A 144,179-nucleotide genomic window follows, 5' to 3' on the forward strand; every position below is an offset into this window, starting at 1 on the left:
TACACAGTGGAACGTGTGTGCTGGTAGGTCTTTTTATCATATAACAATGCCTTCTCGCACTTTCCTTCCTACAGTATATCTGGTGAATAAGGTGGCTGTGGTAGTACTGAAATTTGTTTTGAGGTTAAAAATTGCTGAACTGACAGAGCAGTATGGAATGGTGCATTATTGTGATGCAGATCTTCAGTTATTATTAGACGAGCCGTTTCTCGATTGACATTCAGTTCTTCTGCAATCATTTTCACGGATAACCTTAGATCAGATCGTACGAGTTCACGCACCCTGGCCAAGTTGACATCTGTCTGTGAGGTTGATGGTCGTCCACTGCGGTCTTCATCTTCATCATCCGTTCTGCCTTCACTAAACATTTTATACCAACGAAAAACTTGAGCTCTTGACATAACCTCCTCTCCAAAAACCTTCTGAAGCTTTCTGTAAGTTGTCGTCGCGTTTTCACCCAATTTAACGCAAAAGCAAATGGCATACCGTTGCACAATATTATGCGGTTCCATTTCTGTGACGAGAGACACAAACACGTGTTCACTTATTACAGCACAACTCATGACTGAGTAGTTACATCGATGTGCTGCTTGGACTAGAAGCAGCTTATAGACCAAGATCAAAGGTATCATGCCTACGCAAGCCTGCAGGATTGCCACATCTTGCAAAGAAAATCAGTCTCATTGTTTTATTGCCGGCCGCAGTGGCCATGCGGTTCTAGGTGCTACAGTCTGGAACCGCGCGACCGCTACGGTCGCAGGTTCGAATCCTGCCTCGGGCATGGATGTGTGTGATGTCCTTAGGTTAGTTAGATTTAAGTAGTTCTAAGTTCTAGGGCACTGGTGACCAAAGAAGTTATGTCCCATAGTGCTTAGAGCCATTTGAACCATTGCTTTATTGTCGCACCTCATATGTCAGATCATAAGAATGGCATAGATATTTCTATTTCCAAAGCCACAGCCATCAGCACGGGGTATGTCCCATACTTCGCTCATTGTCGAATGTCATCCGATTGACACCGCAATCGCAATATTTATTATGCGTATAGCAATCAAATATATACGTAGTCGGTTTCCTAGGATGATTCTGTCGGGGGTGTGTGGCATCCGGCAGCGGTGGCCTTTGGTGAGAATGATTTACTTTTCCAGTTAACAGCAAGAGCTGTCCGAATAGAAAGGCTGTTGGGGTGCAGGAATGTAGCTGACCTAACCATGTCGTCCTCTAGACGGCTGAATAGTGAACTAACACACAGTATGTGTTGGATAGTCTTCGTGATCGTGTGTGTTCCCTGTGGAAATCTGAGGAAATTCAATATGGACATGTGTTTTAACTGGACCATTATTTCTCTCCCATGTAAATTGACTGATTGACTGCTTCTGCACATTCCCCATCTTTATTTAGTCGAGAGAAGATAGATTGTCGTGTGTGTTGTGAGCATCTATCAGGTGAAAGACGGATTGAAAACACGTTTGTTGGTTCTCTAGACATGCGAAACCCCTTAGTCTACTTTGTAAATTATAAGGATGGTTTGGAATCTGTTATATCACCGACATCATTATTTGCGAGTGGAAATATCAGTTTCCTCTATTTTTTTTTTTTCGAGTTTTCACCTAAAGTCTTCGCAGACGAGATAAGTATCTAGTTACTCAGTGTTTCATGGCACGCTGCACCTCGCTAAAGTTCTGGGTTTCTAGAGAAGTTATTTCCACTCTATATTTTCGGAATTATACTGTGCAAGCAATACTGTTATGCAAGCGATATTACCATGTGCCTGATATCGAGAAGAATCGCGAAAATGGTATGATATTCTGGCAAACCATGTTAAAATATATATGTTCTTGTAAACCCAGAGTCTGGAGATGGGTGTTGAAAGCAAGCAAACAGGCAGGTCGGGACCAGATACAGTGACGCCTTTGTGCTCAGGGGAACCAACCCAGCCGTCGTACAACAGTTCAGAGAGTGACCTCAGTCCACGAGGGTGCTCTCGTCACATGTTGAGCCACAGTGTGTGCGGGAGCACATGAAGTGTGACTGTCGGCTGCAGCAGATGACCTACTGACTTCCCGGGAAGTATCTAGTGCCGTGAGGACTACATACAATCCATGTGCTTATCCTATCTATCTTCATGGTATATATACGAGTGTCTGGTGGTCGCTAGCTATAGGCAGGATGCAGAAGTGGTGATTTTGTATGGAGCAAGATACGAATTGCGTGTTTATCACATTACTACGTTATGTAGTGATATATAGCCAGGTTGGAGATCAGTTTCACGCAGAAATATTCAAGCTTCTGTCGTCAGTGGCAGAGCAGTGAAACTGAGGAAATGTCTTCGTGTATTTCACGATCTGGTGACAAATTTTGCAAGGTTTAACTGTGCATGCGATACAGTGATCTGAACAAAGTAGTTTTGCTGCTGAAATTTTTGTCTGCTGGGGAAAAAAAGATGGACAGTGCTTCCACACCAGCAGTGTCAGAAATTTACTGGGCAAATTCAGTAACAGCAAATCAGAATGATCCATTCATTCACAAGACATCATTTGCACTGGGACTTAGGAGCCTCTACGGACTGGTTCAAACAAGATGGCGGCAACATATCTATGTAAAGTTCTTCTTTGTTCAAATGTTCAAAGACAAGTTGAAGTAGACCATCCATCTCTGGCGCAATGCTGTCCCTTATCCATAACTGTGGCATTAAGAGATCTCCAGATCAACAGATGTAGGACACCGAAAATGCCAGCCATTTTTCTCTTCTGCAGGACAGTGCTCCGAATTCTGTTTGCGTGATTGTTCTTATTTTTCCGTCTATGCTTAGACAGTGCCCTCTTTTCAAACAACAAAAGTGCTTTTATGATTAACTGTGTTTTCGGAAGTGCCCACATACATGATGACGACTTTTAGGGGTGAGAACGCTTAACGTTTCTGACACTTATCTGCCCGCATCTCGTGGTCGTGCGGTAGCGTTCTCGCTTCCCATGCCCGGGTTCCCGGGTTCGATTCCCGGCGGGGTCAGGGATTTTCTCTGCCTCGTGATGGCTGGGTGTTGTGTGTTGTCCTTAGGTTAGTTAGGTTTAAGTAGTTCTAAGTTCTAGGGGACTGATGACCATAGATGTTAAGTCCCATAGTGCTCAGAGCCATTTGAACCATTTTTTTCTGACACTTATCTTGAAAGCAGGACGTCACAATTTTCAGGAAGGGCAGCACAGGATGACTCGTTAGGACCATAAGAAAGAACGCATTCGTTGTTATACTGGAATATTTTCGTAAACAGGTGCTGTTAGGGCAAGAATTTACGTGCAGAAAAACTTAGACATCACGAAAGCTCCTACAACAACAAAAGCGACCGTTAACTATTTCTGCAACTCTTCACGGTTTCCGAGAAGAAAACTTGACTCTTATTTACATAGACGTGGGACATCAGCATAACACTGACAACCTTTTAGCTGCATGTGCGAAAGTGAGCCGCTGTTCAAACATCTCTCGCTCTGCGCTGGACCCGCAGCTATTTTCATAGCTACGTCAGCCACGATGGCCAGGTAAACACGTGCGCTTCCGGAGGCGTATCGCATGTGGGTCAGGCTGTCATGTTAGGATTGCTGGGAATAATGCATCCAGTCAACATTCCGCCTTGGAACTCTGTAGGAAACAATTCGCTGATATGTCGTGGAATTTCCGAAAACATTTTTACATGCAATGAGTGATTATGCACTGCATTATTTTCGGCTGTTCAAGTGCTGTGTGCGTGTTTGCAGAGCGCTATGTATGTATTGCTGTCCGACACTTTTACGCGTAGTGAAGCTGTCTGTGCATCAGTGTACTGCATTATTTTTTAAAATGTCTGTAGGCTGTGAAACGCATTATTTCGACAGTTTACAATTAGTGAGCTTGTTTGCAGAGTGTTTTACATGCATTGTTTTGACAATATACAAGTTATTCGCGTGTCTTTACATCATTGTACTGCACTATGCCGGTAATTTACGAGTAGTTTGCAGGTCTGTAGGCTGTGGAATGCATTATTATGACGGTTTACAGTTAGTGAGTTTGTTTGCAGATCGCTAAACATGCATTTTTTGACAATTTACGAGTTGTTTTCCTGTCTGCACAGCCGGCCGAAGTGGCCGTGCGGTTAAAGGCGCTGCAGTCTGGAACCGCAAGACCGCTACGGTCGCAGGTTCGAATCCTGCCTCGGGCATGGATGTTTGTGATGTCCTTAGGTTAGTTAGGTTTAACTAGTTCTAAGTTCTAGGGGACTAATGACCTCAGCAGTTGAGTCCCATAGTGCTCAGAGCCATTTTTGAACCTGTCTGCACATCAGTTTACTGCATTATTTCGGTGATTTATGGGTGGTTTGCTGGTCTGTAGGCTATTTACTGTGACCCCAAGCATGCCAGGGCGAGTGTTTTGTACTCATGTTAGGGTAATAAATAGTCCATCCCTGAATAAATTGTTCCAACTTCCCACTGAAAAAATAAATGAAAGTACACTCCATTCTCCCTCCAGCAGCTGGACACAAACAAGTGGTTCTAGGTGTTACAATCTGGAATCGCGCGACCGCTACGGTCGCAGGTTCGAATCCTGCCGCGGGCATGGATGTGTGTGATGTCCTTAGGTTAGTTAGGTTTAAGTAGTTCTAAGTTCTAGGGGACTGATGACCTCAGAAGTTAAGTCCCATAGTGCTCAGAGCCATTTGAACCATTTGGACACAAACTGAATCCTTTTTCCGCAGTATTCCCTTGACCGCCATCGGACAACAGCGCCCTCTGGTTGCAGTACTGTGTACTAGGTCAGTTGGGCTCTAGACCTCATGGTAAACACAGCGGATGGAGCTAATCCCTATGATAAACTGTTTAAATAAACACTGCATGGAAATTAAAGACTTATGTCCATACTATCAAGCAGCACAGCACAGGCTGAGTCCTTTTGCTGCCAATTGCATGGAAGAATTAGTGGTCAGATGACTTATGTTAGTGGGGGTAGTCCAACTGACCTAGGCGCGCAGTCCGGAACCGCGCGACTGCTACGGTCACAGGTTCGAATTCTGCCTCGGGCATGGATGTGTGTGATGTCCTTAGGTTAGTTAGGTTTAAGTAGTTCTAAGTTATAGGGGACTGGTGACCACAGTAGTTAAGTCCCATAGTGCTCAGAGCCATTTGAACCATTTTCCAACTGACCTATTTTCCCACCAAAATTTTCCCACCACTGTCTTAGGTTGGTGGAGGTAGCCCAAATGACCTTTTTCCAGCCAAATTTTGAACTTCCCCCAAGATGTCTTTGCGACATTGCCACATCTATCGCCACCATCTTGGATCGGTCATCTTGAATAAATTTGGCAATAACACAGTGTGGTATGGTACGAAGGTTGCCCTACTACTAATGTGTGTATGGGTTTGTGTGCACTTCACTTCTGATACCTCACAGGCTGCCATTCAGGCCGCAGGGTCATAATGCAGCATTTAGTGTACACTGCAGAATTCTCTTGAGTGAGGTGGCGCAATGGTTAGCACAGTGGAGTCGCATTCGGGAGGATGATGGTTCAAACCCACGTTCAGCCATCCTGATTTAGGTTTCCCGTGAATTCCCTAAATTCGAGCTTGTCACGGCATGATTCCTTTGAATGGCCACAGTCGATTTCCTTCCCCATCCTTCCCTAATCTGATGTGACCAATGAACTCACTGTTTGGTCCCCTCCCCCCAAATCAGCCAATCAATCAACCGATCTCTTTCCATGCAGTGTGGTGCAATGGTTGCTCACTGCCAGATCTAGCCCTCCTGAGGCGACTGGTGCATGCAGACTGCTCCCTGATGTGATGGCATGTCTTTTCGGCCCTTTCTCTCCGACAGTGTAATGATAAAAATGAAAAATAGAAAGATCCAAACTTAGAGGAGAAGCAGGCTTATAGTGTTTTGATGTGCTGGGCAGATATAAACAATTGCTTAAGTTGAGAGGAATTTCTTAACTTAGGCCTGGAGCTGTAGGGGAAAGCAAACATCCTTTGTCTCAGGTGGTGATCTGATATCATAATGCCAGTATTCTAGAAGTTGGATTCTAACATCATAGTGTGGATGCCTGTATTCCAGGTCTTGGATTCTGGCATCATTGTGCTAGTATCAGCATTGCAGGTCCTGTATGACAATTCACCATCCCGTAATTTTGAATTTTCTGTCAATTTATGCTTAGGATAGTAACCCTTCAATAGGAGCGGGGAAAAAACAACTAAAATATGGATTTCCTGCAGTAATATAAAGATCCTAGCATTTCATACAAAGGGCAATTGACCTTTGTTAGATGGGGGAAGGATGGGGAAATCTGATTACTCACTCATGACATCATCGAAGATGTCATTAATGGCGTACTAAGCTCCAGAACAGCCTTTGTGTACCTACTTACATTATGGACGGCCATCGACTCGAAAGCATCACAAACACAGCCGATGCTGCATGGTGGTTTCCAGCTGAGTTCACAGGATTACCAAGGAGCTCTCGCTGAAGTCAGAGACGGCGGCCCAGAAAGTAACCCGAACCTCTGCATGAGGAGCCATCGTAGAGAGTAACGTTATGACATCTCTGCAGGAGACCCGCCAACAACACTGGAGTTTGCTCGTCACTGGGAGCTAAGGGAATTACAGCGAACCCCAACAACGTTGGTGGTTGATCAGCTTGTGAAGGATCATCAGTGATGCCTGCAGAGGCCTGGTTTTGGAAGGTGCTGAAGTCTTTTTATCAGAGATGGTGAGAATGAGGCAGCAGCAGCTGTCAGCAACAGGTTTCATCAGGTCCTGTTGGCAATGTCATTGAAGGTTGTAGTCACCACAATAAGCCCCAGATGGAGAGTCACAGGTTCCACCTCAGTACTAGTTAGCTGCAACATTGATCTACAACTGAGAGCTAAGAAGTGGACGTCAGATACATGTACTTTCGTGTTATGTCAATGGTGTAATTCTTCTGTAGCGATCACTGAATGTTCCCAAGTTTTCTGAACTCATCAGTGCTCTTGGTCACTTCAAGATGCCGCAAGTTCGCCTTTCAGACGCTCTTTTCTGCTGTGCCAGTAACTGAATACTTGCTCTTGCGTTTGACATGAGCTTTCGTGTGACACTTTTACGTTGGTTGTCAGAGCACTCAGCCTGTCTAGGGTTTTAGAGTGTCTTCCATGATTGCTGTTAGTCCATCAGTGTTTCTCTCTCGCTGGCATTCTGGTTGACTGTTGATCCATTCTGCTCTGTCTCTGGCATTGCCAAGGAAGGAGTTTAACAATTTTTGATATCCGCCCTATACATTCCTGATGGGACTGACAAGGTAATACAAGGGACCTGAAATGAATTACGAGCAAGTGTAAATACCGTGCTGGATGCCACTTCTACATACACTTTCCTTTATTGCCAGGTCCCACAGCTGATTCCAACATTGGAATATGGTATTTATCTAGTAGTCACCTTTCACCTCCACCTACAGTTGATGTGGCATCACAGCTTAACTTACGAGTGCAATGATTCACCATTATGCACAATTGCTCTCTTTCTGTCAATTTCTTTCCAAAGAATTCTATGGCCGATATTGCAAAATACCAGTAGTGAATGAATACTGGTTACTTTGCAGATACTTATATGTAGAAAATATAGCTATGTGAAATAATGAACGAAAATACCGTTCATCTGGACACAATTCGCAACAAAACAGCATTCGTTACATTATTTCACATATTAGCATTTTGAGCGAAAAATTCGCGTTTATATTCGCATTTGTCGCAAAATGTGAATTTTTCTTATCGGTAGCCGCATGGGACAGTATTGAATGAATAATAATTTTGTTTAAACTGGCAATGATTTTTTTAATTGTAGTTTTTCCGTTTGCAGTAGGATAAGCGGCTGTTGTTTCCTGTATTAAAGAATAATAAGCAGCTGCTCCCTTATCTTGATTGCTGCAGTCCTTGTTATTAACTTTTCACAAACATGTATGACCCCTATATATTTCATCAAATTTAACAATGAACTCACTAAGGCACCTATAAATATCAAACATTTTATGTTTCACGATGTATTCAAAGACGAGAATCACTAATTAGACTGAACAAACAACTGATTCGAGCATGTTTCACGCGGTAGATTTGCGGCGACCTCTTGTGACTTGCGACGATGTGCCTGTGCAGATGCGATCTGTGCCCATATATTTGAGCAATTTTGCTTACACTTCGAACTCCAAGTTCCAGATTTGCGCCGATCTCATATCTGCACAAATCTCTTCCTCAGACACTACTAACTGTCTGTGCAGATGCGATGTGCATAGACATTTGCGTGGATAGTTTTTTGCGTGTGGAATGGTCTTAAAATGAATGCCGTACAATTGGTGTTTAGCTGAAATCCATCAATGTGATTGTGCTCACAGATTGATCCGTAGCAAAGACAAAGGGCTAAGGTAGGTGCCACCAAATGAGAAAATCAAAACTAATTACAAAGTGATTTAGACAAGATATCTGCAAGGTGCGAAAAGTGGTAACAAACTCTTCACAATGAAAAGTTTGAGGTCATCAATATGAGTACTAAAAGGGAACCGCTAAATTTTGGTTATACAATAAATAACACAAATCTAAAGATGGTCAATTAAACTAAATATCTAGTAATTACAATTACAAACAAATTTGAACTATCATGTAGAGAAAGTTACAGGTAAGGCGAAGCAACGACTGTGTTTTATTGGCAGAAAACTTAGAAGATGGAACAAATCTACTGAAGAGACTGCCTACATTTATCTTGCCCGTCCTCTTCTAGAATACTATTACAAGGAATTGGATCCTTACCAGATAGAATTGACAGAACACATAGAAAAAGTTCAAAAAAGTGCAGCTCCTTTTCTATTACAGCGAAATAGGGGAGGAAGTGTAACGGATATAATAAGTGAGCCGAAGTAGAAATCACTAAAACAAAAGTGTTTTTCTTTGTGGCGAAATCTTTTCACAAAATTCTAATCACCAACATTCTCCTCCGAATGCGAAAACATTCTGTTGACACAAAACACCTTCGTAGAAGGTAATGAACATCGTAGTAAAATAAGGAAATTCAGAGCTTGCACAGAAAGACTGAGGTGTTCGTTTTTCCCGCACGATGTCCGGGAGCAGAAGGTCACAGAAATCTTTGAAGTTCGTTGATGAACCCTCTGTAAGGCACTTACGTGTGAACTATGGAGTGTTATGCAGATATAGAAATAATGGTTGTAGTAACAGATTGACCTGTAGCATAACATAAAGTTTAAGTGGTCCATTACAGTTGAACTATGCACATTTTAGTTTTTCGTGGAAACTGCTCCAGTTTGTAAGTACAAACATATCTGTGTAGACAAATCGTAGCATGTGGGCAGGATATCGCCGCAAAGCTTTCACATTCAAAACGCGTTTGACTTAGGTGTTTGTTCAGTCGACTGACTGATTCTTGTCTGTGAGTGTGCAGCGAATTCGAAAATGTTTGATACTCAACAGTGTTCTAAGCGTTTATTGTTGAATTTATTGAAATATTTAGGAGCCATACATGTTTGCAGAAAATTAAGAGCAAGGAATACAATGATCGAGATAAGAAGACAGTTGTTTGTAATACTGAAATTCTATTCTAAACTTGTGTAACAGGTTGTTGTTAGACTTAAGGCAGGGTAAAATGTTATCTGTAAATTGTCACATTACACGACTGAGTTACGATAGTTTTCTTTATGGCACCCTTCTGAAGAACGTGGTTTTGGACTTAATTCGCTCAGTGCTTGCTTTGACATTGCAGACATACCTTCGTAACTTTTTCTATTATCAGGAATCGTAATGTCGTTGTAAGCGTCTCAAGTGGAGGAATTGCTTTCTTCATACAGGTATTTTGTCGTATTTATAAGGTCTTAGGAGGGTGAACAGGTATTTGTGCGTCTCTATGTCCATTTACGAATTATTTCACCGTTTTCGTCCTGCACCCTGGGGAGTTAATTAATATGTGAAAAGCGCCATCGCTCAAGGATCCACTGTCTTTGCTATTTACAGTTCATACTGCCTCTCACATTTTATTTACATTTTTTTTTTTGCAAAAAAAAAAAAAAAAAAAAAAAATACGAGCGCTGACCACGTATGAGTTTTCTACATGACGGGCTCGTGACCTGAACGAAACCATTCTTCATTTCTATTTGTTCGAGTATTTATATCAAACATATCAAAGATACCTCAAGCATTATTCTCTCCTGTCAGTACAATCACCAATTTTTCCCTTTATTTTTTTTTTTGTCCAACTAAATACTACGAACCAGTTTTAGTTCCTTATTCGTTGTTCTCTTCTTCTCCTCCAGTACTCTTTCATCTGCTCACTATGTTTTTTCACACTGTCTTCTGACCACTACATACCAGTTTTTTCACTCTCGAATCCTGGAATCCTTCCATATTCACTATTTTTTCCCTAAACACTTCTCTGTCAGTCGTTTCTTCAGATTTTATATTATTTTTCTTAAATGCTTTTTAACTCCATGAATCCAACTTCTTGTTGACTTCTTGTCCCAAAAGTATTTGAAGATCTTTCTGGTTAAGCTAGTGTCGTATTCGATATAACTGTTCAAAAATGGCAGTCTTCTTTTTCCCATTACTTCTGATATGTTTTCTTTGTTTTGATAACTTTCATTATCACTACATAATTTCAAAACTTCCGCTGGTTTTTCTTCCTAATGGTTCACTTTTCGAGGATTTCTAGTTTACCTAACTCATAGTTCAGCGGTTCGCTCGCGTAAAGACATTCTGCCTTCACTACTATATTTGTAATGCTTTACTTTTGTATTTTTATATAGACATTTTTTGTTGTAACAGTCTTTAGTTATACCATCTGCGCTTCTCATTTTATGTTTCCTTTTCTTTACATTAGCTCCTCTCAAACTGTTTTCTTGAATTGTCTCCCAAATATATTTAAATGTTTTAACATTTTCAATTTGTTCAGTATCCGTTATTGGTAATATAGGTATGGACATTTTCTCTGCAAAAATTCTTAAGCTGGTTCAACTGGCCATCTCTTCTAAAATGTTGGTTTGTGTTACAGCAAATATCACTTTCTCAGAAGGTGCAGCACAGTCATCTGCAAATGTGAGACTGTTTATTCCAAAATATTTGTTTCCTCTTTCCAATCTTTCTGATGAAATCTGATACTCATTCAGTTTTTCATCGAAAATTCTCGCGGTTTTCCTAGTACACAATTAAAACATATTAGGCATGGGGCATCAGCTTGCCATACACCTGTAGCTACTTCACGAGACTGAGATATTTCTCCCATAAATGTTCCATGAATCAGATTTGGAAATTTAGACTTTACACCAAATCATCACATTATTTTATTTATAGTTTGTCTGCCAGCGGAATCAAAGGCCTTTTTAGTTCAGTAATCTGTGGCTGATGACCAACTTCAGATTAAATACGTATTCAGAACATTATCCGCCCTTCCTAAAATCATCTTGTATTTACCTAAACGATTGGCCATTGTTGTTTCTGCTCTGTTCAGTAAAATCTTGGAAATATGCACCTAGCAGCAAAGAAATTCATCTGTGGGTGTGGACGTCTTGTTTATTCCTTTTGTGTGAAGTGGATGCATCAAGGCTTCTTCCCACTCTCCTGGGACGTTTTCTGTTTTCCAAATTTCCATGAAGGTTTATTTTGGTCCATTTTTTACTTTTTGTAGAGACTATTTCAAAAGTTCCACTGGAATAGAGACTTCTCCACTACAGTCCGATAGCTGACGTCTGCCACTTCCCACTAGTGTTGCTACGACTGCCGGCTCCTACTCCATTGTAGCGACACACGGCAGTCACTTCAGAATAGTTGTTACGGGAGCACACGTTCAAAATTTGCTAACAATACTAGTCTGTCACTGCAGTGAGACTCACGCCATCAATAATATGATCAATATTGTCAGTTGACAACGCAGTTTTACAAGTTTAACATGCTGAACACCAAAACGACGGCGTGTGCAGCAATTATTTTAGCTGCAGGTGTTTAAAAACAGACAGCAACGAAAAAGAGGAATTAATTCCGTCATATGTTAATTTAGCGACTAAAATCATAACCATAGAAACAAAAGATGTCTCAACTACTTTCGCATGAGTCCTGCAACTTTCGACAAATTAATAATGTTCAGACGACATAAAACAGAGAATCAGAGTTCGATAATAGAAGAGAGGTTAGTCCCACTGAGATTTCTGGCGACAGGGAGGTCATTCGAATGCTTTGAGTTTATTCCTGTAATATCAGCAAACACAATTAACAAAATGTTATTGAGACCTGTAAAGTAATTACACTGATGAGCCTAAACATTTAATTCTGCGTATCGGGTTGTTGGTACGTTTGTGGAGATATGTGGCATTAGACGTCTACGCACAGGTCATGTAATTCGCTGACTTGCGTACGCAGTGATGGCGCCTGATAACGACCTAGATAGGTTTACATGAGGTGACGACGAGACATAAACGTGAGTTCGCTATAATGCTCCTCAGACCACTGTAGAACGGTTATGGCTCCGAGACACGGCCAATTATACCGCTGAAAGGTGACATCGCCACCATGGAAGGCGTCAAGCATGAAGGGATGCAGTTGGTTCATAGCTGTCAACGTATCTTCGATTTCTACCACAGGTTCCATGCAAGCTCAGGAGAACGTCTCCCATAGCATCATACTCCTCCCACCAGCCTGTGTCTGTGGCTTGCTCTACGTTTCGAGCCACTGTTCAACTCGAAGACGGCGTTTGTGGAGATGACCATCGACATAGTGTAGTAAAAATGTGATTCACCCGAAGAACCAACACATTTCCATTGACCGTCTAACGTTAGGGACGTGCTTATTCTGTATAAGAAACAACAGTAAATAATAATAATGATGCTGTCACTGTTGGTTGGTAATATTTACTGGCAAAATGCAACCTAATACTAGATTGCGTACTTACGGCTATCCTGTGTGGTCGTTTTTCATTACGACTTGAAAAGAGAGAGAGATTATTAATTGGCCACCGATGCGTCGGTTCTCGATTGTGTTCAGGAGACGTACGGATTGATTACGCGAAGGGGCTTTCTTAATTGCCTTTTGACCCGGATTGCCTTCACGCGATCAGAATCTTCGATGAAAATACCTAAGGGACCTATTTGAATATAAAAATGGAAATGAAAGCAAATTAGTTGAATTTCGTAAGAGAAAGGTTAACAGAGCGGAAGTTGAACTCATTAGTGGTCTCCCAAATACAATCGAGACACCGCGATAAAGAGCGAACCTGCAACAAAGCTCATGTACAATTTGAACATCATTCTTGGTTAGTGAAAGAAAAGAATAAGATGAAAATTACTGCAGCGTAAAATATTAATATATTTTGAACAAATTGGCTTTAAACTTCTAGACATTGACAAATACACAATAAATACATGACTTACATACGATATTTCTTTTGTACATGGCGCAGTCGCTGCTCTGTCACTCCGTTCCTTTTTAAAATTAAATGTCCTTGCGTGCGCGTAAGTACATTATATCTTCACTCGAGTTACCGAAACGTTTGTTCGTCGTTCCACATAATTTTTACACAAAATAAAAATACAACTTGTAGCAAAGCTATGTAGTACATCTTAACATGTCAGCGGCCAAAAGTACAAAGGATAATGAAGTCCCTAGAATATTTCTTAACAAAAGATGGATTGTTCTTTCTTCTGTTTCGCAACTTCTTGCCATCAAGCGCTGTGGCAATGATTTTAAAATATCTGCTCCCAGCAGGTCATAGTGTTTATTTACAGTATTTAAACGCTGGACGCACGTCTTCGTATAGGCGCACATTATAAAAATATTTCGTCTCTTTACTCTCGCGCTGCGATGCTTAGCATTTTTACGAACTACAGCTCATTAGCTGTCCTTTTCTTTCATGACAAATACGTCATATGCAAAGTATCTGTAATCCAATAATATTACAACCCACAGTAGAATCCCGGTGGTCCTTGCCCACAGTAATCGTAACTGATGATGTCGTTGGGACAACATGTGAACACATAGGGGTGGTCTGCTGCAGAGCTCCATGTTCAACAATGTACGTTGAACGGTGTGCTCTGAAACACTTGTGCGTGCACAGCATTGTGGTCTTTCAGCAGAGATGCCACAGACTCCCATGTATCCTATTTTATGGAGCAGACAATCATCCGAACCCGACGTTCTGTAAAGAGTCGTGGCCGTCCAACCATTTAGCGTCTAGTGGTAGTGTCATAGTTCTTCTACCCCTTCCTGTAGATGCTCATGACAGTGGCACGTGAACATTCGACCACCTTCGCCGTTTTCGAGATACTCATTCACAAGCTATGCGTAATAATAATCTGCTCATTGTCAACGTTACTTATATCAATGGATTTTCCCGTTTGCAGACAACATCTTCGCTAGGGTGATCCCCAGTCCATGTCTGTTCGCTCATATACTGTTGTTACCGCGTCTCATGGCCACAGTACCACCAGACAGCATCCAACGTCGCAGTAGGCAACGATTATAATGATTTGACTGATCAGTGTATACACTGTCGGAAAAAAAAATTATACACCTGGAAAGACGACGTCAGTTTGGATTCGATGATAGTGTATGCCACCTGGAGGATAGCAGATGTATTGATAATGGTTCCTACGTCGTCCACCAGCAGATAGCGTGGTGCCATACCTAATAGAGCACCATCTATGTCTACCCTTTAATCCGTATGTGGTGCGTAGAGCCAGAAGGCTCACTGTGGTGCAAACTAGTGAAGGAATCAGGCAACAATTGCACGAAGATGCACTTGTGCTTTCCACAGCAAACTAAGTAAGCTTGAAAGGGGTCATACTGTGGCCTTCCGAGTGGCAGGATGGTCCTTTCCGAGAATTGTCACGCAAGTTGGACGTGCTGTATCAGTGGTCACGTGAATATTCTCACACCCATAGACGAGGTTCTGCGCGCCCACGCAGCACAGATGCCCGCCAGGATTGTTGTATTGTACGGCCAGTAGTGACTGATCGTACAGATACAACAGCACAGGTAAGGGGTCTTACGAGCCAATATGTGTCAACACGAACTGTTGCGAACGGGTTATTAGAAGCAAGACTATGAGCACGTACATCTCGAGTCCATCTTCCACTCACACCAGAGCGTCGACGTGCCTGGCTCAACTGGTGTTGTCAGAGAATCACATGGAAAATGGAATGATGTGCCTTGATCTGCTATGAAACAGATCCCATATATTCACACAAGTCATGTTCGTTTGCATGTACGATGTAGACCTGGTGAGCACTGACTCTTAAGAATGCTGTTTTCTGCATCAAGGGGTCCCGGGTTTGATGCCCTGCAGGCTAGGATTTTCTCTGCCTGGGGACTGAGTGTGTTGTCCTCATCATTTCATCATCATAATCAAAAATGGTTCAAATGGCTCTGAGCACTATGAGACTTGATTTCTGAGGTCATCAGCCCCCTAGAACTTAGAACTACTTAAACCTAACTAAGGACATCACACACATCCATGCCCGAGGCAGGATTCGAACCTGCGACCGCAGCGGTCGCGCGGTTCCAGACTGTAGCGCCTAGAACCGCACGGCCACTCCGACCGGCCATCATCATCATCATCATCATTGGTGACAGTGGATAGATTAGACTGTGTAAAAATTGGACTGTGTAAAAATTGAGACCTTGCACGGGCACTGATGACAGCGCAGTTGAGCGCGCCACAAATTAAACATCACCATCGTAGAGTGCATTCTATGACACACTAGCCCCAACCCATCCCTTATGGTATGGGGTGCAATGAGCTACAACTCTCGTTCAACTTTGGCGTTCCTGGAGGGGACGATGGCCAGCGCTTGGTATGTGCAGAATATTGCTAAATCCGTACTTTTGTCATTCTTGCAACAGGAAGGTGATGTGTTGTTCCAACAGGAAAATGTTCGCCCACAGACTGCCCGTGAAACTCAGTGTGCTCTGCAAGATGTGCGGTAACTTCCCTGGCCAGCACGATGTTAGTACTTGTCTCCAACCGAGCGTGTGTGGGCTATGATGGGACGAGAAGTGTCTTATGCAACTTGTCAACCAACTTCTGTTACAGAACTACGTGAACAAGTCGAGCAGGCGTGGCATAACGTATTCCAGGATAATAATCAACATCTGTATGATCAACTGGATGCCAGAGTCAGTGCCTGCATTGCAGCCCTTGGAGGCTACACCATATACTAATACAGGTTCAGCATGGGTCGATACCCTGTACCTCAGAAATGCTTGTGCTATTGATCTGTAAATGCAATCATTCCATGTACTCCATATGCGCTGTTGCAACAATAAATCTTGAGTGGAATTGAAACCTGTGAAACGGTGTACTGATTTTTTTCCGGCAGTGTATTTGTCCTGCAACGATATATTCAGGTAGTCATTAATGTAATTTTTTTTATGTTTTGTACAATGTGGTAGGCCTGACATGTATTTTGCATTCATTGCATATATAGAGCGAGGCCACCTGTTTCCATATTAATAAGGAAAGCGATGCCATAGTGAATGCACTATTGACCACCATACAGTGGGAAAAATTACTACACTGCATAGTTCTGTCAAGACTGTTCTATGTTAAAAAACTACTCGAAAAACTGAATCTGAGTGTTGTTGTGCTTTAAGGCGAACTGAAGACATAAACAGTACTTTATATTAAAAAACTACTTGAAAAATTGAATCTGAGTGTTGTGCTTTAAGACGAACTGAAGACATAAACAGCGCTTGCTAAAGCGCCCCCTACGCGGTCAATAATGTTGCACAATTTTTCCTGGAATGCGAGAATGCTGATCTTCTAGAGGTGAGATTGCACAATAACGTTGAAAACATCAAAACAAAAAATAATTCAGATGGCTCTGAGCACTATGGGACTTAACATCTGAGGTCATCAGTCCCCTAGAACTTAGAAGTACTTAAACCTAACTAACCTACGGACATCACACATACCCGTGCCCGAGGCAGGATTCGAACCTGCGACCGTAGCGGTCGCGCGTTTCCAGACTGAAGCGCCTAGAACCGATCGGACACCCCGGCCGGCCAAACACAAAACTTTTGAAACATTTTGCGCTGCCGCAAATATTGTGCTGTCTGTGGACAGTATTCACAAAATCGTTGCCATTCTCTCGTGTGCTACAGACTGTGGATATCAGTGTGTTTACTGTTCGTTTTGCTGTGGTGTTGAAAACAATTTCAAAACAAAACGAAAGAGCGTTATGATTGGAATGCATCAAAATGTATAAATAATTGCCGCCATTTTGGGAGGTTAGGTCAGATGAGCACAAAAACAGGAATGTTATGAATGAATCGAATGTTGTTGCTCAGAAATTACAGTGAAACCCCATAAATGACAATGTTTTAAAAAATTAATTAAAGGAAAATTATGAATAAAATTTTACACCTATATTTATGTGCGTGTGTACATTATCCAGCCAAATATAATCGAGCAGTACAATTATTATTGCGTGACATGACACGTTTCCATTACTGCGCCTCAAATACTTTAGGATGACATTGCACTTGCAAATTTCAAGCCTTCGAAGTAAATGCCAGTGACAAGGTATTGCAATATAAAGGATAACCGCTGACTTGATGGGATTACGTCTCTCATTGTAGTATTTTGTTTTTTGATCATGCAAATATGGCCATCCCCTGAAATTTATCCGTGGAGGAGGTGGTGGTGGGGGGGGGGGGTGCGACACTCCTAGATTGCCGTTTTCGATGTAAATGAGTTTGTCAGTTTTGAGACACTAGAACTAAATTTTATAGATGACACAAAAAACAGTATATCCCAAATGGTTTAAATGGCTCTGAGCACTATGGGACTTGACAGCTGAGGTCATCAGTCCCCTCAGTCCCCTAGAACTTAGAACTACTTAAACCTAACTAACCTAAGGACATCACACACATCCATGCCCGAGGCAGGATTCCAACCTGCGACGGTAGCAGTCGCACAGTTCCGGACTGAAGCGCCTAGAACCGCTCGGCCACCGCGGCCGGCAGTATATCCCAGAGAACTGATGGTTATCCATTCAATATTTATCATATGTACATTACTTCGATATTTGAAATAACAAACGATTATACAACAATTGATACAACATAGTATTGCCTCACTGCTGTCAGCCAGGTTTGGCTAAACGAGAGGAATCATGGGAAATCACTTCTAGACATGCACAAGGATTTTGTACTGAATGAAACCATGGTATTCCGGATTCCACGCGGGAGGGGGGGTAAGTCCCACTGGATGGGGACGTTGACAACCATTTCCAACGATTTATCAGATGTTGGACGGCAACACATAAGAATTACAATAACATTTTTTTCTTTCTTTTTCGTTCAGCGTCAAATCTCTTGAGAAGTTTTCGTTGAGTGATTTTTGAATCTGCTTGACTCACTTTCTCATCATCCACCTTTTCTTTATGTTGCAACAAAATTGAGGAATTTTCACAGCTGCAGCGTTTTTATGGCAACACTCCGAAACACAGTCTTATTGGGCAATCTAGGCCGAACGTTAATAATATTGTACAATATTATTGCGCCGTATTATTGACCGTCCAGTTCTAGGGGCGGTTAATATTGAATGGCCGGTTCATGAAGCTCTGCCAAAATCTGAAAGGCGAATAATATTGTCAAGCAGTCGATGCTCAATGTCACAGGCTCAGTACGTAACGACAATGTTGATAATATTTTGGAGCCATCAATGCAGCTCGTCAGTATTTCTACCATTGCATCCTCAGGCTGTCAGTATAGTGATGGAGTAGCAGTGTTATTGAATCTGTGAAGGGCTCCTTTACTTCCGCGGCACAATGTTGGGAGCGGCCCGCCGAAAAGTATGACAGGAACGCGAGATGCTCTGTCAACAGCTGATTTCAAGTTTCTAATGACTGATATGCTAACGTAATCACAACCTCGTGAACACGCCCATACACAAAGTGTCCTTCACGTCATCAGTATCGTGGATGACTCTTGTCGCACACACTACGTGTGAGGTGAGATTTGATTGTTAATTGTTCGCCAATATCGTACGTATCATATATTTTTAGGGATGCCACTCAGTTTTGTTGATTCTGTAGCAAACGTATGTTGTGACTCTTAAGCTTAACTATTTTACATTTGTTTTAACAGACCTATTTTACTTATGCTGTTCGATCTTCCTACATTCTTTAATGTCCTCATTTTTTGCCAATGCTTTGTAGTACACTACCGTCCGGTCATTATTTCGGTGTTGGGTTACCAATGATTTCAGCCTGTTTCACTTCTGTAGCCGGTAAAGTAAGTTAAACAAAGGTTTTATTGTGCAGCTGACGACAGACGTTTTACATTTGTTGAAATACTCTGCAACCGCTGAATTACAGCTAAGAACAAAATCATCACTGGAATTTCCCGAAATGGATGAGCAGCTGGAAGCCATAATAAGTTCCGTGACACTATCTTCGTAAAATAAAGACTTTCATTATTCCAAGTTTCGTCAATTATTCTCTTCGTATACGTCACAACACCCTTCCTGTCCGTTTCCGTGACGTATTCCAAGCACTGAACAGCCAGTTTCTCAACTTAACTCACAATAAACTTATTTATTTCCGCGAACAACATATCCTTTCATAAGCACCCAGTTAAGTTGAATTGCGTTGAAGTGGTATTGATGAGGTGATAGTCTTATGACTCTGTGTCCGCATTTACAGGGTACTTCGTTGGTAACGTAGGTCGGGAATCGTGGCTCATAAAGTGACGCGAGCTCAAATAATTCTGCTTCCTTTATTGTTTCATCCACACAGTTTATGTGGCTCTGAGCAGTATGGGACTCAACTGCTGTGGTCATAAGTCCCCTAGAACTTAGAACTACTTAAACCTAACTAACCTAGGGACATCACACACATCCATGCCCGAGGCAAGAAAAATTTTCAGTTCTGGTAAGAGATGGAAGTCTGACGGTACCATATCAGGTGAATAATGCGGGTATGGCAACAATTCATACCTTAGTTCGCGTAATTTTGCCGCGGCCACGCCACATGTTTTTGCTCCAGGGTCAAGAGTTGCGGCTCCCATCTTGCAGATAATTTTTTCATTTCTCATTCTTCAGTTAAAATGTGATATACCCTTTCAGATGACGCCTGGCAAGCGTGAGAAATTTCATGCACTTTCAATCGGCGATCCTCTGCAATCATTTTGTGCACTTTTGCAATGATTTCTGGAGTAGTGACACATCTTGACCGACCACTGCGCTTCAGACCGGCACCGCGCGACTGCTGCGGTCGCAGGTTCGAATCCTGCCTCGGGCATGGATACGTGTGATGTCCTTAGGTTAGTTAGGTTTAAGTAGTTCTAAGTTCTAGGGGACTGATGACCTCAGATGTTAAGTCCCATAGTGCTCAGAGCCATTTGAACCATTCGACCACTGTGTGGATCATCATCTAAGCTCTCCCGACCAAATTTAAATTCATTTGTCCACTTGGCAACAGTTGAATGTGAAGGAGCAGAGTCCCCTAGTGTATTCTGGAAATCGGCGTGAATGTCCTTTGCTTTCACACCTTTTTTTACAAAGTGCTTAATCACTGCTCGAATCTCGAATTTTTCCATCTTCGAAAATTACTACGTGGGAACAACAACAGAACCACGTCACTGTCACAGCTCTCTTCCAAGCGCACTGACGTGGCACCTGTTTACAGGCAACAGTCCAATAAATATCACGTGAACAACTCGTCGTGCTAGCGGTGACCTCTTGTGGTGATTCCGAGAACTTTTCGAACCCCCCTCGTACTTCTCTTCTGGCCTGACGTATGAAGACAAGACGGTTCTGCTTCACTTCTTTCCTTCTCGCATTTTTCTTTACCGTTACGAAGTACGGTCAATTAACTAATCTTAACCGCAACTGCAGTTCGCGTAGTTACTTTGGAAACCGGTAATAGAGGTCTCCCATTTTCCTCCTCTCTCTCAGAGTGTTCCCACCCACAACACAAGAGTTGTCGCGATTGTCCTCTAAACTCGTTTCCTTGCCAGCTTTCTTTCCTGATGGGTTGCATCTCTAATCCTGGGTTGCCCCTATTCTTTCGCATTTCATCATACAAGACAACCACACCAAAAACAACACATGCACAACAATGGTAAGGAGATATGCACTTCTCATACACCATACACATAGGGTTGCCACATCTAGAGGAACCTCGTTGGGACACTCTGAGATGGGGGTGCAGAATGCCGGCCGGGGTGGCCGAGCGGTTCTAGGCGCTACAGTCTGGAACCGCGCGACCCCTACGGTCGCAGGTTCAAATCCTGCCTCGGGCATGGATGTGTGTGATGTCTTTAGGTTAGTTAGGTTTAAGTAGTTCTAAGTTCTAGGGGACTGATGACCTCAGAAGTTAAGTCCCATAGTGCTTAGAGCCATTTGAACCATTTTTTTGGGGGTGCAGAATGAAGTAAAAAAATAATTTAATACAATTACTTTTTATTTAGAACACAATTATATCTAACTTGCTGCACAGAAGTATTGGTCAAAATGATGATTTCCAACTTTATAAACTGTTGTTAGTTGTGCAGCAGCAACGAGCAATTCTTCCTGGGTAACTCCTTTAATCATGAATATAGAAATAGGCTTTGATGTCAATGCTACCACGAATCTGTTTTTATGATTCTTTTTAGAAATGTGAAGCCTCACATCTGTCCCACCTCCGTGAGTTACTGAGATGAAGCAACTACAAATCTCACGCAGCACTTCTTGATCCATATGTTCTTTCCTGACAAAAGACCATTCTTTTGTGTAATCATCCGTTAGTAGCACTTTGTCTTTCCATCCTGAGACATCTTCATAAGCTATGGATAGTTTATTAGACAGTAAACAGTCGACAGTAACACTTCAGTCATCGAAGTACACATCACCACACACTTCACACCCTATATACCAGCAGTAAACACTTCAGACATTAATAACGTGCACTTGTTGTTTGTATTATGTTTAGAAAGAATCATCTTATCAGATCAATATTCAAATAGATTCTTCTTTTTTATTATTGTTATTGTTATTTCATACCCCTGCCCCATGTGGACATTTGAAGTGGAGGATAAGTTCAATGTCTTGTGGTGCGAAAGGAGTGTTCAATTCTGAGGGCGGTAACTGGTCCAAGTGCTGGTTGCTGGGATCAAGCAGTGGGACAGTGGTATTGGTGCGATCACGGACATTGGGCAAGAGTGATTAATCAAAGTGAGGGTCATTGTGTACGGAGAAGACTTAGGTAGGTGGGCAGAAAAATGGTTAGCTTTACTGAGGTTGTCAGGGAAGGGGCTGTCGTATGGACGAGTGGGTAATGTGGGGTGGGATGGCTATTAGTAAGGTGGTGGAAGGCGGACCAGTACTTGAAGGAGTTGACATGGAGGGTGGCATTGAGCCGCATGCATGTATGGTGCCAGCCCTGTCGTTTCTATGTTGTCAGAAGGTCTTTGTAATTGCCGGTGGCAGAGGAGTGTGTGCCAGTCACTACTGGGGCGGAAGGAATGGAAGAGCTGGCGAGATTCACAGAGAAGCAGCACAGCCGGTGGAGGAAGGGTAGGATGGTGGGTGTGGATAGGTTTTATGGGAAGATGGGCAGCTTCCAATTCTTCAGTTTGGCGTTGTTTAAATAGTTCCAGCTCTGTACTACTGGTAAAGTCCGGTATTTTCTCGAATGATGGTGCTTGATCCGTAAGGTTCTTGCATCACTGATGCAGGATAAGCAACATAAAACGCCATATATGAGACAACATTGTCAACATAAATTTGTTTGCATAAAGAAAACTAACTGGCGCTGCATTTACATCTTATGCTAACGTACGGCATTACTTCAGTACTTGAGCCAAGCTCTTAACGGTATTTTGCAAAGTTGGGGCAAAATTGGGTCTTGTCAAGATGTTGGGACAAGAAGGTCCACAATGGTGACTGTCCCAATATATCGCGATGGATGGCAACCCTACCCACGTAACACTTGACAAACAATGGAAGTGGAATGACCATTTATGGTGACAGTTTGGGTAACAGCGAAAAATTTGAGCCTTATACTGAGAGCTATGATTGGAGGAAGGCAGCTCTAAATATCACTTAGTTTCTTTGCTAGTCAGAGGTAAATCATCTTCTAGATTTTCATGAGTGTTTGAGAATTACATGTTATGCATTGGTTCTGGAACGAGTTAGGTTTACAAGCATAGAGATGCAATATACATATGTGTAATAACAAAAATGAAGTTAATTTGCTGAATAAGCTTAAAGGTTGAAGTAGAACTAATGAGATGCATTTCAAGTAAACATGACAAAAATTGCTGAAAATAGCTTTAGGTGCTGGCACAGAAAAAAATGTTTGTACACTGTCCTTTTTAAATAAGTAAGAACGAATTATGACTAACACATTAAAAACAGAAACTATTTTATCAGAATATAAATGCAAATGACAACTCATATTTACAAAAACAGTAATTGTATTATCTGCAGGTACTTATCAAGAAAGTAAAAGGACTTTTCTGTAACGTCTTTCCTTAACTTCGAAATGTAGGCAGAAATTAATGTGAACTTCGACATTTGAAGGAAGAGAACTGAAAATTTTTGTAGCTGGATAATAGATATCCATTTGTTCAAGACTTAGATGTTTTGTACCCCTGTGTAAATCATTTTTATATCTTGTATTGTAATCATAGAATGCACTATTTGATGTATAAAGGGAATGGTTGTCAGAGACAAAAGTCATCAAAGAAAATAAGTATTGAGATATGGTGATAAACATTTGGACCAGATTTCTGCAAGAAAGTCTTGGATGAACGGTGCTCATCATTCTAACTTCCCTCATTTGCGCAATAAGAATCTTTTGCTAAATGATTTTATCTGTATGGGAACTCAGGATTGTCACCATTTATTGACTTAACAGAGAGTGACATGTCACTGGCAAGTCTAGAGATTCTGTACAGAGGTGGTAGATGCATGGGAGAACTCAGGGTGCTATATCCACCTCCATACCAACGAGTCTGAGGTGCAGCCTCTCATTGAAGCTGAATTCACGACATTGTGACAAGCACCCCCCTGTAGGATAATCTTCTGTATCCCATGTCCATGGGGAGACAGCATAAAAGGTAGGGAGTCTGATAATTATCAGCCATTCAAACAAACAACAATTAATGGTACCCCTTATGAAAATGACAGCAAAGGATAAGAAAGATCACCTTGTGTGCTCAGTGGGCTCCCCTCAAAATGTTGATGTTGTTATTGTAGTAGCCATTGAGGAAGCAGGATTCAAACAGTGACAAAATGTGACACACATTGGAATAAATAATGCCAACTTTCTAAGCTCCAAGTACATAATTGGTTCATTCCAACCGCTGGCAGAGATGACCACCATTTTTAGGAGAATTTCGGCGGAGTTCACTAGAGTTTTAGATTAGATGATTATCCATCTCATTCAATTATTTCTAACTGTAGGAGATCGCAAAATTAATCATGAAGAACCTTTCACCTAATCAAGACTGATGTATGACTCTCAAAGCTTTTGCAGTTAAGTTCCAGAGCTTACTGCACCCCTACAAAGGGGTTGGAGATCATACAATACGAGAAGCAGAAGGCTGATTACAAACCAAATTTGAGAACAGTGAAATTTTTTTTGTAAATCAAACTTTATGTCTAAAGGATAAAGTAAATGAAGGTTCTATAATTACACAAGAAACATAAATCCACGAAGATACAAATTTAAACTGCATACTGGAAGGTGTGGGCAAGAGTCAGTTTTCAGAGTTGGCATTAGCGTATTATTGGATCTTTCTAGTGACCACCTGACTCCAGATGTAGCCGAAAATGTCACAGAAAATTTCAGTTCACTACTAGATAATTATGTCCCCCAATCACACTGTTATCATTGGAGAACAATTGGATCATTAAACTATCAGTTGGCATAAATATAGTTGTGCGAGTGACGGGCATTACAGTACAGAATGAAGTCTCATTACCCCTTACTGCATTTCCACATATTCATAGATGGTCACACTGTTCTAATGTTGGATCATGGCATAGGAAAACTTTGAGGTAGAGTGATTATTCTTTATTATCTATTCCAGAGTGTTTGCATTTATACCATCGTTTTCATAACAGAGTATGATCTTCCTCCATGTACAATGTGAAATTCTCTTCAATGCCATTGTGGCAGAAAATGCATGACGAACAACATCCTTAAATTCGTCAACTCTCTTATAGCGTGTGGCGGTAAATTTCTGTTTAATGAACCTCTATAATGCATGGCCGCAAGATGACAGATCAGAACTACAAGGTGGCCACTCCAAAGGTGCAAGCAAATGAACAGAACCACGTCCAACCTATTTATCAGAAAATATCTCACTGAGACAGTCACTAACGGCTATAGCATAATAGGCTGGTGCTCCATCCTGCTGGAACCATACACGACACAGCAGTCCCCACTCTAGCAGATGTAAGATAAACGAATCATGTAAGATGGTGAGATCTGTAATATGATTCATAGCACTGTTAGAGAAATATGGAACTACCGCGTGGGTTTTGACATTCCAGCCCAGATCATGACATTTGGTGGGTTGTATTCAAGTTCATAAAACTGTGGGTTTTCTTTACTCCGGAAGCAAATGTTTCTCGCTTTTGCACTGCAGTATATTGCACACTCGTACATGAAAAATACTTTCCTCCTTGACAGAAGAGCTGTAAAGATATCGAGCATTCGGCCACAACAATGATGATGTTTTTGCACGTCATTAGCAGACAAGTAGTTTACAAAAAAAAGGTTTAAATGTCTTTAACTTCGAATCAATCTTCACACGTTTTTGTGATATCAAGTGCGGAGCTCCTCATTTCCTGTGGCCGCCTATTAGTGAACTTTTTCCGCGAACCTTCGACAGATGATCCACACACGTTTCCAGTCGTGTTGGTGGTCGTCTCTTATGTAACCATCTGCAAGGATCTTTTTCTCCCGCCATAAAGTTGTTGGTTTTGGTGGGGAAGGTTTCTGAAACTTTACAATGAAATCGTGCTGATTAACTCATTGATTTTCCTGTATGTGGCCAGTCGCAGGCCCATGTGCTCATTACGATCCGTCCCTGCCTGGAGTAAATGGACTCATCAGCCGTGATTTAGCTGTATATCAACACCTACAAAACAATAAAAAACAGCAGTTCACTAACACCTCTGTAATACATATGTGGTGATAGGACTTTGTGATCACTCTGTACATCATGTGAAACAATATGAAATGCTCTCTTTAATAACTACTTACAACGATAGTTAGGAAGCTCACTTAAGATAAAAATACGGCATATCTCATGGCCACAAAAGGACCTGACCTCTCTGAGGAGGTCTGCATTGAAGCTGGTATGAGTGACCCTGAGGCAGTTGTAGCAACAGAGATTACCAAAATATGTATGAAGACTATGGCATGTAGAAAGATTTGTATGTTCAGGAATTTGAATAAAGAGGCAAAAGTCTCCTATCCCAAGGGCGAACTAGAAACATTTAGCTTCGTGCAGGAGTGTCTAGACGTTATGTTACTCAAATTTGGAGGTATACTTGACCAAGCACTGTGCTGAAATGTACCTCGTATAACAATTCATGATAGGAGAAATCCTCCATATTACAAGGTCCCTGTACAGAGACTTATAAAGAAATAGCAGAACATATGGCTACAGAGAGAAGGAGATAATGAAGAAAGGTGTTTGGTTGTCAAAGGGGTAATGCACCACACTTTAATGACCATCGTAGCAGAATCTTATCGAAGATCAATCACTTAATCCAAAGAATTGTTCGTCATATGTATTGGTTGCCAGTGGCACCGAAGTTGGTGTCCAGACGCTGGTGGATGGCACATGAACTGTAACTGAGGATAACAAAGTAAAGGCAGAAATGCTAAACCCCGCTTCCAAGTGTTCTTTACAAAGGATGGTATAGGAATACCACTGCAAAGATATGTCTTCTTCCTCTTAGCGCTCTCTGGAACAGGTTCCACTTTTTGGCTGAATGCATGTTATTTCTTGCGACCTAATGCTTCCTGTGAGTTTAGACTTCTTGTTCTGAGATCTCCATTTGCATCCGGCCACCGTAATTTAGGTCTTCCGCGTTGTCTCTGGCCTTCAACAATGAGATGATAGGCTGAGCTGATAACTGCCCTGGGCAGAGCCTGTACGTTGTGTCCATACGAACGAAGTCTCCATTCTTGTGGCGTCTCGTTGACTAGAGTCACTTCAGATATATTGACGGGAAAAATTTGGAAAACCAAAAAATAATTAATGTAGAGTAAGGAAATTTAGGGAATACATTTGTCTAGTTAACATATTTAAGTGATTAAAATCGAAAGATCACAGGTTAATGTAAGCGCGAGATAAGCCGTTGCAAATGTGAAATTCTGGTACTGTAATAAACGTTGTAACAACGAGAATGTCGAATGCAAGCATGGGAACGTGCATGCATTGTGTTGAACAGGTGTCGGATGTCAGTTTGTGGGATGGAGTTCCATGACTGTTGCACGTGGTCAGTCATACAGCGACGGTTAATGTCGGTTGTGAATGATACTGAGTTATCGTCTCATAATGTCCCATATGTGTTCTATTGGAGACAGATCTGGTGATCGAGCAAGCCAAGGAACATGTCGACACTCTGTAGAGCATGTTGAGTTACAACAGTAGTAGGTGAGCGAGTGTTACGCTGTTGGGAAATACCCCCTTAATGCTGCTCATGAATATAGCAGCGCAAGAGGTCGAATCACCAGATAGATGTACAAATTTGCAGTCAAGGTACGTGGGATAACCACGAGAGTGCTCCTGCTGTCATACAAAATCGCACCCCAGATCATAACTCCAGGTGTAGGTCCAGTGTGTTTAGCACACAGACACGTTGATTGCAGGCCGTCATCTGACCTCCTTCTAACGAACACACGGCCATCACTAACATTGAGGCAGAACCAGCTTTCGTCAGAAAACACAGCAGACCTCCACTCTGCCCTCTAATGAACTCGCATATGACGCTACTGAAATCGCAGGTGGCGGTGGTTTGTGTTCAGTGGAATGTAGACTGCAGGGCATTTGGCGCTTAGCTGTCCTTGAAATAATCGATTTGAGTGATTTTTTTTATGTCGCTGTGGTGCCAAACGCTTCTCAAATTGCTGCTGCAGATGCAGTATGATGCGCCAAAACCATACACGGAACACAATGTTCTTTCATCTCGGTAGTGCCATCTGCAGAGTAGTAGGGAAGCAGGGGTATCACCCAACATTGTGGGTTACATACATCAGGGGCTAGTGTACATTCAGGAGCAAACCTATTGTTCTCATCTGACTGACATGTCCTTAGCTATTTTTCTCCTAAGAGGATTAAGACCCCTTTGACATAATCCATCCTTTTGGTTGACAAATTATGACCCCCTGGGAATAATCCTTCCTTTTGATTGACACATCCTTAACCTATTGTTCCCCCACACCTCCCCCTCCTCCACCTGACCCTCCACCTCCTCCGCCATCCCTCTGGGAACTCCCATCTCCGATGCAAGCACAATTTTGATATAAATTTCATTGACTAATTAATAAAATCGATCAATTAATTAAATCCACCTTCTGGGAAATCCTCCAGCCTTCCCCTTACCGGAAATTGACGAGAAAAAGAGTCAATTTGCAGGAAAATCGATTGCTGTGTAGCAATATTAAACAATATAGACAAAATAGTTAATTTATTTATTTTATAGAATTTGGTGGGAAATCGATTGCAGTGTATAGAATGTTGTTTATACAATTTAGGCAGTGTGTGGAACATTGTTTATTTATACGATTTGTGGGATACAAGGCGACGTTTGGAACATAGTTTATTTATTTAGTTAAAGAATTTGTCGGGAAATTGACTGCACTGTGTGGAATATTGTTTATTTAAACAATTTACAGGATACAAGATGTTGTATGGAATATAGTTCATTTAAAGAATTTGTCAGGAACTCAATCGCAGTATGGAATATTTAAACAAATGTCGCACTTTTTAATTCTGATTTTGAATGGAAATGCTGAGTAGAATTAGTTTATATTTGATCCAGAATCAGGGGTGTTAAGGCTCTTATTATTTATCTCCCTCACTTTTCGAAGCACACTGGTGTGACGGGAACAATTACATACCTAAAAGTTCAAGACATATTTAGAAACCCACCATCACTTTCTGTAGACGGACAAATTACTAGAATCTCTGTGGCAAACTGTTTTGTACAGATCGAAAAACATACAGCAGTCGTATTGCACTGATAGTTAAACCCTGCAGAAGTGTGGTACACATCATGAATGGAATGAAGTGCGGTATAGTAGCCGCCGTTTGGGGTCCCCCTTGCATGTCTCTATCGTCAGGGCACCACAACAAAGGTCCAGACGGTGCAATGTCCTAATTACAGATCACGTTACTAAATACCACCGACCACGACCACATATCGGCCTCCTTTGATCTCGCGGCCTCCTTTGATCTCGCGGCCTCCAAACAAAACATCAAGTGGCAGTATTCTGTTGACCAATAAATTCCAGACCCGCTTCCTGTCTCTGTCTTTAGTTCAAATGGCTCTGAGCACTATGGGACTTAACATCTGAGGTCATCAGTCCCCTAGAACTTAGAACTACTTAAACCTAACCAACCTAAGGACAGCACACACATCCATGTCCGAGGCAGGATTCGAACCTGTGACAGCAGCGTGTCTGTGTCTTTCTCAAGAGACCACTCCCTGATTGTCTGTGTGAACCAACATAGCGAAACATGCAGTTGGATGTTTGCATCTCTCCTTTCCTATTGGCTAATGCTGGAGACAAAGGGAGAGCTGATACAATTTCGATATTAAAAATAGAGCGAAATAAGCCATTTGCACTACTCTTGCAAATTAAATGTTTAACAATTTCCAGTAGTCAAACACATCGCTTAAAACACTCACGTCCACCTTAGATAATCCTTCTTCATAACAAAACATATTTTCAACATTTGAGTATAACACATTAACTTAACCAAATCAAGAAATTTCTGTCACAAATAGGTTGCAGCATTAAATATATCCAAGGTCTTATACACACCAACGTGTGAGAGCACAAACATTTTCCTCTACCACAAAGTTCCACTAAACATATCTAATGAAAAAAATCCTACCGATTACACAAACTAGCGATCGCGAGGCCTGGGCTGTTTGCTGTCTATAGCATAGCCCCCATCCATACTGGCCAGGAGAAAGACTCACACCCAAACGCATACATGCACACAATACAAGCATCAGAAACAGTAAATTGATCAATTGGGAATTTGATGTCGTGCTTGGGTTTTTAAAAGTACTGTAGAATTCCTAAATTGGTTCTCTCTGCTATATTCAGAAGGAGGGAGGAAGGTGCGTAATACAATAGAGAAAACAGAAAATACCATTGCAAGACAGTGTCCACTGCGATGTATTGAGAAGCACTAAACACGGCGCACTTAAACCACGATCCAGTCTGTAGTCATGGTTATCATGACTAGATGTTGTAGATGGCTGGAAACACTTCCACATCCCACGTGCTACTGTTCTGAGGTCCACATGCAGTGCGCCCATGCCCCATGTACATCGCCAGTGTCGCGTAAAGAGGTCGGTGAAAATTACTGCCATGGTTGCACCCACAGTCGTGGACATGCATGTAAGCCAGAGTGCACCACCGCCGGCCGTGGAGGGCATCCGGGGATGATTGGAGTGGTAGGAATTCGGATTTTATCAATACCTCCAGCGCAAATTTCCGTTATTTTGAATCTTCTCTCACGTAACACATACACGTCTGCTTCTGTCGCACTCACACAGCATACTGGTCACTTCACCAGCCCTTGCTGCCTTGGGCAAGATTAGACAGGTTGGCGCATTCTTTGTACCCGTCACAGGCTGAGCTAATCCGTTACTTCCGGTTGCCAACTCCTCATGACCGCCGCTGCAGCCAGTCTCGGCGCACTGCAAAACAAGCAGCTGCAGCTTGGACATACACAGTAGTTCTAAACAATTCCACACCGACACAGACCACCCAGTTTAAAAAACCTACTTTACCCAATCCAAGGTAGCACCTCGAATTACTCACACGAAATGTAGATTCTTCCCGTTTACACCAGTTATTTTCGAAGATGAAAGAAATAGGACAATACATACGTTTTCACATCGTTAAAGTATCGTTACTTGTGAAAATCCTGTATAGGACGATGGCATAGGATATATTTCCTCTAAGTATTATTTCATCAAGTAGAAAAATATCTTGTCTTGTCTGTCACGTCCTGCATCACAGAACTAGAATATTAAGCACATTTTTGGCTCATGAGGGAGTGCTACGATCTACCACTGTTACAGGACGCCTCCTCACTTTCGGACTCTCTCTTAAGGCAAGAGCACAGAGAAGTTATAAATATAAGGTTTATAGTACACATCACTGTATAAATTCGGTAATACATCTGATTTTATTACGATGGTTGTTTCTCCCTGTGTAGGTGAGAGATTCAAATATCATTAAAAGATATTGTCACAACGAAAAAACGTCAAGTCAAAAATCATATCCTTGGTGCCCTAGTCATCACCTCCACCCACCAGGTGGCATGTCACTATTATCAAATTGATAGGCTAATTGATTAAACTAGTCACGAAAGTCGTTTTGCATGGCGAGTAATTTTTCTTTCCCAGTAATCAGATTACACTCACCATGTAGTTAAAATGGGAATTCCTGGAGGGGAGAAAATGTTCTTCTCGTGCAACATTACTGAGAACCGACGTTTGAAGCTGAACATAGGAGGACTATACTGCCAGCAACATATATTATGCGTAAGGACCGCCCTATTAAAAGCACAATCACAGCTACTATGTTACCATCACCCTGCATAAAAAGCGGTCTTGTGACTGTACATTCCGGAGACCGCCGCTGCGAGCAATCGTGCACACTGACAACATTCCTGCCAAGTCTTTCTGCAGTACCGGAGAAGGAACATCCAGCTTCTCGTAGCCCTATTACACGACCTCGTTGAAACTAAGAGAGGTGTTGATGATGGCGTCTTTGTCGCCTACAGGATTCTTGAATAATATCAACTCACCGCATCCAATCTCAAAGGCAACTAACGCTCACAACCGTTACAGCATGTATTTAAAGCAAGTCTGATTTACAACATCATAGTGGCGCTACTAGCACCACTCTTATACGACTGCCACCAAATCTGAACAGACTTCATTATTCAGGTGTAGAAATATGCCTACCAACTTTGGTTTATGCTGCACAACTCGTTTTTGGTGTTGCGATATTTTCTTCCCGTCAGTGTACTGTCGAATCATTGTATAGTTGATATGGTCGAGCAGAGGAATGCCTGAAGATCTCAGTATCCACTTTTTGACGACCTGTAGCGAGTGATCGACACTTCTAGGTGTGGGCTAACACATAGTACCATATAATGCAACTGGTCTCACCATCGTTCGGTATTTCTTTGATTTTAGGTGGATACACATCTTATCACAAGGAACATCAGTGACATCATTGAATTGGGTACAGGTCGCTTTGATTTTTGCTCGCACATTCTCATTCACATAGTCATCACTCTGTAGTCGAGAACCTAGATATCGGAGTTTATCCACTTTGGTGAGAGGATTTCTACTAATTTGTTTACTTCCAGTAGGTGAAATGGTTTTGAGTTTTTCAGACTTGTGGATGTTCAAACGGAGACCAAATGTTTGGAGACGATCAAATCATGTTTGGACTTGAGTTTCAAGATCCTTTCTAGAACCCACCACAAGCACCGTATCACCAGTGTATAGCACTGACCATGTTACACACTTCTGCAGATAGCATGCTGCGGTATCCACTACAAAAGAAAAGAGCAGCAGAGACAGAGCTGAGCCTCGATTAACGCTAGTTTCCACACAGAAGCTGTCATTCAGTCCTGCGGAGCATTGTACCTGGTTGCTGGTGTTGTTGTACACAATTTTTATCCAGTTTGTGTACGTTACAAATCACCTGACATGGCACTCGACCAAATGCCTCAAGGTCAAGGAAGGAATGATGTAAAAACCTCTTTTTCTCATGGAAATTCTACATCGTGTCATGTGCGGCAACAATCGCATCTATCATCCCACATCCTTCACAAACCCACATTGATTTGTTGGGAGACGGACTACGTTCTGCAGCCTGTTGTCAGGCATACATTTGAATATATTCGTGTTGTGGAAGAGGAGTCAGATTGAACAGTAGTTGGTTCATTCAGCAGGGTCAGCCTTGCCTTACTACTGTGGTGCTAGATGACCAATTTGTGGGTGAATGGCTGCAATGAATGATGGAGTTCGCTTTTTCATTAAATCCCTCCATTTTCCATATGTCTACACTAAGGTCGTTTAGTCCTGTAGGCAGGTCTGACTTCATCTACATCGACATCAATACTCTGCAAACCACCGTGTAGTGCATGATAGAGTGAAAATGCCCTTGTTTTGTCCCCCATTTCATTCATGTTTGCAGTGTGGGAAGAATGATTGTTTAAATGATGTGCTCCAGTTAATCTTTTGAGGGTCAGTCAAATAATAATGCCTCCTAATTTTATTTTCAAGAGCTTTAATTGCAAATACCTAGGTTGAAAACTACAACATTGATGATTAATTTTTTACTTTTCAGTATAATCCCCCATCATTCCACAGTTTTGGTCCATCTTTTAACAAGGGCATGGATTCCAGTGTGGTAAAATGCAGAGTCCTGCTTCTGAAGGCATTGATGCACAGAGGTTGCCATGGCCTCCTCATCTTCAGAGTGACCCCACAATGAGCTTCTTTTAGCCCCCTGAAGAAATGAAATTCTGATGGTGCCGTGCGAGAGCTGTATGGGGGATGAGGCATGACTTCCCAGTCAGTTCTCAGAAAATCTGCAGTGGAGTGATGACTGGTGTGTGGTCTCACATTGTCATGCTAAAGAAAAAGATCTGCTATAGCTTTTGTTGGACGAACTCGCTGAAGATGTGCTTTAAGCTGCTTGAAGGTTCTGACGTATTGGACAGAATTTATTGTCCATCCCTGCTCCAAAACATCACACCCTCTGCATCCCAGAATACCGTAGCCGGGACTTTCCCTGCCAACAATGCAGTTTTGCACATTTTCTTCTTCGGGGAGTTTCTGTGATGCCATTCCATTGACTGCCTCTTCGATTCTGCTTCAACATATGAGATATATACAACAGAATAATCTTTTACACCCAACCAGCATGATTTTTGAAAACACTGATCATGATAAAACCATCTGGCACTTTTCTCTCATAACATCCTGAGAGCCATAGACCAAAGCAGTCAGATGAATGCAACAATTCTTGAATTCTGACAGGCATTTAACTTAGAACCGCACTAGCACTTGTTAATGTAAGCCTGAACATGTGAAGTAGCAAAGGATATTAGGGATTGGATTGAGGATTTCTTGGTAGGAAAGACCAGCATGTTATTTTAGATGTGGATGCTTCAAGTAAATGTCAAGAAAAGTGTGTTGGAAACTTCTGCTGTTTGTGGTGTATATTGATGACTTGGAAAACAATATCAATGATAGCCTCAGCTTTAGCAGCTGATGTAATTATCTTAATGACGTATTTTTTGCAAAAAGCTGTATAAAAACATAGTAAGATATTCAAGTAGTACCCTGCAACTACAATATAAGTGAGTAATGACTGACGTTAGACAACTCAAACAAATAGTTAGATGTTAAATTTATGAGGCATGAAATGGAATGATCACATTAGTGTGCAGAACCCATACCAAATGCAACTAACAGGCATAATGTGTGTGTTTAAAGATGGGGAGCATGGATGGTGACTTAACTATTTGGTCCACGAGAGAGTATCACGGACAAGCAGAGTAACCTAAAAATGTAGACACTTGTAGTTATATGGAATTATGATGTAAAAGCCTACTTGCGAATTCCAATAGACAGTATTAAAGGGAAATTGTGTGTCCTATGCTGCAAGTGTTAAATTATAAAATTCTGTGACCCACTATCCGGGCAAGGTTTGAACACTCCAACTCATAATTTTCCAAAATTAACGAATGTTCTCCTGTAATTTTGTAAATATATGAAAATAAAAAACCAAACATTAGCAACATACGTTATTTTTATTATTCTATCTCCATATGTGTCGAATTTTATTCTTAGCTTACTTTGAAAATTTCATGTATCTAGCTTCAGCATTTCGTTTTGAGAAAAAGGACAATTTACAGCAAAAGAACTAGTTCTGAGATATTGAGGTTCAAAGCTTTTTAATTGCGAACTTCTATACAGACCTACAGTTATGACTCTTCCATGCACTAGATCCATCTTTCTTAGTTCTCCAATATTGCCGACCAGGAAATCCTGTGTGGTATACACGTAGCACATCCAGCTCTCACAGTCCTCTAGCTGCGTTCTGCCTTAATCTCACCCCCTAACTTCTCCAGAACATTCAGTCTTTTATATTTCCCACCGTTAAAAGTTATTACAGGTTCAAACACTTCTAACTTCAGCGTCATGAGACCAGCAAATACATTTTTAGACACATGATACCACACACATTACTGAAGAGTTCATTCACATTCTAGGTCTTCTGATACAATCATTTCTTTAGTAGTCCTTGGTTTGCCAAATCTTTGATAGTGAGCTCCACATATAATGACAAAAAACCTGTGTAGAAGTGTTCTTTGTTCGAAAAATACAATGCAGTGTATGATAATATATGCGTGACGTCTCAAATTTTAATAAAGTAAGAAAAAAAAACAGAATGAAAGTGATCAGCTAACAAAACACAGCTCTTTCCAGCAAAATAAAAGCGAAATACTTCGTGAAATATCTACAAAAGGAAAAAAATATCAACATCCTATGTAACGATGTAATTAAACTACAAAATGATTTTAAATATCTTCAGCCATATAACTGCAAATATATCGCGAATTACGATAAACAAAAATTGTGGCAACTTTATTAGGCCTAAAATGTTCGCTCGCTGAAAACAGAAGGAAAAAGTGTTACAAGTGCCATCGAAAAACCGTATAAGTGTGCTAAAGACAGACGAAAGTGCAGAAGAAACGTGTGAAGACGAAATCGTAAACAAAAGTGCACCAACAAAGACTGGGAAAAAAACGTTTCAGTGTAAACATACACACTGAGAGCCACTGGCGTGGAGTCGAGATTTTACGGGAAGAATACTGTGTAAATGCTTTTGATTATTTGAAAACCAGAAGCACCTATGTTCGAAATCGCAAATAAACATAAAATCAGGGACTTCGTCAAAAGCAAGCAAATATACAGCAATAGAGGGGGTGCCAACGATGCTTACAAGAATGATTTATTTAGTGTTGTCCAAAACTTGAAGATAGTATTGAACTCTAAAAACAGCAGAACAGTCGTGGAATACCACATAGACACGACTTATAAACGACTTATATGTAAATAAAGAAACTATTAGGCCTAACAAACAGTTCGAGAAGGTATGCAAAATTTATCAAAGCACTTAGTTTTTATCTGTTGACTGTCTGCAAAGAGACAGTTGCACAAGGCATGGAAATGTTCACAGCAGCTGTCAGATTAAGAAATAATGTGCTTAAAATAGCAGAACCAACTACAACATCCCAACCACAAGCAACAGCACAGCAACCACCATCAACTGTAGCGGCACAAGTACCAAAACTTACAGCAAAAGCCAAACAATGAACAGCCAATCACCATCTTCAGCTATTTCAGGAGAGCGATCACCAGTGGCAGCGAAACCAGCGTCAACTGAAGCACAACATTATCATCAAAAGCAGCAGCAACAAGAAAAGAAACATCGTCATTCCAACCAACAGCAGAACCACAACCACCATCAGTGGCAGCAGTAGAACCACTGCCAACATTGGCAACAGCATTTGCATCACCAGAATCATTATCATTAGAAACACAGACAACAAGAGAAGAAGCAACAGCAACAATAACAACAGAAAATGCAACATCAATAATGACAGAAGGAATTGGAGCTGTCATATCCGCTTTAGAAGAGAAGTATTTCACCACCAAGCCATCAGAAGGAATTGTTGTTCCAAACTGTGTAAAGAAAACAATGAGGTAAGAAATGTATGAAAATTTATGCTCAGACAGATTAACAAAAGTTAAACAAAGTGCGTAATGCAATGGAATATAAATGGTTTGAAGGCAAATAATACCAAAATTGAAGAACTACAAATCAACTTAATAAAAGCAAAATACCACAGCTGTCTACTTAAATGAACATTAGTTAATTAGTGACATCACAAAATTTTTCAATAAATTGGAAGATTTCAATGTAGCAAGCAGCTCTTGCAGAAGAGAGAGATCCCATGGAGGCTCATGCACACTTCGTGATACCTGCTTAACAAGTGAAATGAAGACGGATTCTGGTTCCTTAAATGAGGACCACCACCTCTGAAGGTCTCGCTTATGGCGGTACAACATGCAATGTGTGGCTTTCATGAGCGATAAAAAGGGCGGAAATGATGTTTATGTTGATCTCTATTCCAGTTTTCTGTACAGGTTCCGGAACTCTCGGAACCAGGGTGATGCAAATCTTTTTTTGATGTGTGTATGTCAACTTATTGATTTGTCTCTTCCTGAGATTTGCAATGGTTCTAAGTGCAAATGTGGCTGAACTAATTTATTTTAGGAGTTCCAAAATGTGTTTTTTTTCTAGTTTAAGTTCTCAACAGTATGGAACCCAAAATTTTATGACCATTCCACTGCAGTTATTATTTCCTCACTTGTGTTACACTTATCGTTGATATAATACTTCTAGTTGTAGTGAATTGAACATGTTGTGTCTTTTTGAAATTGAGGGTGAGACTGTTTGTAAAAAACCTCACAATAATACTTTTAATGACGTTATTTACCATTTCCTCTGTTGCTGTATGTATGTTTGAATTGATTACAATACTACTGTCATCCAAAAGAAGAACTAATTTTGCTTGTTGTATTGTTGTTGTTGTTGTTGTTGTTGTTGTGGTCTTCAGTCCTGAGACTGGTTTGATGCAGCTCTCCATGCTACTCTATCCTGTGCAAGCTTTTTCATCTCCCAGTACCTACTGCAACCTACATCCTTCTGAATCTGCTTAGTGTATTCATCTCTTGGTCTCCCTCTACGATTTTTACCCTCCACGCTGCCCTCCAATACTAAATTGGTGATCCCTTGATGCCTCAGAACATGTCCTACCAACCGATCCCTTCTTCTGGTCAAGTTGTGCCACAAACTTATCTTCTCCCCAATCCTATTCAATACTTCCTCATTAATTATGTGATCTACCCATCTAATCTTCAGCATTCTTCTGTAGCACCACATTTCGAAAGCTTCTATTCTCTTCTTGTTCAAAGTATTTATCGTCCATGTTTCACTTCCATACATGGCTACACTCCATACAAATACTTTCAGAAACGACTTCCTGACACTTAAATCTATACTCGATGTTAACAAATTTCTCTTCTTCAGAAACAATTTCCTTGCCATTCCCAGTCTACATTTTATATCCTCTCTACTTCGACCATCATCAGTTATATTGCTCCCCAAATAGCAAAACTCCTTTACTACTCATTTCCTAATCTAATTCCCTCAGCATCACCCGACTTAATTAGACTACACTCCATTATCCTTGTTTTGCTTTTGTTGATGTTCATCTTATATCCTCCTTTCAAGACACTGTCCATTCCATTCAACTGCTCTTCCAAGTCATTTGCTGTCTCTGACAGAATTACAATCTCATCGGCGAACCTCAAAGTTTTTATTTCTTCTCCATGAATTTTAATACCTACTCCGAATTTTTCTTTCGTTTACTTTACTGCTTGCTCAATATACACATTGAATAACATCGGGGATAGGCTACAAGTCTGTCCCACTCCCTTCCCAACCACTGCTTCCCTTTCATGTCCCTCGACTCTTATAACTGCCATCTGGTTTCTGTACAAATTGTAAATAGCCTTTCGCTCCCTGTATTTTATATCTGCCACCTTTAGAATTTGAAAGAGAGTATTCCAATCAACATTGTCAAAAGCTTTCTCTAAGTCTACAAATGCTAGAAACGTAGGTTTGCCTTTCCATAATTTTTCTTCACAGATAAGTTGTAAGGTCATTATTGCCTCACGTGTTCCAGTGTTTCTACGGAATCCAAACTGATCTTCCCTGAGGTTGGCTTCTACTAGTTTTTCCATTCGTCTGTAAAGAATTCGTGTTAGTATTTTGCAGCTGTGACTTATTAAACTGATAGTTCGGTAATTTTCACATCTGTCAACACCTGCTTTCTTTGGTATTGGAATTATTATATTCTTCTTGAAGTCTGAGGGTATTTCGCCTGTTTCATACATCTTGCTCACCAGATGGTAGAGTTTTGTCAGGACTGGCTCTCCCAAGGCCGTCAGTAGTTCCAATGGAATGTTGTCTACTCCGGGGGCCTTGTTTCGACTCAGGTCTTTCAGTTCTCTGTCAAACTCTTCACGCAGTATCATATCTCCCATTTCATCTCCATCTACGTCCTCTTCCATTTCCATAATATTGTCCTCAAGTACATCGCCCTTGTATAGACCCTCTATATACTCCTTCCACCTTTCTGCTTTCCCTTCTTTGCTTAGAACTGGGTTTCCATCTGAGCTCTTGATATTCATACAAGTGGTTCTCTTCTCTCCAAAGGTCTCTTTAATTTTCCTGTGGGCAGTATCTATCTTACCCCTAGTGAGATAGGCCTCTACATCCTTACATTTGTCCTCTAGCCATCCCTGCTTACCCATTTTGCACTTCCTGTCGATTTCATTTTTGAGACGTTTGTATTCCTTTTTGCCTGCTTCATTTACTGCATTTTTATATTTTCTCCTTTCATCAATTAAATTCAATATTTCTTCTGTTACCCAAAGATTTCTACTAGCCCTCGTCTTTTTACCTACTGGATCCTCTGCTGCCTTCACTACTTCATCCCTCAAAGCTACCCATTCTTCTTCTACTCTATTTCTTTCCCCCATTCCTGTCAATTGTTCCCTTATGCTCTCCCTGAAACTCTGTACAACCTCTGGTTTAGTCAGTTTATCCAGGTCCCATCTCCTTAAATTCCCACCTTTTTGCAGTTTCTTCGGTTTTAATCTACAGGTCATAAGCAATAGATTGTGGTCAGAGTCCACATCTGCCCCTGGGAATGTCTTACAATTTAAAACCTGGTTCCTAAATCTCTGTCTTACCATTATATAATCTATCTGATACCTTTTAGTATCTCCAGGGTTCTTCCATGTATACAACCTTCTTTCATGATTCTTAAACCAAGTGTTAGCTATGATTATGTTGTGCTCTGTGCAAAATTCTACCAGACGGCTTCCTCTTTCATTTCTTTCCCCCAATCCATATTCACCTACTATGTTTCCTTCTCTCCCTTTTCCTACACTCGAATTCCAGTCACTCATGACTATTAAATTTTCGTCTCCCTTCACAATCTGAATAATTTCTTTTACTTCATCATACATTTTTTCAATTTCTTCGTCATCTGCAGAGTTAGTTGGCATATAAACTTGTACTACTGTAGTAGGTGTGGGCTTCGTATCTATCTTGGCCACAATAATGCGTTCACTATGCTGTTTGTTGTAGCTTACTCGCATTCCTATTTTCCTATTCATTCTTAAACCTACTCCTGCATTACCCCTATTTGATTTTGTGTTTATAGCCCTGTAGTCACCTGACCAGAAGTCTTGTTCCTCCTGCCACCGAACTTCACTAATTCCCACTATTTCTAACTTCAACCTATCCATTTCCATTTTTAAATTTTCTAACCTACCTACCCGATTAAGGGATCTGACATTCCATGCTCCGATCCGTAGAACGCCAGTTTTCTTTCTCCTGATAACGACATCCTGTTGAGTAGTCCCTGCCCGGAGATCCGAATGGGGGACTATTTTACCTCCAGAATATTTTACCCAAGAGGACGCCATCATCATTTAATCATACAGTAAAGCTGCATGCCCTCGGGAAAAATTACGGCTGTAGTTTCCCCTTGCTTTCAGCCGTTCGCAGTACCAGCACAGCAAGGCCGTTTTGGTTATTGTTACAAGGCCAGATCAGTCAATCATCCAGACTGTTGCCCTTGCAACTACTGAAAAGGCTGCTGCCCCTCTTCAGGAATCACACGTTTGTCTGGCCTCTCAACAGATACTTCTCCATTGTGGTTGCACCTACGGTACGGCTATCTGTATCGCTGAGGCACACAAGCCTCCCCACCAACGGCAAGGTCCATGGTTCATGGGGGGGGAGGGCTTGTTGTATATTAGATGTAATACACAAACGATAGTGGACCTAAGATATAACCTTGTTGAACCCCATAAGGGATTATCCACTGGTCTGCTGTACCATCAATTCCATAAAACCTCAGTTTATCTAGGAGGATACTGTGATTCACATAGCCGCAGAAAACACAAATTGGTGCGATTTTGTTATTTTTGTGTTTGTAAAATTTTGAGAGTGAACATGTTAAAGCTGTTCTCAGTTGAGCAACTCTTCTGAAATCCAAACTGTGATTTACTGAGTATATTTTTATTTCCCAGGTGGGATACCATTCTAGAATACACTATCTTCTAAAAAAATTTGGAAAATAATGTCAGTAGTGAACTGGGTCAGTAGCTGTTTACGTCTTTCCTAACACCTTTCTTGTAGAGGGGTATCATAGTGGCATATTTCAATCTTTCTGCAAAAATGCCCTGAATTAGTGATATATTACATATTTCAGAAAGTACAGTGCTTATTATATGGGAACAAATCTTTAATATTTTGTTGGAAACCCCCTAAAAAATAAGATGAACTTGTATTTTTAAGAGAAAACATAATTTTCTTAATTTCACAAGTAGAAATGAGTGAGACGCCCATACGATTGAATTTTATTTAAACTACTTGTTCACTACATTCTTTTGATTTTTGACTTGAATTGTTTGTCCTTATATTTTCTACTACATGTAATAACCGATCATTAATCAAATCTGCTACCTGTCAATGATAATTTATAGCCCTTCCATTTAAATTAATTGTAATTTTATCCAGTTCTGTGGCTTTTCCTGTATCTTGTTTTACTACATTTCATATAGTTTAAGTCTGGTGTTGGAATTATTCTGACTAATATGCATATTTCTTGATTTTTTGAGAACTTTTCTTAGTAATTTTGAGTAGTTTTTGCAGTGGGTAATACTGCAGGATCTTTATTTGTTGTTTCCAGTAGATGTAACTGCCTTTTCGTTTCACTGCATGCTTTAATCCCTCTAGTGTTCTATGTGTTTTTGCATGGCTGTTTAATGTCTTTTCTGATTAGGTTATTTGGAAAGCTCATTTTCAAACAATAATTTAAATGTTTCATGGAATAGATTAAAATTTATGTCAGCAAATGATTCATTGTAAATTTCATCTTTCATCTCTTGCAAACTGTTCTTAAAAATATTTCTCCTGGGCTCATTAATTACTCTAATGATTTCCACTGAGGAGTTTCTATACTGTAAGCCACCGTCTCTACCCCAACTAACTGAGCATCATCATCAGACAAAGAATTTATTACTGGGTATACAATTATTTTCTTGTTTTGAGCTTGACCAATTGACATCATCAGTTGGGCTCAGACTATTATTATCCACCCATGGAGAGAAGTTGAGTCTTGAGATCAAATTGTAGGATCCAAATGAGGTTTCCAGATCATTTTTTGTATCAGAATCCTTTAGAAAATTTCCATTGAAATACCCACATATTATTAACTTATTGTTGCTTTCAACAGATGGCGTAATAGGGAATTGGTATTCCTCACAAACAGTTCAAATTTTCACTGTGTGGATTTTTTTGGAGTTACAATTAAAGGCTAACTGTTACATCATAAACACACACTTCTGAGTGCTGATAACTACAAAATCTAGATGTTTTTGAATTTATCATCTCTGTTAATGTGTGTAACAACTTCTGCTTTTCCCAATGGCAAAATGAAATCAAAATTTTTAATGTTTTTGAGGTTTTGATCTCTTTTAATGTAGGTATCAGCTCCTGCTTTTCCCATTGGCAAAATTATATCAAAATTTTTAATGTTTTTGAATTTTTGATCTCACTTAATGGATGTGAGAATTCCTGCTTTTCCCATTGGCAATGTGATATCAAAATTCCATGGAGTTGTTCCTGAGATTAGTCCAAACATACATAAATACAGTGGTGAACTTTAATTTATATGGCTAGAAGAAGATAGAAGGAAGGAAGATTGGGTTTAACATCCCATTGACATTTAGGTCATCAGAGACTGAGGACATGCTCAGACTGTGCAAAGGATGGGGAAGGAAATCAGTTGTCCTCTCTCAAAGCAACCATCCTGGCATTTGCCTTAAGCAATTTAGGGAAACAATGGAAAGCCTAAATCTGTGTGGTCAGACAGGGGTTTGAACCATCATCCTCCCAAATGCGAGTTCAGTATGATTACCACTGCACCACCTCACTCAGTGAAGAAGACAGACAAATTGAAGAAGATAGGTACAAGACAGAAAATGCTCTGTAGCATGCACTTCACACTGCAGAGTGCGATTTAGGTGCATAAATGTAAAATATTTGTAGTTTCCCACCTCATGCCAACATAAAAAAAAATACAAATAAGTCACTGTAATCAACATGCACTCGTTACAGCTGTTTACAGTGAACTGGTATATTTAACGTAGATCATTCATACATAATGAAGGAAATTTGCCAGCTTCATGAGCGAATTTTTGAAGCTAAACTTAAAGTTAGACTTTCCAACTCGAATCTCAAAATTTTAGGAACAGTCTTTGCAGTTACCTAAAGTACAGTACAAAATGTTGTTGATTTTGAATCCGTCAATGAAAGACTCTCTGTATCAGCAGTTAAATGTAAGAATAACTATTATTCAATACTGATTGCCATCTACAAACAAATAAGGACCACAGGAAAAACGAGAGAAAGTAGATAACTTTTGGGAAGGTATGGAAAATAGGATGTCGACAGTGCAAAAGAACAACATAATAATCATGATGGGTAAGGAAAAATCAGTCCAAAAAGTTATTTGACGCTATCCATCTCATAAGAGAATTAATGCAAATGGTTCAAAATCACTAAATATATGCAAATCATTTGATCTTAAAATCATGACAACGCATTTCAAAAATTGCCTAGACAGCAAAAAATATGGATATCAGCAAATCATAACTTGGGAGATCTTCAAATTTATCATGTGACTGTCTCAAAACATAAATTTCAAAAAGTCAAGAATGTTGTAGAGTCAAGAGAGGAAAATAGGTTGGCTCACATCACTACCCAACTAAGATCCACATCATACTTATTCCAAAACATAAAATAATGAAACAAACCAGCAGCGGGCAGGTCAGGAAAGAAGGTCAATGTCCACTCTGCTTGCCTGTCAGGGGGTTTCTTCTGAGATGTGGGGGAGGCTTAGCTATCAATGATTGAGCGTATTGGATGTACCCAGCGGCAAGTTGTAGTTCATGTAGGCATGAATGACGCCTGCCACTTGGGTTCAGAGGCGGTTTCTGCAGAAGGCTGCCCAATTTGGTGAATCGATCATATTCTCTGGTTTGAAGCAGACTGTAAGGTCCAAATCAGAGGCTCAGATAATTATGCAACGGGACTGGATGCAAGTTTCTCGACCTTTGCTATTGGCTGGAGAAGAGTACGATTCCTGTTAACAAACCAAGAGTGCACTACACTAAGAAAGTGACTGCTAGGGTAGCGAAGTACATGTGGCATGCACATATGGGATTTTTAGGATACGGAAAACCTCCCACAAGCCTCCCCTGAGTCCAGACAAAGTAGCATTTATCATAGCAGATGGGAGAAAGAAAATGTTACTGTAATATTAGTTAACTGCAGGAGCATGTATAGGATGGAACTAGTCTCGCTTATGAACAGTAACAGTGCCCACATAGTACTAAGGACAGTAAACTGGCTGAAACCAGATGTCAATAGCACTGACATTTTAAATTCCAATTGGAATGTACATCCCAAAGACAGGTTGAACACCAGTTGTGGAGGTGTGTTTATAGCAATAAAAAATACTATAATATCTACTGAGATTGTACAGTTTCCGAATTCGAAATAATTTGGATGAAGGTAAGTGTCAAAGTTGGATCAATCTTGTCATCAAATGCCCCTCAGCAGCAGTAGTGGCAGAATGGTTGAGTGGAAACTTGGGGAATATTTTACGTAAATTTCCTTGTCATGTCATAAATTTAGGCGAAGATTTTTACCTACAAGCTATAGACTGGGAGACCCAAGTGATTAGAACAGGGAGTAGGGACAGAGAATCACGTGAATTTTTTAAAGTGCTTTAACTGAAAATTACCCTGAGCAATAGATATAGTAGCTCTGCTTGTGACAAACAGACCAGAACTTCTCGACTCAGCATAGAACAGGAATCAGTGATCTTGAGCCTGTTAACAGCATCACTGAATATGGCTGTAACAAGGGAATTAAACCAAGATAATGAAGATCTTTCTACTTAGTAAGAGCGACAAGGATCAGATTTCAGATTGCCTGAGCGGCAGCACAAAAATTTCATCTCCCTCACTAACAACGTTGAGTATCAATGGACAGAGTTCAAGAGCATTGCATAATACCCTTCAAACAGATGTGTGCTGAGAGAGGTTGTGAGGGATGGAAAAGACCCTTCATGGTTCAACAGTCTTGTTAGAAAACTACTACAATAGTAAAGAGAGCTTCGCTGAAAATTTAAACGTTGCCACAGCCTCGGAGAAAAACAAAAACTAAGTAAAGCCAAAGCCATGCATGAAGCGTTCAACGAATTCGAACTTCACAGAAAATCCTAAAAAATTTTGCTCTCATGTCAAATCAGTAAATGGGCCGAACCCATATAGCCAGACAGTCTATGACCATAATGGCACTGAAATGGAGGGTGTCACCGAAAAGATCGAAATACTAAAAGACGTTTCCCAAAACCACTTCAAGGAGGAAGAGCGGACTTTAGTGCTCACTTTAAATCGTCGCTCGAAAGAGAAAATGGCAGATATCGAAATAAGTGACCATAGCATAGAAAAGCAGCTGCAATCGCTCAACAGACAGAAATCCTCTGGACCTGACGGGATACCAGTACGACTCAACTGAGAATGCAAAAGGTCTTGCACCCCTTCTAGCAGTTATGCACCATAGATCTTTGGAGGAGTGAAATGTTCCTGGCGACTGGAAAAAAGCGCAGGTCGTTCTCGTTTTCACGAATTGTCGTGAAACAGATGCACTAAACTATAGGACTACATCTCTGATATCGGCCATTTGTAGAATTTTGGAACATGTTTAATGCGTATGTATTTTGACATTTTTAGAGGCCGAAAATCTCCTCTGTAGGGATCAACATGGCTTCCAAAAACACTGATTGTATGAAAGCAAGCTTGCTCTGTTCGTCTTCAAGACTCAGAAAGCTGTAGATACAGGTACTCAAAGGGATGCTGTGTTCCTTCACTTCTGGAAAGCTTTCCATAGATATCTGCACTGTCGCCTAAAATGAACGAAATACAAGCATACAGGATATTAGACCAACTGTGTGATTGGATTGAAGTGTTTCTAGCAGACACATCATGTCATTCTGAATGGAGAGAAGTCTTCGGACACAAAACAAGCTTCAGCTGTGCCCAAGGGTAGCGTCAGGATCGTTACTTTTCACAGTATATATAAATATTCTACAGATAATATCAGTAGTTCCTTGAGGATTTGTGCGGATGTTGCTGTTGTATACAGAGAAGTCATGATGCTAGAAAATCGTAGTGGAATGCAGGAGGATTCACACTTCGTGCAGTTAGTGGCACCAACCCTCAATATCAACGAAAGCAACGCATTGAGAATACACAGACAGAAGTGAGATGATCGCTTAAAAATTCCCTTGAGTAAAGCCGATGCAAACATGGTTTCATTGAAAAAAGCTCAGAAAATATAATCCACCAACAAAAGAAGCTTACAAAATACTAGTTCGACTTGTACTTGAATTCTGCTCATCAGTATGGGACCTGTACCAGATCGGACTTTTATAGGAAACAGGAGAGATGCAAAGAAGGTTATCAATGAACTCCAGTGGCAGACACTGCAAGAGATGTGCTCTGCACGATGACATGGTTTATTGTTAAGCTTCCAATATCACACATTCCTAGAAGAGTCAACTAATATGTTACTGCCTGCTGGATATAGACCTCACAAAAAGACCACGAAGATAAAATTAGAGACACTCGAGCCAATATCGAGGCTTACCAGCAATTATTGTTCCCGCAAACTATTCACAACTGGAACAGGAAACGGGGTGGGGGAGTGACAGTGGTACATAAAGTGTCCTGCACCCCACACCACAAGTGGTTTGAGGAATTAATAACGAAGTTTTGAAGGAAAAGGAATGTGATTTTCAAACGATGCTGAAGGAATTGACTTTTGATGCCTACCACCTTACAGAAACATTTTGACATATCGCCTTTGAAATAGCCCCAGAGAACAGTCAAAGAAATACTTAGACAAAAAGAGAAAAGCTTGGAACAAGTGGTATAGCAGGAAAACAACTACTAATTAGAAAACCTATCAGTTTGAGTAGAAGTGAGCCGATAAAACCATTAGGAAATGAGACACTTAAAGTGGTAAAGGAGTTTTGCTATTTGGGGAGCAAAATAACTGATGATGGTCGAAGTAGAGAGGATACAAAATGTAGACTGGCAACGGCAAGGAAAGCGTTTCTAAAGAAGAGAAATTTGTTAACATCGAGTATAGATTTAAGTGTCAGGAGGTTATTTCTGAAAGTATTTGTATGGAGTGTAGCCATGTATGGAAGTGAAACATGGACGATAAATAGTTGGGCATGAAGAGAATAGAAGCTTTCGAAATGTGGTGCTACAGAAGAATGTTGAAGATTAGATGGGTAGATCATATAACTAATGAGGAAATATTGAATAGGATTGGGGAGAAGAGAAGTTTGTGGCACAACTTGACCAGAAGAAGGGATCGGTTGGTAGGACATGTTCTGAGGCATCAAGGGATCACAAATTTAGTATTGGAGGGCAGCGTGGAGGGTAAAAATCGTAGAGGGAGACCAAGAGATGAATACACTAAGCAGATTCAGAAGGATGTAGGTTGCAGTAGGTACTGGGAGATGAAGAAGCTTGCACAGGATAGAGTAGCATGGAGAGCTGCATCAAACCAGTCTCAGGACTGAAGACCACAACAACAACAAAACCATTAGGCCACAAAAGGATTAATTTAAAAGTACAGAAGAACACATTAACAAATAAATGCAAGAGACTACTACAAAACATGTAAGAATTTTATGCCTGGCTACATTGCTCACTCTCGTTGCTTCATGGCAGAAAATGGAAAACTTGCATCTAACACTGAAGAAAACTGTAAGTTACTGACAGCATCTTTCGAGAAGCTACTGAAGTGTGAAGAACCAACCAAACAACTGGAATTCCATGACAATATTCCAAATGGCAATCAAAACCACCAAGTATCAATATAATTAAAAGATACATCAGACAATTAAAACAGAACAAATCCCCAGGTGAAGATGGCTAACAGTACAAATTCTAACAGTTGGAGGAGCACTAGGCTTCACAGTTAAAAAAGAAAGACTGGAGAAAGTGTGAGACACTGAAACCATTTCAGAAAACTGGAAGGTTGCTTTAATTCTCACTTCACAGAACAGGGGACAAAACAGATATTAGTAAATTCAGAGGAATTTAATTACTACCCATATAAGGGAAACTCCCCATCGCAGCCCACTCAGATTTAGATGGCCTGTCGTATAGCCCATCAAAAACCGAACACAGATCAAGAATGGAAATAGGAAGAAGGTGTACTGAACTGTGAAAAAAAGCAAAATAGAAACAGTGAACAGTCCAAGAACAGGAAGTGCAATAAATAGCAGCCCAACACAGCAACGGCGTCGTGAATAAGTGGTCATGGTGTTGGACTGCTAAGTGGGCGAGCTGCATTCAAAACACCCTTGTGCTGTTTATTTTATTTTATTTTATTTTTTTACAACATTATGAACTGTTCAGTCGGTCACTGAAATGTAGTCTGTAGTCTTGACAGTTGTCACAATATACAATGGATATAGAATTTGAGTCATGTGCTAAGAATATGTCACCACTGCAAGTAAATATGATGAATAGTGAGAGCAGGCGAGATACAACATTGACGTTTCACAGAAATGAAAACAACAAATAAACAGCTGAATTCCAAATCTAGGCAGAGAGAGAGAAACTGTGTGATTATGAAACTGTTGCATTCATTTGTTGCAGCTTGTGTGACAAATTATTATGTTTTCATCATTTCCTATGGAGTGATCACATTCACATTCGTATGAACACCTATATAGGAAAAGGAGGCATATCTCACTCACTTACCAGTCATATAAATTAGATGCATCCATAAGAGATTCCTATCACATGACACATGTACTGTCACTAATGCTGTGTATGACACACCAGATATGTTTTCTGGTGGAAGAGATGGTTGACTTGTCGCCTTGGCATCAAAAATTTGTGGTTCCCATTTGAAAGCCACTTCCTTTCAGCTGCTAATAGAATAGTTGCTCACAATCAACTGTCGTTATATGTCCCTTCCTTATACCTCGATATTACAAACGGATGTTACATCATGACACAGAACAAATTTGAATAAAGCGAATGGGACCAAAAAAATTGACATGAAGGAGGTTTGAACAAATCTCGCCAGCTTATCAGTTCAACACAGTAACTACATAACCTTGTCGCCATTTCTCTGCCCAGCTGCTCTGTATTGCATTTCTTGTTCTTGGAGCATTCACTGTTTCTATTTTGCTTTTCTTCGCAGTGCAGTACACGTACTTTCTGTTTTGATGCTTGATCTGTGTTCATTTTTTGATGGGCTGTCCACTGGGCCCTCTTTCCAATAAATCCGAGAGAGATTCAATTGGCTTTGAGCACTATCGGACTTAAGATCTGAAGTCATCAGTCCCCTAGAACATAGAACTACTTAAACCTGACTAACCCAAGGACATCACAAACATCCATTCCCAAGGCAGGATTCGAACCTGCGACCATAGCAGTCGCGCGTTTCCAGACTGAAGCCCCTAGAACCGCTCAGCCACAACAGCAGTCTCTGAGAGAGGCTTGTTAGAATACAAAATTTTATCGAAATGTCTTCTTGAAATATTACATCCATAATTAAAGAAACTGGAGAGCATCAAGCTGGATTTAGGAGCAACAGATCCTGCCCAGAGGAAATTCTAAATCTTGAACAACTAATTATGTACATAAAAATAACAAATAAAAGGATGGTGATAATGTTTGTTAATTTTAAAAAGGCATATCATTCAGTAGACAGAGAGTCTCTCCTCAAAACCCTAAGGGAATTTACAGCAGATGGGAAAACTCTGTAAATACTCTTACAAATGCAGTGTTTAAAGTTAAATTTCTTGGCAGAACTTCTATTCCTATCCAAACAGTACCAGGAGTCAGGCAAGGAGACTGTTTGACACATTTAATATTCAACTCTGTGTTGGAAAAAAACAAGAAGTCAATAACTACAGTAAATAAAGTCTTGGCGTTCGAAAAAAGGAATTAATGTTTTTGGCCTTTGTAAGCAATATTGTAATAACTGATGAAACCTCAGAAAATGGAAAGAAAATAGTAGAGCTTCTGAAGGAAAGAGCTGAGATGGCAAATCTAGAAATATATTTTGAAAAGATGTACAATGAGTGTAACACTGCAATAATTTTAAAAGCTAATTATGGCAACATCGAGAGAACAGACAACATTAAATACCAGGATGACTATATAATCATAAAACATGAAGAAGCGGCAGTTTAAAGTGGGGCTGAAAAAATGAAAAGAGCATACATGAACATGAGAAAACTGTGGAATAGAAAATGTTTTTCTAAAATATCTTAAATTAAGGCACTATAATATAATTGTAAAACCAGAAGTCCACTATGAATCGGTATTGCTCCTTTAATATGGATGCCAAACCGTATTAGAAGATCTGAAAAAGATAAAAAGAAGAATCCTGTAAAAAATGTTTGACAGAAAATACAGAAATATAATCTTTCTACCCTAAAAACAGAGGAGATCACAGAAGTATGTGTTACACTCTATGAACATCTAGAGAGAATGGAGGAAGACCAATGAACCAAAAAGGTCCACACATTCTTCCAAAACAGGAAAACGGATGGCAAAAGTGGGTGGAGAGCAAAGGCAAACAGGGACTTTGAAGAAACGTAGACTTATCAGGACCATATTACCCAACAGAGAGAAATTCAGACTGGAAGTCAAGAAATTCAAAGGTCTTCAGGAAGCTACAACAAATTGAAAAAAATGGTGTCAAATTGCCAAATGAGAGGAAAAGAGCTCATTCTGAAAAAGAAAAAGTTTTGAAGGTAAATGTAGGAAAAGAGGACTAAATTATTTATCTTGGTGTTATCCTTCGTTGGCTTGTAATGATACAAAAGACGTTATTAAATATATAATAATCTGGAGGACATACTGGAACAAAGTTGACCAATGATTAATGTGTCTCCTCTCCCTGTAAACGCCCATAAGCTAGGCGGCAAGTGGGTGCTTACACTCACAACATCCCCTGAAAAAAAGTGATCTGTATGTGCACATAGCGAGTGATACACAGTTGTTCATATTTCTTCCTGTTGTCGAAACAGAACTTATGTGCTTATTGGGGAGTTACTGTAATATCAACCAGCATAGAGGTAGAAATTACGACATAATGCTTCATTTATCGATATGTAAAGTAACAATTACAAAAAAATCTTGGTGTGCCATGTGAATTATAAAATTATTCTGGAAATTATAAAATACGTAAAAAATTCGACAAAATTTTTACTCTCAACTTGTGGTTTGATTTATTGAACGTTTCACCCTATCAAAAATTAATGGAAAGACCGAACTGAAAGTCCAAAATTTCTAAGATTGATAGTCAGAAGGTGTTATGTGTCAATCGTACTGTAAATGAACTATTATTGTACAAGCTCTTGATGATGTGAGGTAAGTAGAGATCTATAAGTTGTGAAACTAAGGAAGTAAATAAACCTTCAGAACCCATGTTTGTTCTATTTAATTAACAGTGCCGGTAATATCTAGTGGTCTGCAGATCGACTCGGATGTAAGTGCATTCGGTATTTGTTTTCGCGTTCGAAGCATTGTCTGAAAAAAAGTATTGATTTATTCCATCTTGGTACTTGTGTCATCAGCAAGAATCATACGGCTGACAAAGATCAGCTAGAAGTTAGAAATATAAGAATTAACCACAGCACCACCATCACTTCGGAACTTAGTGAGCAGAAACGCTATCGCTTGCTACTCGGATAAAGTTCCCATGTCAGTATTATACGCAGGAGGCGTGAACTGCCAATAAGCTGTTGTCTTGCTGCAAATCCTAATTGCTTCTGAAAAACTTACAACGCATATACTTTTGACTCTCAGCTTTTGGACGTAATTATAGGCTCTTGCAATAATTTTCCATTAATGAAATATTATTTTGGGTCTTATCTGGAACTCTCTTTAGCAATTTAATAATTCCTCCATTATGAACGACCTCCTTGTTCGTACATGCAAACGACCGCTATTTTACATGTAAGATTTCATTAAGCCAGAAAAAAACGTCGCAGATGGTACTACCACAGTCTATGTTAGACTGTGGTACTACTGCGGCAAAGAGTTTCCTATCAACTTTGGACAGTTTTGACATGTGGGTGAACTTCTGTGATTCGGAAGCAGCGTGAGTTGGCCGGCTTATGGTTGAAGTGACAACTTGTGCAATCGTATGTAGCTAGAGTTGGTAAACATTTAATTAATCGCAACTGCCCTATAGAATCGAGGTAGGACTAAAGAGTGTCCGTAACGGTATTTGTCTTCTCTATAAGTGTAAGTTATCGCTATGGTTGTTAGGCAGTACAATGAAGAGCTTAAGTATTTGGAGAAGATTTCGCCAAGTTGTTGGAAAATTAAGAAAGGTTTCCAACCAAACATGAATGTGAGTTAACATAGAATAAATGTATGTTGTTTGCTGGTAATGTAGGTCAGTTGTTCGACTATTGCTAATATTACTACTGCTCATTTTAATAGGTTGAAGGCGTGTTCTATGTTAATAATCACCTGGAAAAATTGATGTTCGATGAGCTTCGCAATGCATGTCGGCCTGGCATGGTTGGAGGCTTTCTACCAGGTGTAAAACAAATAGCGAATGTGGCTGCCTTGCCGGGTATTGTAGGAAGATCAGTTGGCCTTCCGGATGTGCATTCCGGCTATGGTTTTGCGATAGGTGAGTAGTTACGTTTACTGCTGTGTGTAGGGGTACGCGATAATTATTACTACCGCCAAAATCCAATATTTCAGGTAACATGGCAGCTTTTGATATGGGCGATCCAAAATCAGTCGTGTCTCCAGGAGGAGTGGGTTTCGATATAAACTGTGGTGTGAGGCTCTTGAGGACGAATCTTCATGAAAGGGATGTTCAGCCTGTTAAAGTAAGTTAAATTTTAGTTTTTTTATGAAGATATTCTACGCACCTGCTTACATAATTCGCTTGCATCTTACTAAACTTCAGCGTTTGGAAATCATAGCAATTAAGGTACACACAACACTTTTGAAGTGGCAAAGTTCACCTTCCATATTTAAATGCAGTTAGTTTGTACTTAGATGTCTTCATAATTTTCATGGTTCATTCTTTATAGTGCATGGTGATTACTGGTATTGTAGAGCAGGAAGTGGAAGTTAAATATATAGGAAAGATATTGCAGTTATTCATTGATCCGATGTAGCTGAAGATGTAAACTCCTGGCATATTTGTCAGGATTCTCAAAAATAAATCGTGTAGAGAGATAGCCCCAAAGTATTACTAATGTAGCCGTTGGTGCTGATTTTACGTGGTGTAGTAGGCAAGAGTTTATTGCAGATCTTTTTCTTTTGTAAATCTATTCATACATATATTTTATTTATTTATTCATCCTTAGACAAATTTCTTTGTAGGGATACACACACACACACACACACACACACACACACACACACACGGAGGAGAAACTCGTGTTATCAACGCATATACGCTATTTGACACCGAAGTACCCTATGCAAGAAAAGATTAAAGTAGGCTAACAAAAATTGTGATTGACAAGATAGCACCAAGTTATGCATCATGGTACACTTTTAGTAGTGTCATTGTTTACGGTTAGACATCATTCATTTTGAATGTGTTTGAGCTATTTTCAGAAAATATATTGTCAATGTGGTTTTCCCCAGGGAAAGTACTTACCTGTTACTACACCCAAAGACTTCCAACTGCTTGTCTGCATTCTGAACTTTAGGATGGTACTTTCGATTTTTCTGCTGGCATGGACCTCCATGTTCATTATTTTGTTCCATTTATGAAGAAATTTTTACTGCTAAAATACTGGGTTGCTTTTTCCTGTATGCAGAGCAAGTATTTTCTCCGGTTCATTATCAATGCTACCAGTAGCTATAAGAGATCTATTATCGTCATCATAGATTATACACGCACCATCTGGTGTACTCTTTATCATTTATGTAAAGAATCAGTAGCAATGGACCCAGTGCTGTCCATGGAAATCTACTACATAGTTCTGGTTAATGCTACCAATGGAAAATAAGTAAACGGGATAGAGATAGGAAAGGCCTTACATGAAGTCTACGTTCCTTTAAAATTTTTGGTATATCAAAACTACATTAATTTTAAAGTGTCTTGGTAGCATCTTAATACCAGCATTATTGTTGTACATATCAGAGTTTTCAGAATAAAGGAAAAGTTGTATGTCAGCAACACAACAGCTGGAGCAGTCCACATTCACGTGTGGTACAGTTATACTTGTTTTATTAAGTCTTTCTTTTACTATTCTGCTTTAAAACATTAAATATATCAACCAGCCAGTGTAAAAATGAAAATTACATGCAAACACTTATTTACAGGAGTATTTAGAATGTACATGAGTATTGGAAATACTGAGAGAGATTACTGTCACGCGTTGGAGGTGGGAAAAACTTCGGAACTTTTTAGTAGTAAAAACAACATATCCAACATATATCAATTTTAATGAGCAAGTTGAAAGAAATAGTTTGTCTGATTTTTCATGTGTGGCACGCTGTTGTCGCATAGAGGACATTACGTGAATTCATTCTTCTCAGGATTTGTCAGGGAAAGTAAACACACAACTCATTTGTTAAAGTTGCAGTGTTGCAACATTAAAGTTGACCAAAATTGTTAACTGTCAATAAATTTAGTCCCATTTTGTTGCTGGTTCAGGAATTATCTTCAAAATTTCGTAATAGGTGTAAGGTATCTGATACCATTACTTTTCCCATCTGAAGAAATTGAACTTTTGGCTTATGCATAACATAAACTTTCACAGTATTGTGGTAAATTTATTTGTGCTCTGTAGTGAACACCCTCGTAATTTAGTCCCTACTGGTTGATGGCTAGATTCAAAAAATGGACCATTCTAGCCTCAACTCCAGAAGTAGGCTGACTTAATCAGAAGAAGGGTCATATTTTCTACACTGTGTGGACAGTGCTTTTGATTTCATTATATAAAATGATGAAATTACAGGTTTAGGTAGACCCTCTAACCAAGGCTTTTCCTGTTCATTTTTTTATGAATTGTTCATAAATATAGATGTTCTTCATTAGATGAGATTTTTGCAGCAAGACCGGTAAAATCTTTGGCACTCTGAACAGCTGGGACATTTTCTCCGTAGCTCATTACTGTTCTCATGAAAAAGTTGTTAGTTCCCCACTACTGCATCAACTCCCTTTCCATAGTGTGCGAAATACTTCCTTGAAAACTTTATACAGTTTTTCTGAGACAGCAAGTGTAAAACATTGGCCATGTATCTGCTTTCAAACGCAGAGGCATGGCCATTACTGCAAATTACCTTTTCAGAAAATTTGTAACTGTTAGTTCAGTACTGAAAATTCTAAAAAGGATCAGTGGAAGTAAATATTCATTGTTCTTGTTCTTAGTGTTAAAACAAAGAAGGAATATTTGACATTTTCCTTTAAAGAATAAGGCCACTCTGAGTACAGAACACTTTCTCTAGGTGACAGTACTCATAATTTCGTTCCTGTATTCACATGAGAAAGACATGGAAAAATTGCTCAGCAAAAATGCAGTTACCACTTGTTTCCAGTTTATTATTTTCGAATGCTGCAGCCTGTATCCATTGGAAATTTATGTGGGCCTTAATGCTTGGTAGATCTTGTACTGCCCTCAAATAGATCTGAGACAGGACTTCTGTAGTAGAAAGTTTTAATCTTTGCTCTGAGTTTTCCCAGAGAGAGTGTTTTTGGAAACCTTAGTTTCTAGTATCAGCAAAAGTTTGTGTTACAGCAGCATCTATTTTATCAGCAAGCAGAAGAGATTTCCACAGTACAGTATTTTCTTTTAGAAAGAGCTTAAATAGGTGTATTTTAGGCTTAAGTCTGAAAACATGTGTACTCTGCACTTGCATTGATCAGATAGTGTGTTTTTCGGAAGTAAAACATTCTTTGGTTGATAGGTACAAAATTTGGAGAAATTGATAAGCTCTTTGTTTTCTTTTTTAAAAACATGAGAAAGTTGCTTGTAAGAACATGGTCATATAGTGCATATGTTGTAACTTTTCCTGGATTCCATTCTCCCAGATTATGACACATTCATTCTTGAGCATGTATATGCAATCTGTGGTGTAAACGAGAAATCTCTTATTTTAGAGTAATCCATTTTGGATTTTGCATTGGAATGAAAGACTTCCATGGCTAGTCATAAACCAGTGCTTTCTGTTACGCATGTTTTCTTCCCTGGTAATTTGGGCAAAGCAGTTGTTCTACATATGGCCTTTCCAAGTGACTACAGACATTGATTTGGACCCACATATCCTTGAGGATGTAGAGGGAGATCACTGTTTAAGCTTACAGCCCTTTTCTTTGCCCTCAGCAGTCACTTCAGATACCTCTTAATCAGTTTGTCTCACCTTCAGTTGTACCTTGCGTCTTCATCCTTTTTGTGAGATCCACTTGTTTTCTGTTTTTGAAACTCTGGGTTTCACATTTTGGTTATTCATGCATCTTTTGCATTTGTCTTGGACTTGCACTAGCAGTCTTTGGCACTGTGTAGCTGTAGAAAGAAAGAAAGAAAGAAAGATGTTATAATTGATAACACAGTTGTTGCAGATAGTATTTTCAAAAAGGTGTCAGCTTCTTAACTTCGAGATAGCCAACTAGACAAGGCCTATGAAACAAGAGCAGACTAAAATAAAAATAGCAATAATAAAATTAGGCAACAATTGCATAGCACATATAAAGAAATTAAGAAAAAGCGTTATATAAAAATGGAGTTGTCACACTTGGAGCACACTTTAATACCCAGCAAAACCTGAAGTGGAAATTTAGTAAAAATCATTAAAAATTATGGTAGGGGGCTTATGTTATAAAATAAACAAGTGAAATTATTGAAGTATGTGCACAAGAGGCAACAGGTTATTTTCTGCCATATTGAATAAAATAAGTCTTAATTGCTTATGACGTAATTACTGATTGTAATGAAATAATTCTGTTGAATAGTGAAGATGTGTATTCAGCTACTCATTCTCCAAAAAAAAAAAAAAAAAAAAAAAAAAAAAAAAAAGAGTCCAAATTTCTAAATTTTATTCTTGTGTTGTGGTAAAGCCTCCAAAATTGATAAATTTTTGCTTACTTAAGAAAAATCTACAGTTAGCTATCTTGATTCAGTAGCCTGTTAGTGACTTGTAGCTGCCGATTTTAGCAAAATTTTATTCATTGCATAGCTTGAAGACATATTAGCACTTTTTGTTATAACTTGGGAATTTTTTTTCTCATTCTTCGGAGGCATGTAAATGTAACATTGAATAACAGGAAAACAAATTGCATGAATTTAAACTTAGGAGTAAAAGTGTCTCGTCATAGTGTACAGAGGCCTGTAATTACGTAACCTAAAGAGCATATTGTACAGACCATAACAAATATAACATAAGTGGCACCTCATGCTTTGAGTTTTGTCATTTGTCAGTGTACATAGCATTCCTTACATGTACTAGAGCGCTTGGCTATGGAGTCATTTCTTGGAATGATGGGGATAAGTTATGAATAGTTCCCATGCCCCATCAAAGGTTCGTAATAAGTGGTAATTTAGATCATTGTAACTACACAAGTAAAAAGATGTACTAATTGCACAACATTGCACCCACTGTTCTTTCATGGGCTGTCAGTGTCTTATTTTCAATATTAAAAATCAATGAAATCTCATACGTGTTTGATCAGAAATAAAACTATAAAACTGAAAAAAGGAGAATCAAACTAACATAAAAACAAGCATTTAAAGTACATTACATAAATATTATTTATTCATTGTAATGTAGAGAATTAGATAGTACAAGTAGACAGGTAAAAATTTAATTTGTAGAACTATTTTCATTCTACATTATTATTTCATCATAAATATCTTAATGAGAAATCATAAACCCCTTCTGGGGATGCTTACTCCATTCTCAGAATAACTAATGCAATAAGAAAAATGATGTAATGTGAAAGCCATGTGGTTGTCATGGTCCTGACAGCAGGGGTACACTTTTTTGGGGGGGAGGGGGGGAGGAGGGACTGTAGGCTTGTCTGTTGAAGAGCATTGTTCAGAACATATATATAAATCTTCATCGAACTGTAATTTGCATTAGAAGGTGAATGACTTACATTTTGTTTTTCTTTGTATTATGCTGAAATCCATAACATTATGCAAAATGATGTATATATGGATGATCTGTCATTTTTTTGCTTATCTCTTTACACCTACTGTCTGTGTTTTGTGCTATACTCCATACATGTTGTTGTGGTCCTCAGTCCTGAGACTGGTTTGATGCAGCTCTCCATGCTACTCTATCCTGTGCAAGCTTCTTCATCTCACAGTACCTACTGCAACCTACATCCTTTTGAATCTGCTTAGTGTATTCATCTCTTGGTCTCCCTCTACGATTTTTACCATCCACACTGCCCTCCAATACTAAATTGGTGATCCCTTGATGCCTCAGAACATGTCCTACCAACCGATCCCTTCTTCTAGTCAAGTTGTGCCACAAACTTCTCTTCTCACCCAATCCTATTTAGTACCTCCTCATTAGTTATGTGATCTACCCAGCTAATCTTCAGCATTCTTCTGTAGCACCACATTTTGAAAGCTTCTACTTTCTTCTTATCCAAACTATTTATTGTCCACGTTTCACTTCCATACATGGCTACACTCCATACAAATACTTTCAGAAACGACTTCCTGACACTTAAATCTATACTCGATGTTAACAAATTTCTCTTCTTCAGAAACAATTTCCTTGCCATTCCCAGTCTACATTTTATATCCTCTCTACTTCGACCATCATCAGTTATTTTGCTCCCAAATAGAAAAACTCATTTACTACTTTAAGTGTCTCATTTCCTATTCTAATTCCCTCAGCATCACCCGACTTAATTCGACTAAATTCCATGAACCTCGTATTGCTTTTGTTGGTGTTCATGTTATATCCTCCTTTCAAGACACTGTCCATTCCATTCAACTGCTCTACCAAGTCCTTTGCTGTCTCTGACAGAATTACAATGTCATCGGCAAACCTCAAAGTTTTTATTTCTTCTCCATGGATTTTAATACCTTCTCCGAACTTTTCTTTTGTTTCCTTTACTTCTTGCTCAATATACACATTGAATAACATCGGGGATAGGCTACAACTCTGTCCCACTCCCTTCCTAACCACTGCTTGCCTTTCATGTCCCTCGACTCTTATAACTGCCATCTGGTTTCTGTACAAATTGTAAATAGCCTTTCGCTCCTTGTATTTTACCCCTGCCACCTTCAGAATTTGAAAGAGTTTTCCACTCAACATTGTCAAAAGCTTTCACTAAGTCTACAAATGCTAGAAACGTAGGTTTGCCTTTCCTTCATCTATCTTCTAAGATAAGTCGTAAGGTCAGTATTGCCTCACGTGTTCCAATATTTCTACGGAATCCAAACTGATCTTCCCCGAGGTTGGCTTCTACTAGTTTATCATTTGTCTGTAAAGAATTCGCGTTAGTATTTTGCAGCTGTGGCTTATTAAACTGATAGTTTGGTAATTTTCACATCTGTCAACACCTGCTTTCTTTGGGATTGGAATTATTATATTCTTCTTGAAGTCTGAGGGTATTTCACCTTTCTCATACATCTTGCTCACCAGATGGTAGAGTTTTGTCAGGACTGGCTCTCCCAAGGCCGTCAGTAATTCTAATGGAATGTGGTCTACTCCCGGGGTCTTGTTTCGACTCGGGTCTTTCAGTGTTCTGTCAAACTCTTCACGTAATATCATATCTCCCATTTCATCTTCATCTACATCCTCTTCCATTTCCATAATATTGTCCTCAAGTACATCGCCCTTGTGTAGACCCTCTATATACTCCTTCCACCTTTCTGCCTTCCCTTCTTTGCTTAGAACTGGGTTTCCATCTGAGCTCTTGATATTCATACAAGTGGTTCTCTTCTCTCCAAAGGTCCCTTTAATTTTCCTGTAGGCAGTATCTATCTTACCCCTAGTGAGATAAGCCTCTACATCCTTACATTTGTCCTCTAGCCATCCCTGCTTAGCCATTTTGCACTTCCTGTCGATCTCATTTTTGAGACGTTTGTATTCCTTTTTGCCTGCTTCATTTACTGCATTTTTATATTTTCTCCTTTCATCAATTAAATTCAATATTTCTTCTGTTACCCAAGGATTTCTACTAGCCTTCGTGTTTTTACCTACTTGATCCTCTGATGCCTTCACTACTTCATCTCTCAAAGCTACTCATTCTTCTTTTACTGTATTTCTTTCCCCCGTTCCTGTCAATTGTTCCATTATGCTCTCCCTGAAACTCTGTACAACCTCTGGTTTAGTCAGTTTATCCAGGTCCCATCGCCTTAAATTCCCACATTTTTGCAGTTTCTTCAGTTTTAATCTATAGTTCATAACCAATAGACTGTGGTCAGTCCACATCTGCCCCTGGAAATGTCTTAAAATTTAAAACCTGGTTACTAAATCTGTCTTACCATTATATAATCTATCTGAAACCTGTCAGTATCTCCAGGCTTCTTCCATGTATACAGCCTTCTTTTATGATGTTTGAACCAAGTGTTAGCTACAATTAAGTTGTTCTGTGCAAAATTCTACCAGGGGGCTTCTTCTTTCATTCCTTAGGCTCAATCCATATTCACCTACTACGTTTCCTTCTCTCCCCTTTCCTACTACCGAATTCCAGTCACCCATGACTATTAAATTTTCGTCTCCCTTCACTATCTGAATAGTTTCTTTATCATCATAAATTTCTTCAGTTTCTTTGTCATCTGCAGAGCTAGTTGGCATATAAACTTGTACTACTGTAGTAGGCGTGGGCTTCATGTCTATCTTGGTGACAATGTGTTCACTATGCTGTTTGTAGTAGCTTTATTCATTATTAAACCTACTCCTGCATTACCCCATTTGATTTTGTATTTATAATCCTGTATTTGCCTGACAAGAAGTCTTGTTCCTCCTGCCACCGAACTTCACTAATTCCCACTATATCTAACTTTAATCTGTCCATTTCCCTTTTTAAATTTTCTAACCTACCTGCCCGATTAAGGGATCTGACGTTCCACGCTCCGATCCGTAGATCACCAGTTTTCTTTCTCCTGATAAAGACGTTCTCTTGAGTAGTCCCCGCCCGGAGAACCAATTGGGGGACTATTTTACCTCCAGAATATTTTACCCAAGAGGACGCCATCATCATTTAACCATACAGTAAAGCTGCATGCCCTTGGGAAAAATTATGGCTGTAGTTTCCCCTTACTTTCAGCCGTTCGCAGTATCATAACAGCAAGGCCGTTTTGGTTAGTGGTACAAGGCGAGATCAATCATCCAGACTGTTGCCCCTGCAACTACTGAAAAGGCTGCTGCCCCTCTTCAGGAACCACACGTTTGTCTGGCCTCTCAACAGATACCTCTCCGTTGTCGTTGCACCTACGGTACGGCTATCTGTATCGCTGAGGCACGCAAGCCTCTCCACCAACGGCAAGGTCCATGGTCTTGCCATATAATCCAGTTATTACTTCTGTGAGAGGGTGAAACTTAACCTTGCAAGAAAAAGTTGGATATGCTAAACAAGACGACATTAGTTTTTATCTGCTTATGTGGTTGTTCATACTGTTTTAAGTCATATGTTCAACAATGAAATGATAGTGTGGCACATGATTGGAAGAATTAGTGTGTTTACATCAGATGTGCATGGATGCCAGACAAAACAAATCCAAAGGTCCTGGGTACAGTCCTCAATGAACTATAACTTTTTTGTTATTTTTTCAACTCTGGCTATAATTTCTTAATATGCAAAATTGTACCAAGGTTCAGAACCTGTGTTAAATGTAGGTTCCCTTATAAATTGATGGATGAGTTCTTTGGAAGATCATAGGAAAGCAATGCCTTATCACTTCCAATGGGGCTGTGCCTAGGAAAGCACTTCAGTATTCACACTAATCTTTGGATCGAGGATAACTTTCTCCCATAAAAATTGTCTCAAAGCTTTAAAAAAGTATGGCTTATACTGTTTTAATTACAGGAGCAGTTAGCTCAGAGCATGTTCGATCATATTCCTGTTGGTGTTGGTTCAAAGGGAATAATCCCTATGAATGCAAGAGATATGGAAGAGGCACTGGAAATGGGAATGGATTGGTCACTTCGTGAAGGTATTTGGGCATTTGTCTTTTTTAGTTAATACTTGCTAAATAATATGCGAAAGAGAAATGCTTCAGATTAGATGAAATAACAGTTGTGTGGATAGCTTTCTTCCTATAATGTTTTCACTGTGGAAATGGAACATTTCCATCTCCTTTTTACTGTTGAATTCTATTTATATTTGCAGTCTCTAAAAACTGCAGTCCTAATGTGGCAAATTAGTTTTACTACAAAATGCTCTATTTTATTAATATTTCAAGCTATTAACATTTGTCTTTATAGAGAAATTATATTCAATACGTGCAAATCCAGAATGAAATGGAGGGCACTGAAATAGTGACTGTACTGTAGTTTTTATTTTCTTTGTGCTGTCATGAACATTTCTAGTTATAAAAATTTCAGAACTATGAATTTGTGAGATTGGTACTTTTAAACCAAGAAAACATTCTCTTGTTGATATGAAGCAGCAGTAACATTTGTAGACGAGTTTGAGCTTCGTGATATGAATATAGGCTAGGGCACTGGGAATAAAACTTAAATGCTTGTATTTCAGAGAAATACTGCAAGAACAAAGAGAGATACTATATGGCAGATATTTAAAGGTTTATCAGAAAATTTTGGAGAATGGCTAACAGTGTGTGTTAATTTATTTATGCATGGACTTTGAAGGATATTTTAGCATATTTAACAAAGGTCATATGGATTCTTTGATTCAGGTTATGTATGGGCTGAAGATAAAGAACACTGTGAGGAGTACGGCCGCATGTTGAATGCTGATCCAAGTAAAGTCAGCATGAGAGCAAAGAAGAGAGGACTGCCTCAGCTAGGTACATTGGGAGCAGGGAATCACTATGCTGAGATACAGGTAGTTGATGAGATCTACGATAAATGGGCTGCCAGTAAAATGGGAATAGAAATGAAAGGACAGATATGTGTCATGATCCATTCAGGAAGCAGAGGCTTTGGGCATCAGGTTGCTACAGGTGAGATATTCATTAATGTGAGTTTTTGTGATATTATTTTATGCAAACCTTGTAAACTACCTTTAACCTTTGGTTTAACTGTTACCTTGTGTACTGTCAACGAGATATATGATGCAATTTTAGAAACATACTTTCTTGTATTGCTGGTTAGAGTTGGTATGATACCAGTACAAAGCCAATTTCCTAAAAATGGTTCACACTAATTAATTGGAATGACCAAGCAACTGCATAATTTGCATGTTCTTTTTCCTTGACAATAAGCAAATAAGTTAGGTTTGTAACACAGTCTGCATCTCCCCCCAGGGGGTCCACGACTCTTTTGTGGAAACGTGTGTAGCGAGCACGGGACCCCGAGCTAATGTGGCCCTCCTTCCTTTCCGGGCTGCATACCTTCCCTTCCCTTTCCTTTCCGCATCCCTCCCCGTCCCCCATCTTCGCCCCCCCCCCCTCACCACTGGCTCTTTCCTTCCCTTTCTCCCCCTCTGGGAGTATGGTTTCTGCCTACGTCCGGAGATGCCCGGACGCTCGAAACTTTTCCAACTTACTTGCTTTCTACACTTACAAGTCCTCGTCCTTCCTCTGTCCTTCTCTTTTCCTTCCCTTTTCCTTCCCTTTTCCTTCCCTTTTCCTTCCCTCTTCTCCTTCCCTCTTCTCCTTGCCCTTTTCTCCGCTGCGGCGTTTGAGACCCCCTCTTCTTTCCTTTCCCTTTCTCTTTTTTCCTCCCTGTGCGTGTCTGAAGGCCGACCCACGCACTTCCATGCGTAGCCGGTGACGGGGTAAAGCGTAATTCCCCGCCCCGGGTAGACAGGTAGGACACGTACGTACCCCCTGGTAACGGCCAGGCCCAGGGAGGGGTGATTACCCGAGCTGATACCTTCCGAAAGTGCCGATTGGTCCCTCCGTCCGTTTGTCGGGAGGTGTGACCTGAGGTGTGAACAATCACATAAGGCGGGTGTGCCCTCGGTGAGGGCCCCCACAAGGGAGGAGCGCGCCATCGGAGACGCCGGTAATCATGGGGGATTCTTCCGCAATGGTTTTCTCACCTTCCACTATGTCTGCTCACAAACGTAAGTTCACTGAGTCTCAGCCACAGGCGGTTCTTCCATCATTGCCACAGTTCCTTGTTGTTTCTCGGTCTGACGAAGGTCACGACTTTTCCACGGTCAACCCTTTCATTATTCAGAAAGGTGTCGACGCAATTGCGGGTCCTGTAAAGTCTTGTTCCAGATTACGGAATGGCACCCTGTTATTAGAAACACACAGTGCCCTCCAGGCTCAAAAATTGCTGCGTACTTCTCTGCTCCACACCTTCCCTGTCCGGGTGGAACCGCACCGTACCTTAAATTCCTCGCGTGGAGTCGTTTATACACGCTCCCTCGATGGATTGTCTGACGAAGAAATTCAGCACTACCTGTCTGACCAGGGCGTCACAGCTGTTCATCGGGTTATGAAAAGGGTTGACTCGAACATCATTCCAACCCGCACTGTCTTCTTGACATTTGACAAAGTTCAAATCCCATCAAAAATCAAAGCAGGCTATGAGATAATTTCCGTTCGCCCTTATGTCCCAAACCCTACGCGTTGCTATCGATGTCAGCGGTTCAATCACACCAGCCAGTCCTGTTCCAATCCGGCCAAATGTGTTACGTGTGGCAAGGATGCCCATGAGGGTGCTTGTCCATCTCCATCCCCTCGCTGCATCAACTGTATGGGTGACCACGCTGCTTCCTCTCGAGATTGCCCCATTTTTAAGGACGAAAAACTCATCCAGGAAATAAGAGTGAAGGAAAAGGTGTCGACCTTTGCTGCTCGAAAATTATTCGCCAGTCGACAGCCCACTGTGCCTCAGAAAGGAAAATACAGCACTGTCCTTGCTTCTCCTCGGCCAACAAAGGAGGCGGCCACGCAGACTTGCGACCTCACCTTTAATACCACGGTCGTCAGATCGGCCAGCGCAAAGATCGCCCGTTCAACCTCACCACTTTCGCCTGCCCACTCTATGGCTCACCCTTCGTTGGGGTCTGCTAAATCTCGAGCCCAAAAGTCAGACGCCAAGTCTTCGAAAAAAGAGCATTCTCGTGAAGAGTTTTTACGTACCGCAACTTCACAACCATCGGTTCCTCCTTCATCTAAACATCATACTTCCAAGAAGGCTACGAAGAAACACAGTTCCTCTCCTTCTCCGCCAAGGCATGTCCCATCTACAGCACCACCTGGCGGAAATCGCCCTCGGCTGTCTTCTGTGTCGCCGAGGCGCACTGCTGGTGGCCGGTCAACTGGCCGATCGTTGGTGGCTGGAGCTGCTCCTGACCAACCTATGGATCAGGATCTTCTGCCTTCGACTGAATGCCATTCCATGCTGTCGGTCGCAAGCTCTGAGCAGTCGTTGAGTTGACAGCACCCTTGGTCACGTTCCTCCATTTTCTGTTCACCCTGTGTCCATTATCCACTGGAATATCCGCGGCATTCGAGCTAATCGGGATGAATTGTCGATCCTCTTACGATCCTACTCGCCGGTCATCTTCTGTCTTCAGGAAACAAAGCTGCGTCCCCATGACCGCTTTGTTCTCCCTCATTTTCAGTCCGTCCGATATGACCTCCCCTCTGTTGAAGGCACTCCAGCCCATGGAGGACTCATGATTCTGCTCCACGATACTCTCCATTATCACCAAATCCCCTTAAACAGTTCCTTCCAAGCTGTCGCCGTCCGTCTTTCCCTTTCTGGATACACGTTCTCTCTTTGTACGGTATACATTCCATCGTCCACACCAATGGCACGAGCTGATCTCCTTCATCTTCTTGGTCAGCTTCCACCCCCCTATTTGCTGGTTGGGGTCTTCAATGCCCACCACCTGCTTTGGGGATCTCCACATCCTTGTCCACGTGGCTCACTATTGCTAGACGTCTTCCACCAAGCGGATCTAGTCTGCCTCAACACTGGGGTCCCCACATTTTTGTCTGCCTCCACGACAAATTTATCTCATTTGGACCTTGCGGTCGGTACTGTTCCGCTAGCTCGGCGCTTCGAATGGTTCGCCCTTGATGATACACACTAGAGTGACCACTTCCCATGTGTTCTTAGACTGCAGCCTCAACTGCCATATATGCGCTCGCGACGCTGGAAATTTGCCCAAGCCGATTGGACACTTTTTTCGTCTCTAGCGACATTCGATGACCGTCGCTTTCCCAGCGTCGACGATGAGGTCACACATATTACCGACGTTATTCTCACAGCTGCGGAACGTTCAATACCACGCACCTCCGAATTGCCCCGGCGCCCCCCAGTTCCTTGGTGGAACGAGGCATGCCGTGACGCAATACGTGAGCGGCGACGTGCTCTTCGCATTTTCCGTCACCATCCAACTTTGGCAAACTGTATCCGATATAAGCAGCTCCGTGCGCGATGCCGTCGCGTCATCCGCGATAGCAAGAAGGCAAGCTGGAAATTCTTTATTAGCTCATTTAACACCTTCACTCCCTCCTCGGAAGTTTGGAGTCGGCTTCGACGGTTCTCAGGCGCGCCTAGTTTCTCCCCGGTCTCTGGGCTCACTGTCGCGCATGATACCTTAGTGGACCCCGTCGCAATTCCCAACTCATTGGGTCAGCACTTTGCTGAGATTTCGAGCTCTTCAAATTACCCGCCAGCGTTTCTCCCGAAGAAACGTGCAGCGGAAGTGCGACATCTTGCTTTCTCCTCTCAAAATCGCGAAAGCTACAATACTGTTTTCTCCATGCGGGAACTCCAACATGCCCTCTCTTCTTCTCGCTCCTCCGCCCCAGGACCGGATGGTATCCATGTCCAAATGCTGCTGCATTTATCAACCCATAGCCTGCGTTACCTCCTTCGCCTTTACAATCGAATTTGGACCGACAGTACCTTTCCCAGGCGATGGCGGGAAGCTATTGTCGTTCCCGTTCCGAAACCTGGAAAGGACAAACATCTCCCCTCTAGCTATCGCCCCATTTCTCTCACGAGTGGTGTCTGTAAGGTTTTGGAGCGTATGGTGAATTACCGTTTAGCTTGGTGGCTGGAATCCCGCAGTCTTTTAACACCAGCCCAATGCGGATTCCGAAAGCATCGTTCTGCTGTTGACCATCTTGTTGCTCTCTCCACTTATATCATGAACAATTTTCTCCGCAAATGCCAAACGGTAGCAATATTTTTTGATCTGGAGAGAGCATACGATACCTGTTGGAGGACAGGCATCCTCCGCACACTGTTCTCGTGGGGCTTTCTAGGCCGGCTGCCCCTTTTTCTTCGCGAATTTATGGCAGAGCGCACATTTAGGGTGCGGGTGAACACTACTCTCTCCCGTACTTTCTCCCAAGAAAACGGGGTACCCCAGGGCTCCATGCTGAGTGTTGTACTGTTTGGCATCGCCATTAATCCAATTATGGATTGTCTCCTTCCTGATGTCTCGGGCTCCCTCTTTGTGGACGATTTTGCGATCTACTACAGCTCTCAACGGACCAGCCTGCTTGAAAGACGTCTTCAAGGATGTCTCGATCGCCTCCACTCGTGGAGCATCGAAACCGGCTTCCGTTTCTCACCCAGTAAGACCGTTTGTGTTAATTTTTGGCGACGTAAGGAGTTTCTTCCGCCCTCCTTACATCTAGGTCCTGTCAACCTTCCGTTTTCCGACGTCGCTAAATTCTTGGGTCTTATGTTTGACAGAAAACTGTGCTGGTCCTCCCACGTTTCCTATCTTTCGGCTCGCTGTCTGCGTTCCCTTAACACCCTCCGTGTCCTGAATGGTACCTCCTGGGGAGCGGACCGAGTGGTCCTTCTCCGCCTCTATCGCGCCTTAGTGCGCTCGAAATTGGATTATGGAAGCATAGTCTACTCCTCTGCTCGGCCGTCTATTCTTCGGCGTCTCGACTCTATCCACCACCGTGGATTACGTTTAGTGTCTGGAGCTTTTTACACCAGCCCTGTGGAAAGCCTTTATGCTGAGACTGCTGAACCTCCGCTGTCCAATCGGCGGGCAGTCCTTCTGAGTCGTTATGCTAGCCATCTGTCTTCCATGCCTGCTAATCCAGCCCATGACCTTTTTTTCGACACCTCCTTTGATGTCGGGTATGCAGGCCGCTCCTCCTCCCTACTACCCCCGGGAGTCCGCTTCCATCAACTGCTCCATTCTCTCTCCTTCCGCTTTCCTAAAACCTTCTTGACAACTTGGGGTACAGCACCGCCTTGGCTCCGTCCCCGGATCGACTTGCTCAGAGACCTATGTCAATTTCCCAAGGATGGTACCCCTACACTTGTCTACCGTCGGGCATTTGCTGCTCTATGTGCACAAATGACGGAAGCCACATTTATTTACACCGACGGCTCGAAAACATCGTTAGGTGTAGGGAGTGCCTATATTGTTGGCGACACCCCAAATCACTTTCGGCTTCCCGACCAGTGTTCGGTTTATACTGCGGAGCTTTACGCTGTTCTCCAGGTTGTCCACTACATCTGCCGCCATCAGCGGATACAGTACGTAATCTGCTCAGATTCTCTCAGCTCTCTCCTAAGTCTCCAAGCTCTTTACCCTGTGCACCCTCTGGTCCACCGGATTCAGGACTGTCTGCGCTTGCTCCACCTGGGGGGCGTCTCAGTGGCGTTCCTCTGGCTCCCGGGACACGCTGGTATCTGTGGGAATGAGGCGGCCGATATAGCGGCCAAGGCTGCAGTCTCTCTTCCTCGGCCAGCTATTCAGTCTCTTCCGTTTACCGATCTACGGAGTCGCCAAGTTGGTCATTTATGGCATGCGCATTGGTCAACACTTCCCCATAATAAATTGCGGGAAGTGAAAGCCCTTCCTTGCGCTTGGACCTTTTCCTCCCGAACGCGTCGTCGGGAGGAGGTAATTTTAGCTAGACTCCGGATAGGGCACTGTCTTTTTAGCCATCGACATCTTTTAAGCGGTGATCCTCCCCCACTCTGTCCCCACTGCTCTCAGCTGTGGACGGTCACACCTTTTAATTGAATGCCCCTATTTTAATCCGTTACGCTCCCGTCTACAGCTATCGCCTGATCTATCGTTGATTTTAGCAGATGACACGCGCTCAGCTGACCGCGTTCTACAGTTTATTAGTGACAGTGAAATGATGTCAGTCATTTTATTTTTTTTTTTGGGGACAACCAACCCCTTTCTCTAGTGGATTTTTAAGCATTCCTTCTGCCTTTAGTTTCTCAAATTTTATGACTTTGTTCCCCTTGCTGCTGATTTTAAATTTCGTTTTTTCCCTGTTTCCTACGTCACGGGCTGGGCGCTAATGACCATAGAAGTTTTGCGCCCTAAAACCACAAACACACACACAAAAAAAAAAGTCTGCATCTCCATAAATACCCATGCACAATGTGTGGTGGAGAGTAGTTTGATATGAGAGGTGGGGGTAACAGAACTGTCATCTGCCTTCAAATACCGGTTGTTCATATTCATCCAACAATGTTTTGAAATAACTTAGTCGTCTTTCTTCCAGTGTCTGCCATTTATGTTCACACAGCATCTGTTACACTAAAACATGAACTAAACATACTTGTTACTGTTCCAGCAGCATGTTTCTGGATTAGTGGACATCTACTGGCATATGTACATCACGGGGAGTAGGCATAAGTCATCCCTAACAGTCAGCAGTGTTGTTGGCAACTTTCAGCTGTGTAGTGCAAAAGGCTGCAGGCAAAAACAGTAGTTGCCTATGTAAGTGCAACGACACTGAGGTGTTGCCACAGATATTTGCAAAACCACATTGTGCATGAGAGGCTGCTGTGCCCAGCCCATCTTATTCTGACTGGACTACAACATATTCTAAGATTTCTGTAGCAGATAGACTGCCGTTTCCTAGAACCCTTCAACTGAGCTAGGTGGCGCAGTGGTTAGCACACCGGGCTTGCATTCGGGAGGGTGGCAGTTCAAACCCACATCTGGTCATCCTGATTCAGGTTTTCTGTGATTTCACTAAATTGCTTCAGCCAAATGCTGGGATGGTTCCTTTGAAAGGACATGGCCAATTTCCTTCCCCCTCCTTCCCTCGTCCAATGGGACCGATGACCTCACTGTTTGGTCCCCTCTCCCAAATCAGTCAGTCAAACCAGAACCCTTCAAATACACACATCAAAAAAAGTTTTGCATCACCTCGGTTCTGAGAGTTCCAGAACCTGTACAGAAAATTGGAATAGAGATCAACATAAACATCATTTTCACCCTTTTTATCACTCACGAAAACCACACATTGCATCTTGCACCATCATACAGCAAGACTTTGAGGTGGTGGTACAGATTGCTGTAAACACATGTACCTCTAATACCCAGTAGCACATCCTCTTGCATTGATGCATGGCTGTATTTGTCATGGCGTACTATTCACAAGTTCATCAAGGCACTGTTGGTCCAGATTGTACCACTCCTCAATGGCGATTTGGCGTAGATCCTTCAGAATGGTTGGTGGGTCACATCATCCATAAACAGCCCTTTTCAATCTATCCTAGGCTTGTTCGATATTGTTCATGTCTGCAGAACATGCTGGCCACTCTAGTTGAGAAATGTAGTTATCCTGAAGTAGGTCATTCACAAGATGTGCATGATGGGGGCGCGAATTGTTATCCATTAAGATGAATGCCTTGCCAGTATGTTGCCGATCTGGTTGCACTATCAGTAGGAGGATGGCATTCATGTATCATACAGCTGTTACGGCACCTTCCATGGCCACCAGTGGCATAAGTCAGCCCCGCATAATGCCACCCCAAACCAGCAGGGAACCTCCATCTTGCTGCACTCGCTGGACGGTGTGCCTAAGGTGTTCAGCTCGACCAGGTTGCCTCCAAACACGTCTCTGATTGTCTGGGTGAAGGCCTATGTGACACATTCATGAAGACAACGTGATGCCAGTCCTGAGCAGTCCATTTGGCATGTTGTTTGGCCCATCTGTACCATGCTGCATGATGTGGTTGCAAAGATGGACCTCGCCATCGATGTCGGGAGTGAAGTTTCCTGTGATTGAAATGCGGTATTGACTATTTGGGCATGGTTGAACTACAGACCACACGAGCTGTGTACTTCCTTCCTGGTGGGATGACTGGAACTGATCAGCTGTTGGACCCCCTCTGACTAATAGATGCTGCTCATGCACAGTTGTTTACTTCTTTCGGCGGATTTAGTGACATCTTTGAACAGTCAAAGGGACTGTGTCTGTGATACAATATCCACAGTCAACGTCTATCGTCCAGAGTTTTGGGAACTGGGGTGATGCAAACTTTTTGATGTAAGTATTGCATCCGAATACCACCTTTCATTGCTGAAAATGGTCACCACAAATCTTGTAATGTTATTAGTGGACAATGTGGCTCATTGTTCAGTACTTTTCAGAAATCTGCCCGATAACAGTCTACTGTTTACATGATATTGAGTGTGAAAACAGTGAGTTGTTTTTCACGAAAGTGGCATTTTTCCATGAATCTGCTCTGATACTTCGATAGAAGCTACTTTCCCTGCAGGAACAACATAATGGTCAAGCTTAAAATATGTTCTAGGATCCTATCACTGATGTTACCAATATTGGTACATAATTTTGCACGTAGATTTATTTTATTTACTTGTCCTTAGAACATTCTGTCCAAAAGTATAACTTGTCATACTACATTACAGAAATAATATTTACGTTTATAAAGCATATACAAACTAAGATTAGGTTGGGGTAGGCAGAAGTTTTCCATGGCCTTATCAGTGGAACCATCAGAGTATTAAACTTCACAGTATGGAAAAACCAAAGTCAGTATGTCTGAATGAGTACTTGTTGTCCCAAATGCAAGTCCAATGGATTAACACTTCCTTAGACACCGAAGCCGGTATGATTTTGAAAGAAAACTACGTGTACCTAGTCTATAAGGAGCTTATATCATGCACAAGAAATAGTCAATGATGTACCTAGAACATGAAACTTTGTTACACTTCTGAAAAATATACACACACCACTTGCCAGTACCTGAACCATCACTACCCGTCTTGCAACATATTCCTTTCTCTAAGGCAGTATATTGTTCTGCGTGTGAAACAGAAAAAAAGGAAGCCAACAGTAGAAATATTTCTGTGCAAGGACACACAGCATAGATTGTAGATATGTTAAAAGATCATTTACACTGTAGAAATACTTGATAACAAGAAATGTTTGTAACTTTGTTGTAAGAGATGTTTCCTTCTCAAACCTCTTTATGTATATTGAGCGTACATTATAAAGAATGACATGAAAGTTCCACATCTTTAAGTGCTGTTCTTACCTGCTGTATGTGGTGGAGCCTGCAACTATGCATGGTTACTGTCGGATCGTTCCATGCCAAGTGGCCTACAGATTACTGTATAACTCGTGGATTTTATTGCAGTTTTGTGTGAACATCCGCACATGTCCTGAATTAACATTGGTGACATTTTACTTTCGTCGGTTTAATACTTAGAGAGATGTAGTCATTTGTTTGACCCCATAGCACAACTATTGTCAGGGCTCCTGTGAGTTTTCGGCAAATTCTAGAGCTGATATCTCCGGCAGTATAATCTTGAAAAAGAACAAAACTAGGTTATCTTGTTAAAACTTTTTATGCTTGCTTAAGCAAAACAGTAAAAAAAAGCTTTTCCTCTGCATAATTTGAAGCAAAGTTGACTGGAAAAATAGATGCTTGAAAAAATGTGAAATTAAGCTTTTTATATCTCTGAAAGTAATGACAGGATTAACATGAAACTTATCACACATCAGCTTACTAATACAAGATCTTAAAATATAAAATTTTAGTCTCCTGCTGCTTTCCAGTGACTTACAAATTGAGGCCTAAGTTAACAATTTTTCTAACGTGCTAAAAATCGCTTTTTTGGCCCACTTTTACACAAACATCTTTAAAGTGTTTTTAAAATGTTCTTGTTAGAAAGACAATGCTCTAATCCACCTAAAAACCTATATTTTGTTTTGCAATGAAAGAATATAAGGCTTAAAAAAAGAATGACAGGGTAGAGGTGTGTTGAAAATGGGCCCATTTTCTGGCGGTACTTAAATTTGACATCTTTTCTTATCTTCTGCAGTTGTTTAGTAGTTTCTGGGAAAGGCACTATGAAAATGCTTTCACAGTTTAACTGTGTATTATGATGGAGATTATGGTAGTAAAATTAACATCTGCTGCACAATTTGTATTAACAGTCTTCAGGTTTTATGTGTACTTAGTCACATTTTGTAATTTTTGAAAAACTTCAGAGGTCTTCCTGAATTTTTTTCTGATGGATTCAAATTATAGAGAACTATTAGTATGTCTTTTTGCTGTGTAATGCTATTGATGCACCAGTTTAATTCTGGTTTAAGGTAAAATGTACTTGGTGTCAGTATAATTTGCAGTTATGTGGAACATTAGTGTGCAGATCAGAAGTTGTAGAAGTCTATTGCTATGGTCCATGGTGCATCCCCGTTGCCATAGGGGCAATGTTCAATACCTGGGCAACAGGAACCAGGGGTAGTTTACTTGACCACAAGTTCACGAGCCTGGTGAGTGTTTCTTTAAATTTCTAAAACTGTTGGTGGCCATAGCTAGAAGAGGTCTCTTTCAAGATTCTGAGCTTATGTGTACTTGAATTTTTTACAGGTTTCATTAATTTGCTGTAGAATGCCATGAGGAAAACTGCTGCTGGTCAGATGTCACTGATGGGATTGTTTGAGAAGAAATTTGATGAGACAGAAACCAAAAAAATTAACTTTCCAAATGTGATTACTTCTGATTATTAGGGCTGCAAAAATTGAGAACTATTTTTTTATTGGATTAATATTCAGTTTCATTGTTGATAAAAATATCTTTGTAGGGATGAATGTTGTAGAGCTGCCTAAAAAACAAAGAAGACTGCTTATTTGCAGTTTTCTGACTCAAGCTCATATCTTAGTTATCAGTACTTTGGATATTAGCTTCCACAGAAAGTACTAAACAACTGTAGAACATAATAAAAGATGTCAGATTTGAGTACTACCAGAAAATGGGACCATTTGCAGTGCACCTTAGACTTGGCATTCTTTTGTAGGGGCTTGAATCCACGCTTTGCTGACCGCTCAGCAAAGGAGGCAAATGTTAACACTAGAATTGGAGTTTTTGAACCCCTTAAAATCACTGTCAGGACAAAAATTCCTGTATCTAGTTGATGCTTCTACAGCTGTTCTTAGTTTTCCTTTTTCTATGGGCTGATTTTTAATAAAATTCACTGTCTATTATTTAACTTTTAATTCTGAACATTAAGCAGAGTCGTGCTAGACTGTTACAGTCCATTCTGTATCTATATATAAAACCCTTGTGTGTGTTGGTAATGGACAGGCCTTGCTTCATGACTGCCCACTGCCATGGCCTCATCCTATTAGTAAGGGAGTTCGGTTGCAGTATGTGGCAGTGGCTGAGTGTAGTGAGCAAAAATCTGTGAACTATGGAGCAATAAATATTCTTAGAGAAAGCTGTTTGTTCTGTGACTTACGAACTTCGCGATACATGTGAAAATGGGTTTATTGTTTCATTTGTCCAACATAATGCAAGGTATGCGCGGTTTTGCCATTCAGGCTTCAGTAACAGTGTAATATCAGATAGATCAGTTTTAATCTTTCAGTACATTTTCATTTATCACACTTCACCAGCAATCTGCAGAGACATAAAAAAAATAAATCCAGATAGTCAGAGATAAAAATGCTTGTAACTAACAAATGAGTAATTGAAGGGTGCGCTACAGTGATTTTGGATAAACATTTTGCTTATTCTTCATGAGTATAATCCCTCAATATTTAGCATGTTTTAATAACTTTGCTAATGCCCAATAAAAAAGTAACTTCCATCCCTTTCCAGCTTCATTTGAGTAGTATTATTTTAAGACAATATTGCTGAACTAGCATTGGCCCCATGGTGTTACTTGCAGTTAAATGTGTCTGCATAATGTAATGCTAATACAGATGCCAGTAGAGATGGAATAGGGTGAGGACGTAAGCAAGTATATTCACTAATATGGTAAAGTTCAAAAGTCAGAGATAATATAGCTTTTCGAAGAGAACAAGGTGTTCCAGATCGAACATTACACTGAGAGCTGTCAACTACTTCCACCTACCACAATATGGGTGAAACACTTAGTGTACTCTTATCACTATCACATTACACCATGAATGAAAAGACAAAAATATTTTCACATATACAGTGAAGTTCGTAAGTTGTCGTTATTTAGCTTTACCTAAGAGTTTTTATTGCTCTGTTGCAAGTCAAGCTACACACTGGTCAATAAATGACATGATTTTCGTATTTCTAATGCCCACTCTTGCATCACAGGCATGTGAGAATCCTTCAAAAATAGGAGTTATAGGTTGCACAGGGCACAGTGGCCAATGAGCAGTGACCAGTTTTCGTACAAAGAGCTGGGCTTGTTCATTAGTTTGTTCGGAAGAGGAGGCCAACAAGTGTTTGTCACTTTGCGGCCAGTTTGCAATGACAATGTGTAAGCCCTGCAATGTTTCTCAAACGATTTAACAGAAACTATTTGGTAAAAAATTTCATTCTCACTTGATTTGTAGTTTTCTTCATCAGGTTCATTATGATGTACCCATAATTTTGTTAATGGTCGTAGTTATTGTGATATTTATGTGGAACTAATATGCTGCGCGAAATTTGAAAAAGTTTGCAATGGAAAAATACAGGTTGCTATGATTTTGCATCTGGTGCATATTACATAATATGTTGCCGTGTATGAAATTTAGTGAACATATTTAATATTTCTTTAGACTTGGTTGGCGCTCTGTCACCAGTCTTGAGAAAATTGATCTGACGTAGGTCTTATTTGCAATAGCATTGCACCAGTGATAAAGCCAAAGTGAAATACCCACAACAATCCTCATATTTTGTGTATGGTTTGAGATATCAAAATGAGATTTTGCCAAATGATAGTACACAAAGAGGAGAGTATTTCGTCATATGTTTATTATGCAAAACTTCATTGTCTTCCATGGTATTCCACTAACTACTGACTTTTCTGGTGAAGGAATGTAATTTTTAAGGACCATCGATAGCTGATGAAATGAAATGCTATCGGTTTTGGAACAACATAAGTGAAGTCATGACATTTATTTTGTACCAAGGATGTGCTTTCTCTTAAGATGCTGACCTTACTTTTCCTCAGTTCCTCAATAAACCACTGTTTCAGATTTCTCTCGCAGTTGTGTCTGCACGACATGTTAGTGAAGTGAGACTGTGTAAACTCTTTGAGTTTTGGCAAAAGAATCAAATTTTGACGTGGCAACAAGATAAATATGTAGGCTTTACTTAAAATTCCGCACCGTCACTCTTCTGTGATAGTTACATATGGTTAACAAACCAGGGGAAAATAAATCACAGAATTTTCGGCAGAATTCCTTCTAGGTACGAACCAAAGATGATGTGACAAATATTTTTGAATGGTCACCGTGCAAATGTGGGTGTGGAGGGGCCCCGCCTAATATCTACCAAAAATGTGAGCATAGGCTTCAGATCAGAATGGCACTTCCCCTCCACCACTTGGCATTTCCCCTACAGTGTTCTGAGCAAATCCCCATCACTGTCACTCTCTCCACGCTTCCCCAGCTAACAGCGCATCTAGTGAACGTAGAATTTTGCATTCACTGTACCGATGCACTTGCATCGGGTGTAAGGGGCATTCTATAAGTAATGCAACATTTTTCCTTTATGAAAGCGGGTTGGTTTTATTGAGGATTTCAATGCATATTATTCCCCACTCTTTCGTCTACAGAACCCTTTTTTGACATAATCTCTGTTTAGTGTGGCAGCCTTATATCACCTTACAGGGAGTGCCTGTGTGCTTGCATAGTGTCACTGCAGTGGTAGACAATGGAGCTAATGTCTTCCTGCATCAATAATCTCCCCATCTTTCGTGTTCTTTCATTGGGCCAAACAGATGGAAGGCAGAAATTGAGATATGGGCTGTAGGTTGGATGAAGAAGAACAGTCCATTGAATTTTTGTGAGCTTCGCTCAGGTGTACAGGCCTTGCATTGCCCTGGAGAAGTCTGTTTGCATTTTTGTGGTAATGGACACGCTGAAGTCATTTCTTCAGTTTCATGAGGGTAACACAGTACACTTCGGAGTTGATTGTTGTGCTGTCAGGGTGGACATCAAACGGAATAACCCTTCAGAGTCCCAGAAGCCTGTCACCGTAACTTCACCTGCTGAAGGTGCAGCTTTGAACTTTTTCTCAGGGGAGAGGTGGTGTGGTGCTGCTCCACAGATTGCTGTTTTGTTTCCAGTTCAAAGCGATGAACCCATGTTTCATTGCCTATGATGACATTCAACAAAAATTGTCGTGATCTGCCTCGTAACACATAAGCAATTTCACATAGATTGTCCTGTGTTACTCTTTATGGTCTTCTATTAGATGGCGAGGGACCTGTGGGTACACACCTTTACTTTCTTAACCGGTAGACGAGTGACTGCACTACTAACAGATGTCCAATTGAGTATCGAGGTGTTTGTGATCTGTTGATCACCTCAAGTGAGTGTGTCCACATGTTCCACCATTGCAGGAGTCACAGCTGTGTAAGGCCAGCCAGCACGTGAGAGATTGGATAGGTTTAGACCTTATTCCAATGAGGAGACATCTCACCCAGTGACTCACCATGACATTACGCAGGTGGCTATGAATAGCTGTGATGCTCTAGTTTTCCACCAGAAGACTTGATGACAGCTTGTAATGCACCTATGTTAGAGACGCCATTTTGAAGGTTACATAAATGCCGCTACCTGTTGGAACTTCGTGAAACTTATTGGAGTTGAAGCAGGATTATTTATCCCACAACAAACTCCACATTTTTGTCAGACAAAATTGGCTGAGAAAAAGTGATGCAGTACTTATTGTACACCCCTCATATATTGACGTGGAAATGTCCACACATTTTTGAATCATCGGGTTCTCTTCGCCCTCCAATTACTAGCAGCACCAACCTTATTGTTCCACTTTAGTTGCAACATAATAGAACAGTTAACCTCTCTTTATGAAATGTTCTGCCATGGTATTTTTCTCCTATGACCTTGGGTTGTTCAGGCAGAAAGTGAAAAAAATAAGCCTGTTTCATCTGCATTAAAAACAATTTTCTGTGATTGATGGAAGAGTATTTTTCCATGACTGAACAAGTCAGTTCACAATTGCTGCACCACCTTGAACACATTTGCATTGTCTGTTTTTCAACCTACCCATCTAACCGTTGAATACCTTGAAATCCACACATTCCATATTTTGTGTCAAATGTATTGCTGTTGCATGAACCATGGTACTGTCAGTTGAAGTGTTCAAAACATGAGCTTGTTTCATCCACTAAGTAGCATCTTTTCCAGTTCTGGAAACTGACCATCACATTCTCGTTTTCATGTGACTTTTTCTGTTTCCACACATGTTGCTTCAGTTATTTTTCATTCGCTCACTTCTGTATTTAATAGTGATGGAGGAATATTCATGTTTTGTGCAGTATTAACAAGCTTAATGTATGAATTTTTGTGCACTCCCTGAATAGTGTTCCACTTTCTTCATTTGTAAGCTATCCCACTGTCTTTTTATCAATGACAAATGGATAAACTGTTTAAAACACAAAAAAATCAGACTAAGAAAATGAAAAAATTACAAGCGGAGTCAGTCAAATGCTAAAATGAACAAAGAAGTCAAGTGTTTGAATTAAGTTATTCAGTTTGCTTGACTGCTATTGAAGTTGTTGGAGCTACTACCAATCTGTAGGCATTACTTCCGCCATAATTTCTACCATAGCAAATGATCCGTGTGACTCGCAAAATTGCCAGCACTGAATAGCAGTGTCTTCCTGCCTATTTCTGCATCATGTGCCCATGAATGTCCTCCTCCCACCACTCTTGCAACTCTCAGCAGCAAAAGTTGCAGCAACCAAACAGTACCAATACCATCAAATTTGAATGCTCTAAGCAGGGAGGGAGAGTGCATAAACAAGTTGGTTTAACATGTGTTTAATGCAGTTGTGACTCTCAGATAACAAAAATGGATAAAAACTATGTGGAAAAATGGAGTAATGAGGGACATACTAACGAGATTCCAGTGTAGGTGTCGGCATATACAAATACTCTCATAGCTTTCTATATGTCATTATAGTTGGTGATAATGTCCCTGTAATAGCATCATAATTGCTTTTCACAATATTTCACACATCTTTGTGGTGGATAATTGTTGCCAAGTTTTCCTAGTATTTCTGCCAAAAATGGATTCTGTTTAGGTTGTGGCAGCTGTTACATTAATGCCAAGACTCTCTATTTCCATTATACCATCTCCTCTTCAAAGTTCAAGCACTAGAGACATGGGATTATAGTGAGTAATCACAATAACAGTTATTATGCAAGGTTATTCAGTGTGTACCATAACATGTGAAATCCATGTTTTTGCTATCTATTTGTAGATGCATTGGTTGCCATGGAAAGAGCTATGAAACGTGATAACATTGAGACCAATGACAGACAGCTAGCGTGTGCACATATTATGTCCCCAGAGGGTCAGGATTACCTCAAAGCTATGGCTGCAGCTGCAAATTTTGCGTGGGTCAACAGGAGCTCAATGACATTTCTCAGTCGGCAGGTAATTTATTAAATTATTGTAGAGATTAAGTTGATGAAAAATTCTAATTGGAATATAAACATTGGTCTGAGGAAAGTGAAAATAATATAAATCAGAAGTTGAACCAAAACAGCCATCATGGAATCATTTGAAAAATAACTGATATTTTGTCTGTGCATGTCTTAGTGGATTATTGTGGTAGTGACCCTGGTAACAAACAAGAAGCTAAACTTATCAAACAATTTGTGTGTGGCACTTTTATTCCAGGCTTTTGCTAAACAATTCCGGATGACACCTGATGACCTAGATATGCATGTAATTTATGATGTTTCCCACAACATTGCTAAAGTTGAGGAACATTATATTGATGGTAAACAGAAGACACTGCTGGTACACAGGAAGGTAAGAATAATAGCTATTGACTGACAGTGTACAATTTTAAGTGATTAAAATTGTAAATATGTGCATTGTAGTTAATTGTATGTTAATTTACTCCATAAGAATTCATTCTTCCTTTGTTTCGGTTGCATTTCTTTCGTAAATCATGATGCTTCATAAGTGCATTGAAGTTTTTACAGTGTGATTCAAAGAATGTTGGTTCAATAACAGTTACACCACCGTGACAAATTCTTTAAGTATTTCCAGTAAATAGTGCAAGACATATTTTGTGTTAGTCTTACTTCTGATTTGTTTTACTATCAGAATTGTAAGGTGCAGGCACTAAATTCAGAATTACTGAGAAAAACTTCATTTAAGTTTGAGGGTACTAAATAATTCTTGTGGAAAGGAGGATTCTCCAGTAGAAGAGTTCTCGGGTATGAGAATTGCATTCTGAAAGATGAGTTTGGACTTTCTGTACAAAGGTTTGGTTGATGCCTGTTTAAAGTTCTTTGATTTAAATGAGGAAAAAGCAGATTACTTACCAAAAAGTGATTCCTGACAAGTAAAATTAGAGCTATTTTAGAGGTTGTGGTGAGTTTCAGTTCAGAACATTTAGCAACATGCAGTGTATTAAAAATGCAAAGCTCCATCGAATGGGATTGTGTGTAGATTATTATTTAGTCTACTCTTACCTATAAACAGAATGATTAAACAAAGTGCCAGTCACATTTAAGGATTTAAATGTTACCATTAATACCTATTGTAGATTATTTTGATGAGTGTGAGGATTCTTGGAAATGTACTAAATTTACCAAATATTCCTGAACATCTTTGTACTGAGATTTATTGACCTTGGAGCTTATCTATAGGTACATTTATTCCAGAATTTCAGTGATCCATTATTTGATTACTGACAATATAATGTAATTAGATAGATAAAAAACTACTCACAAAGTGGTGGTGGGTTTTACTTATGCAAACCTTAGGGGCCAGTGGCTCTTTCTAGCAGAAGGGTTGAAGGGGATAGAAGTGGGGTGAAGGAAGAGGACTAGAGAGGTATAGGAAAAGAGGCAGAATGTGGAAAAGTACACAAAACACTGGGTCAGAGAAGACTTACTGGGCAGGATGAGTCTTTTCTGCTCACCCCATCTGGTAAGTCTCCCCTAACCTGTGGTTCTGGGTGACTTATCTGATCCCCAACACGTTTCGTAAACCTCTCCAGTTCTTTGGAATCGACGTTCCTCCTTCCCCTTCAACCCTTCTGCCAGGAGCCATTGGCTCTGAAAGCTTGCATATGTAAAACCTTTCTTTTCTATGTGTGTTCTCCCGCTAAAAGTTGGTGAGTAGAGTTATGTTGAATTATATTATTTGATGACTGTACCCTTTTTTTTTAATCGAGAGTAAACTTTCTTAGCTATCACTTGCAGATAACAGCAAAGTTTCCCCTCCTTTTCTCTTATCTTCTTGTTGTGGTTTTTTTCATTATATACCTCACAGTGGTATGAATTCTGTGCGAAAGGCAGTTAATTCCATGTAGTTACTTTGGTATAAACTTTTTCAGTGATTAACATTGAGAGGATTATCAGGTAATACCATTTGTTGCATGTTGTATACTCCGCAACAAAAGTAGTTGGGATATATTAGCGATAGTCACTAGTTGATATGCATACTGTAGTTAAAATTAATTATGGTGTGTCATAATGTATATATTGCAACAATGCTGGCATCCAAACGTAAGTTTCAAGTTGGCATAGAAAATGATTGGTGCGTACATTCATTTGTGACTGAAATATTTAAAACTGTTAATCCTCAAGTGGGCGCGCTAACGTATAAAGTGCGCCAACCACAGATAACATTCGAGGTGGCCGAGTGGTTCTAGGCGCTACAGTCTGGAACCACGCGACTGCTACGGTCGCAGGTTCGAATCCTGCTTCGGGCAAGGATGTGTGTGATGTCCTTAGGTTAGTTAGGTTTAAGTAGTTCTAAGTTCTAGGGGACTGATTTCCTCAGAAGTTGAGTCCCATAGTGCTCAGAGCCATTTGAACAGATAACATTGTCTTGTACTAGTACATTGGTGTTTTACAACTGCAACCAAGTATCTGTTCCTTCTTTATTGCTTCAGCTAACGCAGTGATAAGCTGTGTTGTCATATGTCCAAGTGAGCATAAGTAATATAAAATACAGTGAGCTAAGTGAGAAAAATTTACAATCCATGCAAAAAAGTGCCCCAGATTTGGAGTTTGCTGCACAATACCACAACAAGGCAGTTGTCTAAGAGGTAGTTAGTAATGAAATAAGCGGTTGTCTGGGATGTGTTGCAACTGCGCTGTTCAATGATTCAGGTGGATCGTTAGCATGAGGTGACACTTGTACATGACAACAAAGTGATATAATGAAAGCTTATTTCATTATTTAATTAAACAGTGCTTTAACTAATCTAATGAAAGTTTATTTTACTATTGCTTAATTAATCGGAGATTAAACTGTGAGTCCTACCACACATGTTCACCTTCATAACATAAAGACAGCTATTCTACACACGAGTACCTAATATGCCATGTGCCCACTTTTTATGGAAGATGGTGCAGCTGCTCAAGGGTTAAAGGCCACTGGCAAGGAACATAGTCAAAATTAAAACTGTAGTAGGTTTACATTACTTTTATCATATAACAGGTTTGGATAATTGCATAAGGATATTGTATAACAGGTTTGGATAATTGCATAAGGGGACTGTGTAGAAAGTGGTGTTATGAGTGCCGGAATGCAACCGGAATGCCAACAGATACTTGAAATAGAAAACTTTGGGTACTGATGGTTATTTGGGAGACTAGGAACATAATAGGTACAAAGACTTTGTACTGCTTGGAATAAAATCAAACTGATTAGTATTAATGTTACTTACACTGATTGGACAAATTCAGCAGAAAACTTTTTAGAGATATGCAAAATACGAAATGACTCATTCCTGTCAATAACATACACATTAAAAAATCTGTGCTTCTATGAAGGAGATGCTTATTTCGAAAACTGGTTTCATGTAATGGCAGTGTTTGCTGCTCTAATGACAATGAATGTGAATTTGCAAGTAAATAAAGTTGTATTAGAAATGTCTCTGTATCCTAAGGAGAACCTGACTTTCACTCTTCTCCCATCACATCTTGAAAGCCATGGATCATGTCCTTTGCGGATGCAGTATTTCTTGATGTTCGTCAAGTGTTCGTGTCAGTTCCAATCCAAGGGTGTCAAACAAAATTTGTGGTGGGTTTAAGGATTTCTTGGTACAGAGGTCACTTGTTATCTTGGATGTTGTGTACTAGAAACATGTGGATTTAGTGTGAGGTTTATCCCAGGAAAGTGAATTGGATCCTTTGCTGCCAGTATAGTGTATTTATTACCTGTCAGTTAATACTATTAGCAACTAGAAACCTTTTGCTATTATAAGTACTAACAGAAAAAAATGGCACTAATACTCAAACTTTGACAGGTTAAAGTAATCATTGTTCAGGTGGCTCTATAAAGAAAAATGGGATATAAAAAGTGCTCAGATCATTAGAATTTCACTTTCATGGTCCTTAAGTGGAATGTAAAATTGAGAAAGCAGAAGTTTCTCTGAAATTCTACTTTTCTAATTTATCACACAGTGTCTGACAAGAACATTTTCTTCCAAAGATTTCAATTTGTTCCCTTAACATCTCTGGTGTACTTCCATATGATCTGTACTGACATGTTAGATCTTAGCAGTGCACCTCTTGAACCAATCTGCGTATACTGCCATGTCTGCTTGGTAAGGACTCAAAGGACTGAAATATTGGTACACAACTTAAGAAATGGGTCACTTTACAACTTCACACAAAGTTTCCATTACAGGTGCCCCACTTTCACAAAATCTTAGCAACAAACAGTTGACTTCTGTACAGTCAACATAATTTGTTCTTACCCCCTTCTTTTTGCTTTGTGGTATTACCCCTAGTTAGTTACACAATACGGTAGGGCATGAATTCTACTTTGAGCAAAATAGCACCACGCAAAAAGTTAGTCGGCCCCAGAGGGCAACTCTTCGACCTACCCCTTCTTCTGGTCATGTTGCACCACAAATTTCTTTTCCCCTCACTTCTGTTAAGTACCACCTCATTAGTTACATGATCTACCCATCTAATCTTCATCATTCTTCTTCAGCTTCACATTTCAAAAGCTTCTAGGGCTCATCTAAACTGATAACTGTCCATGTTCCACTTTGATTGTGGCTACACTACATACAAATACTTCCAGAAAGGACTTCGTAACACTTAAATCAATATTCAGTGTTAACAAATTTCTCTTCTACAGGAACACTTTCCTTGCAATTGCCAGTCTACATTTCATATCCTTTCTACTATGGCCATCATCAGTTATTTTGGTGCTCATGTATCAGTAAGTTTGGTGTTAATGTAGCAAAACTCGTCTGCTGCTTAGTCTCGTTTCCTAATCTAATTCCTTCAGCGCCACCTGATTTAATTAATCTAAATTCCATTATCATTTTGCTTTTGGTGACAATCATCTTATATCCTCCTTTACAAGACACTGTCCATTCCGTTCAACTGCTCTGCCAAATCCTGTGCCATCTCTGAGAGAATTAAAATGTAATTGGAAAACCTAAAAATTTTTATTTCTTCTCCCTGTATGTTAATTCCTACCCAAAGTTTCTTAGGTTTTTTGCTCAGTGTACAGAATGAATAAGATTGAACCCCCACCCCCTTACACCCCTTGCGGGTCTGGGGGCTAGAATAGGCCCGAGCTATTGAGATCTTTAGCCCACTTTCTCGTCGTCGCATTGCAGTTCTGCCCATTCTCCATCTTTTGAGCGGGGACACCTTCCTGGGCGCATTTTCCATTATGCACTATGAAGTGTGTATCTCTCCATCGACAATGACCATGGACGTCTTTGCACCTGATATCCAGCATGGTAGCCAGTCCGTTGTGGTGGGGCTGCCATGTACCCTGTTGGTTGTAACCCCCTGACCACACAGGGATTGCTCTGCCGATGCCTGCGCCGTTGACTCCCCACGTATGCTAAGGGGTAGATGCCCATCCCCCTGGTGCATCAGGACTCCCGGCAATGGCCATCCTGCCAGGTGGCCGTTACTGCGGCTGGGTGGCGCCTGTGGAGAGGGCCCCTGGGAGTGGGTGGCATCGGGGCGGATGGCATGCATTGAAGCGTAGTCCATCATATCTTGCTGGTGGTGAAACACCAGCAGTCTCAAAGTGAAAACGAGCTCAATTCAACCCACAGAAGTATGACTCCAAATGGTTCTGCTCCCTGGTCACACCATGGAAGGAATGTCAGGCTAAGGTTGGCAGCAGATCTTATTCGTCATGATACCTTGTATGTTAGAGAGCTGATGGGGAATCTTTCATGATGATGAATCCTGAGAGGACAAGTTCAGGGAGTTGGAGGGCTTGTCCAAAATGAGATCTGGGTCAGTCTTGATCAGAACAGCGTCGTCTGCCCAGTCCCGGGAGTTACTCAATTGTGACAAGCTGGGGGATGTTTCTGTAACCATCACTCCCCATAAGAGATTAAATATGGTCCAGGGTATCATATTTCAGAGACCTTTTTTGTATCCCACCTGGAAGGCGGCACGTGGGTCTGCTCTTGAAAACTGAAGGGTAGGCCGAATGTAGGAAGCTAGGAGGAGCAGGTGAGGTAGAACACTGCAATTAGGTTATGACTCTTTTACTTAACTTTGTGTACAGATGAGCACATCGTTGCAGAGTCGTTCATCTGTCAAATCTAACAGCGTCTAGAAGTTACAAAGATAAAATCTGTAGTGGCTCACCCACTATGAAATAGGAACAGTATTGCTTGGTTGTCTCCTTGGAGTCAACTGGGCTGAATATGGAGCTGCGCTCGTACAGCTGCACAGCACTGGCTAGGGGGCGCTGTCGTCGGTGTCGTAATGCCAACCTAAGAACTTGCACCTATGCCGTGGCATCGTAGCTATCGATACCACAACCTTCTTTTGCAGTCCGACGATGAGCTGCACGCCAATTTAGAGTGACGAGGTGTACGTTTGTCCAGCATGTCCACCAGGGTCCGAAAGATAAGCAGGTTGTCACCGGTATCTTCGTCTTGGCCTTTGAGGGTGACACATTGCCCGAGAAGATCAAGGTGATGGTCTACCAGTGTGATGTAAAGCCCTATATCCCTCCCCTGATGCAGTGCTTTAAATGATGGAAGTTCGGCCGTATGTCTTCCCACTGTACTTCCAGCGTCACATGCTGAGGTTGCGGACGCCCGTGACATCCCAATACTCCATGTGCCCCGCCTCCCATCTGTGTCAACTGCGGAGAGCATCATTCGCCTTGCTCGCCTGACTGCAGGATTCTCCAGAAATGAAGGAAAATCGTGGAGTAAAAGACACTGGACCGACTGACCTACACTGAGACTAAGAGGAAATTTGAACGCTTGCATCCTGTGCGTATGACACCCTCTTACACCGCCGCTACAATAGTTCTGGCACCATCAGCTCCGCCAACCCAGGTCACCTCTCAGAACCGGTAGACTACACCTGCCCCATTGATGGTGTGGGGCATTTGCCTCCCTGTTGCTCCTGCACCACCTACTTCGGGAGCAACCCCCCCCCCCCCCCTCCCCTCCCCCCATCGGGGAGGTCCGTCCCCACTTCTAAGCCGGAGAAGTGTAAGTCTTCTTCGCCTTCTCTTGCTAGGAAGGGGTTCCTTGGGTCACTCCCTTCCCAGGTTTCTTCTAGGGGGAAGGACGATACCTGCCAGTGGCTGAAGAGCCCAACGGTGAAGTCCTTCCAGCCAGGGAAACCCAAGGAGCAGTGAGAGAAATCCAAAAAAGAAAACCCCTAAGACCAAGGAAATTGCGGTGGCACCCACACCACACTACCTACAGGCTCTGCAGCTGAAAATGGGGTGAAGATTTTGGTGTCCGCTGAGGACCAAGATCTTGCCAGACTCTAAGAAACAATGGATACAGACTGCTCAGGCAATAAATTGGTGGCAGCAGGTGACTGAGGTGTAAACTGCCTCATTGAATGTTCCATGCTATCCCTGTCTCATGATGTCATCCTCCAGTGGAATTGCGGTAGTTTTTTCCACCGCCTGGCTGAGCTGTGGCAACTGTTAAGCATTTTACATGCTTTCTGCATTGCTCTCCAGGAAACCTGGTTACCAGCAATGCGGACCCCTGCCCTCCGTGGCTATAAGGGATATTACAGGTACCGAAGCGATTATAATAAAGTGTCAGGTGGAGTTTGTGTTGATGTCCTAAGCTCGGTTTGTAGTGAACATGTGCCCCTTCAAACCCCTCAAGCTGTGGCTGTCAGAATAAGGATGACGCAAGAAATAACTGTCCAGATGGTGCAGTACCCCTGAATGTATTAACTGCACTGACTGATCAATTCCCTAAATCTTTCCTGCTTCTGGGAGATTTTAATGCCCATAATCCCTTGTGGGGTGGTACCATGCTTACTGGCCGAGGCAGAGATGTCGAAACTTTACTGTTGCAATTCAACCTCAGCCTCTTAAATCCTGGGGCTGCCATACATTTCAGTGTGGCTCATGGTAGTTACTCAGCCATTGATTTATCAATTTGCAGCTCAGGACTTCTCCCATCTATCCACTGGAGAGCACATGACGACCTGTGTGGTAGTGACCACTTTCCCATCTTCCTTTCACTGCCCTGGCGTCAGGCACATGAGCGTCTACCCAGATGGGCTTTAAACAAGGCGGACTGGGGAACTTTCACCTCTGCTGTCGCTGCTGAATCTCCCCCACACAGTAACATTGATGTGATGGTTGACCAGGTGACTAGTAAAATTGTTTCTGCAGCAGAAAGTGCGATCCCTCACTCGTTAGGGTGCCCGAGACGCAAGGCAGTCCCTTGGTGGTCGCCGGAAGTCGCTGAAGCAATTAAGGAGCGTCGGCAAGCTCTACAGCGGCATAAGCAGTACCCTTCCCTGGAGCACCTCATAGCCTTTAAACAGTTCCGTGCCCGTTTTTGCTACCTTTTCATACAACGGAAGGAGTGTTGGGAGAGATAAGTCTCCACCATTGGGTGCCACACATCACCTTTCCAAGTCTGCGCAAAGATCAAACGTCTTTTCGGGTACCAGGTCCCAACAGCTGTCCCCAGTGTTACCATAAATGGCGAGTTACGTACCAACGCAAATGCGATTGCCGAGCACTTGGCTCAAGCCTTTGCGTCAGAGAATTACCCCCCAGCCTTTCACACACTCAGACGGCGGCTGGAAGGGAACGTCCTCTCATTCACTACACACTGCAATGAATCCTATAATGGCCCATTTACAGAGTGGGAGTTCCTCAGTGCCCTTGCATATTGCCCAGACACAGTTCCTGGGCCTGATTGCATCCACAGCCAGATGATTCAACATCTCTTCATCTGACTACAAACTACATATTTTCATCATCTTCAACCGGCTCTGGTGCAATGGCGTCTTTCCATCACAATGGCAGGAGAGCACCATCATTCCGGTGCTCAGACCCAGTAAAAACCCACTTAATGTGGATAGCTATCGGCCCATCAGCCTGACCAGCATTCTTTGTAAGCTACTGGAACGTATGGTATGTCGGCGGTTGGATTGCGTCCTGGAGTCACGTGGCTTGCTGGCTCCACGTCAGGGCGGCTTCCACCAGTGTCGCTCTACCCCTGATAATCTTGTGTCCATGGAGTCTGCCATCCAAACAGCCTTTTCCAGATGGCAACACCTGATTGCTATCTTTTTTGACTTACTTAAAGCATATGACACGACTTGGCAACATCTTATCCTTGCCACATTGTATGAGTGGGGTCTCCGGGGACCACTCCAGATTTTTATCCAAAACTTCCTGTCGCTCTGTACTTCCGTGTCAAAGTTGGTGACTCCCATAGTTCTATTCATATGCAGGAGATTGGAGTCCCGCAGGGCTCTGTATTGAGTGTCTCTCTATTTTTAGTGGCCATTAAGTCTAGCAGCAGCTGTCAGGCCCTCCATCTCACCTTCTCTGTATGCAGACAACTTTCACAGTACCTTTGTTACTGAGCGGTGCCTCCAGGGAGCCATCCACAAAGCGCAGTCATGGGCTCTAGCCCATGGCTTTCTAGTTCTCAGCTGCAAAGTCATGTCATGCACTTCTGTCGGCATCGTACCGTTCGTCCGGAACCCGCACTTTACCTTAACAACGATCCACTCACTGTAGTGGAGACATATCAATTCCGAGGACTGGTTTTTGAAGCATGATTGACTTGGCTCCCTTATCTTTGTCAGCTTAAGCAGAAGTGCTGGCAGCACCTCAATGCCCTCCATTGCCTGAGCAACACCAGTTGGGGTGCAGATCGCTGTAGGCTGCTGCAGCTCCACAGAGCCCTTGTCCAATCCGAATTGACTGTGGGAGTGTGGTTTGTGGTTGGGCAGTGCCTTCAGCATTGCATTTACTCAACCCTATGCACCACTGTGGGGGTTTGATTAGCGACAGGAGCTTTTAGGATGAATCCGGTGACCAGCGTACTGGTGGAGGCTGGTGTCCCTCACTGCAGATCAGATGTGTGCAACTGCTCGCCAGTTACGCAGCACACACTCATTCCCCTGAGCATCCGAATTACTGTCTCCTTTTCCTGCCCACCGCAGTCCATCTCCCGCGTCTGCATCCCAGATTGGGGCTAACGATTAAGATTCGCGTGCGGTCCCTTCTCTCCGAACTGGAGTCCTTCCCTTTACCACCTCTACTTGTGGTCCATTCACGTATGCCTCCATGGTGTACGCCTCGGCCGCAGCTTCGTGTGGACCTTTTGCATGGCCCTAAGGACTCCGTTAACCCCGCCGCTCTCCGCTGTCACTTCCTCTTGATTCTTGACTTGTTCTGGGGCTGTGAAGTGGTTTACAAATGGCTCTGAGCACTATGGGACTTAACATCTGAGGTCATCAGTCGAAGTGGTTTACACTGACAGCTCAATGGCTGATCGTCACGTAGCCTTTGCATATGTTCATGGAGGAAATATTGAGCAGCACTCCTTGCCAGTTCGCTGCAGTGTTTTCACTGCAAAGCTGGCGGCCATATCTTGTGGTCTTGAGTAAATCTGCTCATGCTCTCGCAAGTTTTCTCTCCCGTGTACTGACTCAATGAGCAGCCTACAAGCTATCGACCAGTGATACCCTTGCCACCCTCTGGTAGTGTCAATTCAGGAGTCCATCTATGCCCTGGTATATTCCCGCCGTTCTGTGGGGTGTGTGTGGACCATAGTACACATCGGAATCCCTGGCAACGAACTTGCTGACAGGCTGGCCAAACAGGCAATGCGGAAACCGCTTCTGGAGATAGGCACCTCCGAAGCTGACCTGGGTTCTGTCTTACACCGCAGGCTTTGGGAGATGGAATGGCATAACAGCACGGACAACAAACTGTATGTCATTGAGACTATGAATTAGTGGAAGTCTTCCATGCAGGCCTTTTGCCACAGGGAATCAGTTGTCCTCTGCCGGCTCTGCACTGGCCACACGTGGCTAACGCATGGTTACCTACTCCGTTGCAAGGACCCACCTCAGTGTCACTCTGGCTCCCAAATGACAGTCGTCCACCTCTTGTTGGACTGTTCACTTCTAGCCGCTCTGCGGCAGACTTTTAACTTTCCCAGCACCCTGCCTTCTGTGTTGGGCAACAATGCCTCCACAGCAGCTTCAGTTTTATGTTTTATCCATGAGAGTGGGTCTTACACTTCTATGTAGGTTTTAGCGCATGTCCTTAGTCCCCCTGTGTCCTCCACCCTAGTGCTTTTAGGGTGGAGGTTTTAATGTGTTGCAGAGTGGCTGCCTTTACCTTTTTATTCTCTTGGTTGACCAGCCACTGTGATCTGCTTTCATGTTTTACTCTCTTCTGTTTCTAGCATCCTTCTGTTTTCTCATCCTTTTTTGTTCCTTTTAGTGTTCATTGTCTTCCCTTCATTCTTGTGGCTTTTCCTTTGTTTCCATTTTGTGTTGTATGTTTCGCCCATTTTATTCTCACACTTGTGGCATTGTTTTATTAGCAACAAGGGACTGATGACATAGTTTGGTCCCTTCTCCTGCCTTTAAACCAACCAACCAACCAACCTGTTGCAGCCCATTCTTCCTTCCTGGACTGTGTTTCCCTCTGTTTCCCCACTCCTTCCCCTGCCTCAGTGTTCTTACTTATGTCAGCCTGGCTATGTATCATGTTTCCTATATTCCTTGCACATTTGTTCCCCTTGCCTTTTCTTTTCATCCTTCTGTTTTGATGTTCTTGCCCCTCTTTTGGGGTTTGACCTCCACTGCTAAATTTTCTCTTCATAGTGTGAGCCATTTGGCAAACTACCTCCCAAACGTCTGCGACGTACACTCCTCTCCCACCTTCCTTCTGTCTTCCTTCCCTGCCATAGCACTGTCTGCCTCAATAGGTCACCAGCACGTTATATACCCATCTGATTCAGCCTCCTGACAGTAAAGTGATCACACTTGTCATACCTGAGCTGTTGCCTCTCAACATTTGCCTAAGAGTGGTTGCTTTTACTCTGGAGCATTGGAACTCCTGCCAAAGGCCACCTTACCAGACAGCCCTTTGTTATGGCTGGGTGGCACCCGTGGCGAGAACCCCAGATCAGAGTAGGTAGCATCAGAGCAGAGGTTTTGCATATGAAATGTATCAATTGAGTGTTCTCCTAAGGCCATCTCTTAAAGTGATAATGGATCATTGAATGCTGCTTCGTATGACTGTGTCTCCTATCCTTTCCTGGATACACCCTGGGAGGAGGACCAGGCTCGCCAGTTTGAGGTGAATCACTTTCCCCACTATCTGGTTTGTACTAGGACAGATGGGCATATGTTCACTGCCATATTATTTTTTGCGGATAATATCAAACAAAAGTTTGGCGAAGTGGAGTCTGTATGTAAGAATTGGTTGAGTTCCCTATTGATCAAAACATCATCTGCCTCTGTCTGCAGCTCCTCCTGCTGGTCAACAACTTGGCAATGCCCCGGTATCCATTACACCTCACCAGTCCTTGAAAACGATCCAGGGAGTCATTTCTCATAGGGACATCATCCTTCAAGCTAATGAGGAACTCCAGACCAATCTGGAAAGACTGGGTGCTCATTTTGTTCAGCGTGTGCAGAGGGGTCGTAAGGACAACCGCACTGATACCATTGCCTTTATTGTGGTGTTTGAGGGAGATTATCTAACAGAGGTGGTCAAGGTTGTGTGTCTCTGGTGTGATGTGAAGCCATACATCCTGCCATTCATGAGGTGCCTTCAGTGCTTGTGTTTCGGGCACATTTTCCAGATATGTGGTGGCTGTGAAAACTCAGTCCATGAGGAGAGCTCCAATGTTTCACCAACCATGTGTGTAAATTGTCGAGACTGTAACTCACCAAGCTCACCAGATTACCCAGCATATAAGAAAGAAAAAGAGATTGAAGAGTATAAGTCTCTGGATCATTTCTTAGGCTTGTCACAAATTTGACAGACTTAGCCATCTGCTGATGGCTTCTACTTTTGCCTCTGTTATGACCTTTCCCCAGTCCTGTCCCCCTCTCCTCTCCACCTCGCCTGTGGTTCTCATACTCTCCCATTTGAATGCTGCACCCCCCCCCCCCCCCCCCCCCCAGCTGAAGAAGTGCTCTGCTTCTTTGGTGTCTGCTGGTGATTGGGCTTCCTTCTGGGACCCCTACCCCTGGTGTCACACAGTCTGCGTGCCCCAAGGTCGTCCGCTCTTTTTTCATTCCGGATCGTGCAGTGTCCTGCTCTTACTTTGTGATCTGCTTCCTCAACCTATGAATGAGAGGAAGAAGGAATGCAAGTCTCAGGACAATACCTCCCTCCTATCTGGTGCCCCGGAGGTGCCATTTGCCCCTCACAACCCAAGCCTGACATCTTATTTATAGATGTCACCCCATTGTCGTTGGTGACGGACGGTGACCTGGTGGTGTGTTTGGCTGTAGCCTGTTTTCCTCTCATTTGCATACCCACTCCATGATTACCGTATTTACTCGAATCTAAGCCGCACTTTTTTCCAGTTTTTGTAATCCAAAAAACCACCTGCGGCTTAGAATCGAGTGCAAAGTAGGCGGAAGTTCTGAAAAATGTTGGTAGGTGCCGCCACAACTAACTTCTGCCTTCGAATACATGTAGCGCTACACAGGCATGCTTTGCAGGCACAAAGATAAATACTGGCGCCAAAACCTCTGCGTCAGTAAATAAATTTAAAAAAAAGGTGGAAGACGAGCTTTTTCCTCCGCTGAGTTTCAACCACTGCATTTTCATACATTATCCAAGGAAGTAAATACAAATTCCGTATTGTTCATCTTCGAATGTAGCAGCATTTCAGTGTACTATGAAAATCTGACTGGCAAGACTGTTTGGGATGTTTGTCAATACGGCCAACTCTATGTTGTGAATTTTTTCCTACCTGTGAGAAGAGATGATTACAAATAGGAACTTTTATGAATCATGAATCACACGCAGTATTCTCTTCACCATAAGAATAATACGAATATAAACATTTTGCCATGTATTCTTTCGTGTTTGCTGCTACCTCATTTAAATCCTGTCTGTCTAATAAACTACGAAACTAGAGTTAGACAACAGCAACCGCGGAAGAATATACATATCATGTCATGTTTATATTCGTATTATTCTTATGCCTAATAGTGATACAGTCAGAAATGAAGCACTGCAATTGACTAGATTTTTAAATCTAAGATGACTAATTTCTGTGCAGAATGTAATGTACTAAAGAGGCGCCTGCAAAGATTTTCAAACGGAGAAAAATTTTCGCTAAACTCTCGTTCAGAACATCTTCTATCATACGCAGTCTATTATTTGGTTCTTGTTGATGGTTATCGAAGAAAGCAGCAGTGTAAGTAACAAGAAGTAGCAGTCTCTTGCCATTGTTTCGCTAATGAGACGATTCCTCTCTCTTGTTTTTTTAATTGTAAGCGGCGGCAGCGCACACCAAAGCAAGCCATGCCGCGAGCGGCGACAGGTCGTGAACACACATTACCAGAATGCGACAAACAATGCATGACACAGTACAGTAATACATTTTCAGCTTAGAGTGGCGTAAACACCTATAACAAAGAGAATGGCACTTATTAGATCAAAGAAAAATAAGCAATCAATTCAAACCAGACGAAGCACGTGGAAAAGGAAGGGTACCTGTATAAATACGGATGGAGTGCCTGACGCATAGCAATTGCTACCTGCTGAAGTTTAACTGCTAAGCTTAAGACTCGAACCAAAGTACTGTAGCTGTATTGTCATTCATTCGACCTAAATTTTGTCTCATATTACAATTGACCAACTTTGTTTCGATTTGGAGGTGCGGCCTAAAACTTCTCTCTCCCCTTGAATTTCAAGTCTCAAATTTCAGGTGAATTCGGGAAATTTTTTTTCCCTTGATTTCGAGTCTCATTTTTCAGGGGCGGCTTAGATTCGAGTGCGGCTTAGATTCGAGTAAATACGGTATGCAATGGAACTGTAGTGGATATTACCTTCATCTCCCAGAGTTGGAGTCCCTTATTGCCTTTTACTCAGCAGTTTGTGTTCTCGAGGAATGCTCACTCACCAACCCTTCGTGTTCCATGCTTTGTTGTAATTGGGTCAGCCTGTTGAGGGATTCTGATGGCATCTGCATATTGGTCCATACAGATATTTTTAGTACATCAAACCCACTTCAAACTCCATTGGAAGCAGTTGTCCTTAAGGTCCACTTGGACTGTGCTGTCATGGTTTGCAATCTCCTTATCCCTCCAGGCAGGCCACCTACACGTCCTGCCCTCTTTAAACAACTCCCTCCTCCCTTCTCCTCCTTGGAGACTTTAATTCCCATTGCTCTTTGTGGGGCAGTACTTCAATATCTAGTTGGGGCTCTTGATTGACAGATTCCTTGTGGACCACATCCTGCGCCTTCTTAATGATGGTTCCCCAACTCAGTATAGTTCCACATACAGCAATTTTTCTTCTATTGATCTTTTGTTCTCTTTGCCGCCTCATCTTTCTTCCTTAGCTGGTGCTAGTGACCACGTCCTGCTGATTCCCTCATTTCCTTCCCATCTCCCGCTGACCATGTTTATCTGCTGGGTTTTTTATTGTGCTGATTGGCCTCTATATACCTCCCAGGTCGTGTTTCAATCTTCTTTAAGTTGTTGATGAAGTCATCCGTGATCTGACTGATAAGATGATCTGTGTTGTGTGTCAGTTCATTGGTGGCTTGGTGGAACATGGCCATTGCTACTGCTATCTGTGATCATCATTGCAGCTTGCGACGTCTTAAGGGGCACCTGTCCTCTGCCGCTATCACCTTGCAGCATCTTCATGTCAAAACCTGTTACTTAATCAAACAGAGCAAACACTTATGTTAGAAATGCTTTGTCTCCTCTCAAAGTTCTTCTGTTCCTTCATTATGGGTGTGGGCTACACTCTGCATCTTCCACAGTTGTCAGTGGTGGTCTTCCATTCTATGCCTTGCTTTTCCAGTGGGCCTTTGTATAGATTTATCAGTTTGCAATGGCATCAGTGTCAGCATCCTATCCAGCTAGCTGCCTCCTACGGAAACAGCGGGGTGAAGCTTCCCATTTACATTTTACTGCTTTTGTCAGGTGGAATCTGGCAGTGAATCTTTTACTGAACGGGAGCTTCTTCTGGCCCTCTCTTCTCCCCACAAATCAGCTCCTTTCCCTGATGCCATCCATAGACAATTGCTTCAACACCTCAATCCTCGACAGTGCCAATATCTCCTCCAGGTTTTTTACAGTATTTGGCTCAAAGGCATTTTCTCATCTCAATGGAGAGGCAGTATTGTGGTTCTAGTCCTTAAGCACACCAAGGATCTGTCATCCCTCTATAGTTACTGGTCCATTAGCCTGACCAGTGGACCTCTGCAAGTTAGTGGAATATATGGTGGCTCGTCAGCTCAATTGGGTTCTTGAATCTCGGGAACTTTTATCCACTTACCAGAGTGGGTTTCATGAGAGACTGTCTCAGAAACATCGTCTGCTTCAATTGAAAACTGCAGTTTGGCAGGCCTTTTGTTGCTGCCACCATCTTGTCACAATTTTCTTTGAGCTTTGTAAGGTGTAAGGCACAGCTTGGCACCATCAAGTCCTCTTTCCACTCCATGAGTGGGGTCTTCATGGGGCCCCTCTTTATTTTTATTCACTATTTAAGAGACCGATATGACACTGTTCTGAGCTCTCCGCGGACCGAGGCGAATGTTGTTCCACAGGGCTCCGTTCTTATTGCCCTACTTTTCTGATTGTTATTAATAGACTTGGGCCTCTGCCAGGCCATTGGTCACCCCTGCTCTATGTTTGGATGATTTCTGTATTTTGGCTACCTCCCATTCGGTGGCCTCTGCAGAACGACGGCTCAGGAGTGCCATCCGGTGTGCTTCATGTGGAAACTCTCACATGGTTTTCAGTTCTGTGATTCTGCCGCCATACTACCATCAACCCTGATTAGGAGCTCTACCTCGATGCCCAACACGTGGCCATGGTCTGTCAGTTCCATTTTTTGGGTCTTCTTTTTGACAACAAACCTAGTTGGTTGCTTCAAATCCATCATCAGAAGGTTAGCTGTTTCCTTGTCCACATCTCTGGGAGTGTGGATAATTTGACCCTTCTCCACCATTACCAGGCATTAGTTCTGTCCTGTCTGAACTTTGTTTGTAGAGTTCATAGATCAGATGCTCTTCGATGCTGCTTCTCTTGGATCATGATTCATTATCATGATATCTGGTCAGTCACCAGTGACTTTCGTACTAGCCCTGTTGGTAGCCTTCTGGTTTGATTTTGTTATGCGATCTCCTTGTTTCCTATGTCATCACTATCCACTCTTCCCCTCCTCACCCCCTCCTACTCTACTCTATTCTTTTCACAGCTTCGGGCTGCCTGATTGCTACCCGCCATCGGATGGGTTTACTGGTAGTGCTTTGCCATGCTTCTGTCATGACTTCAATCTCTCCTCCTTGTCCTCTTACCCCCATTCTCACCCAACCATCATCCCCTAGTTAGTTCCTCAGCCACGGATTCAGCTGGATCTCATACGGGGCTACAAAAGCCTCCTTTGCTCCAATGGTGTTCAGTTGTTTGTTCCGAACGCTCTTATGAGAGTTTCAAGATGCCATTTTTTTTCACACTGATGGCTCTAAATCTGCCAATCATCTGGTATATATGCCTTTACATCTTCTGTTGGCATGGAACACCATCTCTCGTCTGTCATGTATTGGGTGTGTACTGCGGAATTCATGGCCATCTGTCAGTCCGTCTACTTAATTAAATGGTCCTCCCTAAGTTTTGTTTTGTACAGACTCGGTCAGTGGCCTTCAGGCTATCACTTGTTTGTTTTCCCACCATCTCTTGGTCTCTGTTATCCATGACAGTCTTGCTGATATTGGAGATGCTGCTTCTTCGGTCAAATTCCTGACAGTTCTTGGCCACATAGATATCCCAGGTAGTGAACTTGCTGTTCATCTGGCTGGGGGTGGCTCTTACCCCCATTCTCAGTGACCCCTCTGGGGGTGGATTTGCAGTTTAAATCAAACACCTTTTTGCTCAATCATGGCTCTTTGGAGGCTGCCTCCCACCCCCCTCCCCCGCACGTCCCTTTCTCATTAACAAACTTGGCAACATGAATGGGACTCTCGCCATGTGGCGTTCTTCCCTCTGCCTCTCCCATTGAGAATCTACCATCCTCTGCTGTCTACATATTGGCCATACTAGATTGATCTGTGGGTTTTTACTCAGTAATGACCCCCCTCCCCCCTCCTTTTTAGTTGCGGGAATCCATTCATGATGATAAATATTTTGCTATACCACCTCTTCCTTTTGGCCCTTCGCACTAAATGTGCCCTCCAAAATTCCTTGTCTCATGTGTTAGCAGACAACTGTTGCATGGTTTTGTCTGTCCTCAGTTTCCTTCACGAAAATGGTTTGTCCTCTCGAATATAAGCTCCTGAATTTTACTCTGGAATTTGAGTCCCTTAGTTAGTGGGGTATTGGTTGTGAGGGCCTCAACCTTGCATCCACACCAGACAGATTCTCCTTGTGTTTTCCCTACAGGTTGTCTGATCTTTTGTACTGTTCCGTTTCCCCTTTTCTTGTCTTCTTCCCCTGGTGTTCTCCCTCTTGTACAGTGAAAAATGGTATAGTGCAGGTGCCACATTGTGAGTCATGTTTCTGGGGCACCCCTGCTCTCCCCATTTCCACCCACCCATCCACTTCCTTCCTGTTCTTTCCTTTTCCTCCTGCACTGATCTGTTTTCCTTTTGTTTGTACGTTGTCCCTTCCCCTTGACTGGACTGTGCTGTTCACGCTGTGTGTGTCGTTCCTCCCCAGATTTCTACCATCGTAGATCATGGGACCAATGGCCTCATTGCTTGATCTCCCCCCAATCAACCCCTCTACCACTGCTTGCCTGGGGCTTTCAGTACTCCATCAAATTCTTCTCACAGTATTGTATCTCCCATCTCGTGTTCATCTACACCCTCTACCATTTCTTCAGTATTGCTTTCAAGTAAATCTCCCTTGTATAGACCCTCTATATTCCTTCCATCTTTCAGCTTTTCCTTCTTTGTTTAGGACTGGTTTTCCATGAGAACTATTGACATTCTTTCTCCAAAGGCCTCTTTAATTTTCCTGTAGGCAGTATCTTATCTTCTGTCTAGTGATGGATGCTTCTAAATCCTTACATTTGCCCTCTACCCATTTCTGCTTAGCACTTTTCCACTTCCTGTCACTCATTTTTTGATGTTTGTATTCCCTTTCACCTATCTCACACGCTGCATTTTTAAATATTCTCGTTTCATCAGTTAAATTCAGTATCTCCTATGTTATCAAAGGATTTCTATTAGGCGTTGTCTTTTTACCTATTTGATTCTCAATTGCCATCAGTATTCCAGCTCTTAAAGCTACCCATTTGTCTTCTACTGTGTTCCTTTCCTCTATACTCTCTAATCATTGCCTAGATTTTGTACTTGGCAAACTCGAGTGCCTTGCCTGTGAATGTGTTTTAAAAGACTTTTGATGGAGGAGATTATTACTGTCTAATAATATTTTAGCCCACTGCAGTCAGGTTTGTCCATTTTAGGAGGGCTGTCCACTCGCTGGCCCACCAGCCTGGCTCATTCTTGCGGAGCTTGTCAACACTGAAGCTGTGGCCTGTACAGCTAGGCCAGTCCCTCCCCCTCCTGTTGCTCACGAGCCGTGGCCAGGTGCTGGGCGGCAATGCACTCTCCGAAAACTATGCCTGCAAGCATTCCTCATCCACATTTTTAATGGCCATGATGTTTCATATAAACTACTTAAGTAATCCAAAGTTGGAGGACGTATTCTGCTAAAGCATGAACAGTCATAAGTACTTTTATATATCCATACAACGGATTTAATGAAATAATTGAAAAAATGTCAATTTCAAATATAATTACCACAAAACAATGTATTTGTAGAACATTCTCAAAAAGTAATAAGCAAGAAGCAAGAATAGAAATCGGGAAGCTCAATTTTTAGGGTTCCATGCCTCAGTTGATAAAATTGGAACACTCATAACTTTTTTGTCCAACTGTCTGCAGTCAGAGTATTAAGAACTATTTTTTTCAGGACTGGGTAGACATATCAAGTTGAAATTTGTCACATATTAAAATATGTGGTTCCTAGGCAATGGAAGAAATTGGAGCTTTTACATCAAGGCAGGCCAGCTCAGTCCTGCTGAGCTTGTGCCAACACTCAGGCTGTGGCTGGCCTATTCAGCCTGGCCGGGTTCTCCCCCCACACCTCCCTGTTGCTCATATGAGCTGTGGCCAGGCCCCGGGTGGGAATGTGCACTCCGTAAGATATGTCTGCAAGTACACCTCATCCATATTTGTCTCATATTTTGTTATCTTGCCAATATCGATAATGGGCAAAAATCTTTGAAATGCTTGATACGGTTGATGTACCAATTTTTTTTAAATATATAAAATTAAGTTTGAACGTAATCCTCGGTGCACAAGTACTACTCACACTTACCTGGATTTTTGTGTAACAGAAGACAGGTAGTCAGATCAGCTATACATGCCCTCAGGTGCGCACAGTGTTAGCTGATTAGCCTGCTAGACAAGGTGCAGGAGGGCCATTATGGGTAGAATGTCATGCACACTGAGTTAGCTCTGTAGTGTTTCTCACACAATGTTACAGAAACTATTCATAAAAAAAAAATTATTTGTATATTACATATAGCTTCATCTGTGAGCTACGCGATGAAGAGCCCATCATCTAGCTATGGTTATACTCATTGTGATACTGACATTTGAGTAAGATGCTGTGTGGAATTCAAAAAAGATTGCAGTGAAAAATATGGTTACTATGATTTTGCATTTGGTGCATATTCCACCATATGTTGCTGCAAATGAAATTTACTTTATCTGATTTGTCTTTAGTCTTAGGAGGTGGTCTCCATCTGTTTCCAGTCTTGAGAAATCGGAATTTGTGCACCATGTTTACTTCCAACAATACCTGTACCTACACAGAGGTTTTCCGTAAGGTATTGATCTCTCTGGTTGCCTATTGCATGTTTAATAAGACACTTGTGTTTCAAGATTCTGTCACAATAGCTATTGAAAGGTGAGTTTTGGAAAAAAGTAAACCTTTGGACAAGAAAGCTACTTCTTCAAACGATAAATGGCTAATAATACAGATAAAAACAAATCGCCAATTCTGTTGCAATTTCAGGGAAATCCTGTAACCCAGTGTATCTTTAATAATGAGCAGCTGGGATTGAAATGAGCCAAAGAATTGTGTTTTTGCACTTCTGTTATCTTTGATATATGAAAATGTACAGCAGTGTACCATCTTTCCTTTCCTATGCTTGTACAGTGAGGGAGTGAATCTTATTGCTAAAGATAACTTAATTTATCAGTAGCATTTTTTGACATAGTTTGCAAGGCTCTGCACATCATAAATGTGTTCATAACTTTAGAGTTATGAAAGAGTTTTATTGGGTCAGTTCTACCCTGCAACAAGAATGCAGCATTGTGCTATTTAAAATAATAAATTTTGTGCCTGTGTATTTGTGGATAACAAGATTACAAAAACATGATAGTCATTACTATATAGATCACTTAAGACTACATATTAAGATTAAAATAGATTACAAATATATGTAATCTGTCTTTAACACATCAAAAGAGAAGGTGAAGAACACCACTTCACTCAAAATGAGGATGGGAACAAAAAGATGCACAATATGAACTATTTTCATATTTCTCAGATGAAGAACATTCAGAAAATCCTTTTGCATTTCTGTACCAGTCATTCACTAATAAAAATACTATCAGCTATGGGATTCGTTCAAAATTGCAGCAGAATTGGTGAGTTACATTTGTTTGATTTGTTAACCTTTTATCTTTTTAAGAAGCATCATCGGTTATGAGTAACAGCTATGTTTCTCTTGGTAGCTTTAATTTTGCTTCTTTCGCCAAAACAAAGTATAATTTGGACAAACTCGCTTTGCGATAGGTATTGTGTTGTAATTCAGAAACAGTGACATATTAACCAAGCAACTGGCAACTAGAGAGGTCAATAGCTTGTGGAAAACCTCATTGTTCTGGTTTGCAGTAACATGTTGTCGTTGTTGTTGTGGTCTTCAGTCCTGAGACTGGTTTGATGAAGCTCTCTATGCTACTCCATCCTGTGCAAGCTTCTTCATCTCCCAGTACCTACTGCAACCTACATCCTTCTGAATCTGCTTAGTGTATTGATCTCTTGGTCTCCCTCTACGATTTTTACCCTCCACGCTGCCCTCCAATGCTAAATTTGTGATCCCTTGATGCCTCAAAACATGCCCTACCAACCGATCCCTTCTTCTAGTCAAGTTGTGCCACAAACTTCTCTTCTCCCCAATCCTATTCAATACCTCCTCATTAGTTACGTGATCTACCCACCTTATCTTCAGCATTCTTCTGTAGCACCACATTTCGAAAGCTTCTATTTTCTTCTTGTCCAAACTATTTATTGTCCATGTTTCACTTCCATACATGGCTACACTCCAAACAAACACTTTCAAAACGACTTCCTGACACTTAAATCTATACGCGATGTTAACAAATTTCTCTTCTTCAGAAACGATTTCCTTGCCATTGCCAGTCTACATTTTATATCCTCTCTACTTCGACCATCATCAGTTATTTTGCTCCCCCAAATAGCAAAACTCCTTTACTACTTTGTGTCTCATTTCCTAATCTAATTCCCTCAGCATCACCCGATTTAATTTGACTACATTCCATTATCCTCGTTTTGCTTTTGTTGATATTCATCTTATATCCTCCTTTCAAGACACTGTCCATTCCGTTCAACTGCTCTTCCAAGTCCTTTGCTGTCTCTGACAGAATTATAATGTCATCGGCGAACCTCAAAGTTTTTACTTCTTCTCCATGAATTTTAATACCTACTCCGAATTTTTCTTTTGTTTCCTTTACTGCTTGCTCAATATACAGATTGAATAACATCGGGGAGAGGCTACAACCTTGTCTCACTCCTTTCCCAACCACTGCTTGCCTTTCATGCCCCTCGACTCTTATAACTGCCATCTGATTTCTGTACAAATTGTAAATAGCCTTTCGCTCCCTGTATTTTATATCTGCCACCTTCAGAATTTGAAAGAGAGTATTCCAGTTAACATTGTCAAAAGCTTTCTCTAAGTCTACAAATACTAGAAACGTAGGTTTGCCTTTTCTTAATATTTCTTCTAAGATAAGTCGGAGGTCAGTATTGCCTCACGTGTTCCAACATTTCTACGGAATCCAAACTGATCTTCCCCGAGGTCCGCTTCTACCAGTTTTTCCATTCATCTGTAAAGAATTCGTGTTAGTATTTTGCAGCTGTGACTTATTAAACTGATAGTTCGGTAATTTTCCCATCTGTCAACACCTGCTTTCTTTGGGATTGGAATTATTATATTCTTCTTGAAGTCTGAGGGTATTTCGCCTGTCTCATACATCTTATTCACCAGATGGTAGAGTTTTGTCAGGACTGGCTCTCCCAAAGCCATCAGTAGTTCTAATGGAATGTTGTCTACTCCCGGGGCCTTGTTTCGAGTCAGGTCTTCCAGTGCTCTGTCAAACTCTTCACGCAGTATCTTATCTCCCATTTTGTCTTCATCTACATCCTCTTCCATTTCCATAATATTGTCCTCAAGTACATCGCCCTTGTATAAACCCTCTATATACTCCTTCCACCTTTCTGCCTTCCCTTCTTTGCTTAGAACTGGGTTTCCATCTGAGCTCTTGATATTCATACAAGTGGTTCTCTTCTCTCCAAAGGTCTCTTTAATTTTCCTGTAGGCAGTATCTATCTTACCCCTAGTGAGACAAGCCTCTACATACTTACATTTGTCCTCCAGCCATCCCTGCTTAGCCATTTTGCACTTCCTGTCGATCTCATATTTGAGACGTTTGTATTCCTTTTTGCCTGCTTCATTTACTGCATTTTTATATTTTCTCCTTTCATCAATTAAATTCAATATTTCTTCTGTTACCCAAGGATTTCTACCAGCCCTCGTCTTTTTACCTATTTGATCCTCTGCTGCCTTTACTACTTCATCCCTCAAAGCTACCCGTTCTTCTTCTACTATATTTCTTTCCCCCATTCCTGTCAATTGTTCCCTTATGCTCTCCCTGAAACTATCTACAACCTCTGGTTCTTTCAGTTTATCCAGGTCCCATCTCCTTAAATTCCCGCCTTTTTGCAGTTTCTTCAGTTTCAATCTGCAGTTCATAACCAATAGATTGTGGTCAGAATCCACATCTGCCCCTGGAAATGTCTTACAATTTAAAACCTGGTTCCTAAATCCCTGTCTTACCATTATATAATCTATCTGATACCTTTTAGTATCGCCAGGATTCTTCCAGGTATACAACCTTCTTTTATGATTCTTGAACCAAGTGTTAGCTATGATTAAGTTATGCTCTGTGCAAAATTCTACAAGGCGTTTCCTCTTTCATTTCTTCCCCCCAATCCATATTCACCTACTATGTTTCCTTCTCTCCCTTTTCCTACTGACGAATTCCGGTCACCCATGACTATTAAATTTTCGTCTCCCTTCACTACCTGAATAATCTCTTTTATCTCATCATACATTTCATCTATTTCTTCATCTGCAGAGCTAGTTGGCATATAAACTTGTACTACTGTAGTAGGCATGGGCTTTGTCTCTCTCTTGGCCACAATAATGCATTCACTATGCTGTTTGTAGTAGCTAACCTGCACTCCTATTTTTTTTATTCATTATTAAACCTACTCCTGCATTACCCCTATTTGATTTTGTATTTATAACCCTGTATTCACCTGACCAAAAGTCTTGTTCCTCCTGCCACCGAACTTCACTAATTCCCACTATATCTAACTTCAACCTATCCATTTCCCTTTTTAAATTTTCTAACCTACCTGCCCGATTAAGGGATCTGACATTCCACGTTCCGATCCGTAGAACGCCAGTTTTCTTTCTCCTGATAACGACGTCCTCTTGAGTAGTCCCCGCCCGGAGATCCGAATGGGGGACTGTTTTACCTCCGGAATATTTTACCCAAGAGGACGCCATCATCATTTAATCATACAGTAAAGCTGCATGTCCTCGGGAAAAATTACGGCTGTAGTTTCCCCTTGCTTTCAGCAACATAAGAGAAGAAATTTCCTGTTTATTTTCATACTAGCAAATTCTCTTTTCAATATATGTTGAATCTTAAAAAAATTAGTGCTGGATTGAAAAAATAAAATAAAAACCATAACTTCTGCTATATCACTATATATAAGAAAGCTCTGTATGTTAACTTTGCAGCCAAATACTCTCCTCTTTGCATCCTACAATTTGCCAAAATCTTGTTTCGATATCTCAAACAGGTTACTAGATACAAAATATGTTACGAATATTTCATGCTCGTGAGCGGTTCGAAGTGAATGTGCTACATAAATTCCATTTTCTCGAGATTGGAGATAGACAGAAACCTTCTGCCATGTCTACAGGAAAATTCAATATCTTAGCTGAGTTTTATTCGCAGCAGCATATGGTGTAATATGTACCAAACGCAAAATCATAGTGACCCCTATTTTTCATTGCAAACTTTCCAAACATCCTGCAGAATCATTCCTAAATTTGAATATCACTTTACGTATGACCATTATAAAAATTTTGGGCACTTCACCATTAAGCTAACATACAAAGCTATGACGAAAGCGAAAATAAATTCTTTTTACTGATTAGTCTCAATCAAATTGAGAAAGATTGCAGGGCATGTGCTTTGATTCTGTCAGCACAGCACATTGCCAACTAATACACAGAAACCGGGCAAAGAATGCTGCGTTCATTCTGGCTAGCTGGCAGCTGTAGGGCTACGCCAGTCAACGCCACCATCTGGCTGCCATTGTGCTGCCTCATTAGGTAACAAGGGGATATTTTCTGCACTGGGTGAAGCCACATCCCACTGCTCCCCCTCGCCTGCTCGGGTAGCCCACTTTCTTTGTGCTCGCACCTTACTGAGATGCACAACAAACTCCGGTAGCAGGAGTTACAAGAGGCTTTGTGCATCATAGAGCAAATTACTATTGTAATATTTAAGGAGCCTTATCTATGAAGAGTTTAACATATTACTTCCTCCCGCAAACATCTCACCGAATGACCACATTGAGAAAAGTAGAGAAATTAGTGCTAATACGTAGGCTTACTGAGATTCACTCTTCCCATGCATCATTCACGAGTGGAACAGGGAAGACGGCATCAATTAGTGGTGTTAGAAGTACCCTCCACCACACTTCTAGGTGGCTTGTGGAGTGTGATGTAGATGTAGACAGCATGAAACGGGCAGCACTCGAGATGTGGACAATTCATGCAATGTTTAAAATGCATGCTTAACCATCAGCTGCTTTTATTTTAAACTCAAATATCAATCATTTGTCTTCTACCATCTTTACGAATAAGGGTTAAAATGGTTGAAGCCACCATATTTTATTTGTCATTACTTAAAGTGTAGAACGTGTCGTGAATATCAATAGGACACAGGACATTTAGAGGAAAACATGCTAATACTAAATGTACAGATAGCAGTGCTGAAGAGATCAGTACCTTAAATATTACATTGTAACCCGTAAAATCCAGGATAGAATGTAACAATATTATGAAAAGGAAAGTTGCTTCTCACCATATAACAGAGATGCTAAGTCGCAGATAGGCACAACAAAAAGACTGTCACAAATAAAGCTTTCGGCCAATAAGACCTTCGTCTCTCTCACTCTCACTCTCTCTCTCTCTCTCTCACACACACACACACACACACACACACACACACACACACACACACACACACACACACACACACGACTGCAGTCTCAGGCAACTGTAACCACACTGCGAGCAGCAGCACAATGCATGATGGGAGTGGCGACTAGGTGGGGGGTAAGGAGGTGGCTTGGGTGGGGAGGGGGAGGGATAGTCGGGTAGGGGTGGTGGACAGTTAAGTGCTGCAGGGTAGACATTGGGGCACGGGAGAGGTGGGGAGGTGGGTTAGTGGAAAAGGAGAGAAGTAAAGACTGGGCGTGAAGGTGGAATGAGGGCTATGTAGTACTGGAATGGGAACAGGGAAAGGGCTGGATGGGTGAGGACAATGACTAATGAAGATTGAAGCCAGGAGGGTCACAGGAATGTAGGATGTATTGCAGAGAAAGTTCCCATCTGCGAAATTCAGAAACTGGTGTTGGTGGGAAGGTTCTGTATGGCACAGGCTGTGAAGCAGTCATTGAAATGAAGGATGTCATGTTTGGCAGTGTGCTCAGCAGCAGGTTGGTCCACTTGTTTCTTCGCCACAGTTTGACGGTGGCTATTCATGCAGAGTTCCCGTACCTCGGTTATAGGCACCTGCATGGCACCATACTCTGCCAAACTATTCATGGGCCATCTAGAGGAAACCTTCCTAAACACCCAGAATCCTAAACCCCTGACCTGGTTCAGATTTGTTGATGACATCTTTGGAATCTGATAGAGGGCGAGGACACCCTATCCACATTCCTCCAGAACCTCAACCACTTCTCCCCAGTTTGCTTCCCCTGGTCCTACTCAGCCCAACAAGCTACCTTCCTAGGTGTTGACCTCAACCTCAAAGATGGCTATATCAATACCTCCCTCCACATCAAACCTACTAACCCTCAGCAATACTTCCACTTCGACAGCTGCCACCACTGCATTCCATATTAAGAAGTCCCTTCCGTACAGCCTAGCCACCTGTGGTTGTTGCCTCTGCAGTGATGAACAGTTCCTCTTGAAATAAACCGGGGATCTCACTTGAAGCCTTCACAGACTGTAATTATCTGTGATTCAGCATATCTGCTATATGGTGTGTAGCAACTTTGTTACATTGTACAGTGTAATACTTCGTCCTGATATTCTCTTCAGTACTGCTCTATGTACATTTAATATTAGTGTGTTTGCCTCTAAAAGTCCCATATCGCATATTGATATTCATGACATGCACTGTACAGGGTGTACATAAAGTCCGGGAAGACTTTCAATTACTTATTGCACAAGAACCAAACATTTTATAAATATCATACATAAGTCATTTTGAAGAGAAACCCAGTAAGTTCTTTTCATTTTTACCGCCACAGTGTAGTTTGGTAATTTGCTGATAGTCAGCACTAGTCTCAAACATGGCGAGTTCACGTGCAGAGTGAGCTTTCTCTGTGTTGGAGTTCGACAAAAACAAGTGTGCTGAAGCTGTTCATCAGATGTTTAGAGCCAAGTATTGTAAGAAGCCACCAACAAGGAAGGCCATTTACCACTGGCACAACAAATTCCTCAAAGGTATATGTTTTTTGTGCCTTGTCACGTCGAAAACTGTACGGGCCATCTTTCTTCACCAAGAGCACTGTCACCGAACATTCCTACTTGGACATGTTGCAGAAATGGCTGATGCCTCAAATGCAGTCACTCTCCATTCATCTTTCAGTAGGAAGAGGCTCCATCCCATTTTCATCATGAAGTTCATGGGTACCTGAACACAGAGCTGCCGCATCAATGGATCGGCTGTGCTACAGAAGGGGACAGCTGTTTCATGAAATGATCTGCCCGATCACCAGCTCTCACTCTGTGTGACTTTATTCTGTGGGGATACATTAAACATCTGGTTTATGTACCGCCTGTACCATGTGATGTAGCAGAGCACTGAAAGAGAATACGGGAAGCGACTGCCACAGTCGATGATGCCGTGCTGGGACGGGTATGACAAGAATTCAATTATCGTATTGATGTCTGCTGGGTCACTCATGGTTTGCATATTGAATTTTCATTAAAAAAATGCAATGTGTATGACATCTGTACAATATTTAGTTTTTGTGCAGTAAATAATAGAAAGTGTTCCCAGATTGTATGTACACCCTGTACATTATTTAAGTAATGACACATGTAATATTGTGGCTTAAACTGTTTTAAGTCTTACTTGTGAAGATAGTCCAAGACTGAAACCAGTTGATATTTCAGTTTAAAATGAAAGCAGCTGATGGCCAAACTTGCATTTTATACATTACTTGAGGCTGCTGATAGCTTCCAAAAATGTTTAATGCACACAGTTTCACAAATCTAGAGGGTGTTAGTGTAACTGTGAATATCACACCTACTTAAATAGATACTGGCCTTCAAATTCGACTGCCTCACTACCAGAAGAAGAAATTAAAATTATGTGACAAGAAATAAAAGTTGCTCAGTGTTTGTTATGGTTGAAAGATTTACTTAAAGAAAAACAAATGATAGAGCCAACAGGAAGGCAAGAAACAGATGGGAGAGCAGATATGGCTCTTGCCAGTGTCAGAGCAAAACAGAGACAGTGCAAATAAATATAAATGACAGAACTATCTTCTAAAGTCAATGTTTTATGCTCTACTACATGGCCTCCAGTCACAGAATGTAGTCAGTGAATGTAGCCACATCAAGAAAATAATAAAGCCAAAAGGATATTGATTTGACACTGTCGTTTTCCACTCATAAAAAAGTCTGTTTTTCCCAGCAGTCCATTTAGGTAAACAGTACTCCTGTAACTCGACACATCAGATTCAGATAAAACCACAAGCTTTTGGTTGTGGAGGCTACCACTGAAAGCTGGAGACTTTATTCCAATCCAAAAACCTCACCTGAGCTATTTCTTCAGATTACTTCTTTCCTTCAACTATCTAAATGTCCATCCATAATATACTCAGTCCATTGTAATTGTGATTGTAATTGTGATTAAACAGTGTTCACAGTATGTATGCATTATTGCTCAATACAGTGGTCCTTGCTAGATTACATCCGCCACAAATCAGTGACCTCAAACAATACTCATTAAAAATACTGAAGAAATGTCAGTTCCGTTTGTTCTACAATACTGCCATACGAAACTGCAGTGGCTGCTGTCCTTTTTTATTGATCAGTTTTTCATCTGACAGGCATAAAAAATGTGTTCACATGCTGTTTTCTCTGTGGGTCAGGGCATACCATTTCCAACAGCTCCCTGGGTTCATTAATGGAGTTCCCCATGCTGGGCCAAGTAACATAACAAGCCCAAGATCCTTGTTACTGCCACTCAAACTCAGTCACACCATGTATGACATGTTTACGTGGTTAATTTATTTTTCAGATAAATAATTTGAATATTCTCAACAGCTATGTTTATCGGATAATCACACCTTGTGTTAGGTGCAAATAATGCGAAATACTTGTGGAATGCCACAACTTTACTCATCAGAAATGGCAACTGAAATTTCGATGATCAGTAGTTTGTATTTCTTCTTAATTTTATGCAAGTCAGTGACACTTGGAGACAGGTTACAGCTAAGCAATCTGCCCATCTGGAGAAGACGGGTGATGGTGTCTCTGTAGGCTAGCAAGTCACTCGGCGATTGCAGCATGTGCCACAATACACAAACTGTTGTCAGCCCGCCCGGCTGCCCATTACAGCGGAGCCCAGCGTGCTGGTCTGAGCCAAGCAGGCACCAGCAGACTGTTGGGCTGAGCCCACTGCCACCAGTGAACCAATCCCGTCCAAGTTGGGCCAGCACAGTTGGGTGGTGAGGGATGTGTGCCTGTGCCACCCGCCCCCCTCTCTCCAGTTGTGCAGGACTATTTGCTGCACAATGAACGTTAAGTATGAATTTAAAAAAAAAAGACCAATTGTGCAACATATTGAGTATTAAGTCTTAAGTCTAGTGTACATTAAAGCCAATGAAAGATAACAAGATGGAATAAGCATCAATGAAGAATTGGTTAGTGTTCACTTTTGACTGATTTTTACCTGTTAAACAAGAATTTATACTCGAGTGGAAGTGAAAATGAAAAAAATGACTCAAAATATGAGTGCCTCTGAATGTTGAATTTTGTTGTTTGGACCTAAATCATCATCTTGTAGCTTACAATGCAAGTCATTGTCGTGCAGGTCAGTGACACACAAATGGGACTATTGTATATGGTTAGCATGTGTTTTGTGAATCTTCTCATCGTTTTCTGGAGTTCTCATTCCAAAACAAACTAGTATAGGAGTCATAAAAACTTTCTCAGATCAGTCCATTGCTCGCAAAATACATGTAAATAGTAGAATATGACATAAAAGAGGGCCTGTACAAATAGCTGACTGTAAGAGCAAATTTTTGTAGTGTTTACAAAAAAATGTCAAAATGAAAAGCACACAGACTTCTTCTGACAATCTATTGAAAGGCAAACAACTAACAGAATGTGGGTGACCGCCTATGAATGTGAGCTATACGTGAAGAAATATTGTTAATCCTTAGCTCATCTCATTTACATCCAAGAGAACACCTTCTTTGCTAGTGTTCAGATCTCTTTGCTGTAGTGGAAAGCAGTGTTAATACAAATTGTTACAGTTCCTAGTGCCTTCCTTAATTTGCGTAATCTTGCATCTAGGTCTTTCAAGGATATGTCCCATACACCCACCCAGCACATGCCATTCCAGTCCTATCGTGGACATAATCTTACCCCATCAGAAGCAAGGACACGTGTGAAAAGTCATCGTATACTAGTTCTGCTGTAAATTATGCACAGTGTGTAAGCTCACCAGTCAAATGAATGGCCATTGACAGACTGACACAATAGCAAAGCTTGCTGTGTAATTTTTTACTGAAGGAAACACAAAGAAATGGTTTGTCGTGCAGAATTTGAAACCATATTTAATGGTTGTCATAATTATATCATTACACTAAATATTTTTTAGATTCTACCTTGTGCAAAAAACAATTTCTTGGGTTTTCTGCACTCAAATATGTTTTGGTGCAGTTTCACAATTATCAGTGGATTTCTCTTTTACTTGACAGCACGATGATAAATCACCAAAACCTGGGTGGGTGTAGAAAGAACAGGAAATTGTTTTGCTCAAGGTGGCCCCACCAAAACATTTATTGTTAAAGAAAACTCAAACGTGGTGAATGTAATCTAAAAAACCCTCAACATGAATTTAACTCTTTCTGAAAGATCTGTGTTATAGTACCATTTTTTGTTGGTCTTCTCACTCATTTGATATGGCTCTGCTATGGATTCCTCTTATGCCAAGCTTTTTGTCACAGAATAGCAGTTACACCTTATGTCCTCAATCATTTGTCATACGTATTATAGTCGGATGAAGAGCCAGAAATGGGCATTCTACATAGACTTTCTCGTGCACTCTACATAATTGCTAAGTTTTATCTGTTGCCTCAAATATTTCATCTGATAAAATATCCCTTGTAGTGCTTTACAATAATTAGTGTCTTGTGATTGTGCATAGCTAATGTTTTGAGTGTAATTTTCTGCATTCAGAAGTAACCTGTAATGTTCGCAGTTTAAATAGAAGAATTCTTAAAATATGTTAGACTTAAATATGTAAATGCCGATGAGGACAAGCAGTATAAGCTCTTCCTTTGTTGCAGGGCTCAACTCGGGCTTTCCCTCCCCACCATCCACTAATTCCTGTGGATTATCAGTTGACAGGACAACCAGTGTTGATTGGAGGTACCATGGGGACCTGCAGTTATGTTTTAACTGGAACTGAACAGGGTATGCGAGAAACCTTTGGCTCAACCTGCCATGGTGCAGTAAGTATTGAAGCTATTTACTCGTGAAGATTAAGTCTTAATATTAACGTGACAAATTTCATTATTATTTGAAGAGTTTCACAGCTTATACGAGTTAAGATTGATTGTGAAGACATCAAATTTTGGGAAACTAGTAAAAAGTCGTTCACATTTCATTTTTATGTACCCATTGCCAATTGGAGAAGCTTCAGTATAAGTACTGGTGGTAGGTCACTAACTTTCGTGCATATGCAGGAAAAGAGAAAAAATGATAGTCAAATATTTCCAGGCTTGAAATAAGGAAATTTTTATATTGACATAAGAGTATCGCTTGTACATTGTGGGGCAAATAAGTGGCCTGGAGAACAATTCTAGGGTACAAAGAAACACAGCAGAGGAAAGGAAATACAGTACTAACCTGACTACAGCAGATGTTGAAAGTGACCACCATTCATCTCTTGGCACTTTCAGGCCCTTGTCAGCAAGTTGCTGAAGGCAGATCGAAGCTCGACTGCTGGAATTGCTAAACTCTCATCCCCAATGTTCTGCTGCAGTTCTTGAAGACCATAAGAGTGGTTGAAATATGCCTTAGATTTGACTGTTACGATACAAATTAGATTCGAGGGCTCCCCATACAAACCAATCACACACTATAGATCACATGATTTGGGTGACCAGCTAGGGCCACAACCAGACTCACATCTGCTAACAACAAAGATGCAAGGATTGCATAAATGTGTTCAAAGGTCCCTCTGGTTGTATGGGCAGGTGCTCCATCCTGTTGCAAGTAACTGCAGATATTTTCCTTCTCTGTTAATGCTTCCAGAAATGGTTTTAAAACATTGGAAAGGTAACTCCCCGAAGTCAGTATCTGATAAAAGTAGATTGGAGCAATAATGCTGTGTGTAGACACTTCAAACCAAAACCTTATGCCCTGATCATGCAGTGATTATGCACATTATCCACTGCCCAGAAGCCATGATTCTGTAGTTTGAAATAACCACTCAGGTGAAACCAGGGTTAATGAGAGAGTGAGAATGGATCCATGTTGAGTGATGTGGGCTGGGCAAATGCCCAGTGGGCAGGATATTTGTAAAACTTCCTGGCAGATCAAAACTTTGTGCCGGGCCGAGACTCGAACTCGGGACCTTTGCTTTTCGCGGGCAAGTGCTCTACCAACTGAGCTACCCAAGCACGACTCACGCCCCATCCTCACAGCTTCACTTCTGCCAGTACCTCGTCTACTACCTTCCAAACTTAACAGAAGCTCTTCTGCTAACCTTGCAGAACTAGCACTCCTGAAAGAAAGGATATTGTGGAGACATGGCTTAGCCACAGCCTGGGGGATGTTTCCAGAATGAGATTTTCACTCTGCTTGGGTAGCTCAGTTGGTAGAGCACTTGCCCGTGAAAGGCAAAGGTCCCGAGTTAGTCTTGGCCCGGCACACAGTTTTAATCTGCCAGGAAGTTTCATATCAGCACACACCTCTGCTGCAGAGTGAAAAATCTCATTCCAGGATATTTATAAATGGGCATTTGCATGGGAATGTGCCCAAAGCAGTTTAAAAAAAGTACTTTTTAAAGCTTTTACTGCTGGCATGTATAATTTACACACAAAAATATGGGGTGGGACAGTATTCCAGATATTGAAAGTTAGTAAATGTTTATACTTAAACCGATGTATATTGTTCATTGCCTTTAATACTAAGAACAAAAGGAAAGGAGAGAAGCTTTTTCCCCCTCTAGCATTTCAACGTGATGTACCAAGGAAGGGTGGCATGTTGCTGACAGCTGCTTATCATTTATCATGTCTTCTCTTCTTTTCACCAGCTCTCTCTCTCTCTCTCTCTCTCTCTCTCTCTCTCTCTCTCTCTCTCACACTCACTCACTCACTCACTCACTCACTGACTGAGGAAGAGGAAGAACAACTGGTGAAAAGAACTGGTGTGTCTCTGAGACACTCAGAGAGTTGCTTTGTAATGATTATTGATAGCAAAATTATTGCCAAATATACTGAACAGCTGACATGTGTTTCTTGATGACAAATGTATTCTTAAATGTTAAATTGCTTTCAGTGAAGAAAGAACAAATGCTTTGTCAGATGTAGTGACATTTGAATCAGACTATGGTCTTTTATTTTCCTCATTACTTAATCTACGTCCGTATGACTTGACTGTTGCAACGATAAAATTGACCTCATTAAAGATGTAGAAAGTTAAGTTTACTGTCCAATTTATTTTCACTAACATCTCCCCCCTAATTCCCAAGCAGCTTCTTCATCTTGATTACTCAACCACTGAAGAAGCAGTGGTACAAAATATCAGGTTAAATTTTTTTTATAATCACCACTTATCAATTAAGCTTCAAGTGCATAAATGCCCAGGTATTTATGAATTTTGGGCTTTTGCCCAGGCATTTATCTTGGGCATTTGCCCAACGGCATACCCAGGGTCTGAACTGGGGGTGGGGGAGGGGGGGGGGGGCAGGTCACATTAGTCTCAGGAAACAAGGACTCGAGACAACATGCAGTACTTCTTATTAAATAAAACAGTAAACCAGTGAAAAACTGCTTTAAATACACATTTTAATTACAAGAATGCACTTGTACAATCCGAGAAAACGTGCAAAGCAGCATTTCTTATTAAATAAAACAGTAAACTAGCAAAAAAACTGCGAATATCTTCTGGGGGGGGGAGGGGGGGCAGCTGCCCCCCCCCCCCCCTGCCCCGCCCTGCCCCTCGCTGGGTACGCCCATGCATTCGCCCCATCTTATAAATGCCCAGGCATTTTACACCATTATTCATGTCCAAGCCATTCATTGTTACCTGTATGAAAAGCCACTCTGAAAAGTGGAAGCTCTGAAAAGCACATGTTGTGTTAATGCTTGAACAAGACACTTGGCATGGAAGTGTCTGCAGGTCCAGGTGAGTATTCATCTGCATGATTGATGTAGATACCATGCATGAAAACCAGGTTCTCAAATCTGATCATTGAGTTGTGGATTTCTGGCACATGTTGAAAATTGTATGTTTCTATTTTTGTTACAGTATCATGCACTGATTAAAGTTAACATTTATCAAACACATGACAACAAAGTAACTATTAAGATAAATTTCTAAGAATAAAAAACTTGTAAAAACTTTCTCCATATCCTCAGTTTAAAGGTTTCAAAAACTTAAGTTATATAGCATAAAACGTACATTACATATTTACTTTCACGCTACCGTACTCTATTTCTACTTCAAAGCAGATGCTATGCTTCAAACTTCCTTCATCCATTAGCTCTAAAACTGTGGCGACATGAAAGTGTGCATTCAGCTCCTTCTTGACAATTTCACAGACCCCATTGTTGCTGTGTCAGCCACAGTTTCTGCACTGTTTGTGTAATTTAAGTCTGTAGTTTCCCATCAAATACTTTCCTGTTGCTCAGGTACATCATTTTACACATTCTAAAGTCTCACACACATACTTTAGAGGTTTAGTTCACAAATGTTAACCTTTTTGTAAGAACACTGCTGCCTATTGCTGGTTGTGTGATTCACTGTCTAATATTTTTCTCTTAAACTAGTTGACAGTTCTATTTACATGTTCATGTAATTTATTTTCCCCCCATAATCAAATGTCACTGTGTCTAGCATAATCAGCATCGCTGTAACATTTAGCACTAGAGGCTTCAGTCCTTCTGTAATGCTCTCTGCAACTGTTAATATAGTGTTACTAAACGAAAGTGATCTCTTCATGTCCATCCTGGTCTGAATGATTGTTTTTCGTCCGACATGCGGCGTTTGCTTTTATTAACATATACTAGTTGACATAAATGCACTTGTTGGAATTACTGACTTGCAACTGCAGATAATAATTGAATCTGAAAATTAATAGGCAACTGCACACTTAATATAGTTGTACTTTCCACAAAGCTCGTAATTGGACTTTAAAGATTGAAAAGCAGTATTGTTTTTCTATTGTAGAATATAAGTGGGCCAGGACAGTTCTCTTCTAAATTATATTTTCTGAGAAATTTAACATCAAAGATGTACCAATATTTTTGAGGCCTTGTTTAAATCGTAAATTTTTGGCAATTTACGTATACATCTTGTACCACTAATACTCTTGTATGCCTATGCTAGATGTAAGTTTCTTCCTTCAAAATATTGTTAACTGTACTTTCAGGTCAAACTATTACATGCTTTAATCATGTTTATCTGCATTTCATTTGCTCATATTTTGCAAAGATACTAAATGTCTCCACAATGATGTATCAAGTAAGTGTAAAGGGGTGAGTTAAGACTTCTGTTAACTCCCACCCACAAAGTTAGTTGTATATGCACATGGTATACAGGTAGATGAAGTGGTAAGTTTTGTTGTACCTCACCTAATATTGGTATTTTGATTGACAACAAGTTTTGCTTCTAACTGAATTAATTTAAGGAATTGGAACATGAGTAGCTAGGTAACAAGTAGACAGCCGTAGAAACATATGACTATTGGAAAGACAGTTCCTTGTACAAATGGTAGAGACCTTTGGTGGGAGCAGAGCTCAGATGTTAAGCCAGTAATGAGCAAAAATGGAAAGCCAAAAGTTGAAAGGAGTAAGTGCAGGATCTATATAAGGGAGTAAACAACATTCTCTCAATTGATATACTAATTGGTAGACAAATAATCCATGCCATGTGTTTATAAACTATATCTATAGCTTGTAAGTTTTAAGTATTCTGTACCTTGTTCCTCAGTTACTGTGTGTCCAAGACTAAATCTTGAATGGTGGCTTGTGAAATTGGGTGATTAGACATTTGTATTAAATACTCGTGATACATTGATAACCATTGGATTAGTGGTTTTTCCTACTCATCTGTACTTGTTGTAGGTGATCTCTTAACATTTTATTCTAAAAAACTTAAATTTGTAAAATTTTCTTTTTAATTAGAGTTTCGATTGAACAGAACGTTTGTTTCAGGGTAGAGCCCTTTCTCGGGCGAAGTCACGACGTAACTTGGACTACCAAGATGTCCTCAATAAACTAGAAGAAATGGGTATCTCAATTCGAGTTGCTTCTCCAAAATTGGTTATGGAAGAGGCACCTGAATCATACAAGAATGTGACTGATGTTGTTGATACATGCCATGAAGCAGGTATTAGCAAGAAGTGTATCAAATTACGACCAATTGCTGTTATTAAAGGCTGACCGCATGCCAGTTTTTCAAAAAAAGTGTCTGAATACAGTAAAGTATGTGTTACTGCATTTAAAATGCTGCATTTCAGTATGTGTGACTGAATGTAAAACATCATCTGTGATGAAGATGCAAGAATTGTTTTGAACTTTAAGTTATTCTGTACTTACCCACTGATAAATTGAAGTGTTAACCAAATTGAAAATTTTATTTTCTTATCCCACTAACTATATTTTGTAAACTATTGATATCTGAGTTTTCAGTCTTTTACCTTCTGATTTCTTAAATGTAAAATAAAATCCTCATGTAAGGTTTTTTTTTCCACTACAAATGCTGTTGCAGAAGACTTCCTAACAAAGTTTCATAGTTAAAGACAAAAAAGGTTAGGCTTTCACTAAATTGAAAAGCCATGCTACTTACTGGTGTTTAAAATGTTGGTAAGTGTCCTCGTCAAGACTGTACTAGTTAACAGACCTTAAGAAAATCTAAGACGTTAAAGAAGAAAGATATTTCTTTGTTATTATGTTACAATACATATCACAATGCTCCCAACTGTGTAGTGTGGAAGAATGTTGTAGATCACACTGTGAAATGTAAGACACTTCTTGACATTTCAAGTTTCACACAATAGGGACTTAAATTTACGGTGCCATAAATGGTACAGCTAATGTGATTGCTTTGTTCCTTGCTTACTGTCTGGCCACTTCATCAGTGCAGTGAATTTGTATAGGCATGTTCTTGTGCCTTTATGGGATTATTTAGAACCTAATATCCAGAAAACTGTAATAAAATGTAATGATTTGCAAAAAAATTGAAAAATAATAATGTAGTGGTAAAAAATAGTATCCTAAACTTTTATGTTTTTACAAACTTTTTGGTCCCATGTTTCACTGGCTTCAGTTGCTCATCAATGTACATCATATAATCAATTTATTTTGTGAAATTAATCTAAAATGGTTAAACTTGTTTCCAGATTTTACTTTACTGTCTAACTAGCAAGTTGCCTACCATTGCTTGAAAGTTAACATTATAAAGAAACTGTGCTTAAACATATATAAAATAACAGATGTGACAGCTATTACTGAGAGTAACTTTGGAATGGTTTTGTGTAATATGAGGAAGATGCTGTTCTCAGTAATGTGTTTTGCAGATTTATGAAATATGTTGGCTTATTGAACAAGCAAAAGGTCTACAGCTGTTAAATGCAACAGCCAGCTCAGCCTATAAATTAACAAAAGTAAGCAAAAGGGTAATTGAATGATTGGAAATACTAATGGCATTGTGAGTCATGTAACAAATGTGGAAATGTATTATACTTGGAAAGAAACAGAACCAAAACATCGGTGACATGATGCTCTGATTGAAACAGGTTATGAGATTCTCATTCTGATATTACGTGTAACATTGAGCCAACTGTGTTAAGTTAGTGATTGGACATATAACAGTGTGCAGAAAGATTAATCATAAATTACTTTGTTTTATAACATCGTAAAATTGTAATTGATTGTGCCACTTCAATTTTTGTGGACTGTAGTATGGCATGTAATGGATTCAGTATGTATTTGTATTCTTTGAGTGGCACAATCAATAGGTATTCACACAAACACAATGTACTTGATCACGAAGTTGAAAGCAGCAGCTACTTGCATCATTCTAAAACAAAGAATGTTTTGATTGTCTGCTTCTCTCTCCAACTAATTACAAATCCCCTGTGTCTGTTGAGGCATTTTCTTGTAAGTTTCAAATATTAAAGTGTTGGCACATTTAATAACTGTGCAATTTCTTGAACATTGATCCACATTAACTAGAAGCTTCAGTTCAGACAAAGAAATAAAATCATTTGCAAAGATAAAGTTTTGTTAATTGAAAGATATGGAAGATATATTTTGCTTTTTGGTCTACATAATACTGTTTTCCCAAAAAAATTGTTTTCAATTTATATTTACTCTCATCTAGTCACATAAACAAGCAAAATATGCTGCAGTTGCAATTTTATTAATTCGGTAAGTAGAAGAAATCTCAGTACACCATAAGCACAGGGGACAAAAAATTAGTCCCCCCCGATCCCTTGGGAGACATAATGCTAATATTGTGTAACACTCTTCTAACCATGACAGTGCCTTCAGTCTGGTGATAGTGTCCACAAGTTTCCTCAGGTATGCCACTTTCAACTGACACCACACTTTGACAAGATCCATTAGAGCTACCACATTGTGGGGATGTTGCTTGCTATATTTCACAAGCTGTTCAAAATACATTTTTTATTGGCTTAAGATAGTGTGATTTGGTGCAACAGTTGACATAAATTCACTTGGAAACTGGTTGAAAGGGACCTGCATTCACTGAAAGCAGCAATTCCTATAGTTTTCCAAACCAACTAGCATTTACAAGGAGTGACACCTGTCCATGGTCTGTCAGTTAGGGTTTTTTGTGACCACTATTCTTACACTGTTATGTGGCTGCGAGTGGTACTCCTGGTAGACATATCGGACATTCCACATTGTTAGACCAAAAACTCTTCATTTACAGTGTGGTCATTACCTTATCTAAATACAATAGCTTCTTTTTTCCCATGTCTCAATGTTTACTCCTGTTACTGCACTGACCATACAACCAATAGAAACACACTACTTCAATGCCAATGACTTACACCAGAAGGGAAGTATCCCGGGACCAGCTCTACGCCATCTACAGCTCTCCAAAGTGAACATTTTGGTCGTTCAAAGGGGACTAACACTTTGTCCAGTAAGCTCATAACCTAATATGTGAAACTTGCCTAGTAAAGATAATATAAGTGTGGAAGGTAGTGCAGTAACTTACATACCAGTGGGTTCTCTTTTGCTGTGCCTTCCCCACTTTAACCTTGCTCTTCCTGAGGAAAGAGCAATTACTTCCAAAAGCTAGCAGAGTGTATGTACTTCCATGGGCATCAGTTGGCAGTAAAAACTGTACGGGGAGACAAAGGGATGAATACAGTAAGTAGGTTCAAATGGACAGTGTAGGATGCAGTAGTTATTGAGGTGAATCTTGCTCAGGATAGAGTAGCAAGGAGAGCTGTGTCAAACCAGTTACTGAAGATGATATTTATACTGAAATTCTGGCTTGTTTTTAGTTTTTTGAGTGCATTTTGTTTTTGATATATAAACCATTGTCCACTTAAAATGGTCTTCTTCTGCTACCTTTCAGCAGTGTGTTTTTATGGATGCAAGTTGTCAGCATGTGACAGGCTACTTATCAGGTAGCACAAGGTAAAGGAGCTATTGCTAACAGGACATAGAAATGTCTCTTGTAACTGTGTTTTACTTCTGGCTGCTAACAGGCAAAGCTGCCCAAGATTTCCTTTTTTACTTGGTTGTAACAGTGTGTGGTCATACAACAAACTTATGCTGTGCATTAAATGTTTTGCATTTTTCGCAATGCCTGTGTAAAATAAGAAAGCATTTTAGTGGGAAACAGATTTCAAAAGTCATGTGGAACTACAGCGAAAACAAGATGCCATTGCTAAAAAAGCTATGCAGTACCTTGGAAGGGCAACTTTGATATTTGCTAATGGAAAGACATTGAGAAATTGCTTGTAAAGGGGCAAAAACCCACCATAAAGTGAAAACTGAAATATGGTGAATTGGATGATGCTTTAATCCAGTGGATACCTAAACTTAGAGCTGTGTAAATTCCTCCAAGAGGACCAGTAATTCAGCAAACTCTGCAGATAATGTTACAGAGAAGAAAACTGAATATTTTACTGTGTCAATAGATTAAAGGGGCCATTCTAGAATTAAGTGAAAAAATCTACATTGAGTCCAAATCCATTAATGAAGAATTTACTGTGTGCAAAAGTGTCTTAAGAGTCCTGACAGGACTGTATGACCAGTGACATTTAATGTTGACAAATTTTGACCTTTAAAAAGGCATACCTGACAATCCCCCACTGTATAAAATGAAATTGGCTACTGTGAGCAGCTCAGCAAAGACAGTGATGACAGTACATGCTTCCACCTTTGTCAGTGGGTCAGAGAAACTGAAGTTGCCACTTATCAGTAAAATTGCAAATCTCTGTTGCTTCAAAAACATGTAAACTGCCATGTGAGTACACAAACCAGTGTCAAGTCTGGATGACAGGGGTCCTGTGTATAAAATGCCTGAGTGTTAAAAAGTGCAAAACTGTGCTTCTTGTCGGTAACTGTGCTGCTCACCTGATGTTTCACTGGAAGATGTCTGCCTTCGTTCCCATACTGCTGGTAAACTTCAGCCATGGATGAAGGAATAACAGAAGTGAACATTCGAAAGTTTTGTCACAGTGTCTTATATGATGGAACCTACAACCCATTTACATACCTAGATCTGCAAAACCATTGAATCTCATAGATTCTCACTTTTATTTGAGCTGCATGGGATGATGTGGACTGTAGTCATCAATAATTGTTCCTAGAAGGCTGATGTTTATTAGTTTCGTGGGAGGTGTGTGTGGGTGTGCACAAGACTGCCTGATACATTCAGTCAAAGACGTATTGATGGTCAACATTGATGTGAACAATCCCAATGACAAAAACTGGAAGGCAGGCCACAAAAAACTCGAGACATCCATTTGCGAGGCTATTTTGGTTGATAACATTATAACTTCCTATACACAGGACTTCGATGATGAATGGTTTTGACGGTGCAATAGAGGTGTAATGCAAATCAAAACCTGTTCCTTTAAAACAGTACTATATATGATTGGTCTCATTCACAGAAACATTTTCGCAGGAAACATTGAAGTGCCCTATGGCATTCACTGTAAAAACACTACGTAAATGACAATGTAGACTGAACCATTGGATACATCAGTTCATTTTTTGTTTCTTCTCAAAAAAGCTGTTTGTATTTTAGTGCATGAATTAATTGTTTTTGTTGTGATTATGCATATGTTTTTAGAGTTCCATATCTGGATTATGCATATGTTTTTAGAGTTCCATATCTGTCGGTAAAAACAGAACCCTTATAGGATCACATTGTTGTCCATTTGTATACCTGTCACTCTGTTTAAAACCCTTTTTTCTGATGGAATGGGTAGCTGTATCAAGTTGAAATGTCACATGCTGAGGTATATGGTCCCTCCTCGGTGTAAAATATTGAAGCTTCTAAGTCAGTGCAATCAAGATATGGCCAAATGTCACATAATTTGATACACTAACTTGCTCATCAAAACCTGTATGATACTTCCTGTTGACCTAGAATCGTGAAATCTGGCAAGAAGAAAGGTTCCCCAGTGCAAGTGGAGGAAAAAATTGGAAAATTGTTAATTTGTAACCATCACATGAAAAAAAATTCAGATTTAACTTAAGTATGCTAGACAAAAAATATCAGTAGAAATGTTTCAGAATTTGCCCATTGGTAGATATTCAGGAGTGATTAATGCACATAGATATGGCATTTCAAGTTGTATGTGAAACACATTCACAGACTGAATTTACATACAGATACAACTTGAAATGCCATATCTACATGCAGTAATCACTCCTAGATATGATGATGGATAAATTCCAAAATGCATGATATCAGCAATGAAGTCATTCTTGCCTGATGTTAGACTTTCACCAGTCCAATCCAGCCAGCTTGAATGCAGAACTGCTGATTATTATATCATAATGATAGTGTGCCTCCTGCATGACCATATGTCATTTGTATATTACTGAAATTAAAACATTCTCAAAACTTGGAATTCCTAGAACTGATGTCTTGCCAGTATCAATGTCAATAACAAGCAAAATGTGGAAACCTCAGTGCACGAGTCCTACTTGCACTTGACTTATATGAGGAATGGCTTTAAGCAGTTGCATGTTTGCATTATTTTGTACAAAAGAAACTATTGTGGTGCTTCCTGCTATAGATATTTTCCTGCTTAATGCACACTTTATCTATTCCCCCTGTAGGGATATCAAGAGCAATAATGCATATATTACAGGGAGTATGGGACAGTTCTGTAACAGCACAAAGGTTGCATGATTTCCTAGCTTCTGTTAACATGTTCACTGTGGTCACCAGTGCGGGCCGCTAACGCTATAGGTGGACACTTGTAAGCGCATATGAGCTGAGAGCTGAAATCATACTCCTGCGAAACCTGCAAGGTCATGTTGTGCACATACATAATATTGACAGCGAATATAACGTCTGCGCAAGAGGTGGTCCTAGATACAGAAATACAGGTACACTTTAGCTGCATGCCAATCATGTGATAAATGCTGCATGCTGTCTGATGCTTATAAGTGTCATATGCAGTTATTGCAAACTGGAAAGAAAATGCAATTCAAACAAGTGATAAATTTACTCCATTGAGAAATAATTAGTCTGAAAACACCAAAAGATTTATCAAATGGAGAAAAACAGGACTGATCTGCAATGTCGTGCTATGGAAACCCAATCCCATGTAACAAATAAGTTTGCAAGGTATAGAGGTGATGTTTTTATAGCAAACTACAAATAAGTCCACATATGGTACAGAAACATTATGCTCTGAGCAATCAATGTAACATTTTTACTTGGCTACCAAATAAAGCAAATACAAACACTTTACAAATTAGACATGAACAGATCTTCCCTTAAGATACGACATCCCATTACATTACGGATGTGTAATTGTGCAGTAGCTCAAACAGAATCCAGGTTTGTTTGGACACATTATGCACCCGTATGGTGTATTTGTACACTTGCCCCGTTCGGCGCATGTTGTTAATCGCTTCCTCATAACTTGCTTCTTCCCTTCAGTTGCGTCCCACTTTTGCACAATGTGTGTGTCTTTGCGGTATTTATATATAAAAATAAAGGTGATGTGACTCACCAAACGAAAACACTGGCAGGTTGATAGACACACAAAAAAAACACAAACATAAACACAAAATTCTAGCTTTCGCAACCAACGGCTGCTTCATCAGGAAAGAGGGAAGGAGAGGGCAAGACGAAAGAATGTGGGTTTTAAGGGAGAGGGTAAGGAGTCATTCCAATCCCGGGAGCGGAAAGACTTACCTTAGGGGGAAAAAAGGACAGGTATACACTCGCATACACACACATATCCATCCGCACATACGTAGACACAAGCAGACATTTGTAAAGGCAAAGAGTTTGGGCAGAGATGTTAGTCGAGGTGGAAGTACCTAGGCAAAGATGTTACTGAATGACAGGTGAGGTATGAGCGGTGGCAACTTGAAATTAGTGGAGGTTGAGGCCTGGCGGGTAACGAGAAGAGAGGATATACTGAAGGGCAAGTTCCCATCTCCGGAGTTCTGACAGGTTGGTGTTAGTGGGAAGTATCCAGATAACCCGGACGGTGTAACACTGTGCCAAGATGTGCTGGCCGTGCACCAAGGCATGTTTAGCCGCGGAGTGATCCTCATTACCAACAAACACTGTCTGCCTGTGTCCATTCATGCGAATGGACAGTTTGTTGCTGGCCATTCCCACATAGAAAGCTTCACAGTGTAGGCAGGTCAGTTGGTAAATCACGTGGGTGCTTTCACACGTGGCTCTGCCTTTGATCGTGTACACCTTCCGGGTTACAGGACTGGAGTAGGTGGTGGTGGGAGGGTGCATGGGACAGGTTTTACACCGGGGGCGGTTACAAGGGTAGGAGCCCGAGGGTAGGGAAGGTGGTTTGGGGATTTCATAGGGATGAACTAAGAGGTTACGAAGGTTAGGTGGACGGCGGAAAGACACTCTTGGTGGAGTGGGGAGGATTTCATGAAGGATGGATCTCATTTCAGGGCAGGATTTGAGTAAGTCGTATCCCTGCTGGAGAGCCACATTCAGAGTCTGATCCAGTCCCGGAAAGTATCCTGTCACAAGTGGGGCACTTTTGGGGTTCTTCTGTGGGAGGTTCTGGGTTTGAAGGGATGAGGAAGTGGCTCTGGTTATTTGCTTTGTACCAGGTCGGGAGGGTAGTTGCGGGATGCGAAAGCTGTTTTCAGGTTGTTGGTGTAATGGTTCAGGGCTTCCGGACTGGAGCAGATTCGTTTGCCACGAAGACCTAGGCTGTAGGGAAGCGACCGTTTGATGTGGAATGGGTGGCAGCTGTCATAATGGAGGTACTGTTGTTTGTTGGTGGGTTTGATGTGGACGGACGTGTGAAGCTGGCCATTGGACAGGTGGAGGTCAACGTCAAGGAAAGTGGCATGGGATTTGGAGTAGGACCGGGTGAATCTCATGGAACCAAAGGAGTTGAGGTTGGAGAGGAAATTCTGGAGTTCTTCTTCACTGTGGGTCCAGATCATGAAGATGTCATCAATAAATCTGTACCAAACTTTGGGTTGGCAGGCTTGGGTAACCAAGAAGGCTTCCTCTAAGCGACCCATAAATAGGTTGGCGTATGAGGGGGCCATCCTGGTACCCATGGCTGTTCCCTTTAGTTGTTGGTATGTCTGGCCTTCGAAAGTGAAGAAGCTGTGGGTCAGGATGAAGCTGGCTAAGGTAATGAGGAAAGAGGTTTTAGGTAGGGTGACAGGTGATCGGCGTGAAAGAAAGTGCTCCATCGCAGCGAGGCCCTGGACGTGCGGAATATTTGTGTATAGGGAAGTGGCATCAATGGTTACAAGGATGGTTTCTGGGGGTAACAGATTGGGTAAGGATTCCAGGCGTTTGAGAAAGTGGTTGGTGTCTTTGATGAAGGATGGGAGACTGCATGTAATGGGTTGAAGGTGTTGATCTACGTAGGCAGAGATACGTTCTGTGGGGGCTTGGTAACCAGCTACAATGGGGCGGCCGGGATGATTGGGTTTGTGAATTTTAGGAAGAAGGTAGAAGGTAGGGGTGCGGGGTGTCGGTGGTGTCAGGAGGTTGATGGAGTCAGGTGAAAGGTTTTGTAGGGGGCCTAAGGTTCTGAGGATTCCACGAAGCTCCGCCTGGACATCAGAAATGGGATTACCTTTGCAAACTTTGTAAGTAGTGTTGTCTGAAAGCTGACGCAGTCCCTCAGCCATATACTCCCGACGATCAAGTACCACGGTCGTGGAACCCTTGTCCGCCGGAAGAATGACGATGGATCGGTCAGCCTTCAGATCACGGATGGCCTGGGCTTCAGCATTGGTGATGTTGGGAGTAGGATTAAGGTTTTTTAAGAAGGATTGAGAGGCAAGGCTGGAAGTCAGAAATTCCTGGAAGGTTTGGAGAGGGTGATTTTGAGGAAGAGGAGGTGGGTCCCGCTGTGACGGAGGACGGAACTGTTCCAGGCAGGTTCAATTTGGATAGTGTCTTGGGGAGTAGGATCATTAGGAGTAGGATTAGGATCATTTTTCTTCGTAAAAAGTGATATTTCCAGCAGAGAGTACGAACGTAGGACAGTAAATCTTTGACGAGGGCTGTTTGGTTGAATCTGGGAGTGGGGCTGAAGGTGAGGCCTTTGGATAGGACAGAGGTTTCGGATTGGGAGAGAGGTTTGGAGGAAAGGTTAACTACTGAATTAGGGTGTTGTGGTTCCAGATTGCGTTGATTCGAATTTTGAGGTTTTGGGGGGAGTGGAGCAGGAAGTGGGAGTTGAGTAGATGGGAGAGACTGGGTCTGTGTGCAATGAGAGGAGGTTGAGGTTTGCTGGAAAGGTTGTGAAGGGTGAGTGAGTTGCCTTCCGGAGGTGGGAAACCAGGAGATTGGATGGTTTTTTGAGGTGGAGGGTGGCATGCTGTTCTAATTTGCAGTTGGCCTGTAGGAGGATGCTCTGAACAGCCGGTGTGGATGTAGGAGAGGAAAGATTGAGGACTTTTATTAAGGATAGGAGTTGACGGGTGTGTTCATTGGCTGAGTTGATGTGTAGGTGAGGGATTAGGTGGGTGAGCGCAATGGATTGTTCAGTTTGGAACTGGTATAGGGACTGATGGAAAGAAGGGTTACAGCCAGAGATGGGAACTTTAAGTGTGAGGCCTTTGGGGGTAATGCCAAATGTCAGACAGGCCTGGGAAAATAAAATATGGGAGCGTAATCTGGCTAGAGTGAAGGCATGTTTGCAGAGGGAATGTAAATAAAACTTAATGGGGTCGTTGTGAGGGTGACATGGTATTAGAAGGTGGAAAGTGAAAGGTTTTGTAGGGGGCCGCCCCATTGTAGCTGGTTACCAAGCCCCCACAGAACGTATCTCTGCCTACGTAGATCAACACCTTCAACTCATTGCATGCAGTCTCCCATCCTTCATCAAAGACACCAACCACTTTCTCGAACACCTGGAATCCTTACCCAATCTGTTACCCCCAGAAACCATCCTTGTAACCATTGATACCACTTCCCTATACGCAAATATTCCGCACGTCCAGGGCCTCGATGTGCTGGAGCACTTCCTTTCACGCCGATCACCTGTCACCCTACCTAAAACCTCTTTCCTCATTACCTTAGCCAGCTTCATCCTGACCCACAACTTCTTCACTTTCGAAGGCCAGACATACCAACAACTAAAGGGAACAGCCATGGGTACCAGGATGGCCCCCTCGTACGCCAACCTATTTATGGGTTGCTTAGAGGAAGCCTTCTTGGTTGCCCAAGCCTGCCAACCCAAAGTTTGGTACAGATTTGTTGATGACATCTTCATGATCTGGACCCACAGTGAAGAAGAACTCCAGAATTTCCTCTCCAACCTCAACTCCTTTGGTTCCATGAGATTCACCCGGTCCTACTCCAAATCCCATGCCACTTTCCTTGACGTTGACCTCCACCTGTCCAATGGCCAGCTTCACACGTCCGTCCACATCAAACCCACCAACAAACAACAGTACCTCCATTATGACAGCTGCCACCCATTCCACATCAAACGGTCGCTTCCCTACAGCCTAGGTCTTCGTGGCAAACGAATCTGCTCCAGTCCGGAAGCCCTGAACCATTACACCAACAACCTGAAAACAGCTTTCGCATCCCGCAGCTACCCTCCCGACCTGGTACAAAGCAAATAACCAGAGCCACTTCCTCGTCCCCTCAAACCCAGAACCTCCCACAGAAGAACCCTAAAAGTGCCCCACTTGTGACAGGATACTTTCCGGGACTGGATCAGACTCTGAATGTGGCTCTCCAGCATGGATACGACTTCCTCAAATCCTGCCCTGAAATGAGATCCATCCTTCATGAAATCCTCCCCACTCCACCAAGAGTGTCTTTCCGCCGTCCACCTAACCTTCGTAACCTCTTAGTTCATCCCTATGAAATCCCCAAACCACCTTCCCTACCCTCGGGCTCCTACCCTTGTAACTGCCCCCGGTGTAAAACCTGTCCCATGCACCCTCCCACCACCACCTACTCCAGTCCTGTAACCCGGAAGGTGTACACGATCAAAGGCAGAGCCACGTGTGAAAGCACCCACGTGATTTACCAACTGACCTGCCTACACTGTGAAGCTTTCTATGTGGGAATGACCAGCAACAAACTGTCCATTCGCATGAATGGACACAGGCAGACAGTGTTTGTTGGTAATGAGGATCACCCCGTGGTTAAACATGCCTTGGTGCATGGCCAGCACATCTTGGCACAGTGTTACACCGTCCGGGTTATCTGGATACTTCCCACTAACACCAACCTGTCAGAACTCCGGAGATGGGAACTCGCCCTTCAGTATATTCCCTCTTCTCGTTACCCGCCAGGCCTCAACTTCCGCTAATTTCAAGTTGCCACCGCTCATACCTCACCTGTCATTCAGTAACATCTTTGCCTAGGTACTTCCACCTCGACTAACATCTCTGCCCAAACTCTTTGCCTTTACAAATGTCTGCTTGTGTCTATGTATGTGCGGATGGATATGTGTGTGTATGCGAGTGTATACCTGTCCTTTTTTCCCCCTAAGGTAAGTCTTTCCGCTCCCGGGATTGGAATGACTCCTTACCCTCTCCCTTAAAACCCACATTCTTTCGTCTTTCCCTCTCCTTCCCTCTTTCCTGATGAAGCAGCCGTTGGTTGCGAAAGCTAGAATTTTGTGTGTATGTGTGTGCTTTTTTTGTGTGTCTATCAACCTGCCAGCACTTTTGTTTGATATGTTACATCTTCTTTGTTTTTATATATATTTTTCCCACGTGGAATGTTTCCCTCTATTATGTTCTTCATGGTATTTGTTACGCATACCTTTTATAACGTCCATTGGTGGAAGTACTGCCTTTATTATTTGTATTCTATAATCATGTAATGTCATTTTATGCCCTGAGTATGTAGTATATAGGTAATGTGAATTGAACATTAGCATGTCAGCTACATGGAAGCATAGTTTTTTTGGCCAGCGATAGTCTTTCGTTCACATAAATAGTACGACAGCATCTGGTCCCACCCATGGGTCCCAGATATACAACTTATATATTTCATAATTGGTAGTGGTTTCGAGACTATTTGCTGGCGTTCATTCAGCACACGTCCCATTGTATTAGGATATTCTGTGGAAATATAGGAGACCTCTCGTCTATCCTTCCATTTGCTGATCATTATGCTGTCCGAATATCTTGCAATAGTGTCTCTTTTCCCCAGTTTTGCACATACCATGTCTTTAGGGGTACTTCTCTTATTTACCCTTAGCATCCTGGTGCAATGTGTGTTAGCATTCAATAGGGAATTAGCTAAAGCAAAGCTATTGTAAAAATTGTCCATGTAAATGTGATGGCCAACATGCAGCTTCTCTTCCAGCAAATGTAATACTATCTTTTCAGCATCCCCCCCCCCCACCCCCCCCCCCCCCCCCCCGTATCTCCAAGCATCCCCATGTACAAAATGCTTTTATTTATGAAACTGTCTGGATTATTTAGCATGAACAATTTGATGCCATATTTATTCCTTTTGTTCTTTATATATTGTCTAAATGACAATCGTCCCCTCCAAAGAATCGTTGATTCATCTAAAAATAGATCCCTACCTGGATAATACACCTGACACATTCTGCTGTTAAAACAATTCAATATAGGGCGTGCCTTATATAGTCGATCACCTGGTTTCAGGTCTCCTGACTCTGGATTTTTTGCAAAATGCAGTGAGCATAAGATGAGCAAATATCTGTCTCTGCCCATACTCGTCGCTATTCCTCTATTTACGAACAGCGGGTCTTTCTTCCAGTAGTCTTGTAATCGGGCATATTTGACATTACCCATATGTAATGAGATACCCAGGAAGACTAGTATTTCTCCTATACTTAGGTTTCAATTACTAATCCTAGCATCCTCTTTCGTATTTTCGCTCACAAATATATTGTGTGTGTTACCGTTCATTTCGTCAGCTACAAGCTGCAATATGTCATCTGTAACCACTAGTCTAAAGAAACCCATTGGCGTTTTGCCAGCAGGGTTTATCTCCAAATATTTCGCTTTTGTAAACAGATGAGACTGCATCCCATGTGGTTCTTCATCCCAAGTTGCGCCTGGTTTGCTTGCTTCTGCGAGCGCGGGTTCTTTATCGTCAGTGATTTCCTCATCATCATCATTGTCCGTATTGTCTGACTCTGAACTGTCGTGAAACACATTCAACAATTCTGCTTTCACACTGTCATCACTATGGTATGTTCCTGCAGTCCCCAAATTCCAGCCACCCTCCTCTGATTCGTCCCCTCTGAACTCAACATCACTATCTTCTAACACTCTCAGTAACTCATGGTCAGTATATTCTTCACTCTTTCTACTTTTTTTGGGGGTTAGAAGGCCTCAGTGTCGGTTGATTCACTACCATTACAAACAATGCACAACACAGACCGGAACACACAACTGTAGACAGGAAAACATTACGTGATATTTCATTGGTTGCTTGTACTAACACGAGTGCACAGCCGAATGAACTAAACTGAGTACTCAGCTAGCGAACGCACCACTTATAAGCATTACCTGCACTGGCTTGTTGATCTCAGAAACACTTACAAGCATAGGCCGCTCTGGCGTGTTGATCACAGAAACGCTTGTAAGCATCAGCTGCAGCACATGTGTTAAATAAAGAATCAATCTAAAACATTTTGAACCCTAATAGAAGACTAGTGCACTTTCTGACATGGTCATGGTCCCTACCCGGTGTATCTGCACTCAATAGAGAAAAGGCCTAGCCCAATGTGTGTCTGTGGTGCTGAGGTAGGCACTCCAGAACACAAGTTTCCTCAACAGCAAGACAAGTCATTACTATGTAAGACATTCATCAAATACTTGCTGATCGAGAACAGTTAAGCATTTTAGTACATTAGTAGACATTATTTTGTCTAATGCCCAGCTTGAATACCATATTTTACAATTACTCTGCAACAAAAATTAGATGGGCACACTCTGGCAGCAATACTAAGTCATTGAAGTTAAATAGATTGAGGATCCACCTCTCATGACCAGGCCAACCCATAGCCTGGCTGTTCACTTGTAGGACCAGTACAAAATGTATTGCGACAAGGAAGGCAAAGGAGGACAGGGATATAAGAGTCTGAAGACTTCCTACGTTGTGTTATCAATGGTGTGGGAGAAATCAAATGGGAAGGTTCATTGTGGTAACGTGCCTCCTAGTCCTCCACTTGGATGACACTAAGTTCTTAAGGGTTCTTAGGTGGTGGGTGCTTAGGTTAGAGAGCACCAGTAGTTGTTAATAGTAGTTTAAAAGTTGTAATTGTGAATTGAAATTGTACCTAATATAAAGAAGGCATTGGTTGAGCAGATAGTGGATACCCGCTCACTTCCTTAGTGGGGATGAGAAAATGGCCCTCTTCAGGGGTTGCTAAGCGACGGGATTGTAAATGTAAATGAGATAATCAAAATATCCACAGGTGTACTGCCGGTCTACAGTGTCCAATGGGCACAATATTTCGGCGATCATACATGTCGCCATCATCAAGTGAACTGACGGACTGAGCTCCTGTGAACGTGCCGGTACAGAGATCCGTATGCTATGGCTGCTCAGGGGGAACTGGGTTCGGTCGTGGCAGCGGCTGATTTAAATACCCTCATAACCTCTGCCTGCGGCGCACTCCCTCCGCCGTTCGTGCCCCACGCCACGATCACGCGGTAGAACAGATTGCGACGGCGTCTGAGATGACGTCGGTGTGATGGCTCTGTCCGCCGTGGTCATCACAACTATATGTTTGCTCGATTTACTCATGATTAACCCAATCGCTGGTTCCCAAGCCTTGCTAAGATTATAGCCACAGTCACAGTTTTTGAGGTCGTCATTGGTGCGAATTTCGATGCCCTCTCTAACAACACTGTCCCAGTATCTCGACGTCTGTACCAGAATCCTCGTGCGTTCATACTCCATAGCGTGATTTTCTGACAAACAATGTTCAGCGACTGCCGACTTGCTCGGATACATCAGTTGAGTGTGCCTCTGGTGTTCATGGCATCGATTCTCGACGGTACGCATCGTCTGACCAATATACGACTTGCCACATTGACCTGCAATCTGGTACACACCGGCCTTCCTCAAACCGAGGTCATCTTTGGCGCTCCCCACCAGTGCACGAGTTTTATTCGGAGGGCAAAACACAGTTCCGACCCGGTGTTTCTTCAAAATGCGGGCGATTTTCCCCGAGAGTGCACCTGTATATGGAATAAACGCAGTGCCTACCTCCTCCTTCATGATTTCATCCATCTCCACAGGTTGTGCTGTAGTGGTTGGGCAGAGAGCACGTTGAATCTGCCACTCTGAGTACCCATTTTTTCGAAATACAGTTCTGAGATGTTCCAATTCCTGGGGTAGACACTCTGCGTCAGAGATAATGCGCACCTTATGTACTAGAGTTTTAAGTACCCCATTCCTCTGTGAAGGGTGGTGGCAGCTGTCTGCATGCAAATACAGATCAGTGTGCGTTGTCTTCCGATACACCCCAAGACCTAGGGTGCCGTCAGCCCTTCTCTTGATCAAGACGTCAGGGAAAGGTAATTTACCCTCCGTTTCAGTCTCCATAGTGAATTTGATGTTGGGGTGTATGGAGTTTAGATGCGTAAGGAAGTCAAGGAGTTTATCCATACCATGTGGTCAGATGATAAACGTGTCGTCCACGTAACGGAAAAAGCAAGTAGGTTTCCATTCGGCCTATCAGCTGAGGATGACGTGGTCAGTTGGTACCACTGGGTGTTGCAAGACCTTTCCAGATGGAGTAATAGTTGAGCCAAAGAATAAGAGGAAAGCACATAAACAAGACTGACTGAAAGCTTAGCTACATGATCAGTCTTGTTTATTTTCATGTCTGTCACTCAGTGCTTCAACTATTATGCACTGCAAAATGATTGAATCCTTTGCTTCGAGCTTCTGTTCTGGCTACATTGCGTGTTTTACCTCACCTGAATTGTGTAAATGTTTATTTTGGTTTGTTTAATTTTGGTATGAAAGGTGGTGATGTAAGCCATAATGTTTAAGAGAAAGAGTGCTTTCTTGAGCAGTTTTTGGCAAGTGTCAACTTTGGCGTGTTATAGAAGCCAGAATGTAACTGCATTATCAATTTCCTGTGCATGGTTTAAGAATACCATCATTCTCTATTAACATCCACATTTTCATTGTTTTCTATTTAAGTCATTTTGTTGTGATAATGGCAGACGTAGAGTGCCACAATTCACCTAATGGTGATGCTCATGAACTAGAGGAAAAGTGTAAATGCAAGCTCTATTGTTGCCTTTCACAGATGTTATATATTTTATGCACATAAAGCTGCATAAAGTGTTAATATCACTTGTTTAATATTTTTTTTTTTTTTTTTTTTTTTTTTTTGCTCGCACACCTCTGAACAGTATTTCCATTTCATTGTTCATTGTTGCAGTGTTTATGTTGGAGCTTTCTGTCTGATATAATTGGATTTACAAATGATGGCTGGCAAATTTAAACTCATTCTGCATACCTATGTCACACATTCTCCAACAGACAATGAGCATTCAGAAGTGTTCTGAACACTTTGCCTCGAGCGTTGTAACCAATTCAAGCATTAAGTGTAATTGTAGTGAGTTATTTAGTGAATTTTTTTCCATTTGATGCAAGCTGTCATCGCCAATGGTGATGGGAAGTGGCAAATTCTATGTATGGAAGCAAGACCTTAATTGGGAAGATACATGCTTTCTTCACACACAAAGTACATGTATGGGCATACTGCAACTGTCACTTGGAACCATCTGTGCCTTGAACTTCCATTGTTAATGAAGAAAACAATTGTGCTGTCATTTGTTGTTGTGCACTCTAATGAGACAGTCCTTGTGCTGTAATTAGCTGCCTTGTGAAACCATGCCTCATTTACAGAGCCTGTGACAAGTCCATGGTGTTAATGAGCATGCTAAATCTGAGGCCAAAAAAGAACCGTGTGCAATCAGTTCCCTGTCACAGAGAACTTCTAAATTTGTCTGTATTTGCAAAAGTAGAGTGAAACGAATTTCAAGAGAATATAGAGAAAATTCACATCTATCATCACCGAAAAGTAATTCTGGCAGGTGACAGACATTTGTATTGGATGAATTTAGACAGGTAGTCATAAGAAATAAAGTCCATGATTTCATTGTGAAAGAGTCATTTCTAGCAGAAGCAGCTGTATCGTAAAAATTGAAGACTGAAGTGAAAGACTTCCCTGATATTAGTGAAACAACCTTTTGGCGTGCTATTCAGAAACTGAGCATTAGGCAGAAAAAGTTTTATAAAAACCTTTGCTGATGTAAAATAATCGAGTACCTCAGTAGCAAAGGGAGATGAGTTCTGCGTGAAGTAAGACACTTGCAAAACCCTGGCTGGACTTTTTATTATTCTGGGAAGAGTCGATGTGGTGCAAATCATTCCAGCAAGTTTGGATTGCAATGCATCAGAAAATGTATCATGTTCATCACGAAGGAAGTGTTCGAGTGTGGAATGACTGGAAAAGGAATTGAAACACATCCTGTTTTGGAACCAGATTTGTAATCTGCCATGCCAGGAAAAAAGATGGGTTCATGCAAACTTCTAGCTTATCTCATTGGGGAAAAGGAGATGACTGCCAGACACTACAAAGCTTTCTCGAAATATTACCAAACAGATCTGTGATTGTTATAGATCAGGCTCCATATCATGCTGTGATAAATCTAGGTCATGAAATCCATTTGTGAAATATTGAATGGATGGATAGCAATAACATACAGTTTCCATCTAATGCCATGTCACGCAAGGAATTTACTAAAGCAGCCCTACTGGAACATGTGCAACTGCACTTCACATCACAAGAATATCTTTTTGAAAGTGTATTGTGCTCAGTGAACAAGGAAATTAAACTTATGTGGCACACTGTGAATTCAGTACCGTTGAACATTTTTGGTCTTTGTAAAAAACAAAGTAGCAAGGGAGAACCACAATTTTAAGATTAATAACACTTTGAAGTTGTGTTGTTCCACTTTAGAAAGTGTTCTCTAAAGTGTCAGTAGGAATTCAGTGCATTATATGCAGAAACTTGAAAACAGCTGTGCACAAAGAGCCCACAACCTTGACGTAGCAATAGAACTGCTGCTGATTCAAGTACATGCTTGCAATACCAGCAGTGTGACCTCAACCTGTAGTGAGAGCACTTAAGGTAAGTTTTATTCATTCATTGTTGCTTGCTGCAAAATTATTTGAACTAGTACAATTTTCATTTACTGTTAAAATGCACAATGTATTGTTGCTGTTCATGTACAGAGAACTGCTTATGTAGAAGTGTTCACTTGTAGTTTGCCATTTTATAGCCGTCTACTCACAACAACAACAACAACAGGTACTGAACGTGGCGATGGTGTATTGGGATGCAAATAATAAGTTGCCATTTCTCTGGTCATTGGGCACTTTCAAAAGTGGCATTGCATTGATGTGACACTTGCTTTCTCTGCTGCAGTAGCTAGGGAGTTAATCTCAATTGCAGTGTCTTTCATTTGACAATGTGATGAAGAAACTACTATTCAGAAAATCCACTTGCAAATAGAAAAAACTTGTATCTTTAAACTATGCAAAGGAAACTTTTCTTCCAATTATGATCTGGCTTCTGTGTCTTCTCAAAGATGATACTCACCAAAAAAAGGCTCAAAAAAAGAAACACTTTTTCTTGACTATTGCACTTATGTCACCCAATTTTCAATTAAAATGCAATGCTGTCATGTTGAAACCACAGTCTTGTCCAAATCTGAAGACAGAGTTGTCAATGAAGTACAACATTTAGCTTTGAAAGCATGATTATTACTGACAACATAACTTTAGTAAATGTATTATAATGTTGTTCTACCAAGAACCAACGGAAGATTCTGTTAACATACATTTAGAATAGAACTGAACTCTCCTACCAAGAATGCAACTTTTTATACAAACACTGAATATTCTAGAATATATAAACATAAGATATTTCAAGAACATTCCAGAAATAATAAACAATTTCTTGTGGTCTGGTTTGAACTGCTGGTCCATAGCATGCCAACCACTGATGATAGCCCCCTACACCATGCTAAAGGCTCCATAATTCAGGCATTGCTCCCTCTCCTGTGACACTTTGTTTCAGAAATTCTCATTGGAGCCTACTACTGCACCATGGATCTAGATCTTGTCAGTGGTCCCCTGTATGGCAGCACTGGCAGATCCTTGCATTGTGGCTGTCTTGTTGCATCCTCTATACCATGATGATCATCAAAGGTAGACCCTCTCATCAAAGCTTTGCGACTGAGTGAGCCTTAGTATTCCCTGAATCTCCAGTCATCAACTTGAGCCTCTTGACTGTAATATGGCTTCATGCGGAGGATTTGGGTGATATCTCTACACTTTTGTCTATCTGATGAAGGGTCATAATCATCAAATTCATATATGACATCCAACAAGTGACAAAGGGTATAATGCTGCCCAAAGTGCTCTTTCTGGGCCTCTCTTGCAGTGCTTCTGCTTTCTGCACAGGAGTAGAAATTCAAACCAAGTCTCATGGGCTGTATCTTGCTGATCGGTGCGAGGCATTGTAGTGCTTTTTGTCCTGCTCCTGAGCATCCAGGTTCCATGTGTTTCATGTGTCTTGCTGCTTCACTCCTGGTGATGAAGTGTTTCATGTAGTCATCTTGAACATTGGCTGGTTGAAACAGGAACATTGTATCCATTCCTGTTTTGGCCTCATGACCATGGGCAGAAAGAATGGTATGAAACCTGTAATGTCTTGCTTCACTGTGTTGTATGTGAATGTCATGATGGGCAGTATTTTATCCCAATATCTCTATGTGACATTGATGTAGCTTGAGAGCACATCTGCCAGCATCTTATTAAAGCATTATGTGAAGTCATTCGTCTGTGAATGGTAGGCAGTTGTCATCGTGTGTGTGATGTCATAATGTGAGATTACCTCTGATACTAATCTTGACTGGAAAATTTTTTGATGCTCAGAGATCATCACATGGGGTGCTCTGTGTTTCAAAACGATGTCTTCGTAACAAGTGATGTAGTCAGTACATACTATTATCCATCAAGTCCACTTTGTCAACTTTGAGAACCTCCCCAAGAAGTTGATTCCAGTTTTGTGGAGTACTGCTGCTGCAGGTAGGATTGGTACCAAATGCCGTGGAAGTAATGTTGACACAGGCTTCCAATGTTGGTATTCATTACAGTGGCTCACATTGTGTCTAACAGATCAGAAAAGAGACCTGGCCAGTGATAGTTGTGTCTGATTCTGTCTGGAATCTTCATGAATCACAGGTAACCAGACACTTGAGCAGCTTGGAAATACTTCAGGTTAGCTGGCCATAGATGAGCTGTGATGATGAGCAACCATTTCTGCCTCACTAAGTAGTAGTTCCTCTTATACACACTCTGTTGATTAACTGAAATTCTCCTTTGATCAGTTATTACTTCTTCAAGACTTGTACCATTTTCAAAAGTGCTGGATCTTCCTTCTGTTCAGCATCAGTGTCATTTTACGTAGTAATGACAGAGATTTCATCCATGTTGCTGTGTTCTACCAAAGAATTCCTTAAAGATAGCCAGTGTCCTTATGTTTCCACCCACTTTTGTATATCACTTGTGTATCACAGCTGCATGAGCTCCCACCCACCCAAAACTCACATGCACATGATCACAGTCTCTGCAACTGGAATCAGGCTGTGAACAGCAACACAATATGGGAGAGCCAACTGGGTGGGGCTAAGGTGGAGGCTGGGGCACGGAGGGGTGGTATAGCAGGGTACGGGTAGGGGATGGTAAAGTGCTGCTGGGAGCATGCAGGACAAGGTGGAGAGTAGGGCAGTTAGGTGCAGTCAGGAGGTGAGACAGAGGGTGAGGAAGAGAAGAGAGTAGAGGAAATGAGAGAAGTAAAAAGACTGGGTGCATTGGTGGAACAGAGAGCTGTGTAATGCTGGAGTGGGAACAGGGAAGTGGATAGATGAGTAAGGACAATGACTAATGAAGGTTGAGGCCAGGAGGGTTATGGGACCATAGGATATGCTGCACAATTCAGAAAAGCTGGTTTTGGTGGGAAGGATTCAGATGGCACAGGCAGTGAAGCAGTCATTGAAATGAAGATTGTCATGTTGTGTGTGACAACAGGGTGGTCCAGTTGTTTCTTTGCCACAGTTTGTCAGTGGCCATTCATATGGATAGACTGCTTGTTGGTTGTCATGCCCACATAGAATGCAGCACATTGGTTGCAGTATAGCTCATAGATCACATGACTGGTTTCACAGGTAGCCCTGCCTTTGATGGGATAGGTGATGTTTGTGACCAGACTGGGGTGGTGGTAGGAAGATGTATGGGACAGGTCTTGCATCTAGGTCTATTACAGAGATATGAGCCATGAGCCAAGGGGTTGGGAGCAGGGGCTGTGTAGGGATGGATGAGGATATTGTGTAGGTTCAGTGGATGGCAGAATACCACTGTGGGAGGGGTGGGAAGTATAGTGGGTAGGACATTTCTCATTTCAGGACACGGCGAGAGGTAGTCAAAATCATGGTGGAGAATGTAATTCAGTTGCTCCAGTCCTGCGTAGTACTGAGTCATGACGGGAATGCTCCTCTGTGGTCAGATGTGGGGACTGGGAGGTAGTGGGTGACTGAAAAATAAGGCACAGGAGATCTTTTTTGTACAAAGTTCGGAGGGTAATTACGATCTGCAAAGGCCTCAGTGAGACCCTTGGTATATTTCAAGACCCTTGTCACTACAGATGCAATGGCCGTGGGTGGCTAGGCTGTATGAATGGACTTCTTGGTATGGAACGGGTGGCAGCTGCCGAAGTGGAGTTATTGCTGGTAGTTGGTAGGTTTGATATGGACAGAGGATCTGATGTAGTCATCTTTAAGGAGGAGGTCAACATCCAGGAAGGTGGCTTTGTGGGATGAATGGGACCAGATGAAGTGATTTGGGGAGAAGTTGTCGACGTTCTGGAGGAATGTGGTTAGAGTGTCTTCACCCTCAATCCAGATCACGAAGATGTCATCAGTGAATCTGAACCAGATGAGGGGTTCGGGATTCTGGATGTTTAGAAGGATTCATCTAGGTGTCCCATGAATAGGTTGTCATAGTATGGTGCCATGTGGGTGACCATAGCTGTACCCTGGATTTGTTTGTGAGTAATGTCTTCAAAGGAGAAATAATTGTGGGTGAGGATCTAGTTAGTCGTGGTGATTAGGAAGGAGCTTCCTGGTTTGGAATCCATTGGGTGTTGGGAAAGATGGGGTCAATAACAGTATGGTATGGGCATTCGGGATATTAGTGAAAAGCAAAGTGGCATCAATAGTGATGAGCAGGGCACCATGTGGTAAAGGAATAGGAACTGTGGAGACATGGTAGAGGAAATGGTTGGTATCTTTTATATGGGAGGATAGATTGAAGGTTGAAGGTGTTGGTTTACAAGACCAGAGATTCTCTAGTGGGGGCACAGTAACCGGCAACAATGGGGTGTCGTGGGTAGTTAGGTTTATGGACTTTAGGAAACATGTAGAAGGTAGGAATGCGAGGAGTGGTAGGACTGATGAGAGAGATGGAATTCTGGGAGAGGTTCTGGGATGAGACTAAGGATTTGAGGAGGGATTGGAGATCCTATAGGATTTCTGGAATGGGATCACTGTGGCAGTGTTTGTAAATGGATGAATCTGACAGTTTGCAGAGTCCTTTTGCCAGATAATCATTGCAGTTCAAAACAACAGTGATGGAGTGTTTGTTAGCAAATAGGATTATAAGTTCGGAATCAGCTTTAAGTTGGTGGATTGCAGATCTTTCTGCCGATGTAAGGTTAGTTTGCATGTTGAGGGATGTGAGGAACGATCTCAAGGTTAAGAAATTCTTGAAGGTTAACAGGTGGTGATTTGAGGGGCAGTGGGGGTGAATCATGGTTGGATGGAGGAATGAACTGAGTCAGGCAGGGTACAATATTGGTCTCTGGTTGAGTCTGATTGGTAGGATTGGTGGTGAAAAAGTGTTTCCACTGTAGGGACCGGAGGAGGAGAGGAGGTCTTTAACAAACCCTGCATGAGTGAATTTTGGAGTGGGGAAGAAGGTGAGACCTTTGGAAAGGACTGATACTTCTGCAGGGCTAAGGCTTTTGAAGGAAAGATTCATGACTGTGTTTCAGGTCTGTTTAGTTTTTGGATTCTATGTGGTGGTGGGAGGGAGTTTTGGAGGGTTGGGTAAGTGTAGTAGGTCTGCGAGACAGGGTCTTACTGCTATGAAGGGATGTGTGTGAGGTTTGGGGGTTGCTGTAGAGGTGGTGGACAGTGTTAGTCCAAGGTGGTAGTAGGAAGTGAGTAGGTTGGATAGTTTTTTTAGGTGGCATTGTGCATGTTGCTCTAGTTCCTGGAGGCCATTAGTTTCAGTGTGTGTTATGGGCTCCAGGAATTTGGGACTGCACAGCAGAAGAATTTTATGGATGAAGATAAGGTATTTTACGGAAGTTTGGGCCTGAGTGATATGGTTTTGCAGGACTATGTTGGTGAGGGCTAAGGATTGGTGGAATCTGAACAGACGGAGGTCATTGTGGAAGGAAAGGTGGCAGCCGGAGATAGTTAATTTGATGGTAAGGCCATTTGGGGGGATTCCATTTGAGTCAAGTGACAATGCAGGAATAGTATGTGGGACTGGTTTCTGGCTCGGAATAAGGAAACTTTCCTGTTCTGACGCAAATGGAAGGAGCAAGGATGCATGATGATGGAAAAAACATGCAAAATACGTAAATAACGAAGAACTATGTCTGTATAAATTCGCAAAATTATATTCAAGATACGAGGGAAAAATCATGAAAAGGCTGAAATAAGGGGAAACAAGATGAAAACTTCAGGGAGTAGGCAGGACAATAGTGAAAGGTGAAAACCAACTGAAATTGGCATGAAGTCACAATGAGATCAAAGAAAAAATAAAAATATATGTAATGTGGGTTGCAGGTTTGTGGGTGTATAAGTGTGAAGAAGGATAACGGCAGATGTAACTAGACTGTGTGAAATTAGTACGTGCAAACTGGAATAGAGAGGGGAAGCAGTGGGTGGTGGGGAGGGGTTGGTAGTATCAGATACAAGTTCGTGTGGCACAGGTGCGGGAAACAACATGCAAAAATATGCAAGATTGATGCAGGGAGAGTGATCAGTATGAATGTATAGGGTTAATGGATCCTTGCTCCTTCCATTTGCATCAATACAGAAAAGTTTCCTTATCCCTAGTGAGAACCCAGTCTCACATACTGTTCATGCATTGTTGCTTGACTCATGGAACCTCCCAAATGGCCTTAACCAATAAATTACCCACCTCCAGCTGCCACCCTTCCTTCCACAGTGACCTCCATCTGCTCACATGCCACCAATCCTTAGGCCTCACCAACATAGTTCTGCAAAACCATATCAATCAGGTCCAAAACTCCTTCCAATACCTTCTCTCCATAAAATTCACCTGCTAAGCAATCCCAAATTCATGGATCCCATAACACCCATTGAAACTCTTGCCCTCTGGGAACTAGAGCAACATGCACAACACCATCTAAAAAAACTCTCCTGTACACTAAAATCCCTAGCACCCATGACCTTACTGCTACTCAACACTACCTTTCTGAACGGCCAATGGATTCCACACCAAGTATATCCTGCGTTCCCGTAATGCTCCTGGCCTCAACCTTCATTAGTCATTGTCCTTACCCACCCAGCGCCTTCCATGTTCCCAATCCAGCACTTCACAGCTCTCTATTCCACCAACACATGCAGTCTTTTCACTTCTCTCATTTTCCACTACCCCCTCTCTCCCCCAAACTGTCTAACTTCCCTACTGCACCTAGCTGCCCTACTCTCCACCTCATCCTTACATGCTCCCAGCAGCACTTTACTGTCCCCCACTCCTGCCCTGCTATCCCTCCCCCTCCTCACCCCAGCCCCATTCTTACCCCCAACCAGTTGCCTCTCCCATAATGTGCTGCTGCTTGCAGTCTAGCTCCAGTTGAAAGCCAACTTTCTGACAGTATTTTTGCATTTCTGCAACTGAGCATCTCTGCTATATGGTGAGTAGCAGCTATCCCTTTCATAATACTGTTACATTCCATCCAGGATTTTCCGTTTTTCAATAACTACATAAGGGCTACTGTAATCCTGTACACAGTGTTATTATTATTGTTACTAGAGTGATTAGAGACAAAGCATTAACAGCTTGAAGTTGTCCAATTTCTGCCAGTTCAGAAGTAAGGAGTGCGGCAATATAGTGATTTACAAACAGTAAATATAGTGCACACATCTAAACTTGTTTGATTTTAAATGGCGTTGCAGTGTGCAGGTCAAGCAAATGTTGCAATGGAGAGGAGTAATGCAGGGGAAGCATGTTTTGTAACAAGTGTGTACCCTCACTGTGGATAGTTAGCTTTCTTTTCTGAGGAGGAGTTATGGGTTGCATTTGCAATGTACTACGAATTCCTGTAGCATTCATTCTAACACACACACACACTAAATGTCATTCATATTTCATCATTTTAAAAATAAAAAAATAAAAGTGTTCCAAGAAAAGTCTTCCATTCTGCAGTGTACTTAGGTGCTGAAGTTGGTGATATTGTGGGGGAGAGGGCTGGCAATAGATGGCAGGGGGGCAGTGTTTAGAGGGATGGGGTACTAGCTTAAGTCTGATTGCACTCAGGGGTAATTGTCTAAGAAAGGTTGGCAACCACTGGCTTAGACGGCCTTTAAATGTTTTTAAAAAATGACAAAGTCATCAAGAAAGCAAAGATCCATTGTCCAGTGAAGGTGAAGCAGGTTGTGCTTCAAACGCTAGAGGGCAGCTGGACTGTTACTCTGTCCAAATAACATAACTTTAAACTCAAAATGACTGTCAGGAGTTATGAAGACAGTCTGTTTCCACTCAGCCTAGTCAACCTTGATTTGCCAGTAGCCTCTCTGCATGTCTGCAGTTGAGAATTACTTTGGTCCTCTCAAGTAGTTCAGGATGCTATTGATGCAGAGCAATGGATAGACATCTTTCTTCATGATTTTGTTGGTAATTGAT

The 144,179-nt window shown here is 41.4% G+C and overlaps 1 protein-coding gene and 1 non-coding gene across 2 annotated transcripts; one reads left to right on the forward strand and one right to left on the reverse strand.

The window, feature by feature from the left end:
• Positions 1-52,651: 52,651 nt before the first annotated feature.
• LOC124623197 (RNA-splicing ligase RtcB homolog) lies at positions 52,652-119,710 on the forward strand. The gene is made up of 9 exons (XM_047149011.1): positions 52,652-52,953; positions 53,046-53,241; positions 53,316-53,446; positions 62,572-62,698; positions 63,404-63,670; positions 80,101-80,276; positions 80,523-80,657; positions 112,553-112,717; positions 117,650-119,710. Exons 1-9 carry the CDS (start codon positions 52,858-52,860, stop codon positions 117,875-117,877), a joined length of 1,521 nt encoding a protein of 506 aa, XP_047004967.1. The 5' UTR covers positions 52,652-52,857; the 3' UTR covers positions 117,878-119,710.
• On the reverse strand, positions 113,817-113,891 carry Trnar-gcg. Its single transcript has one exon. It is a non-coding gene; the product is annotated as a tRNA-Arg (tRNA).
• Positions 119,711-144,179: the final 24,469 nt, after the last annotated feature.

This window comes from Schistocerca americana, chromosome 1, assembly GCF_021461395.2.
Source record: "Schistocerca americana isolate TAMUIC-IGC-003095 chromosome 1, iqSchAmer2.1, whole genome shotgun sequence".
Classification (NCBI taxonomy): domain Eukaryota; kingdom Metazoa; phylum Arthropoda; class Insecta; order Orthoptera; family Acrididae; genus Schistocerca; species Schistocerca americana.

Coding starts and splice junctions, on each gene's coding strand:
- LOC124623197 (XM_047149011.1), top strand. CDS start 52,858: ATGGTTGTTAGGCAGTACAATGAAGAGCTTAAGTATTTGGAGAAGATT. Junction 53,242..53,315: donor CGGCTATGGTTTTGCGATAG/GTGAGTAGTTAC, acceptor CCAATATTTCAG/GTAACATGGCAGCTTTTGAT. Junction 53,447..62,571: donor GGGATGTTCAGCCTGTTAAA/GTAAGTTAAATT, acceptor TTTTAATTACAG/GAGCAGTTAGCTCAGAGCAT.